A 144,179-nucleotide genomic window follows, 5' to 3' on the forward strand; every position below is an offset into this window, starting at 1 on the left:
TGAAGCATCAGTGGTAACGTACACAGGTAACTGAGGATCAAAAAGGTGGAGAACTTCGCAAGATGTTATCGACGTTTTCAGCTGCTCCAAGCCGCTTTGGGCTGCCGCAGTCCAAGCGAAAGGCGCGTTTCCTCGAAGCAAAGCACGCATTGGCTCCACAACATCAGAAAAATGCGGGGTGAACTTGGAGTAGAAGCCTGCGAGTCCCAGCAACGAGCGAAGTTCATTGATATTTGTAGCTGATGGTGCCTTGGTTATCGCTTCGATAGATGACATCAGTGGGAACAACCCTTTGGCGCTGACAACATGGCCTAGGAAAGTCAACTCTGCGACGTCTGCGTCAGAGAGCCGTTTCAAAACAGTGCGCAAATCGGCCAAGTGATCCTCTCTGGAGCATCCATACACGATTATGTCGTCAATGTAAAACAAGACGCATTTGCATCCTTGGAGGATCATATGCATAATCTTCTGAAACGCTGACGGTGCCAATGCCAGTCCGAAGCAAACCCTCTTAAAGCGAAATAGTCCGTCGTGCGTTATAAACGTCGTAAGATCACGACTCTCTGGAATTAGTGGTAACTGAAGGTATGCAGAAGCTAAATCTAGCTTGGAGAATCGCTGTGCGCCAGCCAAGCTGTTCAAAAGTTCCTCAGTTTGTGGCAGGGGAAAACTGTCCACTACTATAGCTTTATTTGGCTCTCGTAGGTCTACGCACATGCGAATCGAGCCATCCTTTTTTCTGGCTACGACAATTGGTGAGACCCACTCTGAAGAATCGACGCGCTCAATGATGTCCTGAGCTTCTAATTTTTGTACTTCTGCCGAGACTTGCTCACGAATGACGAGTGCATGGTAGTCGTCTCAGTTTTCTGGCCACTGGTTGAACAGATGCGCGAACTCTGACCTTGTGAGTGAAACCTTTGACAGTTCCTAGCTGCTTTTCAAACAAGTGCTCGAACTCGGAACGTAATTCAGGAGGGAGCACAGGAGTTTTTTGCGTCATTAGCAGACACCTGAGAGGTGACCCTTGGATCTTCATATCCAGAGCCGCGATACCATCTAAACCAAGAATGGTTGTTCCTCCCGACACAACGTACAGAAGGACAGAAGTGCATCGGCCATGAATGAAACTGGAGCAATGAAACATCATTTTATAGGAATTGCTGACTTAGAATAATCGAGGAGCTGGACGGATGCTTATGTCAGAGGAAATACAGTATCGAAATGACGTCGGTAAAGTTCTTCGGCTAGGATTGAAACCGATAATCCAGTGTCAATCAGGAACGACACGGAAATTCCTTCAATTTCCACTTTACAACGCTGCATATATTTCCATCCTCGTCGCCAAATATGTTATATTGTGCATATTACTCAGTACGACAGCAATGGAGGCATTACTCCTTCTCTGCCTTTATTCCATCCTCTTTTTCCTCCCCCTTGGGCGGCTCCAAGCACGCGCCTTCTCATGGCGCTGCGGTAGGCAGCGACGCCTTATATATCAGTGGGCACATAAACATTTGCAACTCTATATAGGTCCATTACGGAAAGGCCTCCTCAGCAAAGTGTCGCACGATTGCAAACATTTCTGAACCGCGGTGACCCCCACGAAACTGCTCCCCAGGCTGAGATAAAATGCTGAATTGAGGGAGCGACCACGCCGGAACAAATACTAACATGAATATTTGTTAGAATTCTACCGCGCACCATGTGACATCCAGGTCCTGTACCATGAGCCGTGTATATTCATTACTGAAGTTCACACCTGTCGGTGATATAGTTTAGCCAGTATATTCTTAGCCACAGAGTTACGGCCTCCGTGATCAGGCGTTGGTCAGCAACCCCGTCTGTTTAAGTAGCAGGGGAATCCCAGATTTTTCGGACGGCCGTCAGAGCGCCCGAGGGTTTCCCCCTTCGGGCTTGCTTTGTTCGTGAAGTGAAACAAAAAGCTGCATAAAACCGAATGCAAGAGTCACTGCCCCTGAGACGCACGTGCCGTGAAATATACAGAATCGGGCGCCCGTGGACAAGTCGAAGCTCCTCGAGATAATGTGAGGCACGAAGTTGTTTCGAAGTACCGACTCTCGGGTTCAACCAGCAATAAGCCTCGCTCACTCACAAATAACAGAATTGCCGTCACACTACCCGCACTCCAGACCAACCCGCGGGAGTAAAAAGGAGGGAGCGGACAGAAGAAACATCGTCGGCGGGAAACAGCCCAACGAGCTCGGTCAGTTTGTTATATTAGTGTTATACAAGTTCTCCTTGTGTGAGATAAGACCCTAGATACGTTGCACTATTCTTGACACGAGGGTGATTGCTGAGCGCACACTGAGTGCGACGCCGTAACTATATGAGCTCATAGGCGCATCTATCGCGGGAATACGGTGGCACTGTCCCGCCCCCCCTTGCCAGAAGTGGGGGAGGGCAGTGTAGGTCATTTGCCTCCCTCTCCACGCACACACTGTCACACACACTTTCGAAAGCGAGCACCGCCTGCAGAGTGGAAAATCCAACAAAACAGCAGCTGATGCAAAGTCGTCCTTCAGAATAGCACCAACGTAACTATGCCTTTTTTACTACGTATTCCCTACTTAGGCAGTGATCATTGTCTTTCGGGTCTCGCCACAACGCTCTATAGCAGATGACGTTCGGCCGCCCGCAGTTAAGGGTACGGTTGTTCGCGCTGCGAGCCGCCTGCGGGACGCGCCTTGCACGCCTGCGTTGCAGAGGAGGCTGTTACCGGGCAGTACAGAGCAAGTTTCACCCGCCACTTGCATCATACCGTGTTGATTATGGCCTTCTACCAAACTATCCTAGAAAAAAAATCAGCTTTGCTTTTTATAATTTAGCAGTATGTAATCAGTGTTGACATCTTAACGCTTTCCAAGTTTGGCTAGATTTAGCAACTTTCTTGCCTGTTACACACTTTTCTATTTAACGACCGGCCACTTTTTTTTTTTTGGCGACATGAATGAACAATTAGCGACATTTTATCTACTTCGAAGTTAGGAAAGCTGCTTCAAAAATGGCCTTCTAGAACGCAATTTATTATTCAAAATCTACATGTAAGTGCCCGAAACTCACTGTATGATGCATAAGCTCCATGACTATGATGTGAGCACCGAGGAACAGTGACGGTTAGAACCATTTATTGTGACGGTTTGAACATGGCGTTACGATAGGATATGATAGGATAGGATATCCTTCTTCGATGGCGCTTCGATGGGGATTGGCCAAGATTTGGATGCCCGCCGTGGTTGCTCAGTGGCTATGGTGTTGGGCTGCTGAGCACGGGGTCACGGGATGGATTCCCGGCCACGGCGGCCGCATTTCGATGGGGGCAAAATACGAAAACACCCGTTTACTTAGATTTAGGTGCACGTTAAAGAACCCCAGGTGGTCGAAATTTCCGGAGTCCTCCACTACGGCGTGCCTCATAATCAGAAAGTGGTTTTGGCACGTAAAACCCTATAAAGAAAAAGATTTGGATGGTATTAGGAAGATGTTGGTATTACAAAAACTGGCAAAGGTGACATGTGGAAACGGATGAAAATAATGCGTGAAGAAATTAGGAAAAACATCTTGAAACAACTATGAATTCCTCCACGGCTGAGCAGACATCCCTGTGGTAGTTTCCAAGAGATGAGGCTCCAGGAGAAAGGATATTTAAAATGGAGAAATTTAAACCAAGCGTGAACGTTGGTTCTAAAACGTGTTTTTTTTTTTTCCCTTAAAGCGGAAAAACGGAGGCAGAATAAGAAAAGATTGTCGATGGTTGCATCTACTGCACAGAATGGGCACAGAGGGGAGGGTGCCAGACCAGCCCTGTGACGATAAAAGTTTAATAATGATGTTCGACAGCATAATGGGTAAAAATTACTTCAGTTTTCCGTGTGTGAAAGGAATTTGTGTGCCAAGGGAATAGGAGGTGTCGATATTCAGAAAAAAATTGCTATCGTTGGATTCAAAAAGTCTAGAGTAATTGCATATCTCCTGAACCTAGTAGTAGTTAGGAAAGCTGATGCCGGAAGTAATGATAGTACAGGGCCATTGAGGGCCGCTCTCGCGAGACTGTCAGCCATTTCGTTAATGTGTAATCCCCTATGACAGGAACCCAAAGTAATCTTATTAAATTTATGTGGTCAGGCGCTAGAAAATGAAGTGTGCCTAAAAGGCTAGCACCACTTTTGTTGTAAGCGATGTACATAAAGATAAATAATCTGCTATTATGACTACCGTTGATATTGATTAATTTCGCTTAAGTAAGGCTAACACTACAGCTAGAAATTCAGCCAGAAATACGGATAAGTAGTCCGGAATCCTAATTGAGAATGACCAGTGTAGAGCAGGGGCGAAAATGCGAATTCCAGATTTTTCTCCGCACTCTGAGGCCTCTGTTGCAATGACCGTATCTATACCTAAGCTCAATAAATGATCTTGCAATAGTCCACTTAATATATATTGAGAGAGAAATTTTGCATTGTTAGGGTAGATGTCATCATCGATGATTTGTAGACTCTCTCGCACATCAAAAATAGGTGACACCTCCCAAATACGTACATTTAAGGGGTTAATCAATGCTTGTACAAATATCACCTGTGGTATAGGAAACCGGGGCCAGTGTACTCCGAAAAATAATGCAGGCTGGGAAATGAATATTTTTTCCACTCTTCTAATAGGGAATTCGTACATATTTAAGAATGTTTGCACCGTCAGCAACCGAAATCTGCACAATATTGAGGGCAACCTGACTTCTTGATGTAAGACGTTATTAGCCACAACTTTCGGTAATCCACAGCACAATCGCATGGCTTCTCGCTCAATCAGAAAAACTTAATTATGGGGTTTTACGTGCCTAGAACCACTTTCTGATTATGAGGCACGCCGTAGTGGAGGACTCCGGAAATTTGGACCACCTGGGGTTCTTTAACGTGCACCTCAATCTAAGTACACGGGTGTTTTCGCATCTAGCCCCCATCGAAATGCAGCCGCCGTGGCCGGGATTCGATCCCGCGACCTCGTGCTCAGCAGCCCAACACCATATTGAGAGGAAGAAGAAGAAGAGGATGCGCACGGTTACACCGCACATGGGTTCCGCCTTTACATCTATATTACAGTTCTAGTCTCACGCTCCACAATTTAAATCTAGTTTGGCTTTACTTCTAAGCATACGAAAAACCGCCTGCTTCTTGCCAATAGTGGGTATGCGCCACTGTCTGGGACACAAGACAAGAGAAGACATCGCTAAACCCTGGATAATTGACGTCAGCGCCGCCAAAACCAGCCTCAATCGACTCCTTACGTCGAGCGGAACACATGGACACCCAAAGCTATACTGTGAGTCGCTTGCTCCACGAATTACCGGACTCTCAACTTCGCTAGAGGCGCCCGCCCAGCTAAGCCTAACGACGGGTACGGTCTAGCGGAAGACCTTGACCCAGTTCGGCGCACCAATGGCCACCAATGATGGCACCGAGATGAATCTCGAGCACGCACAAATCCCACTTCCTGATGAACCTGCCGGCGGAGACTGGCTCACGGTTAAGTACGGTCGGAAGAAAACATCGACTCCCACCAATCCACCCCTCCAACCTCGACACCCATCGGTTCCCCGAGAAGCCCGACTCCCACCGCTGCCCCGAAATGACCTCAAGGTAATCATCCGCTCCCGAGAAGGACTCAACCTTGCCCCCTGGACCACGCCACAGATTGCTGAAGGCATCAAGCTGGCATGTCAGCACCCCACTACTGAGCACGTACGGACCCTTACTGTAAGAATTGACCCTGTACAAAACATCGCTATTGCTAGCACACCAAACGAAGAGCTAGCTATGAGCATCCGTCGCATCCCTACAATTCACCTGGGCGGTCGAGAATTTGCAGTCACGGCATACGTGGCGGCACCCGACAGCTCCGTCAAAGGGGTCATTCACGGCATTCCCGCAGGAACTCCCACAGAAGTCCTCCTTAACGGGCTCTATGCACCTGGCCGAGAAATCTTACATGCCCGTATGCTCGGAAAAACCGCTGCGGCAGTGATCACATTCACTGGCAAGGCTGTACCCTTCTACGTGTGATAGTACAGCGGTGAAGTACGATGCAAACCATACCGACCAACCACTCATTTCTGCCGCATCTGCCACCAAGTCGGCCACCGGACCGATGTATGCCCAACTCCAGAAGTAAACGTATGCCCCCTGTGTGGTACACGCAACCCCACTCAGGACCACCCCTGTCACCCCCGGTGCGCCTTATGCCAGGGGCCTCATCCTACGGCTTCCAAGGAGTGTCCTGATCGACTGAAGAAGGCATCTTCAGCATACCAAAGGACCAGCCGCAGGGGCTACTCACGGTCGAAGTCTCGGTCACGTACAGACCAGCAACGGAAGCGTTCCCGCTCCAGATCTCGCTCCTGCTCGCGGAACCAACAAGGAGGGACCCGGAACCTCAGCGAACCTGCTCTACCGGGATCACAAGTGGTGAGCTGGTCAGCACGGCTTTTCCCCTCTCACACAGTCCACCAAGACAACACCCTCTCATCGCGTCTACACACAGCACCCACCCCACACAATTCTTCACCCATACACAATACTGATGTTCAACTGCAAATTCTAGCTGAACTAAAGGCCATCAGAGAAGAAAACAAACGCCTTCATGAAGAAAACAACAAACTTCGCACGCAGATTGCAGAACTATACGCCACTCGTACTGCCACTCAGCATTCCACACCAATAACCGCACCCTCAATGCCATCATCTTCGGAACGTTCTGAACGCATGATTCTCGCGGAATCAGCAAAACCGACAGAAGTCGCACAAGTCGAGGAGAAAGTTGATGTACTGCAACGGCAGCTTCTAGCAATGCAACAAAGCATCCAGCAACTGGCAAGTGTTATTGAAGAAACACGGCTCGCAAAAGATCAGCGACGCAAGAAAGAACACTAGTACAACAGGAAGTATATAGAGCAGGGACACCCTGCCGATCCACTGTCAGCCAGGACGAATAGCAAAACCAACCACAGGAACGAAAACCCACTCATAATCTGGCAATGGAATTGTCGCAGCTACAAACGCAAGCAAGGATCACTGAGACAGTACATAAGTAACGCCAAAACGACACCAAGCGTAATCGCACTACAGGAAACACAAACACACCCAACTCAAACTGGCTACAACACACATACCACTACGCCTGAAAGCCGCGTGGCCACACTTACAGCTAAAACGCTCACAACCACACAACACACAATAGACGGCAGTGACGTCGATCATAACCTAATTGAGATCCTGCCGCTCCAACGAGGCCGAAAGAGCCTTTTCAAACTGAATATATACAGCCCACCCAAGAAGAAGCAGGCCAAGTTCGACTACTTGATCACTAAAGCGATTCGCATAGCCAAAAATAATAGTCTGCTGATTGTAGGCGACTTCAACGCGGCTCACCATGCATGGGGCTACACGACAGCCACATCAAAAGGCACTGCACTCCAGTACACGATACAGCAGCACCGTCTCACCATCCTCACAGACCCCGCATACCCCACACGTCTAGGAAACAGCGTCTCCCGAGATACATGCCCTGACCTCACCCTCACTAAAGGGATACAGCAAGCTGCCTGGCACAACACGGAGGAAACTCTGGGCAGTGACCACTGCATACTTGCCACCACATTGAACGTTACGCATGCACGCCACCCGATAAAAAAGACAACACTCACAAATTGGACAGCTTTTCGCAAAGCGCGAGCGGATGACTCCTCAACGGGTATTACGGATCTCGAGCAGTGGGTACGAGAGCTCCAACAAGGCGTAGCCTGACATTCAAAACAGATAACACTCACCGCAGACATACCGGCCGTAGACCCGCACCTTATTCACCTCTGGGAAGCACGTCGAGCACGCGCCAAAAACATAATCGTAAATTGAAACTACGTATAGCGAAACTCACGGCAACCGCGGAATTTTATGCTGGGGAGCTCACCCGTCACAACTGGCGACAACTATGCAACAAGTTGCAGGGTAATCTTAGCACGGCCAAAACATGGTCGCTGCTACGCCATCTTCTTGACCCCACACAAAGCAAGGCAATTAGCCAGCAAACAATTCAACGTATCCTCCACAGCCATCCGGGTTCTGATGACGAAATCCTGGAGGAATTGCGGGCGCGGTACATAGGCGATTTCGAACCCGCACAAGGGCAACCTCCAACCTACAGCGGGAGCGACAATTACGACCTCGACAAGCCGATCACTACCACTGAGGTGCAACAAGCACTCCATGCACTCACACGAAACACCACCCCAGGCAAGGACAAAATAAATAACAAGCTCCTGCGCAATCTAGATGATGGCACCATCCAATCTCTAACTGACCTCTTTAATCATCACTGGGAAGCGGGTACGCTACCAGCAGACTGGAAGCACGCGGACATCATACTCATTCCGAAGCCAGGCAAACTCTCCAGCTTAGAAAATATGAGACCAATCTCACTGACTTCACGCCTAGGCAAGCTTCTGGACCATGTCATTCTGAACCGGCTTCAACCTTACCTAGAATCCAGCGACCTCTTTCCCGAAACAATGTTCGGATTCCGGCCCTACCTTTCTACCCACGACATCCTTCTTCAGCTGAAGGAACAAGTCCTTGAACACACTCACCGCACAACACCGGAGCGATTTTAGCACTCGATCTCAAAGGCGCTTTCGACAATGTGGCACACCATACCATCCTTACAAACCTAAGCCTCACGAACTGTGGTCGTAATACTTACAATTAGATACGCGCCTTTCTAAGCAACCGCATGGCTACAATAGGCATTGGCTCACTCAGAACCCCGACGTTACCTACCCGCAACAAAGGAACCCCACAAGGTGCTGTTCTATCACCCACCCTTTTCAATATTGCTTTGATGGAATTACCTGACAAACTCAACGCAATACTAGGAATCAGGCATGCAATATACGCCGATGACATCACTATCTGGACCACCACTGGTTCCGAAGGAGAGAAACAAGACTCCCTTCAACAAGCGACTGATGTCGTCCAGCAATATGCAAAAACAAGTGGTCTCCGGTGCTCCCCCGAGAAGTCAGAACTATTAGTCGTTCGACAGAAGTCACGAAGAAAACTCAATGAACTACGCCACATCACACTCACCCTCGACGACAAAGAAATACCCAAAGTAAACCGCGTCCGCATTCTCGGACTCCACATACAACAGGACGGCGGAGGCGCATGCACCATCCAACGTCTCAAGCAGACCACCTTCCAAATCATGCGAATGGTCAGCCGTATCACCACCAAACAATACGGACTGAAAGAAGACGACATAATATAGCTTGTCCAGGCCCTGATAATCAGCCGCATTGCCTACGCTGCCCCGTACTTGCCCCTCACTCCCAAGGAGATATATCAGTTAGACGTACTTCTTCGGAACGCCTACAAGCAAGCGCTCGGCCTACCACCGGGAACAGCGACACTCAAGCTTGAAGCCCTAGGAGTCCATAATACTATAAGATAAATTATAGACGCCCACCTCACAAGCCAACGAGAACGACTAGCCCTCACACCAACAGGAAGAACAGTCCTAGCGCGCCTGGGCTACCCCACAGACGGCAAAGGCCACGAACAAGCAATTCATCTGGCCCCCAACTTCCGGGAGCACATCAAGGTAGCCCCTATCCCCAGAAGCATGCACCCGGAACATCATGCCGATCGTCGCCAAGCTCGCGCAAAAACTCTACAGACAAAATATGGCAGTCTCCCCACCACACTATACACAGATGCCGCGCAGTACCTCCAAAAAGCAGCCATGACGGCCAGCGTTGTCGACTATAACCTACAAGAGGTGGTCTCGATGACGGTCCGCACTGCCAGCGCCCTCGTAGCGGAGGAGACAGCCATCGCCTTGGCCATCACCTCTAGTCTGACCAACGAGCACGTCACAATTATTACTGACTCCCAGGCAGCTTGCCGTAGCTACGCGAGAGGCAGAATATCTTCAATCGCCCACCGACTCCTCAAACAAGCCTCCCAATTTCCGGACGTTGAAATAGTGTGGACTCCAGGACACGAGTCCCTCCGTGGAAATGAGCGTGCGCACGCTGTAGCCCGAGCCCATGCCTCCCGGGCGCCACAAGAGAGGTATACGGCAATATCCATGGAGCCCGTACCTTTACAATACAACGCCATACTAGAACACCACAGATTGAACAGACGACAATACCCACCTCCACACAAGACCCTCTCACGTGAAGACGCCGTAACATGGCGACAACTACAAACCAACACATACCCCCATTTAAGCAGACTACACGCAATACACCCTACACTATATTCATACAAATGTCCCCTTTGTAATGATTACGCCTCCCTATATCACACCACATGGGCGTGCCCCAACGTGAAGGCGGCCCCGCAAATACCCAACCCCACACCCGAGCAGTGGGAGGCCGTGCTGACTAGTTCGGAACCTCGTAACCAGCAGCAACTGGTGCGGCGGGCCCGGGAGACAGCAAGAGCCGCAGGAGCCCTGGACTAAGGGCGCCTCCCGCACAAGCAGAAAGACACCTGCTTGTCCTTTCTTTTTTTTAATAAATGTTTCTCCTCCTCCTCCTCCTCCTCCAACACCATATTCAATCAGAACAAGTGGGCGTAATTTGTAAGCGGGCGCACCAGAAAATAGCACACAAAATAGCAACCAAGAAGATACGGAGACACTCGGGCCACAGAATGTAAGATATATTGCAGAGTAAGATCTACCCCGCATAAACGTAATAGATCCTGAGTTTACACACGTTAACACATTGTCCAAGGACCAGTTCCATAATCTGGTGCCGCACAAATCTGTTTTTAATCCCCATGATATAGGGCGAGAATAGAAGTCACCTGACAGTAGGATGTCCCGTCCGCAAGAAGTCAGAACCCTATCTAGCGTGCGTGTGCCCTATACGTCAAATAGAAAATATGCCTTTACTATGCTAAAGGGCCGACATCCAGGGAGATTCAGCTGTATCGCTGGGATTTTCTTCATCTTCTTTCTGAGTTTGCTTCTTCTTCCTCCTCTTGCTCCATCTTCCTGGGGCAGCAGGTGCCCGCTTAGAAACATCCTTCGAGCGGATAAACCAACTTTGTGGGCCTCCGAAGAAACATGTTGCCAGGTGCCTTTATTATGCAGACACTCGAGATAATTTGTCTCTGTCCGAAAAAAATGTTCCTTCACCGCGCTGATTTTCCAAGAGGCTTTTGGATTTCACTCTCCACGTAAGACCTTTGGTCAGTTCCTCGTAATATTTGTTAGGAGGCGTCAATAATGTACCTCTTTTTATTATTTTATTTTTTGTACTCGGAGGGCCACCTTTTCCACCATGCTTTAGTAACTTGTTCACGTAGTCTCCACATTTGTTGAAGATTTTCGTGCCATTTTTCACTCCTGTCTCCTGCCAGTTTCTATTACGATAACAATTATATGAACACTCCGGGTGCATTTCCGCCGTCGCCGTAGCCGTGAGGTTCCGTATAAAGTCCAAGGGCGATAAAACCGTCGCCGCGCGCCGTATGCTGTATGTGCGAGTGAAAGCGTGTGAGAGTGAGCCGGCGAACGCGGTCAATCTCGCGTGCGCGAGGGAAAAACGCGGGCCGGAATCGTGCCCTCTCCTGTCACGTGCGAGGCAGGGCGGTCAGGCGACGGAGGAGGGGCGTTCTTCTCCGGCGGCTGCTAGGGTGTCTCAATGTCCTCCTCGCCCGCTGCTCCGTAGAGAGTGGAGACAACCGCGCCGTCTTCTACGGCGTTGGGCACGCGAATGGCGGACGCCGTACTAGACGCCTTTGGCAAACGCCGACGCGTTGCCGGTGGTCGTGTGTCTTGAAAGTGATCTGCGACGTGGCCAAAGTGTACGCCCACGCGAGCCTCATCTTCAAAGCGCTCTGCGATGTTTGCGAAGTGCGCGTAGTGCCGGTACCTTCGTATGCGCTTTCCTTTCGACGTTTCGTTCGCGTTGAAGCGAGAGATGCATGAAGGCCAATTCGCTTGCTGCTACCGCGATTCCTCACTCCAGCATATTGACAGCGAGTTTCCGCGCTCATTGAGGGAGATGTGTTCATGTTTACCTGTGCGCACCTGACACCCTGCTTGTTAATTTAGTTAAAACACGTTGGCGGGCTAGTTGGTTTGAATCCATGATCGAATGGGTAAGCGCGACTCATCAAGGACGTAGAAAGAAGTAGACACACAAAGACAGCGCTGCCTCTGTGTGTCTGTTTCTTAATACGTCCTCGTTCAGTCACGCTTACACATTCTATCATTATTAATTTAGTTAGTAAGCGAATGTTTACAAGTTTATACGGCCGTTAAAAGTACTCTCCTTACTTCGTACAGATATCCACTAATTTGCTATCGCAATCGGCGCTCCGCCTTTTGGGCGAAACTGCGACTTTTTCTTTCCCGAGTCAGTCCCGCAAGAGTTAAAGGAGTGCGTTCTCCAGGGTCATCCTAAATGTATGTTAACGGTCAGTTATTTGGGATACCTTCTACTTCGTATATTAAAATATTTAGTTCTTAAATATGCAGAAAACGTCGAACGATCACTTTCGTACAGATGGCTTGAAACTACGGATGAGCCTTTCACAGAAACCACCCCACTACAATGCGTCTTCCGGGCTGAATGTCCACTTAACATGGTGATTGGCGATGAAATCTTGAGTTGTTTCGCGATGTAATGTTGTCAGGACCGCATTCAATTCCTTGATCTGGCAAGTCATGGCGTTGTCGCTGCAGGTGACTGAGCACATTCCTCTTTGAGCTACGAAGCGCCGAAAAGCTTGTAGAAAACTTTGAGAGGAAGTGTCGCCAACAGTTTCCAAATGTACTGCTCTTGTGGTTACGTATGTAAATATTGCTACGTAAACTTTGACAATGTCTCCTTTTTTTCGTAGTTTCTCGCAGAGAAACTGTGAAATCTAGGCGAACTATTTCAAGTGGTGTGGGATTCGTCACTCTATCAGCAGGAACAGGAGCTACTTCTTGTAACAACGGCCTGAAATTGTATCGTCTGCCCACAACACACTGTCGTATTACTTCTTTCATTTCTTGTCATCCTCTGATTACTCAAAATCTCGTTCTGGCACGCTCGTGTGTGGCAAAATCTTGTGTGTGGCACGCTCCACCGTAAAAAGTTCACCCGCGTCTGTGTCGAACTAATAGTGTCGTTAAGGGTTTTTATTGCGATAGCAATTATATGGACACTCCAGGCGCATTTCCGTCGTCGTTGTCACTGCGGTGTTCTGGCTGCGGCTGCGTATGGCGCAGATGAGCACGGCCGCGCGCGGGCCCTGTCTTGAAAGCGATCTGCTATGGGCACAGAGCCTAGGTCTAGGTGTGCCGAGGGCTGATAACTTCTTGTGCACTGTGTTCTCGCCGCTTAGCTCGCGTTGAAGCGAGAGGCATCACGAAGGTCAGTTCGCTTGCTGCTGCTGCCGCGATTGTTCACGCCAGCGTTTTGACAGCGTGTGCCCGCGGTCATCTAGTGACATGTGTTCATGTTTTCTTGAGCGCGCTGACGACATGCTTGTTAATTCAGTTAGTAAGCGAATGTTCCCAAGTTCATACAGCCTACAAAACTGCTTTCCTTACTTCCTATAGAGCTGTCTACTAAATGGCTATCTCAATCAAATCAAGCCTTTCGGGTGAAACTACGACTTCGTTTTGTTGTTGTTGCAGTTGTTTTTGTTGTTGTTACTCTCCACAAGTGACACATATCCACAGACGCTTTAGACCCCATTGAAGAATTTACTAGTATTATACTACAAGTCTACTCTTGCAGTGAAATTAGGAGGAAAAATGAAGCATATACAGTGCTAAAAACGTGCACGTCCTGTGCTACCGGGGCTTAGCGGAGAGACGAGAACTAGGAATCGGATTCCTGATTAATGAGGATATAGCTGGTAACATACAGGAATTCTATAGCATTAACGAAAGGGTGGCAGGTCTTGTTGTGAAACTTAATAAGAGGTACAAATTGAAAGTCGTACAGGTTCACGCGGCTACATCTAGTCATGATAACCAGCCATCTGAAAGCTTCTATGAAGACGTGGAATCGGTGATGGGTAAAGTCAAAACAAAATACACTATACTGATGGGCGACTTCAATGCCAGGGTAGGCAAGAAGCAGGCTGGAGCAAGTCAGTGGGGAAATATGGCATGGGTTCTAGGAATAGCAGGGGAGGGTTATTAGTAGAGTTCGCAGAGCAGAATAATTTGCGGATAATGAATACCTTCTTCCGCAAGCGGGATAACCGCTTGCGAGCCCCAATGGCGAGACTAGAAATGAAATAGACTTCATACTCTGCGCTAACCCTGGCATCATACAAGATGCGGACGTGCTCGCCAAGGTGCGCTGCAGTGACCATATGATGGCAAGGACTCGAATTAGACTAGACTTGAGGAGAGAACGGAAGAAACTGGTACATAAGAAGCCGATCAATGAGTATCAATGATCAATGAGAAGTAAAGAAAGCCTTGGGAGCTATGCAAAGGGGAAGGCATCTGTGGAGGATCAGGTAACGGCAGATTTGTTGAAGGATGGTGGGCAGATTGTTTTAGAAACACTGGCCACCCTGTATACGCAAAGCCTCATGACCTCAAGCGTACCGGAATCTTGGAAAAACACCAACATAATCTTAATCCATAAGAAAGGGGACGCCAAAGACTTGAAAAATTATAGACCGATCAGCTTACTGTCCGTTGCCTACAAAGTATTTACTAAGGTAATCGCAAATAGAATCAGGAACACCTTAGACTTCTGTCAACCAAAGCACCGGGCAGGATTTCGTAAAGGCTACTCAAGAATAGACCATATTCACGCTATCAATCAAGTGATAGAGAAATGTGCGGAATATAACCAACCCTTCTATATAGCTTTCACTGATTACGAGAAAGCGTTTGATTCAGTCAAAACCTCAGCAGTCATGGAGGCATTACGGAATCAGGGTGTACACAAGCCGTATGTAAAGATACTGAAAGATATCTATAGCGGCTCCACAGCCACCGTAGTCCTCCATAAAGAAAGCAACAAAATCCCAATAAAGAAAGAAGTCACGCAGGGAGATACGATCTCTCCAATGCTATTCACAGCGTATTTACAGGATGTATTCAGAGACCTGGATTGGGAAAAATTGGGGATAAAGGTTAATGGAAAATACCTTAGTAACTTGCGATTCGCAGATGATATTGCCTTACTTAGTAACTCAGGGGACCAATTGCAATGCATGTTCACTGACCTGGACAGGCAAAGCAGAAGGATGGGTTTAAAAATTAATCTGCAGAAAACTAAAGTAATGTTTAACAGTCTCGGAAGAGAACAGCAGTTTACGATGGGTAGCGAGGCACTGGAAGTGGTAAGGGAATACATCTACTTAGGGCAGATAGTGACCGCTGATCGGGATCATGAGACTGAAATAATCAGAAGAATAAGAATGGGCTGGGAAGCGTTTGGCAGGAATTCTCAGATCATGAACAGCAGATTGTCATTGTCCCTCAAGAGAAAAGAAACCTGGAGGCTTACGAAAATGGTTCTACTTAAATTGAGGACGACAGAACGAACTATGGAAAGAAGAAAGATGGGTGTAACGTTAATGGATAAGAAGAAAGCAGATTGGGTGAGGGAACAAACGCGAGTCAATGACATCTTAATTGAAATTGAGAAAAATAACTGGGCACGGGCAGGGCATGTAATGAGGAGGGAAGATAACCGATGGTCATTAAGGGTTACGGACTCGATTCCAAGGGAAGGGAAGCGTAGCAGGGGGCGGCAGAAAGTTAGGTGGGCGGATGAGATTAAGAAGTTTGCAGGGACAACATGGCCACAATCAGCACATGACCGTAGTAGTTGGAAAAGTATGGGAGAGGCCTTTGCCCTACTGTGGGCATAGCCAGGCTGATGATGAATATATCATCGTTCACCTCGGCCCTTTTCCGGCGTTTTCTCCCACCAGCCCTTACTGCGCAGATATTCTTGTGTTTTGAAGACGTTCTCTTTCTGGCGAACTACATTCTGCAAAAACCTGTTCATATGCATTCTGATATCCTTTCACTCATTTCTTCGCTGGAATGGCTGAGCTCGTCACAATATACAATTCATATTTAGAAAGAACCCCCTGTAGCTTTCTATACTTACCAGGCTGTACTTTTATTTAATGTAATAGGACGCTCAAGAACGATGTGAATTAATTAGCTGGCCTTGCGGCATATGCGGCTATTCTCATATTTACATTACTGAAAACGTCGCGTATACGTTCACAGTTGTCATCTGCATATTACAACAGTATGGATCTCGAAACCCGAACAACGAAGGAACTGAACTTTACAACTTGTTTTCTAACGTCTCACAAGTGCCACACTTTTTCTCCCCACCAAAGCTTACCGTTTCACCACTGTGGCGGCTCAGGGGATATGACTTCCTTTAGCTTAGCGCAAAGTCAGCGGATTCTATTCCCGTAAGCCTTCGGGGCGTTAATATCCCCCCCTTCCTTCCCCCAATTTCTTTCATTTATCGTTTCATCTATTACAGGACTCGGGCGCTTCCCCTTCCGTATCCACAGTGCAGGATTCCAAAGGGATAACACTTGTTTCTGGATACTGCCTCGTCCGAATGTTAATGCCTTCGTGAGTTCTGACGCGTGCTTTCTTTTGTGGCAAAGCTAAAACGTGTGACTGCGCTGTACATTACCCGAGCGAATCACTCGGCCGCCATCAGCCGCCCAGCAGCACCGTATACTCTTGTTCAGCCCGTTCACATCGTTAGCGACAACTTGCCGAAATATGCCAGACTTGTTTTACATTCTGCAAGCGACTGAAATACTATCGTTCACCTGCAAAGATGCCACGTTTTCGCCTTTCTCGCCCCTTGTAGTTCTTGTGGGCAGCCCTATATCTTCTCTGCAGCTATAGTATACGCTGGTAAACAAGGTTAGCATTACGTAAGGATTCTCCCTAAATTATGTTTTGTCTTGCCATCTCTTCGCGTTCCTTTAAAGTCACCCTTCAGCCTTTCCTCCTGTAGTCTTCCTCGTATTATGAAGCCTTCGTGCTCCTAATTAGGCAGCTTTCGGGTTCCATCTGCTGGCTGCTGTTCCATGACGACATAAGCCTTGCTGTCTAACTCTTCTCCTTCTATTTCTATTATTATTTTCTGATTTGGCTACTCCTCCTAACTCTTAGTTTTCGAGTTTTTTAAACTATATTTTATTCTTTAAATTCTCGGATTGTCTTTAAGACAGCTATACCTGAGCTAGAGTGGACGCTCTCTCAATTTTTTTTTTCTTTGTTTTGTTTTGAGATATTAGATGATGATTGATTTTAAGGCTCACGTGCTTAGAGTGACATATTGTTCCCGAGATTTACCGCGGGAACGACATGTCGTCTTGTAGCGGTAAAATTTTTTTTATTGCCACCCCTACGTAAGACGTCTAAGCACTACGTTATTAATTTATTGTGCCTCTCCTAACTTACGCACATAAGAGAAAATGAAACAGTGACTCGTGAATACCTTCGAAGTTTCAATTCAATCCTAATGTTAGTTTTCGTGAAGCTAGTCCTTGAGCCTCTTTAGTCGCTCCAATTAGTACGACCTTAATAACTTCTTGTGTCTCCGTCAATCACCTGAGATGTCTATATATATACAGGGTGTTCAAAATTGTGCTGTATGGTTTTCTTAAGTTTAGGCACTGGGAGGCACGCGAAGACCACCTGTGCAAATAAGTTATGTGGCCAGAGGGACACAAAGTGAGATGGTAATTATCGCTATCAGCAGGCAAATTATCTCAAATTGAATAATTAACTTTTTATTGGCTGCAATAAGTGTATGTTTGTATTCAAAAGTTAGAGGCAATCGTGTTTCTACGCAGTATCAGTTGGAAGAATTTTCCTAGCGTGTCTGTGCTCCGAGATATCCGACTCCAAAGTTTAATTGTCGTTCGCATGATTACGCATGCAAGAGAGTTAGGATCGCTGCAAAGCTTTTCCCTGATGTGAAGCGGCTGTTGCGTGCGCCGTTTAGTCTTAGTTTAGTTTAGACAACAGGGTGGAGGCATTGGCAAAAATGATAACTGTCCCCCTTCCCCTCTCGGCTGGTGAAATAAAAAATCGAAGAACCCGGAACCGCTGTCGTAACACGCGACCGCGCAGCCTGTAACGATCGCGGCAGCTGCCATGCCGAGATAATGGCGCGAGCGGAGTAGCCGGAGGGCAGTTCGCGTGCGTAATGGTGTCTAGACGAGTGGGCATGGTCCTTGCCTGGGCTACGCAAATAAAGTGAGGGCTGATTTCCAAGTACTGTAAATTTTATTGAAATCAAGAGCAACAACTGCACGGCACACCGCGCTGTCATATCTTGATTTCGCCAGCCGAGAGGGGAAGGGGAACAGTTATCATCTTTGCCCTATGCCTCCGCCCTGTTGTCAGACTAAACGCCGCACGCAACAGCCGCGTCACGTGAAGGAGGTGCTTTGCGCCAATCCTATCTTGCACGCGTAATCTTACAAACGACAAATAAAATTTGGAGTCGGATAACTCGGAACGTAGACATGCTGAAAGAATTCTTCCTAGTCAAACTGCGTAGAAACACGACTGCCTCTAACTTTTGTATACAAATATGCACACTGCAGTCAATAAAAAGTTAATTATTCAGTTTTAGGTAATTGGGCTGCTGACAGCGATAACTATCATCTCACTGTGTGTCCCTCTGGCCACATAACTTATTTGCACAGGTGATCTTCGTGTGCCTCCCAGTGCCTAAGAAAACCATAAAGCTTAATTTTGAACACCCAGTAGTTTCTCTAGCATGCTCCGCAAAATACGCTCTATATCGTTGTAGCTGGATTCCAATCCGACCTTTAGCTCTCTTACAGCAATAGTTTGAAATGCCCTAGTGCATTTATTTGTAAATAACAAGATTCTGAGAAACTTCGATAACTCCCACATGTAAGTCACATTTTGGATCATCTGCAGATCACATCCAATGCCTCCTTATCTCTGCAATGTTTTATCCTGATCAGACTTGGAGTTATCTGGCACTTGGTGTGGTCGCAATTTCGGTTGGGCGTTGCAGTTGGAGCGGACACTATCCATAAGCTCTACTTAGCTTCATCTAGCTGCAGTTACGTAGTGCGACCTCAGGAGGCCAGATTTAAAGGGACCCTGAAACGATTTTGACGATATTGTACAAACGTACTGAGTCGTTAGAGTAGCTCCATCTTATCATTAATTGACGCATCTAAGTGTTCCGCGTAAAGCGTGTAATTTATTATAAGGTTTTAAAAATGTACATCGCTGGGAATCGCAGCACACTGCTCGGCAGAATTTTTAGCCACCCCTACCCATACGACATAAATCACCCAATTGACGTCAGCAGGGCGAGCTATCCGATTGGCCCCCCAGGGCGCGTCATTGATAATTTTTCGATCTTTTTGGTGAACAAATGATGTTCGTAATAGTTGGAATGTTAGTTAATTTGTGTCTATAAAAAGAAAGTAACAGAATGAGAATGCACAAGAACAATTCTTCACTACACTTAACCCCTTCCGGCACACATCAAGCGTCCTCTGCTTCTGTTACAACGTGCTCCATTTTGACGAGAGTTCCACGGTCAGAGTCAGTTTCAGTCTTTTTGCGAGCACTATGATTCGACTTTGTAGCGTTGTGTACTGCAAACGTAGGAGGAAGACGAAGAAGTGGCTCTTGTGTGGAACCCCGTTTTCTACTGCTCTCATTTTCGAGTATTTTTGCGTGTTTTCGGTAGGCGCCGCTTCCGAGACCTTCGGCGATGGAAGCGGAGTCAGCTAGACGTCCGGAGGAGACCGACGTCACAGCGTCGAGCGCTCCGAGGAAGCGCAATCACCTGATGAGCGACACAGGCAGCGAGGACACCTTGCTGTACTACTCTGCTTCAGAAGAAGATCTGTCGGATGACGGCGACTACTTGACAGTTGTGAGGCAAAAAGGAAAGAGGAGAATCGTCACTGCCTCCTCGTCTTGAACAAGGACGACGGCGGCAGCAAAGGCCCATGACACGGCTCATACCATCCTCTTCTTACCCGAGACGCCCACCGACAACCTGAATCGGCTAAACAGGCAAGCCATATCTGTAACACTAGAGGCTCTGGTTCCAAACGAGATCACGGATATGAGAGTTAACACCCGTAAGAACATTCTCGCGGTTGACGTCAAGAACAGAGCAGCATTGGATATCTTGAGTACAGTGAAAATGCTGGGCAAGATAAATGTTCGCACGATAATACCACAGGAGAGCAATACTATATCAGGTGTGATTTATGATGTCGATGAGTCAATCGACGACAACGATCTGCCTATTTTGGTCAAACCCGCCACAGCAGATGTATCTATTATTGAAATCCGTCGCCTAGGAGATTCACGCTGTGTGAGGATAACTTTCAAGGGAGGTAGCTTGCCGTCCCACGTGAAAGTTGGATTCTTTCGTCATCCAGTGCGACGGTTCGTTCCAAGACCACTTCAGTGCCGTAATTGTTTGAAGATCGGGCATGTCAGCGGCATATGCGAAAATTCGACCGTGTGCGCAAGATGTTCTGAGCAGCACAGCGCTGATGCTTGCCGTGCGCCTCACTTCAAGTGTGCCAGTTGCTCCGGTCGCCATGAAGCATCGTCGAAAGACTGCCCGAGACACAAGACAGAGCGGAAAGTCCTAAAACAAATGGTGAGAGACAACTCAACTCACAGAGAGGCCACCGCCAAAGTGCGACGGCGTAGTGTCCGCCGTCACCGTAGACGATCCTCGTCTACTAGAAATACTGATACCGTCGCAAGACAGACGCTACTTCCTGAGGCTGGTGCTCCCAAAGCGCTCACCCACAGTAACAACACGGTGTCTGATGACGCAGTGAATACCTCTACTGCAAACGACTGGCCTGCACTTCCGACATTAAGTCCTCGAGCCCAACAAAGGTCGACGGTGGACTACCGACGAACCAATGAGGGCCCAGATAACGTGCAAAGTCAAGACAAGCAAGTAATCGCCATAATAAAATCTCTAATGAAAGTCATTCGCGTGTTGATAAATGACATGCAGACACCATCTGCTCGAGGTGCACTACAAGTGCTGGACGGCCTGGATCCGGTTCTTGCGAGCCTCGAGTAGCAAGCACAATGGCTCTACCGCGTCAGCCATTCTTCAGACAAGTCAAGGAAGCATCTATCATGCAATGGAATGCCCGTGGCCTGAAATCCCGCAGTGATTTTCGCCATTACGTTTTCACCAATCGATTCCCCATTGTTGTCTGTGAACCGAAGCTACAGAAACCCGTCCGGATCTCAGGCTATGAACCTCACGTGTCATCGACTTGTACTGACATAAGCAAAGTGATCATCTACATACGGTGTGAACTGACTTACGTTGTTCATCCAGTGCGGCCACATGACACTAATCAGTATGTGTGTTTGACCGTGAAAAAACAAAAACTTGCGTTTACTTTAGTGGGCGCTTACCCCTCTCCATCAAGTCGTATCGATAGGCAGAGACTGAGTGACATTATAGATGCGACACCTGGTCCATGGATTGTTGTTGGGGACTTCAACGCACATCATTCATTTTGGGGAAGCAACAAGATAAATTCCAAAGGAAGAAACCTCGTGTCCTTTGCTTGCGACCATGAACTTTGTTGTCTAAATGATGGCAGTCCCACGTTTCTGCGCGGCCGGACGTACAGTAGTTGTTTAGACTTAGCATTTTTTTCGCTATGCCTCACTCGCTGCGTCCATTGGTTCGCAGATACAGAAACCCACGGAAGCGACCACATTCCTACCTACCTGAAGATAAAAGGCCTCACCAAATCCGTTCCATCAAATTTTAAACAAACAATCGATTGGCCCGTGTTTAAATCACTTATGGACGACGCATGCCACGAAGGCATTTCGTCCACACTAGAATTCGAGATCGCCAAGGCTATGCAGGATGCTATGCGCTCATTTCGGCCATTAGAAAAATACACAGATTTTGATTCGGAAATACAGAGCCTCCGTGCAATCCACCGGCGAGCGGAGCGACGGTACAGACGGACTAAATCATTGTACGATCTTAGAGAGGCCAGACGCATTCAAAAGAAAATTCAGCGTCGCCTTGCTGTACTGCAAAATCAACGCTGGAAATCGTTTTGTGAGTCTCTCGACCCGCGTAAACCTCTGTCGGTTGTCTGGAGAACAATCCGTGGACTTCGAACAGCTCCTCAACAGCGTCGTCCATTTAAGTCTGTAGCCCTACATCAAGGACGCCGAGAAGTAGAGGTAGCCGAAGATTACTGCGCAAGGATCGCGGGTCCGGCGCTCACGTATTCACCTTGCGCACCTATTCCCATTGTACCCCCTTGCTCCCGAGATCCTCGCATAGACGCTGCTTTCTACATCGAAGAACTGGAGGCCGCGCTTGCAGGGTGCAGGCGATCTTCGTCACCAGGACACGATGGCATCACATACTCTGCGCTTGCAAACCTTGGTCCAGAGGCCAGAGATGCCCTTCTTGGCCTATACAACGCATCATGGCGTGACGGCCTGGTCCCTACAACGTGGAAATCCAGTCGGCTTGTTCCACTCCTCAAGGCTGGCAAATCCCCGTTGGAATTGTCATCCTACCGTCCAACAGCACTGGCCAGCAGTGTAGGCAAGGTAATGGAGAGAATGATCCTTGCACGGTTAGAATGGTACTTGGAATTTTACAACGTCTATCCAGAGGTAATGGCTGGTTTTCGACGTGGCCGCTCGTCAATAGATAGCGTTATCGACCTAGTAACATACGTACAACACCAGAAACATCTGAAACGAATCACTGCGGCCCTATTCCTTGATGTTAAAGGTGCGTATGACAATGTAGATCATCATGCAATTCTGGACTCCTTAGAAGCTGTAGGGATTGGTGGACACACCTTTCGCTGGATATGCAACTATTTGAATGGAAGATCTATCTTTATTTTGACTGAAGACGGACCAACGTCATCAAGCTATACCAGTCGTGGTGTACCGCAAGGCGAAGTACTCAGCCCTACCCTTTTCAACCTGGTGCTCGTTGGTCTCGCTGATTCGTTACCGCAAACCATTCAGCTCTCCGTATATGCAGACGACATTTGCATATGGGCTTCAGGCGTGACACGTGTACAAGTCCGCGCACGACTTCAGAAAGCCTCAACGGCTGTGTCAACATACCTAAGAAGACAAGGCTTGGAGCTTTCCGCTGAGAAATGTGCACTCGTTGCTTTTACTCGCAAAGCGATGGCCCCGTATGCTTTGCGGATTAATGACCAAATTATACGATATAGACGAACGCACCGATTTCTTGGCGTTATCATTGATAGAGACTTGTCTTGGAGCCCTCACATCTCGTACATGACAAAGCGTTTGGCCGCCATTGTGGACCTTCTTGCGTTTCTCGGCGGCAAGTCCTGGGGTGCAACAGTACCGTCAATGTTGCAACTATATAAAGCACTGTTTTTGGGCTTCCTACGGTACAGCTTACCTGTACTAGGAAATACTTGCACTATGAATATTCGCAAACTCCAGAGTGCGCAAGCCCAAGCACTCAGGGCTTGTCTCGGTCTGCCCAAAACTACGTCATCGATTGCGACAGTGGCCATAGTCAGAGACGCTCCTTTGAAAGTCTACATTGATACGGATGTCGTGAGAGCGCACATCCGACACCTGACTGGGATTCCCTCACACCATCTTGCTTGCTTGCCAGCAAAAAGGCCACTTTCAACTTTTGCTAAAACTATTGTAAGACATCAGTGCTACTTGCCATCAGAATTTACACCCGCTACACGATTGTCAGATCCATTGTGGTGTCTGCACCGGCCGCAAGTGCAACTGACAATTCCAGGAATCAGAAAGAAAGCTGGAGCGCCTGCAAGCTTTAAAACAAGCAACTTTGGAGCACATTCACAACGTGCACAGATTCCGGCAACATGTATACACAGATAGTTCAGTAAAACCCACAGCTCTGCTGCTGCAGTCATCATCCCGGCACAATCTGAGGAAATCAAATTAAGAACTTCATGTGTGACCACATCGAGGGGTGCAGAACTCGCGGCGCTCCGTGCTGCACTTGATTTCATTAAGCAGAAGCCACCGCAACAATGGACAGTCTTTAGTGACTCCAAGGCAGCCCTTCAGTGCATACGAAGTCCAATGCGCCACGGACCCAATAAACAACTGGCCTCAGAAATTCGGCACATATATCATCAAAGCCATGACAAGGGACACAACATAATCTTTCAGTGGCTTCCAGGACATTGTAACATCAGCGGGAATGACCACGCCGACGAAGCCACCCGGTCTGCACATGAAAGTGGTCAACGAATCTTCATTCCGCTTTCGCCAACAGACGCTGGTGCTGAGCTGCGATTGATGTCCCGTGAGTGTACCTTGCCCGGACTCGAATGTTTTCACCTTGTGTCGGTTGCGTTCGTTGTCTCCGGACATACGGATGCACCTCCCACCTGGATTACCACGACGTGAACAGACCATGCTCTACCGTCTGTGGTTAGGCGTTGCCTTTACAAACTCATATGCTTTCCTCATAGGAATGGCCAACAGCCCCACGTGCGACACATGTAACATCGACGAGACGCTAGCACACATTATCTGTGTCTGCCCGCGGTACAATGCTGAAAGACAAGTGATGTGCAGAGTACTGGACCAGTTGGACAATCGTCCACTTTCAGAACTGAAAGCTTTAGGCCAATGCTCCGAAAGAACATCCGCGTTGAAGGCCTTACTCGCGCTATTAGGTTCTTGCGGTCCACGGGGCTTCACGACAGACTCTAAGAATGCCGCCCCCTACCGCTCTGTAGTGTACGCGCTTTGTTCGTGCTTGTCTCCCTTTCTTTCTATCTCCCCCTTCCACTCTGTTTCTCTTTTTATCCCCCTTAACCCTTCCCCCTGCGCATGGTAGCCAACCGGAACTACCTCTGGTTAACCTCCCTGCCTTTCTCTGCAGTATTTTCTCTCTCTCTCTCTGCAAACGTAGCAACTGGCAATATGTCAAGCTGCAAGCCTCTGCAAGGCAGCAGACGAGCGGACTGGATGCAGCGCATCGGACTGCCGCTATCCGATCGGCGCCAGGATTTGCGCGTTTGCGGCGCCACTTTACACCACAAGATTACTAACGCGAGTCCGGCATTAGGGTAAACGCAAGCGCAAGCGGACAGGGCGTGACCGTTTAACCGTGTCGTTTCACGGGATGAGTAGAAGCGCAGATGTGAATGGTCTGCACGGTGCAGCCGCCTGGTGGCACAGAGCTCAACCACACACAGTAGCAGTAACGAAATGTATTCTTTGCTGCTGGTGTAAATTTTTAGCAGTAGTGTACTCGTTAACACGTTCTTTTTGTAAATGTTTAAAATGTTTTACACTTCGTTAGAGCAATATTAGCTCTTTGTTTGGCTGGTTAAGCTCTGCGCCAACGGGTGGCTGGACCGTGGAGACCGATCAGGCAGCTCACGTACGTCTACGCTAAAGTTCCTTCATCAGCTTGAGTTTATGCCTCCACCGATCTGTAGAAACGCCCAGCTCGCCTGTGGTTACCGGAATACCAGACACATTCTGTGCTGCGACAGAATGCTCGCAACGCATGCTGCTACGATAGCTCTCGCTTGGGTTCGATTGCCAAGCAGCTGGCAGAGAGTTTGGAGAGGCTTCGCGCGTTCGCTCATAGAGAACTGGAAGTCGATGACACGACGTGCCATTGTGACGCAGAGCCTGTGAAGGCGGAGCTTAGCCCCGATCTCTCGGCGAACAAGTTGAGGAGAAAATGCATGACTATGGAGGAGGGTAACTTGTAATCGTCCATAGCTCTCTTAATAGGAGACGTTTCACACAAATTGTGATGTGAATGATTAACTTTAGCTGTACCCTGCGCGTCTACAAAATTTGTACGAACCATTTCAGGGACCCTTTAAACTATTGCGCCGCTCCCGCGCTGCACCACTTTTCATATTAGGCATGCAGAGAAGCCCACTTACAAACAATCACGTCAGGTTTAGGGTTGGCTTTTTTGCATAGCTTGATCGCATAGCGGTAAAGCGAAATGCGTTAACCCTGCAAATAAATGCAACGAGCTGCATTAAAAAAGACAGCAAATAAAATCGTGCCATAGTCGTGCAAATGCCGCCTTATGTGTGTCATGCATGTCAACGTTCTGAGGCTAGTGAATTCTGATGTAGCGAGTCTGTGCTCCCTACAGTCCGCTATGACTATGCTAATAGTCGCGTTAATCGCCGGTGGCATATCGTGCAACTCAGCCTCCTCAGGTGGCTCACTGGAAAAGGAGGACATTACTTGCAGAAGTTATGAAAACTATTATTCGACCAATTAAAGCACTTTCTCTAATTAAAATTTTAATTTACTTTGTGGCACATGTTGAAGTTGCAGAAATTAAACCGGGTAATAAAGTCATGTGGACTTAGTAGAAATATGACTACCGCCAGCCTCGAGATATCTGTCCATCATGTGTCTCATGAAATGCAATGGCATTCCTTCGCCAAAAATATTCTTCGTGAAATATGCAGGTAAAATCTAGCTAGAATGCCAGTGCATTTTTTTCACGTTATAAGGCCCAACTAATTGTATCGGGACGAGTTAAATACTAGGTATGCTTCGAAATCGGGGCGATTATAAAACGTGTGAAAAAAAGAAATGCCGCCGTGTGGTCTCATTGACAGTTTTCCTACTTCAGCAGTTTTCTTACTTCATCACAACGTTCGGGTGTTAAGTCCCAGCCAACAGTTCAGTGGAGTGCCCAAAGAACAGGCATATCGTAAAGCAGTTGTGGGCTGTAGAAAATTTCTCAAACGTATGCAAGTTCATGCTTGTGTCTTTCGTAAAATTTGTTGGGCGTGAAACGTTGACATTACGGGATTTTTCAGGTACGGAACAAATTCCGCACTTTCAAAGCCGTTCGTATGCGCAATAACAGCTCGTAAGAAGAAGCGGTGGCCAATCATGATGCAAACGAGATTATAGTGAAGGAACCATCCAATGACAAACATGTTGGTTAATACAGTACCTGGCCACGCCTGTGAAATATGCACTTTATGGCGAAACATTTATGTAGAAGCTGTAGCGTTGGAAACTCACCTCATTTGTTATCTTTCATCGAAAGTAATCTTCCGGTCATTCTGGAACATCTTTCGTTCGTAAACTTGTGACATAATCGTCTGCAGCGTTAGCAGTAAAATACAATACAAGCAAGCAAATGTTTTTACGGTGTCAATGTTTTCAGATTTTATTTCCTTCAGGTTACAGTGCAAAGAAATACCGAGTATTAAGAAAGACACTTCGCGATATACCGTGAGGTCCAGCACCGCGGTTATCGCCATCGATCGGTTTTACGTAGGTGAATACCTTGGGCACAATGCACTACATTTAAGAAAAAAAACTATAAAAACACCAAAGTTGTAGTTTCTGGCAGTCATTCCACTCTTTGTCCACACTTTCACTCATCCACGAGCACGCACACGCTCACGCACTCGTTCGCACAAGGATGGCACAGCCATATACTTGTGCTGTACGGCAGTGTCCGGTGGTGGTGCCCGAAAATTTCAAATGACGTGCATGCCTGTCCGGTCATGCACATAACCACGCATACATAAAACAAAGGCAGTGATTGAAAAGAAATCACCAGCGCACGATGTCAAGAAGTGGGGCGCCTAGCGAGCATTGCTTTGTGTCCAAAGCAGCAAAGAATTCATTGGATGACACCTGCTTCGATGATGACATTCCGTCTTCAGGCGCATAAACACTAACGGTAACTTTAGCACCTGCTCACAGACTTTTCTTGCGAGGCCGTACATAGCAAGACTCCTCGGCTAAGCTCTGCTTTGTCTGTGCAAGTTTGGAAGGCATTAGCACAGCAAGGGTTGAACGACACTGTCTCTCGCTCGCGCCAAAAAAATGTCGTCGGATCCGGTGCTCCGGAGCAGAGAATCGCCTCAGTCGATGGATTTGACTTCCCTCAATACGATCGTCCCGTCCCCTCTCGCACGGTCGTCTTGGAGCGGCAGGCTTGGAGGCACCATGAATAGTCCGCGCCGATAACGCGTCCAGGCACTTTCTCTCTCTCTCTCTCTCTCTCAGTACACTGCGATGGTCGCGTCGGCTCTCACGGCTCACACAATTGTGTTGTAGCCGATGGAGTCCATGTATATGTTGTTATCTATCCACTGCAGGTGCCTCGAGACACGTGTGTACACGCCGGGGTAGCCAGCCACCCCGCAGCGATAGCCGAAAGACACGATTCCCACCGCCGTCCAGCGTCCCTCGTGGTCCAGCATGAGCGGTCCGCCAGAGTCGCCCTGCGAATATTTCAGAACACGCGCAGTTGGTGAGGAATAGCACGCACCATGCCGTAAAGTGCCGAGTCAGTAAACAAGACAATGATAAAGGGACATCGAAGAGGCGACTATTTACCTAGAGCTTTACGAAAACAGGACAATTGATACAACTATTACATTTCTGATTGCTTATTCAGACTTTATTCTTTGACAATGGTCATGTCGCGTGGAAGACCGTAACTAAGCGAACAACGAAGTGAAAGGAGACAGCCAGGCTGACACCTCGAGCTTATAATTATAATCTGTATCTCTCTCTTTCTAGTTCGTTTTCGTGCGTGCTTCATGTGCCAGTGTCGTACTTTAACGCATTCTCTATGGCAAGAATTATATCCGCATTAATTCTGACTTGTTTCATGTGCAGTGAAGATATTTCATCGTACGCGGATCAGTGTCATATCATAGCCAGCAAATTTGCTAAAAATGCGTAAATAGCTTTAACGGATGTACTCCATGTCTCGAAAGAACCACCAATGTCATCACTGAATCCAACTGGTGTGACTATGACCAACCTTTAGCATTCTATCTGTACATGGGTGGTCTAGCCGCACAGCCACGTCTACATAACACAACCGAAAATGTAATGGCTATAGTTACGCACAAAGCAACCAATACGGGAGGCGCTTCTCAGCGTACACCGCAGTGGCACACGTGAAAGCATCTGCGTTCACTATAGACGGTGAATAATAATGGGACACGAATGAAAAAGGACAGCAACCGGAGGCGATGGCACCCCGCTGGGGTGTGGCCGAATAGGTACCTGACTATACGTGACGTCTGTGGTTTGAGAAAGTATATGGGCAAAGGTCCCGTCGCAGAGGGATCAATTTACGGTCGTGCTGGATAGTCAGACGAGCCCCTCGTTGCGAAACCGGATTGCGGCCTGGCCATGGAACTTTGACCCTGCCAGTACGGCGCAGCGTTCTCAGCTCCCCCGCCCCGGGCACCTGCGGCTACCGAAGAGCGCGGCGCCCGAGCTTATCACGGTGTGGTGCCATGTCGGCAATTATGCTCGGTCGAGTACGCGATGGCTGGTGCGGCTTTCGTGACCGTGGGGCCCCGTGGATGGCGTGATGCGCTGACGTGCTCTCCGGGTGCTCGGAATGGATGTGCGCGCACGCTATAGCGGTTTCGCACTGCACATGCAGCACAGCGGCCCGCCACGAGACGGAGTGCCTAATCGATGACCGTTTGCGTGGCCGCACCTCTCTATGCGCGCCGCGGTCAAGTGGGTCAGTGAAAGTTGCACCGCCGGGCCCGTGTGTGGCCGGTGCGCGTGTGCCGCGGTGCCTACTGCAGGTCATACATCAAGAGGTGCTTTATTTTAACGGGTGCTTGGGCGGGTTAATGCCGCGGTTACGTAGAAACGCGTCTGCTTCGCTTTAACTATAGTTCAGGGAAGACGCGCCGGCAACACTTTTGACGTGGGTGTCCCGCAGCTTGCTCTCCGACTTAAAGCATAGCTCTTACGCTGGCAGGGTCATAAAACGATTAAGGGGTCTTGGTGCTCGAGCGCTTTATTTAAACGAGACACGGCGCGGTGCACACCTAAAGTTACAAAGGCGCGCTCATAGTTTTCATCGGTCTTAAGAACGACGGAGACCTGCCCAACTCGCACGGGCGTAATACCCGACCGAAAGCACCACAAGTGCGATTCCGCGCGAGAAAATAAGTTATATTACGAGATGAACTTCACTTTAGCGATAATGTGGGCCCCAGGTGTTAAATATTGGTTACAAATTGACGATAATCGCTGTGTGGATGGTTGTCTTGCAGACGAATTAATTATTCTTCGGGTCGTATATATAAGACGCATGCTAAATGTACGAATCGCTTAATTAATTAGATAGAATGCATAAATATATCAATCGACTGGCTATTTTGCTTATTAGTGGCGCATTCAACCTAAACCTACAACCCAGATGCTCCCATAAGGATATTCTTTCTCCCAAACGCCCACCAATCACTTTCGCTTCAGCACCGACCTAATGATTTCGCATTTGATCGCACCTAACTAAGCAAGCGAATAGGCAAAAAATGTTATACAACATCCATAATTGAACTTCAATTCAACTTCAATAAGCTTCAATAATTTGCTCCTTTCCTCCTGGCCCCTGCTTTCTTTAGAAAGTTTTGTTGTCATAGTGGGAATATTGTGGTGAATGCCACATGCTTGTTTGCTTTCCAAACAAATATGTAGCGTTGGCTAGTTGGTGCAACATTAGGAATGGTAAAAGAGCGTGAAAGACACAGACGCAAGGAAAACGTGAAACACACTCAGGCGCTGACTGGCAGGTTCTCAGCGTCTGTGTGTGGCTTGCTTCCTTTAGTGCATATCTCGCGGCTTTATCATGCCTAGTGCTTGTTTAACTATTACATGAACGAAGCACTGGTGAACAACTGTGCTCAAATTTACTTTGTGTGTGTATTCCTAACTTCACTAAAGTATGTCATCGATTTAAGTGCACACCTTGAATTAGATTTTCGAAAGGTACAAACCTTCCGTAAATCTAAGTCAAGGTATGCTGCGCTTAATTTATGTATCGCTTACAAATTTATCGGTGCGCTTAGTGCCGGCCTTGTCAAGTAAGCTATCTGCACAAGTAGCGAGAACTGGGTGAGTTTGTAAACATTCGTCCTTGTCTAGCTGTTGCTCTGACAGATCATGAGCTTCTTTGTCTAGCTGTTGCTCTGACAGATCATGAGCTATCTGCTAAGGTTAGCCACGCAATTTCAATAAATATGCATCATAAAACAACATTCATGTAAATTAACCCACCGCGGTAGCTTAGTGGCTATGGCGTTGTGCTGCTGAACTCGAGGGTTCGATGCCGTCCACGGCGGCTCCATTTCGACGGGGGCGAAATACAAAAAAAAAAAGATTGTGTACTTAGATTTAGGTGCACGTTGAAGAAAGCCATGTGGTCAAAGTCAATCTGGAGTCCCCTACTGCGGCTTCCCTGATAATCAGATCGTTGTTCTAGCACGTAAGACCCCAAATTTATATTGTTCATAGATTCTTGTAAACTTTTTGTAATTGTTGAGCAATGAGAATAGAGTAAGCCGGACGTACGCTTTGATGACAAAATGCCCGTTGGCTTTAGATGCATAAACAAAGAGAAAAACTGAGAAAAAAAAAGAAAGAAATAGTTTCACTGAGGGCATTTCCCTCGTTCGCCACTTTCTTTCTAACACGAGTGCGCAAATAAATCTTGACGAGTCGATAAACCTGTTCAAGCCTTGCCCCACCCAGGAACAGCCCAGACACGCACGTGGCAACGGCTGGTTGAACCGATGCTTGCATGCTTGGTCGCGACATCTGCTTATTTCCATTTCCTCTGCACATTTTGCCTTCTTCCAAGACAGCTGTTCCTAGAACGATAATTCCTCCAGTCCGAGTGCCATGTCTTTTTTTATATTTTATTTCTTTGTAGGCTTGCTTGGGTGAGAGTAAAAAAAGGGGGGGGGGGGGGCAGCATTTGACGAACACCATCGTTTTCCATTCCCACTGCCGGTCACGAAACAGAATGACTACGCGAGGCGCGAGCCTCCCGTGCCAGGCCCGGCGAACTCTCTGCTCTCCGCCTGCCACTTGCTGCTGCCGTCTTTGACGGGGAAGGAAGGGGGTGGGAGAGCCGATTCAGAGGCGGCTGTCGGTGATTTCCCCGCCGCGTGTCGGCCCGTCATGGAGCATAGGCGCGAGCTTCCAGCGCCATAATGGTCGCAGCCGCAAAAGAGCAGCGAGCAGTGCCGTTGCCTCACCTGGCGGGTAATCAGCGGGCGGTTCCAGACCAGCGCCTGGTCACTGCCTCCGGACGAACCATCGCGAAACGGACCGTATAGGCACGTACGCACACTTGAGTGGCAGCGACCGCGCTGTCACAACGGTCATTCCGTTCGCACCGGACGACAGGCTCATCCGATTTTAAGTTCGCGTGCAATCCGGTCTCTCTCTCTCTCTCTCTCTTTCAGTACTTTTTATTTTTTGTTTTTGTTTTACTTCTTACAGGCGAACTCGTATTAGTCGCCAAGCATGAAGCTATCACCGAAGGTTGAAGGCAAGGAGTGTTGATGTCTTGTATCACGAAATACGTTTTCACGCCTCCGCCTGGTAGCAGTCGACATGCCTGAGCGCCAGCGTCCTCTGTTTGCCGCTACATCATGGAGCTGGAGCAAAACACAGTCGCTTCCTGCTACGCATCGGTACTACAGGACAACGTTCTTTTTCTTCTTCTTTTCTTTTTTTTTTGGCAAACGCTCCGCTCCCTCTCTAAAAGCCCGAAAATTTCCCGCCACAGAAAGCGAAGCTTAGTTCGCTAGCATGTGGAAGAGGGCGTCCTTCGCGTGGCCGCTTTTCTTGGCGATGACGCGTCGGGGCGCATTGTGTACTACTCGCAGCCACAAAAACATTTTCGTTACGCTTCGAGACGCCTACTGTGCGTGCGTCGAGAAACACGGGGTGTTGTCCAAGTATAGGCGCCTCTGCGGGTGCCTAGAGCGTCGAGCTGCGGTCCAAGCTGCGACTCGACAGTCAACTGACCCGGCACGATGACCGCTGCAGCGGCCGAAAATTTGCAGCCTGCCGGCTTATGGCCAAAGGAAAAGACGGGGGCAGTATCGGCAAGATGCAGCATGAAATCAACGTAGCCTAGTGACGAAAGCCATATAGTCGGCCTGCTGACGACCAGACGCCTGGCTCCGACCAAGAGATTGGCCAGTCAATGCGAACGCTCACTCAGAGGTGTATATTAAGATGTCGGTGGGAGGCGTGTTGGCGGAACAAAAGCGCGAAGTGTACGTGAAAGTCCACATCTGTCTGACCCGACTCTTGGTGACTACACGAACCGCGGACGGTCTAACACTTGGAAGTATACTGCGTAATGTACTTTGCATATGCTTTTCTTGTACGCATACAGACTCGTAATAGTAGTCGAGCATGCAACTCTGGAGGAGGATTGAGGAGATGGGGAGGAGTGCATGGAGGAGGACTATCTCCGGCGGAGTCATGATCATGCACACAGGTGCGCCTTTGTTTACCACTCCACCGGGGGTGATGCAAAGGTGAATCTTTGCTGCTGCGCACTTCACTGAGGGGAGAAGGATTTCACGAGCGTCGGAGACTATAGACGGAGATAATCAGAAGTGTTTAGGTAATTCTAGCTATCATTTTTATGTGCGCTTGTGTTTGACGGATGATGCTACCGTATACCGTACTTTCTGTGGGTTTGTAAGAAACCAACTAGGTCGGCCACTTCTCTATCTTCAAAAGCATGCGCGCTCGACGGAGGCAGTAATTTTTTTTTTTTTCACTCGGTATTCCAAAATTAAAGTCGATTCTACAGAGGATGCGCAGAAAGCATCTAACGTTCACCGCGTAGACGCGGCGTAATAAAACGTTTTGCTTCCATGACTATTTCCTGCGCGCCATTAATTAATGACTGTCGGACCGCTTGTCGGCATTTTCTCTCCTTCGCACGTCACCACCAGCACAAAGACAGGAAGCCGCGATAATTAAGCGTTTTGTGGGAAAACCTATAGGCACGGGTAATCCGGAGTGTTGCCCAACAGCGTTGCATCTCAAAATAAAAAAAAATCATATTAAAAGGTAAGAGACGAGTCCTTGGTTCGAGCGATTTGCTCAGCGCGGGCGATGTGCACGCGCGCTGGGCACACCACCGCATGGAAACCCCGCGAGGGCGTCGTGTTCCTGTCTGCCCCAGACAGCATCCCGCCGACGACCACAGAGCACAGCGCCGGCACTTACACCCAACGAGAGCGTAAACATCATCGCTCGACGCATGCGGACTTCATGGAGACCTCTTCCAAAAATAATCTCGCGCCTGAATGCGTACTCGACATAAGAGGAGTTCGGCATTGCGAGCTTCCAGGGTATCAGCAACCATGAAGGCAAATATAAGATCCCGCAGTTATGTCTAATACATCTCGCGGAGGGAAGAGAAGGAGTGGGGGGGGGGAGGGGTGCAATGAAAGGTTTAGGCGGAGGAGGTAATAGCTTCGTCCACGAGGGTCCTCCGATGAACTACGGAATATCTCTGCAGCTCAAGCTTGTCTCCGATAATGCCATTGGAGTGCTCGATAAAATGGGCATCCGAAAGCTAAGCTATCTTCTCCGACTGCAGATATGCCAACGATTTCAGGGCTTTTTTTTTTCTCCCTCTTTCTTTCTCACTCTTTCTTTCTTTCTTTCTTTCTTTCTTTCTTTCTTTTTTTCTTTCTTTCTTTCTTTCTTTCTTTCTTTCTTTCTTTTCGGCTTCTGCTGTAGGGCATATGTTTGAATGCCGCCTATGAATCCAGCTCACGTCGAACAACAGTTGGACGACATGCTTTCTCTGTCTCCCATGGATGGATACAATTTTATTGAACGTCCGGCAAGGTTTAACGCGACCCAGGCTTAGGTCTCCCACCGCTTACTTTTTTTCTTCCCTCTCGCTTGATTCGCACCCCCCCCCCTCCTCCAGTATTATACGTACACCACACCAAATACAGACGAGCCTATAGATGGCTAACCTGCCGTGGCGGCTTAGTGGCTATGGCGTTGCGCTGCTAAGCACGAAGTAGCGGGATCAAGTTTTAGCCGCGGCCGCCGCATTTCGATGGGGGCCAAATGCAAGAACTGTCGTGTACCATGCATTGGGTGCACGTTAAAGAATCCCAGATTGTCAAAATTAATCTGGAGTCCCCCACTACAGCGTGCCTCAATCAAATCGTGGTGCTGGCCCATAAAACCCCATGACTTAATTTTATATAGATGGCTCACCTGTAAAACACGGCGCCCAAAACGTTAGTTCTCAGGCAAATATTTCGACAGGCCGGATCGACCGCATCCTCGTTCAATAAATATAATGGCGAGGCAACGAAAAAACAATTGTTAAGTAAACTTATCGATGTGATAAAAATCCCGTGCATCACCTACATATATACGCAGACTCGTTGTGACAACAAATATCGTGTTACAGTCACTGACCGGCGTCGCGAAATGGTACACTTCGATCTTAGCTAAAACGCTGAGAAGCGATCGAACTGTTTTGAATCGAGGCCGAGTCAACATCCCGAATGACTCATTTTACCTGCACACCCCAGCACGGAATGAGTTGCCCTCTCTGCAGTGGTGACGCAATCGTTTCTGAGTAAGGGAACAGGGAAGCCGACTGGAGGGTGACCTGTTGATGGCGCGGGCATAGTTCAAGGATGGAATGTTTGCAAACAGAGAGACATTCCCGCAACGTCCATGCAGACATAAAGAAACACAACGCCTGTTGCCTCCCGCAAGATCTATTCCTGGCTCATTTCCAAGCCCGGTATAAGTGCGGTCTGAAAATTGCAGCTCACGACAGGTAGCCAGCGGACGAGAGCGTCTATGCAAGACGCGTACGGAGAGGGGTACAGGTACGGGCTACCAAGATCGGGCAAAGCTTGTATACGTCAGCCCTGTAATGGAAGCGCATTTTCACAATGACTGACTGCAGCAGTCGGGCTAACGACGTGACCGCCACTAATAGCCCACAATAGAAAAGGCATCCGGGCCCCTTCGGCTAAGCAGCTCCTCGGAGCCATAATCAAGGCGCCAAGAGTGCGCAACCAGTTCTTATTCTGAACGCACTTCTGGTCGACAGTTGCGTCCTCCCCCAGTGGACGCAGTTATGTGCAGGGATGCACAGCCTATCTATCTGCTTGCCGTCTTCGAAGGCGCTCGGTTATGGTGCCGGTGGTCGTAATCGCGCGCTTCGGGCCACCTGGTGCGCTCCCCTTGGCATCAAGCCTTCCCAAATCAAATGCGCGCCCCGGGCCCGAATAAACGCACTCCAATATTGTTGCTGCTGTTTATTACGTGGAAGTCCGGGGAGAAGAAAAGTAAACTACCGGGAGTCGGCTATATATATATATATATATATATATATATATATATAGGAAGTTACACTTACGTTCACACAATGTAAATGTTGTGTAACCTGCTTTCGTGTTTCTTTTTCTTTCTTTACTAAGATGTATAAATACGAGAGACGGGCGAATACCAACTGTACGAATATTAAGTATCTAATAGCGAATTCAATATTGAATAGTCGAACGTAGACGCATATGCTTACAGAAGGAACATTTATTCCAGTATATTTAGGCAGCACGCCTATACTGGCTAATGGATATGCTGTCAGATAGAAATGACCAGTTTTAAGCGAAATATCACTAAATTGTCATTTAAGAACCTGCACAGATTATCTTTTCAGCAACTTTCAGAGCTTGGTTGCAAAGCTCTCCAAGAATGAAGGGCTACTTTATGACTAGCTTTCCAAAAGTGCCAAATAAATGGTTGCTGAAAAAAAAAGATCAGCAATTTTGGAGGAGAAAAAATGCCGTTGAAGGACTTGTATGCCGTAGAGATATGTAAAATGCATGCTCGTTGCAAGAAAAGCGTCACTGGTTGTAGCGTAAAATATAACGCTGCTACTTGACTAGATTGTCAAGAACACTAAAGGCCAGAATTTAAAAAAAGAAATCACAGGCTGTCATGTAGGCTTCCGTCGCAAAACCTAAACAAGGCTTCCATCACCAGCTTTGTTGGCTTTGTCTCACTTCTGATAATTTGCGATACTTTGTTTAGCAGTCAGAGGACAGGAACAATACTTTAACAGTCAGCTGTCGCGAAATATTTCGTAACTTCTTTTAAGATTTGAAAATACCGAATAGTTTCGTTGCGAATACGAAAAAGAATAGTCCCCGTCAAATACTCTATTCGTATTCGAAAATAATACTCTGCCGATTTTAATATATACAGAAGCAAACCACATTTTTATATGGGAAACGCCGCCCGTGTGCATTCTGTTATGTCACTATTTCTTCTTTTTCCATTCTCCCTATGTCACAGAGATGAAGGCGCTCTTCTTTGCGATCCCTTTGGTGCTACGTTATCGTTATATGAGCTGCTGCTCATTGTGGCGCCTCACTTTCAGAGCGCTGACTTGACAGTTATTGTAAAAACGAGTCTGCAGTGCTGTTTAACAGAAAGAAGCAGTGTCTATAACAATTATTATAATTTGTTGTTTTGTCTGTTTTTACTGTTGAACCAAAAAGAAATAAAATAGCCAAGGTATGTCGTACCTCAATCTCTACATACCAACCAATTTATAACAGAACAAAACAGAATAAATAATGACAAATTTCAATATTCGGAGACTCCTTATAGCATATATAAGGCAATAACGCAATCACTGTATCGCGAGCAGTGGCTTACGTTGCTCATTATCGATTCGTATACACAGCAGAAGGTATTACAAACACATGTTCGTGTGATTGAAAGTTAACGCTTCAGCTGATAATTTGATACGCCTTTTCAAGAAAAAATTTCCTTTCTCTGACATCGCAGAAGCAGGACGTGGCCGTTCAACCAACCAACCCTTCTTATCTTCCCCCTTTCCCCCTTTTCCCGCCTTGCTCCTGTCAATATCCTACCCCTATGGCCACAGGATAATTCAAAGCCCGTAGCCACAAAACATATCTCACGTACGTACTAATCGCGATTGGCTGTTGTAGTGGCAGCCGTCTCCTTATCACGCCGACCGCAACCCGACCATTGTTTAACGAAGATATGCTCAAGTCTTTATAAGAGAAGATTCGTGAATAGGGCCCTAGGTTCTCACAGCACAACGAGGCTGTTATGATGCCCGCAGCTAACAGGCTTTCTCTATAATGCGACATATTTTCCCCTGTGTTTCGCAAGCAAGACGATAAATCAAGATCGAAACCGAACCCGTTCGAGAAAGAAAAGATGAAGGAAAATCCGTGGTGTCACCATTGACGAAAACGTCGGCTTTCTTTGCCATGCTCGCGCAGCGACTCGGCAAACACGTGCCCGAGCTTCGCAATGCATGCATGTTGTAACTGTTCATATGTGTACAGTGCAGAGAAAGTTGCTCCTTCAGGCCCCAGGACGCGACTGCGAGAAGTGCTGCTGGCGGGTTCCTTACCTGGCAGGCGTCCTTGCCGCCCTGAGGGAGGCCGGCGCAGATGAACTCGGACGTGATGCCCCGGCGGAATGGGTTGCCCCGGAGCTTTGAGTAGGACTCATTGCATTGCTTCACGGGAACAACGGGCAGGCCGTTCACCTCCTGCAGAATGTCGCTGCGAGGACCACCTGCAAAAGCGAGTGGTGGTCCTGCTCTCGGCACTTTGCCTCGCACAAACGCCACCCGGCACACATGTTGACGCGATGACGCACCACAAGAGTATGTATATATATATATATATATATATATATATATATATATATATATGTGTGTGTCTGTGTCAACACAACTATTTGAGCGCAGTTGGATGCAGCTCATGCCTGCCGCAAGTCATGTGCTAGTTGTGCATTCTTGGTGGTGGTGTTGTTCGTCGTCAGTGTAGAGTATGTTGTCATCAAAGTTTTATTGAGGCCAGCGCGATGGGGGTTCTTTTTTTCTTTCCATTTTCGTTATCACTTGAGTAGGAGTTGTATCTACTGCTTGGATCAGAGCAGACATAATTTTTGGTGTGAAACAATCATGTCCTCAATCATGACCAAACTATCATCGACTCCCACAACAACTTCGCCAATTTATTACCGTCACGTAACGCTGAACGAAATGATCTAACGGCGAAGTGAGCTGGTAACTTCAAAGTTACATCGAAGCGCTTGCGTTAAAGTGTGCGTGTATGAGTGCGTTCGTACATGTGAGTGTGTTCTTTTGTGCTCTGAAGCAACTTACTAAGATCATACGACAGTAACAACGGCGGGTAAGCGGCTTGCACCAAACTTCAACTCAACCGCAGTCTCCGTCTTCTGCAAGCGTTTATTACAAGAGTACCGAACGCATCGAAAGTCCCCGACGTGTCGAGTGGTTGCCCTTGCTCTCCCTCGGCACCTGACCTTTACTCGCCACCTTTCCTTTATATATATATAGAAGGCTGTGGTGGTCCAAGCAGCCCCGTGAAAGCGGAATGAAACAAAGCAACCAAGATAAACGAATGGGGAAAAACACCGACGCGTGTACTATTACACTTTTATCCACGCGTGTCGCTTTTAAACTCGTGGTGTCCCAATCTGCAAGAAGCCTCAGCGAACCACTGTGCCGCTTAGCGCAAAAAGAAAGAAAATGAGAGAGAAGAAAATTCTAAATTGCGACAAAACAATTAGGAAATGAGTCATTTGGCTTTACGTATTTGCCTTTTTCATTACAAGCCTTAGCAGTTACTACGGGGTTAGAAGAGCGTTAAATTGAGATAGTTGGAATGGTGATAAACACGTTAGTCGAGCTTCCTTAACACTATTAGGTGGCGAAACAGTTCTTTCGGAACGTGGTTGAGGGTTGCGCATGATGAGATTCTGTGAAGTGGCATGGCGAGTGAGTAAAGCGCAGCCTCGTGCTTGTATAAAGTGTGTTTCCTGAATAAATGTGCAGTTGTTAGCGCTCTTATACCGTCATTTGTTTGCGTGCTTTCTCTGGGTGGTTGTTTGGTTTGCGCTTTTATGGGGAATGAATCCTATGGGGTATTTTCCGAGGGGCCCGCGATGCTCCATCACGAAAGCGTAAAAAGGTGCACTTGAAACGCGGTAACATGCAGATTTTCATATTTTAAATGTAACCGACACTGTTTACCGTAAGTCATAGTAACAGCAACGCGGGCTTCGATATTTTAGTTTATTCTTCGTGAGGTGTCGAGGTAGCGCATCCCGGTTATTAAAATTAACGGGGTAATATGCACTTAAATTCAGCGCAAGTATAGTCATGTTGTAACATGACATTTGGCCCTGCAGTGCCACATGGTTTGCTCTTGCAAATTATCCTGCGAATGTCAACATATGGCCTGACAAAATCCATTCAAAACACCCGAACTAGGCGGCTATTACTATTATTTAAGGTAAACGGCCCCAGTTACCTACAAAACTTGAAAATGGACGGCTTTATAAAAGTCAGCACGTTTAGATTGCAGGGCTGACGCGTTGTAATGCCGAAATAAACACGATGCAGGTGACAACAGAAAACAGCATTAGAGTTAGGATGTGTAAAATTGTAACGTAAACCACAAAAACGAGTAAAATATAACATCATCTGCTGCGTCGTAATAAAACTTACTTTCACTCACATCGAGACATTTACTGCAAAAAGAAAACAAAACTAAAATGTCACATTATCACAAACAGCATGTAGACGACGAGCTGACGAAAGGACCACGGAGTAATCTGACGTAACCCGTCCTTCGTCGTTACGTCAGAATAACGGCGAGGAAGGGGGACGCAACAATACTAGCTATTGGTGCGAATAAAAAATTCCAGGGCCTGAAAGGTTAAGTAAAAACTTGTTGTAAGTAACTTCTGTTGCCGCCGTCGCGACAGTCGGCGTCAAAAGTTTTACAGACCGTGGGATGTCAGAAAAAAACTTTGTATTTCCGCAGCCGGGCGCGAAGCCTGAAACAGCATAGTGCTGTACGATTGCAAACTGGCTGTGATTGCAATTACTCGGAGATTCAACGTTTTCGCCGCAAGCTTTTCGCGCCGACTGCACATCCCGACGGTCTGTGTGCATTTCTACGGCTCATACTTCGCCAATGTGTCGTGTAAGACAGTGACGCATTCACATATACCCTGCTCCTTAGGCTCTTTTTATTCTTCTTCTATTTTTTTTAATGTGGAGTGATCACATCTAATATCCGCGCCACACGGGCACAGAAAATGGCATTGGCTTCTTAATGCCTTATTATTTAATGTCATTTGCGTGGTGCCACATGAGCAAATCAAATGGCATTCGCCTTAATCCCATTAGTTATTTAATGCGTTCGCCAGAACTCATTCGACTGAAAAATGCGTACTCTCGACGCCGTAGCTTCGCAAGGCACGGCGTCGAGAGTACGCATTTCTCGGTGTAAGTATTTGAAGCGCTTAAACCTGTTACAAAACATTTATATATAACTTTGAAGTACAATCAGCACTTTTACGAGAAGAAACATTTTTGCTTTATATTAAACAGTCTTATGAGAACAGCATGATTGTTGCAGCTATAGCGAAGCTGCGCAAGTGGTTGGCAACCTGTGAAGCAGACGAAAGTCACTTGGGGATGGGTTGTATTTGTTGCACGGCAGTCTTTCGTCACACGCAGGCCGTTCACATACAGTCTTTGTGCTTACGGATTCCGCGTGATAAAACGAACTTCCTCAGGTCGGCATTCCGACGGTCTCGCTGCGGCAGGCGCCATGTTGTTTCTGGGCTTCGGATTTGACATACATTGGCCACAGTTGCTATGGTCGATTCTAAAAGACAGCAAGAAACTCAAGCTAACCGTGCCATAGTATGCTTAGTTTTATATTTCACTGTTTATTACGACAGTTTAAACTTGTAAATGCATATTAATTTTTTTAATTCATACTCTAACATTGCTCACTTCAGAAGACGCTGTCATCGACATCATCGGGTCAAATGCCATTAAATTTGGACGTGGGGCAGCTCCGCCGAAAAAAATGTCATTCAGGAACTTAAGTTTGAAGTTTTTTTTTTTTCTTCATTACAGAAAGAGGCAGCTCTTACTCCTAAGCGCGTTCGGCTTACATGATGATTCAACGTACGAAAACAGCAAATATAACAAGAACGAGCAAGTACGATGTAGAAAATACAAATAAACAAGATAGTTCGTGCATTTTACAATGACTACGTGAAAAAACATTTATGCTCCAATTGTTGTTTGTTTGTACATTCACATTACAGCGCAGATTAAAGCATACATATATAGTGCATAAAAAATTTTAGTACGATAGCATTTTATGTATAAGTAATTTGATAATGAATAAGAAGGCTTTTTATACATTGCTTAAAATGAGGTGCATAAAAATCAATTTTTTGCTCAACGATGTTTAGTAGCCTTGGTATTTGATAGTTTATATCCTGACGTCCGTAGTTAGTACGCGTAAATGGTATTTTTCTGATTCATTACGTAATGAGTATCGAGGAGAAGTGGGTATGCTGACAACATGGAGTCTGTGTTTTTTTTATATGTAAGAGTATTCTATAATAAAAAAACTTGATTTGCTCGGATCAGTAAATGTTTGCCAAAGAGATTGTGTGTCGGTAAGTCACGCTGCCTACCATGGTAGTTTTCGAAAATTCGGACTACTTGTTTTTGCAAGCTTAATAACTTCTCATAGTTTTTTGCTGCAGTTGTTCCCCAAATCAAGACACAATAAGTTAGCTTCGAGTAAAAATATGGCGTAGTATATTGCTTTCTTTAGCGATAATGGTATTAGATCACCTATTTTATACATACAGCCTACTACTTTGCAAAGATCATTGTCTTAACTACTGAATGCTATTTTCTGTACCCGTGTGGCACGGGTATAAGACAGAACCTTTTTTGACACTTTCAGACGGCCGCGAAATAGCGTTGTTTCGGCACGCGTCAGGAGCGAAGCCTCGGACCAGCGTGCTACAATGACATTGGTCTTTCCAACACGCTTTTCTTCAACATTACGCCACCGTTAAGTTCGTCGACACTTGACCACCTTTCGCAATGGCACGGACGAAGAAATAAGAGGCGGCGCTCACCGAACATGGTGTCTCCCCATCCGAGGACGGTGGCCTCCTTGCCGACCAGGTCCGAGTTTGCGAGGTCCGGGCCGGGCAGGCAGACGGGCTTGATGAGCGCCAGCGGGACGGACTCGGTGAGACGCAGCAGCGCGATGTCGTTGTAGTACTCGCGGCGCACGTAGTCCTCGTGCTGCACGAACCTCTCCACGTTGTACACGCGGCCCTCGTCCACGCGAATCTGTCCCAGGCGAACGCCGTACTTCTGCGACGGCCTGTCAGAGAGAGACGCCCGCTGCCGTTGTTCATGTGCACGAGCTGTTCGCATTATGCGAAAGGAGCGATCACTCGGATATCATTAGCCTGCCGCCCGAGAGCAGTCGCGGTTCGCGAATAAATTGTGTGTAGCCCTCAATAAAGTATTCGCTTTTGCTGCCACCAGAGGCAGTGCTTACACCTAGAGGGGGATTGGCCACGCAGAAGGAAACATAAGCCACGCACGTGCAAGAAAAGGAACGAAATAAACAATCAAAAAGTAAACATTATGTGACACAATGACAGTAAAATTTCATTTAGCACAATGCACACAGACGCACTCATGCGCAGACACACGCACAAAAGAGAGAGAGAGAAAGAGAAGTGCATCACGATCAGCGCTCCTACAACATATCAGCAAAATTTCCAGACGTAATAATCAATATGGAGAGCTGCTATAATGCACCCATGGCTGGTATCCAAATTAAATGCAGCAATAGGTAAAGTTAAAGCTACAAATGACTCGTCGGAAATTCGGGAAACATTCTGCGGAGAAGCGACAGCAGCAAAGAAGAACATGGCCAACTGTTTCAGGGGCCGAATTCAAAAAGCTTTTCTTTCGTAAGTTATCTTCGGCATTGACCATTCGCCTTCGCTAGTACCAAGTCCAGCGTCAAGATTGGCTGGAATATTTTCTTGCAAACAATTCTAGAGTAACAACTTTTTATGGATACGGGCCCACGTTTGTTATAAAGTCGCATCTTGTACTTAGGTTCTGTCCGTAGCTCCTTCCTTTTCTTTTCTTCTTTTTTCTCGTAGTGGTTAGCACTTGGTACTCACAGCAGCAAGTCTAATTTACTCCACATTTGCCTTATGTCTCAATTTAGGGGAGTATATATATATAGTGGTTCAATTAGCGTCATCGGAATTTCTACAAGGATTCAGTGAAAACGAAGGCCTGAATTCATAAATTTTATAAATTCATACTCAGCAATAATTGGTATTATGAAGAGCGTCGGCCAATCACGGCACAAGCACCAGGGGCCGAATTCCCAGTATTCATGAATGTTTTTTTTTTTTTCCTGTTGGTTGACTGTCTTCGCTAATAATGTTAGCATCAGGATTGGCTCGAAATTGCTCTTACGCTAGTATTTTTCGTAAGAGCAAATTCGAGCAAATTCTGAGGCTGGTTATATGATTAGCGAAGGCGGCTGAACAATAGTAAATAGCTTAAGTTAAATCGAGTAGCAGCGCAAGAGAAAGGATAGGCAGGAGGAAACGGACGATTTAAGTTCATCATGTACCAACCAGCACATGTTAGCATCCTGTTGTAGTAAACACCTCTTACGAAGCAAAGGCTTTGTGAATACTAGCATAGATTTTCTAGATTTTTGTAGGCGTACTCTTTCTATTATCTTAAATTACAATACAAATTATCGATCGTTAGGGGCGTAAGGTCAAGCACGTAAATAAGACAATAAAAATGGCCAGGCTTAGCTTGGTTAAGCCAAGAATGCGTTGCATATTGCGCGCGAGTTGGGGCCCAGCTTTTCCTCCGGCTGTCGTGACGTCACGTCACGTGGTTGCGCTAAATGTCAATGGTGGCTGCCCGGCCACGCCCAAGGGCTGAACTGAGTGATTGCAATATGCAACGCATAATAGAAGAGAGAAGCGCCGTAAAATGTCTTTCCACGAGTGTTCTTGTGCTGCGTATAACCCGAGTCGCTGTAACTCACCTGTGCCTTTCGAAGCAGTGCGCAGCCGACAGAACGTATCGATCGTTGATCAGAAATCCCCCACAGAGGAACTTCAGCTCGCTGCCCATTAGTATGGCAGCCTGTGCAAAACAAAGAACGTAAAGAAAGCATTAATGAGAGCCACTTACCCAAATATCGAAAATGCGTAACATCGTTTGGCTCGGTGCGAGTATCATCCGCGAATGTGTTCGTATGCAGCTTGGGCTTTTGTTACTCTGAGATGTACAACCGCAGTCAGAAGGAAAATGTAAATGAGGCCAACGGCGTGCCCCCGGAAAATCACATTGCCGTTAGTGTGGCTGGACATCTTCGCCGGATCATGCGAGTTTCGGATCATGATGCATCGAACACTCGCAAAAGGGAGTCGCGCCCGCGCCTTTTTGAAGTACAATTTATTCTACAGTCGAGGGACGGCGCTGTGCTTCACTCTGTGCTATAGCGTTCCTGTATGTGGACTATGGAGAGGTCTGTATATGTGGAGCAGTTAAAGCCGACAAAGAGCTTTCGGTCAAGGCCTAATATGCGGGTTAAGCCTACCTGGCGTATACTGTTTAGTGTGAGGCCAAAGCTGGAGTGACATACAGCAGTAAAAAAAAAAAAAAAAAACGAGAAGCACGAGTAACTTAGCAGTGCAGGCATAGTTGCATTTGAGAATAGTTCTAATTAAAGAAACACCAACCAAGTACTCCGAAACGTTACGTTAAATCTAATAAGCCTACACCAACCAATGGGTTGGTGTTTGTGTGTCGAGTCTAATTTCAAGTCTTGCTCAACCGGACTTTCCTTCCAATGTTCACCACCGATATAGATAGTAGCAACACAAGTGTACTTTGTCTAAGTACACCTCCGGCACACGGCGCAAATGCACTCCGGCGCACACTATTATACTGCACTACACAGTGCCGAATGCCGCAAGCACATGTAGTCGTTGCGTTAGGTGTCGACGGGCCAGTGGGTGTCGTGCCTATAGCACAGAATGTAGAGAGGAACCCACCATCCAGGGCCAGGTGTTGTAATCCGCCTGGCCTCCCACCACGAGGCTGACCGCCGGTGCAATGGCCTTGATGAGGTCCGGGTCTGGCACGCGGGCATCCACTTTTCCCGTCCGCTTGGTGCGCCGCGGACGGTGCGTTGTTCCCGGCGGCCTCGCTCTGCCAGCACCCACCTGCGGCCGCATAGATACCGTGCATGCTGGTTAGCGAAGACGGTCACAGTATGTGAGGCAAGCGCTTGGAGTTCTTGCGTGACTCTGTCGTGACATTACAAAAGTAGCAAGCGAAAATATGCTATATGCACCGCTTGCGTTGGCCCCGTTCTCGACACATGTGCTGCTTGAAACCACAAAGCGCCAAGTTATACAGAAGGTCAGGAAATTAGTCTCTGAAAAATCTTTCGAATAAGCATTATCTTCATAAGATCGTTAAAAGAGATGTGAGATCGGGAAATGCGTCCCCGTAGCATAGACGTTTTACGCACGGAAGCATTTCGACAGGGACGAAATGCTTCCGTCCCCGACCACCAAGAGTAACCACGCAAGGCGTCATGTAAGCGATTCCTTGCCTTCTTCTTGGGCGCCCAGTCGTTGCGCCGCTTCTTGTCCTCTCTCGAGAAGCCTTTCTGGAGGAGGACGTCGTTGCCGAAGCCGTGGCCGCGCGACCCTTTGCCCCAGTCGCGGATGGCGCGGGCCTGCCTCTTGGAGAACGTGTTGTAACTGTACCAGTCGTTGGACGCGCGGCCGCCGCCATCGGCGTAGCCCCGCTGGTTCTGAGGCGGCGGTTCCCAATACTGGTGGTGGCTGCCACCGCCGGTGATGTGGTTCCGGTCGCCAGAGGAGCCTCGGAACTCACTGTACTCGTACTGGTTGTGGCTCCTCACCACCTGGTTGCTTTGGTAGACGCTGTAGTGCACGTGGCCGCCGCCGGACGGTGCGGGCGCCGGTGCGGGCGCCGGGCTCCGCGCCGGAACCGACGCTGGAGCCACCGCCGCAGGGGCCTGCCGCTGCGGCGGTGATGCCCGCGCTGAATACGGGGGCGTGGTGGTCAGGTAGGCGGACGTGCTCCGCTGGTTCAGGTTGTACCCGAAGTTTGCACTGGGCCTCAGCGTGGGCTGTGTGTGGCCCCGGAGCGGTGGTGCCACCGATGCTCGCCGGCTCGCACTCGCGTTCGCCTGCACATGCAGAAGCCCCGTTGGCCCGGTCGGTTCACATATATTTCCTGCATCGCTCACTTCGCAGCCCGCCTATATATACCTTGAAGGCTGCCGTCCTCCGGCGTGATTGCGTAGCACGAGCATCGGCTCCTGCTTTTGCGCGCCGGTGGACGCCGGCCTTTACCTTCCGTCCCTCGTGAAACTCTTCCTTAAGTTTGTCGAAGCGAAGCCACCATTAAATACTCCATCAGTGCGAGGAACTACCCATAACTTCTTCCATAAGACAACAACAAGTGTCCGGAGCCATCGTCCAATTTCAAGTCGTTTTTCACAACGTAAGGAGTGCCTGCCTTCCCCTCCTTTCTCACAGCACGTTGGCGGAACTTTCGGTTCAAGCTACTAATGACTTTGACGTGTGCGTGGAGGGCAGTACGAAAGTCAAGGGAGCGCAAGCGCTGTAGCTTTCTGAAGCCGTTACTGTCACCTTAATGTGACAGATTGTCTACCCTGTTTGCAGGTCGCACTGATGCTTACTCCCACTTAGTAGTTACTAACAGCAGCAAATTTAAACAACTGTAAGTGCAATTCGCAGCATTATTTTTAGCTGTGTGCCGCTGACGTTTTGTGACTTTCTCTCGGGTTTTATAATATCCATAGTTCCATAGTTTCCCATTACTATTGAGCAAGCGGATTAGAAGATATTGTTATTAAGTACTATATATTTATATAGTGTGAAATTGCAATGCATTTTTGAAGATGCCATGCGTGCCGCTCAGTAGGTATCAAAGGGAAATTGTTTGTTCAGCCCTTGGCCGCTGAATGTCTGCTGCACTGTCTTTTAAGCATTGATTGCAAGCGTTGTCCCTCAGTCACTTGCACTGCATTTGTTGTTTAATTGACACAAACACATCAACTAGAACGGCATACGTCTGGTACTGTGTGACAAAAATTATTTCACCAACATTCAAGTCACCAAAGCTTATTTTTCTTTTATGTTAAAAGTTCGCAGTTTAATGAAGCTTGCAAGATACGGCAATCAGCGTCTGACGCTAAATTCCATTGCTTCCTTTCGGCGGCTACGTTACGTACTATCTGTCACACCAAATAAATGTGCATCAACGACACGTTTAGTGTAAGACCTCGGAACCCACGTATACACCTGAACTACATTCACTATTAGCGAACATAAATAAATTGTCGAAGATCTCTAACCTTTGAAGGAGATGTCGCCGTCGAGTAAACGTAGCTTTTCTTCTGAGTTGAAGGAAACCGCGTCGAACTCGAACTTGTAGACCGTGAGGTGCTACTACTGGTGGACGATTTCAGCGTGGACGTTTTTGGTATCTTCGTCGTGGCAGAAGCGTTGACTTGGGGGACGACCAGAATTCCGCATTCTGCGTGATGCAAAACGTGTACAACATTTCCTTTCACAGGGAGGTCTCTAAATAGACTATATCTACTGACGCTGTAGATAGCCCAATAATGCAGACCAACATAACCGTGGACTGTGGCAACAAAAGCATGCAGCGCGGACAATCTAAGCATGTTTACATGCACAGTCGGAGTAAAACGAAACGAAGCCGAGCAAAACGGATTTACTGCCGCTTTGGTTGACTTGCGCATTCCTACAGCTTGTGTCGCGGTTCGTGTTGCTACCATTTCAGTAAGATCAGCCGACTTTTGCAGTCCCAGACACAAGTGACTGCCGCTGCTGCTTGCGGGTTCAGGGTTCACATTTCGGCAGTTTCTTTTTTTTTTTTTTTTCACTACCATGTGAGTTCTGCGCAAAGTGGGGTTACTTTGCATGAAAAGGAACGCGAGTACAAAACACAAACACAATCAGAACGAAAATGGCATCCATATTCGCAACTTGTTCAGATTATTTCTGCAGTTGTAGTGGTATACAATCTTCGTCGTACAGCTACGGCAGCGTAAGCAGCATGGCTGTCATCAAAAAAGGGGGCCGTGGCGGCGGCGACGAATAGCGTAATCAAAGAGGGCAGACCTAATTAACACTCCCATTGCTTCTTCCCGCTTTGAACAATAATTTTCGGCAAGTATGGCTGTTGAAAAACCTGCACGCATACACAAACACACTAGATATATTGTAGTGAAGAAGAGGGACGCTATAGTGGGCCATCCTCTCCAGCGCTTTTGGTCGCGGCACGCTGCTCGTGCTGAGATTCCGTGCTCCGCTCCGACGGTCGGGGCCTAAAAACAGGTGACTAATAAACACCTTTTCTCTCTCTCTCTTTATATCTATATATATATATATATATATATATATATATATATATATATATATGTGTGTGTGTGTGTGTGTGTGTGTGTGTGTGTGTGTGTGTGTGTGTGTGTGTGTGTGTGTGTGTGTGTGTGTGAACGAGAAGAAAGGGAACCGAGGGGCCCGATTTTTAATAATCATATCATAAGAAGCCAACAAAGACACCAAGAACGACATAGGAGAAATTACTTGTACTTGCTATCTGAGTTAAATAAATGACAAATTAATGGAAAATGAAAGTGGAGGAAAAAAACAACTGGCCGCAGGTGGGATACGAACCCACGTCTTAGCATTGCGCGTGCGATGCTCTTACCAGTTGAGCTTCCGCGGAGCCGTTTTCCTATCCACTTTCTGGGGTACTTATGTTTTACTACTAGAACTAACCCTGGGGTGTTAGTGGTGGCGCTGGCTAACACTCCCAGGGTTAGTTCCAGTAGTAAAACATAAATAACCCAGAAGTAAACGGGAAAACGGCGCCGCGGTAGCTGTGCTGGTAAGAGCATCGCACGCGCAATGCGAAGACGTGGGTTCGTATCCCACCTGCAGCCAGTTGTTTTTTTCATCCACTTTCATTTTCCATTAATAATTTATTTACTCAGATAGCAATCACAAGTAATTTCCCCTATGTTGTCCTTGTCCTTCGTGTCTTTGTTGGCTTCTTATGATGTATGTATGTATGTATGTGTGTGTGTATGTGTGTGTGTATGTATGTATGTATGTATGTATGTATGTATGTATGTATGTATGTATGTATGTATGTATGTATGTATGTGTGACCACACACACACACACACATATATACTAGATTGTGAGAAACCGGAGTATCCCTCGTCCTTCAGTGAGCGCGAGCGCGGATTGGCGTTATCGCGCGCGTGGCGTGCCGCGGTTTTTTCCGTTTATACCCCGCTCGTGTTTTGTCTTTCTGCCCGAGCAAATCGAGCCGCCGCCGCTGCGGTGGTCGTGGCCGTACGACCTTGCAAGCGCTATGCGCGTGCAGCGCTCGCCGGCTCTCCTCTGGTCATTTTCGCCGTCCACGACGTCGCCAGGTAGAGGGGCCACATACAAGCGCGTTTCCTCTCAAAGAGTTCCCTGCAGGAAACAAAAATACGCGTGCCTGACTGTTGGATCCGCCGTCGTGGGCTCAGCGCAAACCTATACAGCTTAGTCGCCTCCGGCTCCTTTTCTCGCTGGCCGGCAGCGCTTCCGATCAGTGGCGGCGACGGCGGCCGAGCGTGGCGACGAAATGTGCAGCGCGAGGAAACGGATGCCATAATCGCGCCCACCTGCTGACGTCGGCAAATAAACTGGCCGCCGTTCAACTGGGACGACGGACACGTACAACGCTGCCCGGCTCTGACGACGACTAAAGATGTCCTACAAGGCTGTATATTATAGCATGCTCATCACGGCGAGCACGCGCAGAACTGATCGCTACACCTGCCTCTTTCGCAGCGGCCTCTGAGAATGTTGAATGTACATACACTTACGTTTGTATATCAGCGTGAAAGCATGGGCTCGTTTGCCCGTTATAGAAACGTCGAAAAGATAGGCGCAAGCGTACTTTATCGCGGCGCTCTTTCCGGGCAAGAATTTCTATAGAAAGGTGTGAGGTAGGGGGGCAATCCTTAGCATAGCACTCTCCATTTTTCTTTATTCAAACTTTTTATACACTCGAAGCAGACCAGGTTCCCAGGCGAATGCCATGTAGCACTCATCGGCGGCCTAACATTTTGTCTTCGGGTAATTATCTTTTTTCAGTGTGCACCATCAACACATGGAACCTGTCTCCCTCCCATAAATAGGTCTGATAAAGGTCTGGCCACGTTAAATAGGTGCCACGTGAGCAAACAGAATTCCCCCTTACGCACGTAAGAGTTGTTTACTACAAGAAGTCCACATAGTAAGCATGGGAAAGGCCACAACCTTTTTTTTTTTTATTTACCATATGCGGGCTGATCATTTTAAAGCTTTCCGGAACTTTTAAAAATCACCTGCAGTAGATAACATAATTGTAGCCCTTGAGCTAGATTATTCAGAGAGGTGGACATTACTTGCACGAGAAATCGAAAGCTACATTCAAATAATCTTAAAAATTGTGGAAGTAACTTCTTAATTAACCTCTTTACGGCACATATTGCAATTTACGAATTCAATTCGGTGAGTTTGCAAGGCCTATCCAGTTGGAATGAATTTCCAGAATGACGCCAGCTCGAAGATATGCGCAATCTTACTCGCCATAAAAATGCACGGTTGTTCTATTTACTTTCTTTAAGGAAACGCTCTTTTATGCATTGAAGCACGAAATTAACTGGAACGACCATGTACTTCGTCCCACACTATGGGAAATAATACCTCGAAACTGGTGTTATCCTGGAGATTCATTTCAAGTGGATACGTCTTGCAAGCTCATCGGCTACAATTCGTACATTGGAATATGTATCACACACAAAGCAAACACTGCATCCCATTGTGTTAGAAATTGCTGAGTCTATTTCTGTTGCCGGACGACGAAAAAACTACGGAAGGTTAGCCACATACAGCTTTCGCTGTAAAAAATAAAACCGGGATAGACACTGTTTAGCACGGATTGCGGTTTGACATCGCGGGCTCTATAGGCAAACGACGTAGCCTCGTCTCAGTTCCCCCTTCCGCCCCTACAATGGGCAGGCGGCGTGCTGTGAGGACTGCGGAAGAACAGCGCGCCTACGAAGAACACCGCCGTGAACAGAAGCGGGAATGTCCGCGGCGACGGTGGGTGGCACGTAATACGCACGAAGATCGTGCCGCAAACGCCAACCTTTGGTTGGAACACCCCTACCGACTCCACTCCCATTGTAATTGGAGGCGATTTCAACATAGACGTGTCTCGGCCAGACGGAAAGTGGTTCGTGGCGTTTCTCTTGGAAAGGTTCGGCATTCAATCTTACACAAACATCAGTGTGGCCACAACGCGTCATCCGTCGTATATAGACTTCACAGTGGCCAAGAACCTTTCCAGTGTCGCCACAGAGCCACTGGCTGTATATAATAGCCATCATAAAGCGATCATTTATTATTTGGTGACCAAATAATAAATCCAGAAAAAGCAAGCAAAAGAAGGTTAAAAATGAAGAAAGCATTGAGTATGCAATTTAATAAAGCAACAAAAACAAAACAAAATCATGAAAAACCGAAATTCATAGTAGTATGTGTCTTTTATTTTCAATCTACATATATATAATCAACATATTTATCACCATATATACAGCTCCACTGGTCATCCACCTTCACAGAGTGGAATGACGTCTGAATTTTTGGATGTTGCCCTACAATTTTCTCCCTGACACTTTTAACCTAATTATACTATTTCAGAAGTTGAGTAATGAATTAAGACTACTTATGTAATTAGGCAGAATGCGAAGGATAACTTGAGTAACTCCAAGCGACGGCAAACAACATTAGCTTGGTTCTGTCGAGCTACGTGACATGTGCATATTTTTAAATATTGGTGCCCGATAGTTGGAACACCCTGCATATTACGCTGTTACGTCCCAAGGTAAGGCACTGCGACTATGAGGATGACCACACTGCAGCTCTCCGGGACCACTTTCAGTGACATACAACTTAATGTCCCTAAATGTTCACCAAAATCAAAGTAATGGGTGCGCTTTCGCATTGAGCGCCAAATACAAAAGCGGCTGCCCAAGCCTCGATGCGAACTTGAGGTGGGTAAATCAACAAGAAACACATTTGGCCGGTATAACACTGCGATAAAGTAATGCGCGGAGCCAGACTGCGTCGTTGATGACTTCTCGGGTGGTGGTCATGGCTTCTCGAAAGCACTTAACACAGGAAGTGAACTGTAGCGAGCAAAGAACGCATGGAACGCTTGGATTCATTTGCAAGAATTACACCATGTTTAGCGTCTGAATGTTCCGGGCAGCTTACATTTCAGCGGCGCGCTGTCGACTCATATTATTCGGCGCACGCGCCATGGCCGACGGAGCGTGTCTGATAAGTTCTTGTAATGCTGTTCGCTCCACTCTTAGCGACAGTGCGCGGCAGCCCCGCGGCGGCCTTTCGCGACGGCCTTTCGCGACGGCCTTGAACAAGAAAAGAAAATACCGCGCTGACTGGAGCTTCGGCGATTCCCCCATCGGTGACGAAACCCCGGGGAACGTGTGCGGAAAATAAAGAGAAGCACTTCCGCAGGAGAGCAGGCTTTTCTTCGCAAAAGAACTAGCGACGAAGCAGGGGAGGGCAGTTGACTTTTGTAGCTCGCATGCTGGCCTGTGCAGAGGCTGAAGAAACCAGTTCAATGCGCGCGAACCGCAGCTCCATAAGAGGAAAAGGACACGCGCACCTCCGTCTGGTGTCGCGGGCGTCAAGCGCATGGCATCGGTATTGCATGGGCAGGAGTTCTGCAGCCTGTGCGTGCGTCTAGCGCCCAGTAGCTTCGATTTTTCTCTCCCTTAGTTACAAAGATAACTTATGAACTCGCGAACAAAATGGGGGACATTAGTGGTCAACTCAATGGGGTTCAATCATAGTGCCTACTCGTACAAACTTGCGTAGAGTCATGTGAAGGGTGCGAGCACAGTACGTTATTGCCTGCCTTATGCAGTGAGCATTCGCAAAAACGCAACGTGTCCTTTAGCTTCGTGCGCATGCATTTTGTAGATCTACCATCCCGCTAAACACACGCTGGTCCGCAGTTACTATATTACGCGCGTGCCCGGACCTGCTCCGGTCACGCTCGACGTGGCTTGCGTATTTTTACCAAAGGCTGTAGGATGCGCCTCCGCGTAGCACACTCACACGCACGTACGCACACATATATACGCACATGGAGGCGTTCAAAATTATTCAGGGGGAAAAAAACTGGTAATGATCAAATACCGGCACCCAGCGGTACTCGTGAATTGTGTCTGACACGTGCAGAACCCTGCAAAGCTATGAGAACTTCTGTCTTTCACGTTTCTCGCAAAGGTGAACCATTATGCGCAATAATACCTACAGTATAATCTAGCCGGCTTTCTGAATCCTGAATCGCCACCAAGTATTTCCTAAAATAAAAAAGAACCTTCCATTTATCAGCTGATCAAGTAAACAGTTCCTATCATTGACTTTCGCAATGTGCCCTAACTGGCCGCCGCTTCCTTCTGTCATTCGACATTTCTTAAGTGCTTCTCATTAAAGTGGCGGGATTGTTCCAGCCTTTATACGTGCTTCCAATGGGTGGTCTTCCGGCATAGCGAGCGCACCACGGTGCTCCTTCCCGGGAAACAACAGGGGACGTTCCCGTTGGCCAGCTTACTGCATCGGAAATCACGAGCTCTGAGGTGCGCGTTTCCGGCGCAGGATGTGCGACACTTCGGACGCACGAGCGCCGTCCACGTTCCTTCGCAAGCGCACGTTTCTTGAAATAGCTCTTCTCGCCGTGAACTCTGAGAATGATGCGGAGACGAGGCTCAGTTCAGTCGAGTCAGGAACGCAAACTCGCATTCGATGGGGCCTCACATTTAACCCCAATTCGGAGTAAACGTCATTTGGACGAGTTTGCAATGTTCGACGACTGAGATGAGAGAGCCAGCGTTCACCGTACTGCCACTGTTCCAGTGTTCACTGGATTATGCAACGAATTTCAGGGGCCCTTGGTATGCAGTGGAGAAACTAAACTCACCTCAGTGTCTTCTCAATGAGTCAAAATTAGAAATCGAGTACAAGCCGAAATACCAGATTTTGGTGCCCACCGGGAAGGCGCAAGCCGAGCGCTGGCGCCAGAAATTTCACCTTTAGAGTATGACACCAAATCGGAAAGTGAAAATGTGCGTTATTGAGTCTTCTCATACGTGTATTCTTATCGTTGCACAAACATAAGCTTAATACAGACAGATCCCATCGTATCGTCAAGCCCTTGGGCGTAGTTGATCAGGCAAAATACTCTGGCAGTATCGTTCGAGGCACTCAGCAAGTGGATGAAAAAAAGATATCGGCGTATAGATCACCCCGCAATTCCTGAAGAACCCGTTACTAAGCCGCATTCTTATACCGAGATGCATATAATCCCGGTTAGTATAGGATAGTAGGATTGCCAGCTTGCGTGCAATGTGTACATAATGCGACTCAACTATGGAGCGCGCAAAGTTTAATGTATAGCGAAGCAAACTCAATGTTCACGCGATAGACCTGGGGCCGAATTGACAAAGTTTTTCTTTCGCAAGTGCTTTTCGGAATTGGCGCGGCGAGTGCGAAGGTGCCTTCCGAACTACTCACCCGACGGCCTTCGGAAAGCAATGAACTCTGGCGTGTAAGGGCGACCCGTGCCGACCCGGGAGTCCTGCGGGCAGCACACCTTGGCCACATGTCGGTTCCAGCCGCAGATGGTGGGCCTGCCACCGCTGCGCACCTGGTTGATGGCCGACGAGCAAAGCGTGATGTCCCGGCACACGAGGCCAGCAGGACAAGGCGGCTTTTCCTCCGGAAACACGATAGGCAAGTACTTGCTCCGCTCGGTGGTCGATCCTGCGCATCAAGTATCTCGTTTGCTGCATGAGTACTATAAGCCCTGCTTTACGCGGACGTGTCCATGCAGAAGCACTCTACAAAAGTGAAGACTGTATACGCTTCACAATTCCGCCCTGGTTACGTTGGCCATGCTTGCAAGCGCACGATTGAGTGCTCTAAATAGGCTCATTCTGGCCAAGCAAAGTTTTCTATAACTCCCATCGCTGCAAGTGACCTCGCACACGGGGTTTTCGTTAAAATGTCATGTGATATAAGGCGCCATGGGTAGCGCCGCGTCACGCCTTCGTAAGACGCCATGGCGCGCATGATGCGAAACGTACATATTTACAGCGCTGTGAATACGCCCGCAAACTTTTTTTAAAATATCAAACAAAACGGCAAACGCAGCTCGCTCTCATGTAATTTCAAAAGAAGCCGTTGGAATAAAGATGAGAGTGGGAGCAGGAATCCAACTCGGGTTGTAGGATCAATCTCGCGAGAAGCGAGCGACCGCCGTTAATTTGCCATCAGCGCTTCAATAGCACCATTGTTTCAACATTTGCACTAAGAAAACAAGAAAGCAAGCGCATTGAGAAGGGATCGAACCGATGCGAAGGGTGTCCTTCACACTAGTGTTGCACTCTGCCTTTAAGCGCTGTTTGGCTTGATTCTAGAGTAAGCAGTGCCCAGCTTGCTCAAAACAGCGCGTTGTCAACACATTAAATGTTACAAGCCCGCTGTCCCAGGTTACACCTGATGCTTCAAGCACCCGTGCAAAGAATAGTAACCCTATATGCAGGGTGTCCCAGCTAACTTTAGCCGGAGTTAAAAGTATGTGAATGCCACGTAGCTGAACAGAACCAAGTTAATGTTGCTTGCCCTCGCTTGGAAAAACTCAAATTATTTTGTTCGTATCGCCTAATTAGACAATTAGTCTTAATTAAATAATCAACTCCTCAAGTATTATAATTAGATGAAAAGTGTCGAGCGACATGAAAAACTCCCAATATAGTTTTCTGTTGTTCAATGCGTGCCACATAAAAGTGTTTTTCCGAGCGTGAAAGAAGCCCGTGAACACACGCTGTAAGATTTGGAGAGGTCGATCCCACCGCTGGCATACAGTTGTAGGAGTTGTCGGACGATCTCGCCGCTGCCACCAGTTGAAGGGGTTGTAGGTCGTAGAGAGGAACTTGGGAGGAACTAGGTGAACAGGGTTTATTTACAGTATTTACATTTTAAACAAGAGATACATTTATACAGTCTAACGTGACTCCCAAATGGAGCCCGCAAGACGAAGCATACAGCAAACGAGCACGAAGCTCCAAACACACTGCTTCTCGAGCACGAGCACACAGCTCACGAGTACGACGACGAGCACATTCTAGCAGCCGACAACAGCTGCTTATAAACACTCCATTGGTCCCTAGTTCCCTAGGTGAGAGAACCGTTCGACCAGTCATCGAAGTTGACCCGCCTTTTTGGAGGAGGGCTCGCACACACACGTACGCACTTTGGGTTCCCAGAACCTGAGTTAAGCGGGTTCTCGCTGACACGTGTCTTGCCCCGAGCAGACGCCTCTTAATCCCCGAGCGGACCTCGCACAGTGGCCTCTGCCGCTGTCCATTGTCTGGCGTCTTCAAAGGCTCGTGAGAAGGCACCGCAAGGCATCTCCTTCCAGGAAATCCCCCTGCTTGAGTCGAACCGTGCATGCGTTGGCGATTTCACTAACAATAGTTGGTCCGCCGATCGCGTTTAGTCATAGCGGCGCCGAAGGGTTGTTGACGCGGCACCTCGTGGTCCCTACGAAACGAGTCACCGCAGCAATTGTGGTAGGCTTCCATGGTTCTCTTCGGGGAAGCTCGCAACGCTCGCAGCTGCAGCTGGCGGCTGAGAAAACTTGCAGGTCCGCATCTCGGCAGGCCATTCCTAACAACGCAAAGTGCCTCGAGCGGCCAGCTGCAATTTTGCGTGCATTTGCGGGCTTCTGTCCACGTTCTGCCCAGCTACGTGGCATTCGCATATTTTAAACTCTTGCTAGAGTTAGCTGGGACACCCTGTATATTAAGCTGTAGTTTGTTTCATGCTAAGCCACAGAGCAATCAACTATATATATATATATATATATGGGTGGGTGCCCTTGGCGCGAGAAAATGTCGGCCTGGCGCTCTGGCTCCAGTACAGTGTAAATAGCTTGTAAATAGCCTCTTCCGTCTCTATCTTTCTGCACGTAACATTCTGGTGGAGGTGAGCGATCCCCGTCCTCGCCACGGAACTCCGGAGTGGTCGGTACGTCGAGCTTGTCACCATGCCTATCGGCGTGGTGACAAGCGTGGTGACGGCGGCACCCCACGCGTGTGGCGTCAGACGAATGGCGACGAGATAACCAGTTGGGACAATTTCAAAGAAAAGCTCAGGGAACTGTTCGGCGACTCCATTGGCCGCAAGGTTGCCGCGAGAAAGGCTCTTGCGTCTCGTGTTCAGACATCTACAGAGCCGTTTCATACATCCTCGACGTCTTGGCTCTATGCCGAAAATCTGACGACGCTATGTCTGATTGTCACATGTCCTAAAAGGCATCGCCGACGACGCTTTCAATTTACTTGTTTTCGGCAACGTCTCGACACCATCATTAAAGAATGCCGTCGCCTTGAACAGGCTAAGAGCCGCCGTATCACACACCACATCACGCGGCTACCCAACACTGCTGCTACGTCGACATGTGAGGGTCGACCACGTCAGGCTACCACCTGTGACGACGTCACCCGTATTGTTCGCCGCGAGCTCGAGGCCACCTGTCCGCCAGCTTTCGCAGCGACGCCTCCCGATCCGCCAGCAACCACGATTGCGATGATTCAGGCCGTAGTCAGACAGGAATTTGAGAACATGGGTCTGAACTCCGTGTGTACAACGTCTCAACCCAGCGTTCCCCAGTTCTCTACCGGCCCTCCTCGTCCCCGACAGTCCTTTTCTGCCATATCTCGCCGCAACCCGCCCGAATGGCGTACCCCTGATGACAGGCCGATCTTTTTCCACTGCTGTCGCATCGGCCACGTCGCTCGTCACTGCCGCAACCGATGGCCACCACCTCCTCGGACATACGCCGCCACTTATTCCCGCACTTTTGGACCTTCTGTTCCCTATGCCACCCGCGATGAACCCACTGTTGCTGATGCCCCTGCTCCGAACCTTCGCTACAGCCGCTCGCCCTCAACTCGACGCCGTCAGTCTCGTTCGCCCCAACCCCGCCGCTTACCCGCCGTGGTTGCTCAGTGGCTATGGTGTTAGGCTGCTGAGCACAAGGTCGCGGGATCGAATCCCGGCCACGGCGGCCGCATTTCGATGGGGGCGAAATGCGAAAACACCCGTGTACTTACTTAGGTGCCCGTTAAAGAACCCCAGGTGGTCGAAATTTCCGGAGTCCTCCACTACAGCGTGCCTCATAATCAGAAAGTGGTTTTGGCACGTAAAACCCCATAATTATTATTAACCCCGCCGCTTCTCTTCGCCGCCTATCGCCTCCCGGAACCAGCCGGAAAACTAGGCACTGCAGCTTCTGGAGGTGAAGCTGCGTTGTCGACACTGCCCTCAAATCCTCTGCTCACGTTACCAACGAACCAAAACCTTCTTGACGTTGACGTTGACGGCTATCCTGTCACTGCACTCATCGATACAGGCGCACATCTTTCTATTATGAGTGCTGCCTTCCGCCGACGACTCAAAAAGCTCCTCACCACAGCGTCGGCACGCGTCGTCCGCGTTGCGGATGGCGGTACTGTGCCTATTATCGGCATGTGTACGGCACGAGTCAGCATTGCCGACCGCCACACCCCTGTCTTCTTCACCGTGATTGCTCATTGCCCCCACGACCTAATTCTCGGCCTCGACTTTCTCTCCGCGCATTCTGCCCTTATTGACTGCTCTGCCAGTACCCTTCGCCTTGAGTTGCCGAGTCTCGCAGAACCTTCTGACGCACCCCAGTGCCGCCTACGCCCCACCGGCTTTATTCGCCTGCCGCCAAAATCAATAGCCTAATTTGAACTCTTGTCTTCCCCACCAGTCCCCAATGGCGAGTACCTCGTCACTCCTCTGCCCAACATTCCACTACAGTATGACGTTACCGTGCCTCACAGTATACTTACTATTACTGCGAACCGCACTCGCATACCTATCTTTAACTTTGGATTGGCAAAGCAAATTCTACCGCAAGGTATTTGCCTTGCCAACGTTGATTGTCTCGGCGACCATCACGTGGCAGCGTTATCAACCGATGCTTCTTGCGAGCTTAGCAGGCCCATCGTGCCAGCCTCGGCCGCCGACCCCAAGATACAGAAAATGGTTGCGACGGACCTGTCTTCTGCGCAGGCTGAAGACCTTTACCAAGTATTATCGTCCTACAGAGATATTTTCGACTTCGACGATCACCCTTTAGGCCAGACGCTCGCGGTCAAGCATCGAATTCTTACTGGCGATGCTACTCCTATTCACCGACGACCGTATCGAGTTTCTGCGTCGGAACGCCGAGTAATTCAAAGCGAAGTCAACAAAATGCTAGACAAAAACATCATTGAGCCTTCTTCGAGTCCCTGGGCGTCACCTGTAGTGTTGGTTAAGCAGAAGGATGGCACGTGGCGCTGCTGTGTAGACTACCGCCATCTGAACAACATTACTAAGAAGGACATCTACCCACTCCCTCGTATAGACGACGCCCTCTACTGCCTCCACGGTTCCAGCTATTTCTCTTCTATCGATCTTCGTTCTGGATACTGGCAGATTGCTGTTGACGATATGGACAGAGAAAAAACCGCGTTCATCACACCTGATGGCCTATACCAATTTAAAGTAATGCCGTTTGGATTATGCAACGCCCCTGCCACCTTTGAGCGTATGATGGACTCCTTGCTCCGTAGTTTCAAATGGTCCACATGTCTCTGCTACCTCGACGACGTCATCATCTTCTCGCCCACGTTCGACACTCACCTTGAGCGCCTAACAGCTATACTTGATGTATTTCGAAAGGCGAAGCTGCAACTTAACTCGTCGAAATGTCGTTTCGGCCACCGCTAAATTACTGTTCTGGGCCACCTCGTTGATGCTTCTGGAGTAAAGCCTGATCCCGACAAAACTCGCGCTGTCCGAGACTTTCCGGTTCAAAAGACAGCCGCAGACGTTCAAAGTTTTGTCGGGCTATGCTCGTACTTTCGTCTTTTTGTTCAAGATTTTGCGGCAATTGCTAGACCCCTCACTAATCTTTTGAAGAAAGGCGTACAATTTTCATGGGGTACTGCAGAAGCCGCCGCCTTCTCTCGTCTCATCACTTTTCTCTCCTCACCACCCATTCTCGCCCACTTCGACCCTGATGACCCTACAGAATTGCGTACAGATGCCAGCAGTCATGGCGTAGGTGCCGTCTTAGCCCAGCGTCATCGTGGCCAGGATCGCATTATTGCTTATGCAAGCCGCCTCCTCACACCATCGGAGCGCAACTATTCCATTACGGAACGAGAATGCCTTGCTGTAGTCTGGGCGGTTGCGAAGTTCCGTCCTTACCTCTACGGTCGCCCTTTTTCCGTAGTCACTGACCATCATGCTCTCTGCTGGCTCTCATCCCTAAAAGATCCTACAGGCCGGCTTGGTTGATGGGTTTTGAGACTACAAGAATTTTCGTATTCTGTGGTCTACAAGTCTGGCCACCTGCGCCAAGACGCTGACAGCCTGTGGCGTTACGCTGTTGACGATCCTGACACCTCCGATATTACCAGTGCTGCTTGTGTATTCTCTGTGTCGCAGCTGCTTCATTTCGCCGACGAGCAACGTCGTGACGCCAACATCAGAGGACTCATCGACCGTTTTGAACGCTCTCCGGCCGACGCCACTCTACGCCTCTTCGTCCTCCGCGACGATACTCTGTACCGTCGTAACCTTCATCCGGACGGCTCTGAGTTCCTACTTGTCGTACCTAAACACCTCCGCTCAACCGTTCTAGAAGATCTCCACGACGCACCAACGGCAGGACACCTCGGCGTATCTCGAACCTATGACCGTGCACGTCGCCGTTTTTTCTGGCCGGGCCTTGCCCTTTCCGTACGACGTTACGTAGCCGCTTGTGAACTTTGCCAACGACGCAAGAAGCCTTCCCAGCCCCCCGCTGGTTACCTGCAGCCGCTCGACATCCCTGCCGAGCCCTTCCATCGTGTTGGCTTAGACCTTCACGGCCCATTTCCGGAATCTACATCAGGAAACAAGTGGGTTGCAGTCGCGGCTGACTACGCGACCCGCTACGCCATAACCCGTGTTCTTCCGACCAGTTGCGCAACTGACGTTGCGGACTTCCTCCTACATGATATCATTTTGATGCATGGTGCTCCGCGTCAATTGCTAACAGACCGTGGCCGTACGTTTTTGGCGAAAGTCATTGACGACATCATGCGGGCCTGCTCAATATAGCATAAATTTACCACCTCCTACCACCCTCAAACGACCGGCCTCACTGAGCGTTTCAACCGCACCCTTACAGACATGCTATCCAAATACGTTTCAGACGACCACCGTGACTGGGACCTGGCTCTACCCTACATTACCTTTGCATACAACTCTTCCCGTCTCGAAACTGCCGGCTTTTCCCCGTTTTACCTCTTGTATGGCCGCGAACCGACGCTACTACTAGACACTGTGCTTCCGTCCACCACAGCTTCAACTAGCGCTTATGCCCGTGATGCAATCGCCCGTGCTGACCATGCTCGTCAACTTGCGCGCGTTCTCCTACAAGTCTCTCAAGACAAACAGAAGCGACGCTACGACCTCCATCACCGTGACGTCCATTTTGCACCCGGCACCCTCGTGTTGCTTTGGTCACCATCACGTAAAGTTGGCCTTTGTGAGAAACTGCTTTCCTGTTATACCGGCCCATATCGCGTGCTCCGCCAAGTGACCGATGTCATCTATGAAATTGTTCTAGCCACGCCCACTACGTACTCCGGTGTGACAACCAGTGACATTGTCCACGTCACCCGACTCAAGCCCTACAACTCCCCACGTGCCTTGGATATATAAAAGCACCGTGACGGCGCTTTTGCCGCCGGGGGGTAGTATTACGATATTATCGGTAGATACCCGAGAGACGAGCCGCCGCGAGAACGACGACGAAGTGGGTCGGTGCCCTTGGCGCGAGAAAATGTCGGCCCGGCGCTCTGGCTCGTCCAGTGTAAATAGCTTGTAAATAGCCTCTTCCGTCTGTATCTTTCTACACGTAACATTCATATATATATATATAAGGCATGCTTAGAAGATGGGACTCGCGGGCGCTTTAACGGCCCAATGTTTTGATCCCAAAGCGTGAAATGACAAGTGCATGAACTCGAGATGCGCCATTACTCGCTTACTCGCTTCCCGGTGCCCCCCCCCCCTCTTTGATATGCATACAATCAGCGTGGTGCCAGGGCTCTGTGCACCCTAGTTGGTTCCATCTATAAAAAAGCTTTGTTGAGATGAAAGAACGTTTTAACCATTGCGCGTTCCAGGATTACCAAGACGTCTGACGAAGAAAACAAATTCGCAGACCAGTGATTCTCACGGCTCAAAACTAATTCACTGCGACAGTAATCACAGTGGCACCACCTTCTTCTCCATAACTATTTGCTTGCTTCCTATTGTGTCATGTACCCACTGCGGGAAATTGGCCAAGGAGCCGGCGTTTGTACGGGTGGGGAAGGGGCAGAAAACGTAAGGGACAAGTACGTGAGGGAACAGTGAATGAATTAAAGTATAGACAAATACTAATGTTAGAGACTTCTCTTTTTTTTTTTTTTAGAGGAGAACGCGTGCTTTTGAAAGGGAGACCAAAGTAGAAGGTAATAAATTTTAATCAATTTGAATTGGTAGTTTATAAATTAATAAATAATAAATCAGCAAATTAAACAGATATTCTCCTTGTGTCACAAAGGAACACGCAGATGACCATGCTTACGTTCCTTTGTATAAAAGCAAATGTAGATGCCCCAAGAATGCCTAGTTTTCGGAATGGAATTCCAGTGTACTATTTCTTTGCGATGCGCAAAACTTCGTCATGCTTCGTCTTCGACCGCTATAGTGTATAGACGGCCTCAGAGGTATAGAAAACTTGACCAGTTGGTACGCTCTCACATCTTGAAAGAAACAGTAGCATAAAAAAAGATAAAGAAAACAACACGCAAGGCGGAAAGGAACTAGGAACAAGCCAATCCCCAATAGTGGACATGCGCCAGTGCTTGGACGTCAGAATAAAACAAGAAATGAACTTTTTTTTTTTTAATGCGAGGTTAACTCGACCCATCGAGGGTAACTCTCGACGGTATGCCTTCTGCAGCCTCGGTAATCCACGCACAGACACCACCACTCTCAGAGTCGGCATGGGGAATACAACCCGCACAAATTGTCAAACGGGAACATTGCGCGATACCTATGTGGTAACATTTAAATGCGTCCGGCTACCATCAGATGAACATGAGCGCGCAGGAACGGGAGTTCGATCCCCAGTTGCGTTGCTGCGCAAAGCTTTGTTTGTCTTCCCTACATAGAGTGAGAGTGAAGCTGAGGATGACGAGGTGCCTTGTGATGAAGACGGCGTACCGCGCAGATACAGCAAGCCAAGTTTCGGGTTCGGAAGTGCTGTCGCAGTAAGAAGTGCCTCTTCACTTATCCGTCCCTGACAGTCCCGGACTGCCCGAGACGTTGCATACGCGACGCTCATTGGCTGAAAGCACGGCCTCGGGCGGCCGGGACTGTCAGGGACGTACAATCAAACAGGTCCAGTAGACGCTTAGACGCATCACACTCCTCAGTACAGCGTAAGAAATTGGGCGCGTACACGGGTCTCCACGTGCCCGGCATTTGCGCCGAGCCGAGTGAAGCAAGACGTCTGTCTGTTCAGGGTCCGCAGTAGAAGTGCGTCCTGCAATTGGTTTCTGTACCTGCGGAGACCTTCGTATCATCTGTGTGGCCTCCGTATACGTGATATTTTCCGCCGTATACGGCACGTGCTGGCGCCTTGTAGACGTGTGCGTGGGCCCACTGTGTAATGCTTTGCTGCTGCCGTGGAGTTGTCCGGTCTAACAGTCCCAACCAGCCAGTCGATTTCTTGTACGTCCGCGGAAAAGAGCACAAGCCTCTTTCTACCTCGACATTTTCATATTCATTTAATTGGATTTCGTGTAAGCACGGCTTGTGCGCATTACACTGTTCACCGTAGGGCAGAGAGAGCAATTTATTCGTAAAAAAAGAAAGAAGACAGAAGTTGCGGTTAGCGTACCAGCAGTCAGCTAGCATTTGTTCACCTTCCTAAAACAAGACACAATTTTAAAAAGGAGGGAGGGGGTGGGATCAACAACGCAAGCGGCATAGCGCCAATCGTTTCCAACTGTTTCAAAGTTATAAAGACAATGTTAGCTAGGACTGTCTTTTTCATTGTCTAGAGCAGGGATCTCCAAATTTTTTTGACCAGAGGGCCGGATTGGAGACCAGCGGTTGTGTCGAGGGCCGGACAATAAAGCGTTAAATAAATGTTAGTGAAAATAAATTCCTAAGGATTAGTAACGACACTGAACGTAGACTAAACACTTTATTCCAATTAATCGACGCGTTTTCAAAATTGGTAAACGTAAGCAACGGTACTGACCATAGACTAAACACTTTATTCAAGTTAATCGACGTGTTTTTCCCATTCGTAAACATAATCAACGATACTGACCGCAGGCTAAACACTTTATTCATGTTAATCGACGTGCGTTTCCAATTGGTAAACATAATCAACAGTACTGAGCGTAAACACATTATTCCACTTAAAGGACATGCTTTTCCAAATAATTTCTTAGCTTTACTATTTGAGTTGACCTTGAGGCATAACGTCTAAAGAAGCGAAATAACTGCTTTAGGACTAAAATTTGGCTTTTAACGTTAAGTCACTGTTGGTATATCCATTTGGAATAATATTAAACAGTCGTCGTGGCAAAAAAAAAAAAAAAAAGAAAGTTGTTCTCATTTCCCGGTTCATGTTCGCCACCATTCTATCTGCCCGAAGCAGGTATCTACAGGGCACTGAGGTGGCCTGGGAAGTGTCACCATTCTTTACAAAGGGCCCTTTCTTTTGCTGGTGTGTCGTTGCCGCAACTGCTGTGTTTCTGGGAATCCGTATTAACTTGTGTGCACACTGTTTACGTTTCAGTAGTGTAGAAGCGTAGGTCAGTTGGTGTGGCATTGTCAAGAATAATATAACGCAGTACACAGGACTGAGAGCGCTCGTGATGCTTCCTCTGGTTTGTCGTCCTGCGTATCGCTCTATTTTATCGTTGACAACGTTTACCTTTCAAGAGCTGCCAGAAAAAACTATTCATGCAAGCTGGAGTATAGGCTTATTTTAATAAAATAAGATTCGGAAACGTTACGCTGAAAAGTCACCTCGTTCTTTTTTTTTTCGTTTCTCTGTGGTCTCAGCCCTCCAACCTTATTTGATATAGTTTGCCGCACGCTATTTATGAACAATAATCACTGCCGTACCAGATAGTTTATTCCTTAAGAAGACGAGCCACTGCATGAGATATCTTCAAGTGCGCACATGCACTTTAGAATGGAAAGTTAAGCTAATGATGTTGCGCGGTTGAACCGATTAACCTTGTTGAAAAGCAAGGCGTGACAACCACTAATAAATTACTAATAGATAATTGACTAAATTGTCAAGCCCTAAATATAAAGCTTCCATCGCAAGTTTTCAAGTGAGATTAAAAAAAAAAAAACAATCTGAGGCGGGCCGTTACAGGTGATTTATGTGGGAACTGCCTAATTACATAAAAAAAAACACAATGTATAGCTGTGTTTTCATCAAACACATCAAACATACTTAAACGCCTTCTAGAGCACGTAAGGACTTGGCAATAATTACAGAGAGAAGGAGATGAATCGAAATGGTACCTACGGCAGTGACACCGTGCGACCGCACTGAAGCAAGGCACGAAGCAGAACATGCATGAGGTCGGAAAGAAAATTTACTTTAATTACGAAGGCTTTAAATTTTCGGCTAAAATCGATGGGAGCCGCTGAGCGCAACGACAATATACAGACACTGTACAATCAGAATTGCGCGAATCGGAATGCATACAGAGAGCAACATATTGAAAACACAAGCAGCTGATAAACAAAAATATCAAAGGTAATAATCACGCCAATAAAAAAAAATTGGAGTAGAATTCTCCCCAAAAAATTCAAGGGGGAGAGAAAATATTTACATATATACATTACATTCACAAAATATTAACATATGTTCAAATGGGGAAACATGTGATGACAGCAAAATACCGCACCAGGCACTAAGCAGAATGCACAGTATTTGAATTTATGTGAATTGCGTACCGTTGTCAAGACGTAGGAAGGGGGCTAATGTGAGTCGTGATTCTGATGCTTTAACTTTATTATTTCAGTGAACTATGGTGGCAAGCCTGATGAGCCAATAATAGACAGGGAACTCAGATGTTGGTCAGATGAATTAGCCATCTCAACTTGCCATTCTTCATTATGGAGAAAGCTTGCTTGCGAAGGTAGGTGTAAGGCCCAAAATTGTCATGCACCTGCTGGTAAATTGCTTTTTTATGTTCGGGAACCGTACAGAAATTCATTATAATTTCTTCTTTGTACCTGCCCTAAATAAGGTCTTTTGGCTTCAAGTTCTTTTGCTTCTAATTGAAAGGAACCTGGCAGTGTATCCACATCGCGGCTAAACAGATTTTGGAAAATTTGTAGTTCCTCCTTCGTGGCATCAGAGAATGGGTCGCAAAAGTGCGTGTGCATATCACCGAGGATTCTTGTCGCAAATAAAAAACGAAATGCCTCATTAGTATCCACGCTAATTCTTGAACAGCAGTGAAAATGCTCCAACTTTCGATTTTGCACTTGCTTCTAAAAAGCTACAGTTTTATCCTAAATCCTTTTACGTTCACGTAGAGGCCACAAATGAGGTGCACCTCTCATTGCAGCTTCACAGCGCGCTTATGTGGTCCGTTTAGCCGACAAAAACAGGACAGTTTCCAGAGCCACTAGAAAATTAACACTAGTGGCTATAGACGCGATCCTTCTGTGCATGGAGCACTTTATTTATTACGTAAGGTTAAAGAAACGAGAAGAAACTTTTCCGCAACCACTGAACTGCCTGTAATGCGTTAGGTCAACAAACTCGGATTCCTTCGCCTTCAGAAATTTACGGAACTTGTCATGATCAAGCCCATGCGACTTCATCACGTTAACAGCTGAAACAACACGATTCAGAACACACTACATGCTCACGCACTTCCCACATAGGGCCCACATAGGTCCCACATAGGGCCTTCTCGTGAATCATGCAGTGCAGAAACATTGGTTTTGATAATCCGCAAGCTTCAGCAGCGTATATTATTTGCCCTTGGACATGTTTTCCCCCACAATTTGTGACATATTTATGCTTGCCTCGCCAAAAGCTAAACGCCGACACTGCTTCGTCTAAGTCTTTGAAGGTGGTCTTCCCTGTTAACGAACCATGTACGCTGTGAATGTACGCTGTGTTTGCTTCATGCTGTGTGGTGAAGAAAGGAACTTTATACCATACTACAGCTATCCACATGCTGTAGTTTCTCGGGCGAATAGCTAGCGAAAGCTCTCTGAGCCCAGCGCGCTTGCGCGAAGTCGAAAAAGCTTCGGCCCGTCTTCTGACCTGGACCGGCCTAATGGAAGCTTCACGCGTTCCTCGCGTGATGGTCGTATCAGGCTCCTAATTCATCGGCACTGCCTCTGAAGAGGCGGCGTCGCGTTATGATATGTTAGCTGCAGTGAAGCGAGCTGCTAGGAAGAAGCGCAACAGCCCAAGGTATATCGGAGACGTCCCGCGCTCAGGCCAGTCGGGTGACCGCGGCGGGCCGTAGTTTGGAGACCCCTGGTCTAAAGCCTATGCTGTTCAGTGTCGTCGCAGGGGCGGCGCGCCGCAAGCGACGGCGAGTGCAGTGGGCGCGCGCATGTAACGCAGGGCCGAAAAACAAGGACGCGACGTTGCTGCCGCACTGTATGCCCACAGAAGTCAAAACGAAGGCAGCAAACATCAAGCTTTATTGCTTAGCACCATAAGCTGGGCACGGTGCTCGCAAACACGGACGGTGTCCTTGGAAGGTTTTCTCCTTTCGCGCTCGACGGCGCCAACCGGCGATATGTAAACGTTCAACCGAGAAGTAACGAAAACGAAGACAAAACAAAATGAGTGAAAACGGCAACCATTTTGGATAATCATCGCAGTAGTATTTCTTGGCCCGGCGAATTACACTATAGGGAAAAAACAACAACAAACAATATAGGAGGCTAATGAGTACAAGGCACCCGACACCTTGCGCACCCGACGCACACAATGTGGGCACACAGTGAACGTCGCGGAGGTATAACCGGTACAACGTTCGAAGGTTCGTGAAATGTTACACTCACTTCCACTTTATCTCTTTTTTTCTCGTGCTAGGTTGCGCAGCGCGGCTCAAATCCTGGGAAAGCGAATAGCCAGCCGCCAACGCAAAACGAAATTACTGCGAAGTGGTTCGCGGCTTTCCGCGTAAGGTGCCGCTGCACCTGGGCATAGCGTAAAGAAAAGGGGGCTTTCGTAGAGCGCTGAGGCGCGAGTCGCGTGCGCTGCTTGTGTATAGGTGCGGTGCACCCGTTCCTATATGGCTTCGTCCTGGTCGCTTCCTGAGCCCGTGCAGAGGGCGCCAGTTCTCTCAAGGCCAGTGGCGCGGCTTCCAGCTGAACACCACCGGCAAGGTCGCCAGCCCTCTTCCCCACCCTTCAGGCCCGCCGCTTCAACCAGGTTCGAAGAACTGGCCCCGCGCGAGGAGGGCAGCGCACGGCGAACTCTTCGTCGAAGTCCTCTTACTGCCCGAAAAAAAAGAGAGAAGGTAAAGCTGAGTACCTCTTTGGGGTGGAGATGGCCGCAAAAGATACCCGATTAACTCACGAATGCGTGACTTTTCAACGGCACCGTAATGGATAACGCGCGTCTGGTACTTCAAAGCACACGCTTTGCCTCGTTGCATCTGCCGCGGCTTAACTATGCGGTGCGCGCGCGTTTGGCGAAGTAGTTTGCGGGCCACGCCGCCCGAAACGCGCGCGGGGTCTTCGAGGAAAATAACTCATTGGACTCTGTGCTCTTTGGAGTCTCAGTCTTCTGCCTGTGCTTTGCATTCCTATTCTCTCAGCGTCCTGGGGCTGCTTTATCCAAAAGAAAAATGCCGAGGAGCTGTCTTTGCACCCACTGCTGCTTTTCAGTCCACCGAACTGAAGGGCAAGAAGTAATAAATAAGTAAATAAATAAGCTAGCACTTGCTTCTTAAGCTGATGCGCCTCTCAACGAGCGAAAAACAAGATAAATGTTATTGCTCGTGCTAGCGCATTGCAATACAACTGTCATCCGTGGTGCACAATTTATCATCAAGGTTGCACGCGCATGCGCACAGAAAACGACTAGAGGCAAATTACAGGGTCTACAGTGAGACAGTCGCAGCTCAGTTGGTTCCACTGGAGTCGTCTCGTATCGCACACGCGGGGGTTCGGGAGGCCGTCGCAACCTTTCCTGGCACCCTTCCTGATATCCGGATCTGAGGAACGTTTTGGCCGTAGTTTGTGCCAGCCAACCAGACATTATCCCGCGCAGCGTACTATCGCGTTGCACACAAACGACAAAACACGCTTGGCAAGCCTTAAGTCAGCACCAGCCTTTTCTTCGCAAGGATAGGCATTCCGTGGCGGAACTGCGTGTTACGGCCTGGCTACCTGTTTGCTTATCTTATGGAACCGCCGCGGCAGCAGCCAAGTCAAACTGAGGTAAAGCCGCACGAGGCCTGCAGCTGCCTTCCCGCCCACGTTCTTTTCTGAACGAATTATGCGTAGCTTCAGACAGAAAGCAACAATGTTTACAATTTTCTGACAGGTGCATCTAAGAAGAATATCATAATGTCAATTACAAATTGTAGGCATCTGGGAAGATCGGCAAAAAAAAATTTATTTACCAACTTCTTGTCATTATAGCCAGCCTTTTCGACGTCATCTTGCTCACTGCCCCGAGTTGCCGGCGTCCAGAGTGTCCCCAACACTAACGGCTTTATGAGTCCAGTGCTCGATCAGTCCCTCTAACAGCACGCCCTATAGCGTCTTCGGTAAGACAAGACTTACACGTCACTAAGCATTGTAAGACGGATACATGTAAGCAGAAGTTAGGAAACACTATTTTCAAGTTTGCATGCATGCAACAGGGTTCGAGCCGAGTTTTGTTTCTACGCATGCGCATCACAGCCGACGCTGTTGCTTGGGCACGCAAGGGTCCTATAACATGAATAAGCCACTCGGGTTTGCTATATCTCTACCGCTCACTCGTGGCGCGCTGGCTTAACACAGCTTTCTTGACTCCCAGAGTATGGAAGTGCGACTGGCGTCATAAAAACATTAGCAATTTCTAGTTTGACGTGCATGCATTGCCGTTATCACACCGTGTTGCGTAGGTGTGGAAGTCAGATGGCCACCAGCTACGCCTGTTGAGTAGCTGTTCAACCAACGCGCGGTCAATCGAAGTGCAATAATTGCTCTAATACATTTCCGTCAAGCACGAGCTCTGAATACGTCGCCGCCAACACTTCTACTCCAAGCTTCGTTTGAGCATATTGCGTTGCTAGCGATGTCCATTGACGCTTCACTTGGTGATATCAGTATAGGAAGCATCTTGCTTTCTTAACGACTTAGCTTCTGTACAAATTGACTCTTAAGTTACATTCAGTTCACCTTACAAAATCTATACACAGAGGATTCAAAATTAGCGACTATCTTTGAGAGGTTTTGCTGGTGTAGAGTCCTGATGAGACCTTCTGGATAGTTTTGACGCGAGAGCGTTAAGGGCCCCGTGTCGCAGAAATTCCGGTGTCGGCGTCCGGCGCCGCGTTCGGCGTAGTTGTCTGTGACGTACGTGAGCGAAAATTTGCGCACATATTTAGGTATATGTATATGCCACGTCTTGCTATATGGCATGCGGTATATGCGGGTTATATTGCCACACCATTATAAACCATTAAAGTTGCTCATACCATGTCTTACATTCTTGACGAAGTTATACCTCGGAATTTTGAGAATGACAGCCTACAAACAAATGTCATGAAACAAAACACCGACAGCGCGTGCCTTTTATGTTAGATATTCTTAGACTGAAATATTAAGTGTCGAACAATAACAGAAACCTGAAAATGATGTAAATATTTTGGCGCGGCTGTGCACTATCACCGGGATCGGCCTACACAAGAGGCCGCGTTCCTACCAGAAAGCTCGCCTTCGTGAATAGCGTTCGCTGCCAGTATTTTTTGGTAAACATTACGGTTACATAAGCTGCAGTCGGGGATCTTTGAATGCTATCGAGTTCCACTCTTAAAGGCGAAGCTTAAGCGTCCTCCATTTTTTTGTGTGCGGACGCGTCGGTGTTTGTTGTGGGCGTCGTTTCATCCATCAACCTGTATATCTATAGGTATGCTGTGCGACAACACCCACGTCTATTTAAGTACATGTGGTTACGACCGATATCGTGCTATGCAGGTAACCGTCATCCGTAGCGAGAGTCAACAACGAGCGCACAACTTCTCTGCTTCCAACCCAACCTTCAAACCACCTCCCCTCATCCCCCCCTCCTCCTTTCAAAGGCGGATCCCCTATTTTCCTAGTGTTTGCGAGTTGTTGCTTTTCAAAACATGTCATTTGCCTTTTTCTTCCTTGCGCTCTTCACGCGCCACGAACAAGCCAGATAGAAACACCTGATAGCTGCGGCTGTATAGGAGGAAGAAACGCTGACCACGACGAGACAAGTCGCCGCAGGGCCTGCTTCTTTTGCTTCTGCAGATGAGTCGGGCGGCCGGTCAGTTCCCCAGAGAACACTGAGGATCCGTTCCGGTGTAGGCTGAGGCCGCGTCGCGCGGCGCAGACGGGTATCATTGACCCTTTCGCGGAGGACCGAGATTGGAGGGCAGCATTGTGGGGTGACGGCGGCGTGAACCCGCTTCGGATGTCTCCAATGATGCGCGCGTGAGCGTTCGCACTGCTGCGTTCCTCACGGAGCGGTAGAGGTGGATAATATTACGTCCTCTCTCTCTCTCTCTCTCTCTCTCTCTGACACTAAGCACAACCGAACGTAGTATACAGTATACACCAGGAAGAATGGGTATCCATCAACAGTGACTGCAGAGAGATCATCAGTGCTTCGATTCAACACGAACAAAGCAAAAAGGAAAAGAGAGAGACCTTGCACGTAACACAGAAAAACAAAGTCGGGCCTGCAGTGCCGCTAGAAAATACATCATTTCATTGTGCTTTGTGCTTTGCTCTTGTTTCTTTTTTTTTTTTTTTCAAACAACGAAGCGTGAACTTTGATGTCATTTGGGTGGCGGCATTGTTCGCAAAGAGAGAGACGCAAGAAAAGGCACGGAGGTTGACATTACGCACCTCCGGTTTGCTACCGACCAAAGCAGAGAGAGGACTAGTTGCGCGCCTAAATTCCTAGTAATGTACGAAGCTGACGAGAGAGAAGCGCATGAATATATATATATATATATATATATATATATATATATATATATATATATATATATATATATATAAAGAAAGGAAGGAAGGAAGAATAATGTCGTCTCTCTTCTGCTTGTCTTTCATTTTTTCTGAGTGAGATCTTTCTCCCAACGCGAACGGTGACCGTGAAAATTGGATGTTGAAGGTACGTCTCTGTGAGGCTACGGGGCAGGGCTCCTAAACTATAGGATTTTCACGTAACCGGAGCTTTTTTTCTCGCATGGCCAGATGGCGAGAAAAAAATCCACCACGGAGCTCGTCTATAGTGCTCCAGAATATTCCCTTCAAATTTCTTATTCTTTTGTTCTCTTTACTGGAAAATATATATATATATATATATATAAGGCTGAAATATAAAGGCCCTCGTTCGTCAGCCAGCGAACTACATTGCGAATGCGGGCCCTATATCTCATAATGTAGTGTGCAAAATGAACAATACAAAGACTTTCAGACGAAGTGCCTTAATGATTACTTTTTAAGGTACGGGAGCGCTAGTGTGTGTGTATATATATATATATATATATATATATATATATATATATATATATATATATATATATATATATATATATATATATATATATATATATATATATATATATATCTGCGCTTTTTTCATCAATCACCACCAGTTTTTGACAATATCTATGTTCATCCACTGACTAAGAGCACCTTGTGCCGTTCTGTATGCATGTAGTAGAGCCCACATATGCATCTCCTGCAACCTATCCCGCTTCTTTTTTTTTTTTCCCTCTCTCTTTCTCTTTGAGCCCCTTGTGGCGTACAAGCGCAGTGGGAGCTATGTGCGGTTACAGTAACAAGAAAAATAACGAATATCGGAAGAAAAAAAAAATAATTACCGAATCGCCAACATGAAGCACAGCGCAAATACGCCGCATCCCACGCTTATTCACTTGAACAGCCGGTCAAGGCCGCCACATTTTGATAAAGACGAAATGCAGACACCATATGATTTCCATTTGCGTTAAAAGGCCCATTAGCTGCGACCGCACTAAGCCTGATGCCTCACAGCCAATCATGCAGCCCGTTGGGACGTGGATATATATATATATATATATATATATATATATATATATATATGTGTGTGTGTGTGTGTGTGTGTATAGTGGGCTTTCATCCACTTTGGTTTACATTAATTTAGCGTTTCTTTATTTCATTTATTAAGCACAAGTAATTTCCCCTATGTTGTCCTTGGTGTCAGTGTTCGTTGGCTTCTTATGATATGACTAATAAAAATCGGGCTCCTCGGTTAACTAATATATATATATATACATATATATATATATTATATATAGATATATATATATATATATATATACGCAGTTTCTTACAACACGCTTCCGAAGCGACGAGCTCGTTATCATAATCAATTCTTTATATAAATGAATAAATTGACGCTCCGCAACAAGCATCTTTTCTGGCATAACTGCTATAGCAGCAGCTGTTTTCGCTCTTGTAGTTCATGTACAAGCACCCGCCGTGGTTGCTCAGTGGCTATGGTGTTGGGCTGCTGAGCACGAGGTCGCGGGATCAAATCCCGGCCACGGCGGCCGCATTTCGATGGGGGCGAAATGCGAAAACACCCGTGTACTTAGATTTAGGTGCACGTTAAAGAACCCCAGGCGGTCGAAATTTCCGGAGTCCTCCACTACGGCATACCTCATAATCAGAAAGTTGTTTTGGCACGTAAAACCCCATAATCTAATCTAATCTAATGTACAAGCGGACCGTGTCTTCTGTATACCGCAATTAAATCTTACCTGTTAAACGATTGCGAAATATCCTAAGTGTGGTCGACTTGGGAAACACCCTACACGCCCCTCCTTTGCCAACTGCACGGAGTCACTTTTTAAGAGCGTTGGCATTCGCCCTTTTTTACGCTCCTTGAACGCATAACGCATAAAGCAGCACCCCTAGTTGAATATTCCGTGCAAGGCTTCATGATATCCTTCAACGCTGCGCTCGACAATTCTTCCTGTCAACGAGAAATATGTAACGACACTAGAAACTCCATTGCGCGGCCATTTAGTTGCACGTTCACCGAAACTGGTCTGAACCTCCAACGTCCGATATACAGATGCCAGATCTAAGCTGGCAGCCGCTCTTCCAGCTTCTATATATAGACCGGCATAATTTTTCATTCGACGAGTGCCATGACTCCTAACACGGTGAGTAACGACCGCGTAAAGGGAGGCAAACTATACTATAAAGAGAACCGCTCTGTCATATGGGCTTTCCGAAGACGATAATTATTCAAGGGCGAAGCCCACTACGTTGCCGTGCGTGACTTATGGAGCTGCATTCAGCTGTCCAAACAGCCATACCGAGAAATGTGGCCATGGCGGATCTCTCGCGCTCCGTACGAGCGAACAACAAGCATAGTTTAGCGGCGTGGAAAAATTACGCAGAAAAAAGAACTTCCTACTTGAATAAGGCACCACCGTCACTAGTTAGTGACCGTGGTGATGACCGGGGTAGTTGGAGAAGTATGGGAGAGGCCTTTGCCCTGCAGTAGGCGTAACCAGGCTGATGATGATGTCACTAGTTAGTGCTTCTGTGAGACGGCACTATTTTATGAATAGAAAACGTGCCAGAAAGATAATGACCCGTATTCACAAAAGCCTCTTGCGCTCGAGCTCTTCGTAAGAGCTAATTCCAGCCAATCCTGATGCTGGAGATATCAGCGAAGGCGGCCATCCAGTGGCAAAGAGCATGCATTTACGAATGAAGAGTTTTGTGAATTTGAATCAATGAGTGGCTGTGCTGGTGCGGGCTGAAAGCTACTGGGACATAATTCACAAAGCTCCTCCTTCGTAAGCGCTCTTTGTCATTGGATGGCCGTCTTCGCTAATAATAATTTCCAACGTCAGAATTGGTCGAAATGTTTCTCTTACAAACGATTTTAGCGTAAGAGTTTTTTGTGAGTACGAGTCCAGAGTATTGCGGAAGAACTAGGCGGCAGGGACCGAGTATGCATGGTGCTGCCCACGCTGATGCGAAAACGTTTTTTCCCTGTGGTATTCAACGAGCTGAACATACACACAAGAAATGATGCTAAAGATAACACCCCTGAAAGTTCGCATTACCGACACAGAGACGCCAGTGTCTATACCCGCATTATTAATTTAGCGAAATGAAAAATAATCTGCGCGAATGACGCCGATGAGATCATGAACTTGCACCGTAGGGTCAGTTAGGAGGTGCGTAAATGCATGTGATCCACGGCCTCTGTATGAATTCTGTAGGAAAGTTTTAATTTGCGCGACCATGGTAACAACGGCACTAAAGCTCAATTGTTTTGTTATGTCAAAATCAACTGTGTACATTTTTTTTAAAGGTGACCTCGATATATAAGTTAATCGCCCGATGAGAGAAATATTAGCAAGTATCACTTTGTATGTTGACCGTGTCTTTGGTGAAAGGCGTAATTTTTAAGTTATCCTGACCAGATGAACTGTCATGCAACTTTCGACTAAGGTTAATGAATATTCTTGATGGAAATCAAGAAGTATTATGAATAGTAAGAAGTGGTAGGACTTAGGGTCCGGAAGCAACACGTACCAGCCATATGAGAGACGCCGTGGAAGAGGGCTTCAAATTAGTTTTGATCAATATGGCGTTTTTTGATGTTATTCAAAATATCAGCACACAATAATCGCGCCCCAATCTGAATGCAGCCTCCGCAGCCGCTAATCGAACCCGCGACCTCGTTCTCAGCAGTGGAACGTCTTAACCACTGAGCCACAGTGGTTAGAAGTGGACTCAAATGATAAGCGCAGTCAGGCAAGAGAATGGGCGTATTCACAAGGGGATGCTCAGCCATGTGGCCATGGTCGCATAAGCGCCCCCCCCCCCCCCTCCCCTCCACACACACTCCCGCGCCAGCGCTCTTCCCACCTGTGCCGAAGTGCAGAGGTGAGAGACCGTGGCGATCGCGCGACCCGTAGTCTTAAAGCCCCGGTGGAGAGAAAAGGCTATCGGGCAGACTGACCTTGGGCGACGGCGAGTCGCAGTAGCAGGAGGATGATGGTTGCTCCGGCGCCTCCGCGCATCGTGGTCACGGCGGCGTGCTCGTCCAAAGGAGGCTGCAGAGGCCGACTCGCTGGCACGACGACCCGGGGAGGCGCACAGGTCCGAGCCTGACCGCTGCCTCTGTGCGACTGACGTTTCGGTGGGACTCCGGAAAGCGGCCGTCCGTGCGCTCTCCTCTCGCGTGTCGGTCCCTCTCCTTTCCTGTCGAAAATTACCCGCGCGCTGCTCGAGTTCGGCGCACTTCTCTTTTCTGCGACTCCTCTCCTCGGCGCGGGAGGAGGGAGGGCTCAAAATCGGCGCGGGGAAAAAACACGCGCAGCGGCCACGTAGATGCCCCACGAGGCTCAATACACTCCGCACGGTTCCGTAGGCGATGGGACACTGGCGCTTGGAACGAACGGCGACGCTTTCTTGCTACCGCTTATCGCGCGCACCCCTTTTTCAAACTTTCCCGCGACGGTGGCTTCCGGGTGCGAGCGCTACGCCGCTGACGTCGCGGCTCACGTCGTCGTCGACGCCGCCGCCGCTCTTCCCGGCCAGCTTGAACTGTTTGTGCGCCTTTGCTGACGTGCGCGGCGCAAGGAAGCGCGTTCTCTTATCGGGCTGTGGTTGGAGAGGCAGCGGTTCGCATTGTGTTCCCACGGATGTTGCTCGGCGCTCACCGAACAGTTCCTCGAGCCCTCGCGGCCAGTTTGCGAAGGCCCGTCCGAAGAAGGCGCTTCAGGAAGTGCGCTGCCTGGGAGCGGTGGACGCGCGTCGGATGCCGCAAGGTGCGTTGACGTGCCGAGGTGGAAGCGCGTTGTCGCCCGCGCTACGCCGGCCTCGCCGAGAGCCTTCTCGGAACGCGCCGGTTTTCAGCGGTCCGCGCTGGTGCTTACGCAGCGGTCGCGCCTCGGTAAACAACCGACCCTGCGCGCTCCAGAAACAGTTCCGCCTGGACGCTAGCACGTTCGCGCACGGCAGCACGTGCAACGGCCAGGTCGCTTTGATGATCCTCCTCTCCGGCAAGGATGAGTGATCGCTGGAAATGTACCTCCGCTATGCCCCCGTGTTTACAAAACAGTAGGTGACGCCTTTGCGATCGTGCGTCTATTTGTTTCGTGACTTAACAGGAAGCTATGTAGCGTTCCATAGCTTTATCGCTTTGCGGAATGGCAAGGCTGTCGTGCACATAGAATCGGAGTGAAATATAGTCATGAGAACCCGGTGCGTGGACTCATTTCGATGCGTGCGTTGTTTTGCCAGTGCCAGGCACGGTTCATATAACGCACTTCTTCGAACCTGTCAGGATACAAAGTCAGGCCGACGACTCATCGTGCACTGGCTGCTACTGCATTATTTATGGAAAGCATCTACAGCCTGTTGAACATTTTCTCTCAGCGTGTGTTCCCTGCTGTGTTGGCTGCCCACTGTGCACTTCCGCTCACTCATTTCTGGTGCACCTGAGTCTTAGCTCATACGATGACTGTCTATACTGAAAATAAACCAAACGAAAATGACATCACGCTGAGCGGCTTGCTGTTGCACTGCCGCACTACCGCATCTAGGTGAGCGACAGACATGAGAGGCAGCGAGTGCCGTGTTCAACGAGAAAGCCTTCATTCAGCCATCGAAAAGCCCGTGAAATTCAGTGCACTGATTTATTTTGCGTTGTTCTTTGAAGAAAAAGAAAAGTACTAAAAAGGCACTACGGTAAGCCAAGCGTGCGCATGAATATTTCACTCGTACAATATTTGAGTCATTATTAATCGACGTTTATTCGATTAAAATTAAGTCCACACGTAGACAAAAACACGTTTTTATGTGGAAATACATCATGGCTTTTTCAATGTTCACGCTTCCGACGGCGCATTGTGCGTGATGCGGTCATATTCCTGGAGCCACACATTATGTAACGATTCTTTTAATTTTCCACTCCTTTTGTCCTTCGTCATTGGCTGGCGTAACACCACTCCTTTGTTACCGCCAGTATTGGCCACACAATGCGACCGGTCATAAGGAATAAATAGTATCGACCAAGAAAAAAAAGCCTTGGATATAATACGGCCACATAGTGCATGGCGTATGCGCGTTCTTACACGCGCAGCGCATATGCGCCTCTGTGAGAAAGCACTTTAATTTTAGTGCCTCCCGGGCCGCGGTGCCGCCCGTCAAGTAGCGTGCATTTATATGACTACACGTGGAAGTCATATCATAAGAAGCCAACAAACATTGACACCAAGGACAACATAGGGGAAATTACTTGTGCTTAATAAATGAAATGATGAAATGATAAATTAATGGAAATTAAAGTGGATGAAAAAACAGCTTGCCGCAGGTGGGCACCGAACCCACAACCTTCGCATTTCGCGTGCGATGCTCTACCAATTGAGCTACCGCGGCGCTGTTTCCCCATCCACTTTCTTGGGTATTTATGTGTCCTAGCAGAACCCTGGGAGTGTTAGCCAGCGCCACCACTCACTCACCTTGGCGGCAGACGTGGAACGTCTTTTTTGCCGCAGGCGTCACGAGACCGTGATCTTTTTGGGTGAAGGCAACTGGTCAATAGACCCACATATGCTACCTGAAGGCATCAATGTTGCCGGATTCGAGACCCTCGTTATGTAATTAACGAGAAGAAAGGGGGTTAACCGAGGGGCCCGATTTTTATTAGTCATATCATAAGAAGCCAACAAACATTGACACCAAGGACAACATAGGGGAAATTACTTGTGCTTAATAAATGAAATGATGAAATGATAAATTAATGGAAATTAAAGTGGATGAAAAAACAGCTTGCCGCAGGTGGGCACCGAACCCACAACCTTCGCATTTCGCGTGCGATGCTCTACCAATTGAGCTACCGCGGCGCTGTTTCCCCATCCACTTTCTTGGGTATTTATGTGTCCTAGCAGAACCCTGGGAGTGTTAGCCAGCGCCACCACTCACTGACCTTGGCGGCAGACGTGGAACGTCTTTTTTGCCGCAGGCGTCACGAGACCGTGATCTTTTTGGGTGAAGGCAACTGGTCAATAGACCCACATATGCTACCTGAAGGCATCAATGTTGCCGGATTCGAGACCCTCGTTATGTAATTAACGAGAAGTGGCGGTAAAAGTTGGCTTAAGCTGTTTGTTGGAGGTACTATAGCGTTTATATACTGCATGGAAGAGAGGAAGAGAAACGGAGGATCGCTTATGACTGGCCCTCGCTTCACTTCATAAGATATCGAGTACTGCGCTGAATTTTAGTAAACAATTAAGAAACCGGGGCCCGAGTTCGCGAACCTCCTTGATCGTAAGATTTTTTTTTTTTGTCACTGGCCGGCTGTCTTTGATACCATATGAAAAAATGACGATATCTCTTCTCACGAACAGATAAGTTAAGTTAATAACTTTCTTTGTGAATACGGGCCAAAACAATTAAGTGAATTTTTGTGCACCGCATTCGCAGCCCCCATAGCAAGTAACATATGGTTGCATAAAGATGTTGGGGCGAACTACACAAAGCTTTTGTAAGTGCTATGTGTGGCTTGCTTCTGCTCTTACGGACAGTTTCTGTGTAAGGACTTTTTTGTGAGTACAGGCCCTGGTAGTTTTATTTCTTTATTGTCTGCTGAAGCCAAAAGATCAACGATAACAGCGGCCGTGTATTCCAAGGATTATTTTCCCTATTTGATTGATACATTTCTTACCATCAGTCGCTACGTGTGGCCGATGCCGGCGATAGCGCGGAGGCGCGGCTTAGTGCGAGAAAATCACACGGGTGGGGGGAAGAAAAAATAATGTAAAATAAAAAAAAATCAATGCAAAGAGCCTCCCCAGTTCTGAATTTGTAAGTAAATTAGCACGGCGTTACCGAAGTAAGGTTATCTTAAACAAATTAGGTGAATTCTGGTGCATAATTTAACAAAAAGAAAGGAAATATTATACTCTGATCTTCCTAACAATTCTTAGACCGCGCTCTGCGCTATGTGATAAAAGATAGCAGACTTCAGCGACTCCTTCGTATCTGAACTCACTCACGGCGACGGCAGCCATCCTCCCACAGTGAAGAGAACTGCTTTAATCGACTAACTTGCTCTCATCCACACGGCGGAATGGGCATGAAGCCAGCGGTTACAGGGTCCTTCGTTGGGGTAGCGGAGGAATGCGGTCGTATAATAAAGGATTAACTAAAAGTAATAAATTTAAAAAATATATGTTTAATATAATACTAAAATTATAGTTATAACCTATGATATTATAGAAAGAAAAGTGTCGTTCTGGCACCAACACTGTCAGTGCCAGGAGTCTGTGCGTACAAGTTGCATAAATTTTACGCGCAAGTGTACATGCCCCGTCTCTCAAATGGGCGAGATTATGTTTGTCGCCGCGAGGGAAGCGAGCGCCGGAGGAGTAAGGCGCCTGTATGTTGCGAACAGAATCGCAATACGCGCTTTCCCTGTGGCACACCAGGTGTTACGCCTTCGAGATCAATGTAGCATCCGCGACCACGCTCGCGCCTTTTCCGTTTGCGCTTCCACGCCGCGGTGCTCGCTATGCATGTTCGGGGCGTCCATACGCTTGGGCGTAATCCGCGTTCACGAAGCGAGACGTCACTGTAACATTTTTTTGGGGGGGTCCTACTGTGTCAGCCGATTACGACAAGAAAAATGCAGTATAGTTACCAGGCTAACACGGCTACCAATACAGATAGAGGTACTGCGAGCGGTTAGGGCCTACAACAGAATTATAGAAGCGCGACAATAAGAAAACTGTCTATATGCTGACGACAATGTAAAAATTAAATTTTTATCGTCTTAGGTGCCAAAAGCACGATAAACTAATGAGGCACTCCGTAGTGGGGCACTCTGGAATGATTTTTACCTCCTGGGATTTTTTAATCTGCACCGAAATCCAGGTAAACAAAGCGTTTTGGCATTTCGCCACCATTGAAACTCGGCCGCCGCGGCTGAGAACCGAACCCGCGACCTCGTGCTTAGCAACACAACGTCAAAGCTGCTAAGCTGCCGCGGCGGGTGCATGACAATGCAACAGTCGACAAAAAATAGGTCCGCATACAAGCTGTCAGGCAATATAAAAAAATCTGGGTTATTGGTTGTTCTTCAGTACAAAAAAAAAAATGCAAAAGACGAGACATTTGGCGTTCCGGCCGACTGGGTCAAGTCGGAACTCGGGACATTTACTCGAAAGTCGGGAATGTATGTCGCTAAATTCGGGACGGTTGGCGAACCCATATTAGTTAGCTTTTTCATGTTACTTTTTCCCCACAGACGAATAACGTCTCATCTGCCAATAAGAGGACAGTGCTGTTGCCTCTGTGGCGCGACCTTGAAGGGGCGAAGGTCTCTATGTCACCACATGAGATGATTACGATTACGAGTTTTGCCCATTCGAAAGTAATTACATGCAAATCATTATTAGCTAATAAGAAAATTCGGGCAGGCTGTATGAGGGACGCAACTGCAGTGGGGTATACGTGAAACGTCGTATGCGCGCTGCAGACGGCGTACAGGCACTATAGGGTACAGAAATGACGTAACCAAATACACAAGGCACAGGTATTCACGCATTAGAAAGCTTACATGCCTAACTTACGTTACAACCCACCGTGGTTGCTTAGTGGCTTTGGTGTTGCGCTGCTAAGCACGAAGTCGCGGAATCAAATCCCGGCCACGGCGGCCGCATTTCAATGGGGGCCAAATGCAGAAACACCCGTGTACTTCGATTTAGTTGCACGTTAAAAGAACCCCTGGTGGTCAAAATTAATCCAGAGTCCCCCACTACGGCGTGTCTCGTAATCAGATCGTGGTTTTGGCACGTAAAACCCCACAATTTAGTATAATTTTTAAACTTATGTTACAGTTACAGAAATGACGCAACCAACCACAAGTTGCAGTTATATGCATTAGAAAACTTGGATGTCTAACTTATATTACAGTTAGTGAGAGTCTTAAGGTATAATTTTGCAGTCGTGCTCGCTCCCTATTCGTAGTGGGTCTGTTTGGTTTGCAGAGAGTGTTTGGGCACTATAGGGTAAAGAAATGACCCCTGCCCCCCACCCCCTACTGGCAGCGCCCAAGACTGCCCATGCGCCGTTCGAGCCCGCCGCACTCGTAGATGGCTGGTGCTCCTGCGCTTGCATCAACCTCCCACGCCTGCCCTCCCTATGAAGATGGACACGCGCCGTCCTGGTCAGAAGGGTTGGATATCCCTTAGCCTTAGTGCCCGAGTCTGTTCACGCCATTTCTGGGCCCGTGTCAAACTCAGGGGGGGGGGGGGGGGGGCATAGCCGAACAAGCGTGAAATTTCTGCAATAACTTGCACACTTGTAGGCCTTATAACTCCTGATGAGCGCCGGTTTGAGCTTGATAAACTATACCTACTGTGTCATAGTAAACTTTCTCAAACGCGGTCATTCCTGCTCGGATGGGCAAACGCACTGCCGAGCCAAGCCTCTCTGAACGCCGCGCGCGAGACTAAATTTAGCTACTAGTGCGTCATGCGTGGCACGATCACGACGCCATACGCACACGTGAAGTATGCATGATAAAATAATGGCTTCTTTCATCAGCACAACGATATCAAATTAAGGCGCATGGGTAGCGCGGCTGCAAAAAAATAAGCGATAATGCTATAACATGATTTCATGTTACCAGTGGTTTTAGCAAGCGACCTCTTCTCGCCGGTTTTAAAGACGTTTCACGTCAAAAGCCACTGTACACCACGTCCACAGAGCCAGTGATTGTCTTGTTTCATCAGCTGTCATATAATCTCACAAGCTGTGATCAAATCAACTAAGTTGAACCCTGGAGCAAAATAGAGCTCCCGAGATCCTAGCGTCCCACTTCATTTCCTCAAAACGCGGAATACATTCACTCCTTTCCGCGTTTATGCTGTCGAGAGGTCTCTGGGACAGATGCAACAGCGTAATTGGTGCCCGCAACACGTGACACCTCAGAGGGTGTAACGGCTTCCTCATAAACAAAGAACACACAGCCGTTGCATCGCCTTTGCGTGCTTTGCCACAATCAATAGAGCTTACAAAACTATTAGTGCGATCTAGCACTCTAGCGCTAATAAACGCGACAGTGTGGGTGAGGAACAAGTTTTCTGCTGCTTACGCACTGCCTATAACAGCAGGCGCTGAATGCTTTGCAGGCGCGTGCTAGCGGTCCTCTGCCTGCAGCGGAGCCAGCGGCCGACAACGACGGCTGACCTTCGCCGGAAGCGTCGTCTGCAACGCCCAGTTTGTCCAGGAATCCACCCTGATGATCATGGTGCCTTATTTAATGGCACAAACCCACTGTATGGGATATGCCACGAACTGGATGGTAATACGATAAAAATAGAGAAAATAAATAAGTCATCGGAGATGAGAAAGAAAACGATAATACATGTGTGGGAGGCGACCATGCCAAGGTGCAGCGGGATCTCGGGAGCGGCCGATAGCACGGCCGCTCAGGTCAAGCGCGCCAGCGTGTTCTTTAGTAGACGTAGATGATCCTTGTGATCTACTGGCACGTACCCGCTCTGGGGGATTGGCCAGAAATCGGGTGGGTTATAGTTCTCGCGCTGCCTGCACTTGAGCCGTCGTCTTGTTCACGGGCTCTGGAGGCGATAGTTACGCCGCTACACAAGAAATAAAATATTCTTTAATAAGGTAGCCAGCCTTGCATAAACAGGTAGGGTATGTGATGAGGTTCTTTTAAATAATTAATCCTGGCTGAGGCACTGCTTCAGTGCATGAAGTGACGAAGTCGTTCGTTATCACACTGCAAGCCATTCATTAAAGGACACCCAGCACAAAGAGGAACAGAAGCTCTACAAACTTATCAAACACACACACACACACACACACGCACACACACACACACACACACACACACACACAAATTAAGTCTCCAAAGAAAGTGTCAAAGTAAGAAAGGGCCTACAGTTTCATGGTCTGCAGTGGAGTTGCGAGATGAGCTCGTGGTGGCGGCGGAGGCAGCCCTCGGAGCATAGAAGCGGTGCTGATGACAGGCACTGTTGAAGAAAAAGCCTGGTCACCCTCAGACGAACACCTGCGATCCAGTGACGCAGGAGTAAGTCCGGTTGCGACGTTGAAAACAAGGACAGGTGGTCTTCGCACGGTAGAGTTCTCGACGCCAGCCACCAAGTCACATGGCTTCACCTCTGCTCCGGGTGCATGGACATTATTTTCCCGACGTCGCTCGGCATCTTCCTGCGTGCGATCATGAGAACGCGGTTCGTGAGAACGTGGGTTCACCGAGAAAAATTGCGTCGGCCCAGATGTCGGGGTCGCTGCCCAGGATGCGGCCGTGGATGAACCGCAGGGTCCCTTGCCGACGCTGGCCCCAACGCGACGCTTGGTGGTCGCGACCAGCACGGTGTTAAGAACGGCCCAGCTGAGGTGCAAGTGTTGCCAGCCACTTGCGACAACGGGCGTCAACGCTTCCTGGAGCGCCACCGCAAACCTCTAGCCTCGGCGCCACTAAGTCGTCATTGTGACTGAATGCGTTCGGCGGGCCAACTATTGCTACCGAACCCACCAACGCCGCCCCGTTCTGCTATGAGTGGGGGAGTTGCTGCGGGAATGTCGACGAAGGCCCCTTCCCACGCGTCGACCAAGACGCAGGACAATGGCTACCCGGACGCACTACCCGGGTCGGCTCCGAGTTCTACGAAGCCCCTCTGACGTCGGCTCGGACCGTGCACCTGCGTGTGCGTGTGTGTGTGTGCGTGTATGTGTGTAAGCCGTCCCGGGGAGAGGCGGCGTGTTTACAATGACTGGACGAACGTTTCCGTCCCCTTGGATTCAAGGGGGGACCGAGTGTTTTATAAGCCGCTGTTGTGCGGATGCTCGACACACTTTTCTTAAGCAGTCATGTTGGACTGAGACACTCTCTCAAGCAGTCGTGTTAGACTGGCGTACTTTCTCTCGCAGTCATGCTAGACTGATGAACTGCATGTAAATACTGTAAATAAACCAGTATTCCTCGTTCTCGATGAGAAGCAGTCCTTCCCTTCATCAACGTCCTCAGCGTGGATAAGTTGGACGACGGCATGGGCCAGCTACCTTCGAATTCATGCCGGACTCCAATCTTGACAACGGGTTACGAGCGATGGGATTGAGCCCCCAATCCTGACAACGGTCGATGAACGGGTCCCAGCTGCGTTCTCCGGGAGACGTCAGTAGGGCCGGGTGCTGAATGAGCACTTAGGAATGGCTGGCGCACGAGTCGTGGCCGTGCTCTTCGGGAAGTGTCGGTCGGGCCGGGGCGCATGCAGGAGCAGCGCTCAGCAACGGTCAGCGGGACCCAGGTTGTGCAGCAGGCCCGGGTCCTGGCCGGCCAGTCCGTTCCATCCACCAGGCTCAACTCGACCGTGGTGGACCTCCACGCAGACTTGTCTTTCCTTGTCTTGTATCCCAGACAGTGGCGCATGCCCACTATGGGGGATTGGCCAAGAAGCAGGCGGTTTTTCGTATGCTTATAGAAGTAAAGCCAAACTAGATTTAAATAGTGGAGCGGGGGACTAGAATTGTAATTTAGACGTGTAATGAAAATATCACAAAGAATTTAATAAAATAAGTTGTTGTTCCACGTCTCCCCGACTTCTTCTACTTCTCTCCTCGCTTGTTGTTGTTCCTGTTCGAATTATTTCATCGGCGCGCTTGTGCCACCACTGCAGCGTCTCGTCGTCGCCTTCGCATGGCTGACCCACTCCGATCACGGCACTCGCGCACTTGACACATCACAGAGTAACATGAACTTAAAATTAAAGATACCTAAAGGGTCAACGTAAAGAATAAGTAAGTTAAATTTTGATTAATACTATTATTAATATTATTACTGTGAGTTTGTCTTCTTGCTATTTGAATTTTCTAACTTGATAATGTATTGAAGGAGAAATAAATCAACCATAGAAAAGGGTAAATATTATTAAGGTCATATTTTTATGTCGCAGAGGTCCTTATAAATGGCTCGGCAAACGTTGCTGTGGCTGTATCCTGATACCAATGCTCCAAGTGAGAACAGAACAGTGCCGCATAAAGGCAGCCCTAGATTACAGAGCGAAATTTCCAAACATTGTTTTAGTTGAATAGAAAACCGCCGGCGCATGCTATTTACTCTAATACTTGGATATTTGATCATTCATATCTGTAACAGTAAACATTTTAATTCACATTTACAAAACACTAATTTGATTTCACTTTATTTTCCTAAAAAAATAATAATCGCCGTTTTCTCACCACCCAATTCACGGCTGATCCCCCAGAGTGGGTTGCGCCATCTCACTAGGAAACGAGAACAAGAACAAGAATCCACCCTATTCGAAATACTTGCTGTTCCTTCTTCTTATCCTTTCCCTCTTAGTTCGTGGCTCATACCTACTACACGGGGGATTGCTAAAGACTCTGGTGGACGAAGCGAATGAATGTGAAAATTAAAGCCCACTTCTAAATTGACGAGAAAGGATAAATTCCATGCGAAAGATTCAAGGAAATTAATGACGTGAGCCTGAATTAAGATGTAGTACAATTACTATCAATAATAGATGAGCTACATTTAACTGGGCAACCACTTGGAATTGATAATAGCATCCTCGATGACGGCGCGGACACCTCTGTTGCTATGTACCCGAGAGTAGAATCTCCAAATAATAGGATAACGGGAACTGTCAGATCCAGGCCAATTTGCAAATGGAAATTTCAAAGATTTCTGAGTATAGTGAAGCCGCACCACGACAAAGTGATCTATTGTATCCTCCCCCTTACATAAAATGCATAGAGGGAGTTCACCAGACCAGACCTGTGTAGCTAAAGATTTAGAGAGAGAACTCGACAGCGTAATTCGAGGAGGACTACTTGAAGCGTGTAGTGTCGTTGAGCGGCAATACGGGCGGGAAGAAACGGAATGGACATGAGGCACCAACTGGCCCAACAGTCTACGCTTCTGTGCTTGAAGTATCTATGTATTGAAACATTTACTACGCCAGAAACATAAGAGGTGCCGATGCTCAGGAAAAGCAGTTACTAGGGGTTTAGACAGCGCTTGCTCAACTGTACGCATTCGGAATCTACCGGCAGCGACGTAGGTAGACAATGGTACCACCAGAAGGACTGCGATCGTGCCACCGGCACCACCGGAAGGATTGCAATCTTCAAGGGGCGCCTTGGCCAGTGAGTCTGCAATTACGTACAGAACGCGCAGACACAGCGCAACGTTGAAACCTCAATGACGCGACGCTTGTTTGAGTTGAGGCAGCGGCAGTAACAAACGACAAGAGCACAGAATGTTAGCTGTCTTCGTCAAGAAAAAGTATGTAGGCCTGCATGATGCTTGTTGAGGGAAGAATATTGATGACAAGTGCATGGGCCCAGAAAAGTAAGACAAATATCTAAAAAGATCGCCGGATCCCGCGCATATGTAGGAATGCGAGATAAGCGGAGCTTTCTTCGAAGTGTTCCGAAGCCTTCCTTCACATCTCTTTCTCCCATTTTACTATATATAGCTCAACATTTCTCGTTCAGTGAACGCTCTTCTTCTATTTTATAAACATTTTCTTCACTCTTGACTGCTTCTGTTGCCCACTTTTTATTCGCTTCTCTGCGGCCGACTGTATTGTTTTGTTGCCAACTTCTTCACTGCTCTGTTAGCTCAACGCTCCTTCTTCTTCCTTCAAATTTTGGCCATGGTTCTCAGCTCCTTGTTCAATGCACGCTCTGGTCAAATTTCGTTCTCTTTACTTCTTTCTCCACAATCTGCTTTTGTTGCCGACTTGTTCACTTCTTGCCTCTTGCTGTACTTTTCTATTTGGGCACCCACCCAGTGGCACATAACCAGTGGCGCATACCCAATTGCACATACCTCAAACAACCAGCACAAGTACCCAGTGAGCAATATCCAGTGGTCCCTATTGTATAATCGGAAACACAGCAGCATTCAGCAGCCAGCACCCGCAAAGAGGAGAGGAGAACAAAACAAGGTTCACTTTAATACATGTAAGTCTTCACATCCCTTGTGCCAGAGTAGCACATACATTCTGGGTAAGGTGACCAGACATCCCGATTCATGCGGGCCCGCCTTTACAGCTGTGGTCCCGCTGTCCCAAGAGTTACGCCTGGGACGGTATTTTTGTCCTGCTTTGGCCTATACCGACCCCGAGTTGTCCCGAAATGCGTGTCTGGTAGGTCTAGTATTCAAGTGGTGTCTAATGGGTTGTTCACTTCCTCGGGTGTGCACGATGGCGCCACCTTCAAAAGGAATCGAAGGGCAGGCGGCAAAGCGAAACACTGTCGGAAGTGAGTCAACTGCATCTACGATCTCATAACGGTTCGGAAAGCGAACAATTCGTTTGCCCTTGCCTAATTGGCCAGAACTGCGCTTTTGCTGACGACATTTAAGCGCGATGACAGACTCATACACTAAGGGTGCGTCCCGATTCTTCCGGCCTGGCTGAATGTGCTAGAACCGACACTGACAGGGGCTCTAGATCTCGTTCAATTCTTTGTCGAGCTATGAAAAAGGAAATACGAATCGGCTTGAGCGACGGAGATGCGTCAATGTGTTGAGATGTTCCTCACTGATCCTCGCACCTGCCCAGTCTAAAAGCTTGAATGCTTCTTCCGAGCATGTAACTACACTGAACTTCTCAATGCGGTGGCTAACGAGCTGTAGCTGCCGTAGCCAAGCCAAAGCGCACTGACCACGCCGCCTTACTTGTCACGCATGTGGTGATGAAGGCACATGGAATAATGTCTAAACGAAAGTGCTAACTTACTCAATAGCCTGGAAACCCTTCGCATACACAACACTTGAAATAAATGTTGAATTTCGTTTGAGCGTCGACGAACAAAGAAATAGGGACACTCTAACAACAGCAGCTGCATTATTTGAAGTGCTTTATTTTTCGCCGGGTTAACTACTGCTATCAACTCTCAAAAAAGATATATATATATATATATATATATATATATATATTACTTTATTACTTTACTTTGAGTACTGCGCATTACTTTCATATATATATATATATATATGAAAGTAATGCGCATGATTGTATTATGACGCGACTATCAGTGGCAGCGCGGTAAAACACGGGACTACGAAAAATCAGAGAGCGTCGTCAAAGAATTCTTCTCCGCTCACCTTAACCTAACTCCCGGAGACATAGAACGTGTCAATAGGATTGGCCAACCACGGTCTGGTTTTAAACGCCCCATTATCATTATGTGTCTCAACTACAAATAAAAAACAGAAGCACTGCGCAACGCTTTCAAACTAAAGAATCTGGCTTCACCTAAAGTATAGCTGGAAGAAGACTTCTCGCCTAAGATCTAGCTGGCACGCAAAAACCTTCGAGACTTTGACAAGGGAATCCGCAAGGAAAACGAGCGCTTTGTTTTAGCACACTGCACATGCAAGATGGCACCTATCGGTACGACTCACTGTCCAATTCTGTCGTTCTAGTGACTAAAACACGCCAACCCTTGCATAAATGACCAGCCGCAGCGGCTCACTACAAACCAACTGCGCATAAAGTTTGATTGCTCCTGGCAAACTTCCGAAGCTTACTTAACAAAGTTGATATCTTGAAAACACTGATACACGCGTCTGATGCTGATATCATCATCGGTACAGAAACGTGGCTCACCGAGCATATTGCTGATAATGAACTATCCGTGCCGAAGTCATTTGTTGTTTTTCGCAGAGATCGAAAAGTGTCGCAGGGAGGTGGCGTAATAATTGCTGTTAAAAAGTAATTTGAGCCGTCTTTTAATACCTGTTAACACGCCGCTTGAAATGATTTGGATTGCTACGCGTCATTGGCACGTGCACTGTGTTATTGGTTCGTGCTACCGACCTTCCGATAGCCAGCCCGATTTTGTGGATCTTTTCAACGATGCTATAGAACCGGTCACAAATACGCTCCCGAATGCGACAATTGTTTTGGCAATAGACTGGTTGACTCCTTATGTTCTAGGTAACAATAATCGCCAAGAATAACTTCACTTTCTGCATACTGTACACCTTCATAACCTTTCCCAATTGGTAAAAAACCCTACACGAGGCGAAAATATTCTAGATCTGGTATTTACTAACCATCCTGAATACGGAAACGCTCTTGTTCTTGAAGAAATAAGTGGCCATGGGGCTGTTCACTCCACTATGGAGATACCACGACCAAAGAAAACAAAGGAAATGAAAACAATACTTGACTATGCTCGTGTAGATATTGCCAAAATTAGCCGCATGTTTCCGGCTTTCGTGGCGAATTCCTGCTCAATTTCGCAAGCTGATCACTTAACCACAACTGCTCTTTATATAGAGACAACATTTAAAAAATAGAAGATTGCTGCGTGCAAAAATTATTTCTCTCGTCCAAAGCAGACGATCCTTGGCTCACACGTGATGTCAAGAGAACTGATGTCAAAAAGAAACGGGTGTTTAGAAAAGCTTCGACATCAAATACCGATATAGACTGGGAAAACTACAAAAGCTGTCAAAGTTTACAGAGACCCCAATCAATGAAGCTAAAAACAAATACTTTAAATGTACATTGCCTAATCTGATGATTACCGACCCTGGAAAATTTTGGCGGGTAATAAACCCGAAAGAAAAAAGTAGGTCACATTTCACTCAAATGTGAAAATGGTGACCTACTGTCGATAGGAAAAACTGCTGAACATTTCAGTCAGCATTTCGCTTCGGTCTTTTCAGACGAGCTGCCGCTACAATCTACGATGCCTCAAGTGCAAGCAATTCCGCACGAGTTTCCAATTATCTTAATAACAGAAACAGGCGTAGCACGCGCCATAGAGAGGCTTCTATGCAAAACTTGCCCTGTGCCGGATGACATCAGCGCAAAACTTTTGAAGCTAACTTCAGATAATTCATCTTACCTATCATCACTAATATTTCAACAGTCACTGGACACTGGAATTCTTCCAGATGACTGGAAGATTGCGCGTGTAATTCTTTGCTTCAAATCTGGAGACAAACACTTCGCTAACAATTACCGTCCCATTTCTCTTACATCAATTTGCTGCAAACTGCTTGAGCATATCATATACAGTCGAATAATGTCTCACATTCAATCTAATAAATTACTTTTTGAAAACCAACACGGCTTTCAGAAAAACCGATCCTGTAACACCCAGTTGTTTGAGCTAGTAACCAATTTACACAACTCCATCAATGAGTCATTTTTCGTCGATGCAATTTTTATTGACTTTTCTAAAGTATTCGATCTCGTCCCACACCAACGTCTACTAACAAAACTACGTAGCCTGCAGCTAGATGACAAAACATTTATCTGGAGTAAGGGCTTTTTAACCAACAGACTTTAGAGTGTTAAAATCGATCACTACGTATCTCACCACACGCATGTCAAGTCTCGAGTCCCACAAGGAGCAGTTTTGGGACCACTGCTATTTTTAATATACATAAACAATATATCGACTGACATTCAGTCTACCATAGGTCTTTTTGCTCATGACTGCTTAATATATAAAGAAATAGGAAACCAGAACGACACTTAACCCTGCAATCTGACTTAACGACTCTTTCAGAATGGTGCAACAAATGGCAGATGAAAATTAACATCGAGAAAACTAAACACGTTAAATTTTGTCCCAGTCTCAACTTCGTGCCTAACGAGTGCCGAATTAGCAATTCTGCAGTTGAAACAGTTTCGTCGATTAAATTTTTAGGAGTTCTGTTCACTTGCAAACCAAAATGGAATGATCACATAGAACTAATCACTAGCAAACCTTTTAGAAAGCTTGGCGTTCTAAAACGCCGCTTACGCATTGCTCATTCTGACACCAAGCTTCAGGCATTCAATTCGTTAATTAAAACATCATTAGAGTACGCTTCTAACATATGGTATCCACATCAAGCTTGCCTTAGTGACATGCTGGAATGAATTCGAAGTCGCTAGATTCATCTCGTCCTCATATTCTCGTTATCACAGTGTGCCATCCATAGAAAGAATCCTTGGCATTTTGCCTCTGGGAAACACAGAAAAAACTGTTTTTATGCCGATCACCCATAAAAATAATCCGTTAAACCATACTTATCAACTAGGCTCATTAACAATAAAACAGGTTCATAGTTACAAGTATTTAGGCGTAACGATAACTAACGATCTTACCTGAAACTTGCATATAGAAAACATATGCTCGTCTACATTCCGTAAGCTATGTTTTCTAAAGCATAAGCTTAGAAATGTCCCCCCCCCCAATATTAAACTCCTATCATATTGCACCTACATCAGACCTAAACTAGAATATGCATCTATAGTGTTGGACCCTTTTACTAAAGAAAACATTAATACACTTGAAAGAATTCAAAGAAAAGTTGTCAGGTTCATTTATTCAAAATTTAAAATGACGGATTCGCCTACCGATCGCATGGCGACTAACAATATTGAAACACTTGAAGATAGAAGATGTAAATCTCGCCTTTACTTCCTTCAGTTGCTACTGGATCGTAAACTCGCAATAGACTTCTCCTTATACTTATCTCCTCTATCCACCCGACATACCCGACACTACCACACGCAGTCACTAACGCCATATTTTGCGAAAACTAACTGCTATAAATTTTTTTTCCCACGTACCATATCTGAATGAAACTATCGTACAACTTCGTCGTAATTTTAATAGCACTTTTTTTTTTCCGCCATGTGTACTGTCTTATGTCCCGCATTCTTATTCCTGTTGTACAGTTACTATGTTGTGCCTGTCCTGCTTGGACCCTGTTGTGGTCTGCAGTATGTAATAAATAAATAAATAAACAAATAAATAAATAAATAAACATACGCAGAATATATTCACGATTACCCTTCTTTCACAGTGTTTATTACAGTGAAAGTGCCTTCTCACGTAAATTCATTCCTCCAGCAGCCCACATCTCCGCCCGTATTGACCACGAGCTCAAGGTATACCCACCCTTTGCGCGGACTAAAAAATATTTACTCACCTTAATCTTGCACTGAATTAGTGGAACGCCCTTCCGCCATTAATTGTCAACATTAAGGAATTATCTTCTTTCCAATCGGCTTACTAAACTACCTTAATGAGCAAGCGTGCCATCACAGCTGATCTGTTCTAATGTTATCCTGCTTAAGCGCCCTACTACCTTTGATCACTGTCACGTATTTGTTGCGTTATTCTAGATAGTGTTGCAGTTTGATCTTCTGTTATTGCATTATATATAATCATTACGCCATGCTACTACTAGATGCACTGTATCTTCTTAATGCTGAAAACAGTATGTTCTTTATCTTCACGCTTATAACCCCCCTTTTGAAATTTCTTGTTGTTGTTATCCCTTCCTAGGTAATGCCCTATTCTGGGCCCTTAGGCTAGATAAATGAAATGAAATGAATGAAATGTGGCGAGGGTTCTGCCCTGCCAACGCAGCCAGTCGCCATTTCACTCCGAGCAGCGTGCAAATGCGTAAGGTCTGCACGCAGCTTGTGCCGAAAGTGTTGACGGAAGATCACAAAGAACTTCGAGTTTGGCGCTGTCAAAAATTGTTGGATTTGATTCAAAATGAGCCGGACTTTCTTAACTCTGTCGTAACCGGACACGAATCCTGGATGTTCGAGTACGACCAAGAATCGAAAAGGCAGAGCAGCGAGTGGCACACAAAATCATCCCCCCGCCCCAAGAAAGCGCGAATGAGTAAGTCTAGCTCGCATCAAAACGATGCTCATTGTCTTCTTTGACGCCCGAGAAATCGTCCATTTTGAGTTTGTACCGCAGGGAGGAACTGTCAACTCAGCCGTAAGGAGTTGACCCGGAGGTGCTCAAGAGATTGAAACGCCGGGTCGCGCGCGTGAGCGCTGACATCAAAGACACGGTCAAACTCCACCATGGCAATGCCCCGAGCCACACGTCCTTCATCGTTACCAATTCCTGACCCGGAGCAACACCCCGGTGGGCCCTCATCCCCCTTACAGTCCCGACTTGGCTCCATGCGACTTTTCTTTTTTTTCCGACTGAAAAGAGCGCTGAAAGGAAAGCATTGGGAGACCGTGGAAAACATCCAAATGCATGTTACAGCGTTCCTGAGAGACATTCCCGTCGAGGACTTTCAAAGTGCCTTCCAGGCGTGGCAGACCACTCTCCGCAAGTGTATTGATGCAGGGGGAGAGTATTTTGAAGAATTTTAACCATTTGTACAGGTCCGGTCAATAAATATATTTTTCCCGGAATATGCGCATTACTTTCATAATGGACCCTGTATATATGTACAAGGTGTCTTTCTTTAGCAGCACCAAATCTTTTAAAGATTGCCTACAGCAGACAGCACAATTATAACCTTTGATCTAAATTACTCGATGAGGCGGCCATTACTTCGAAGAGAAACCAATCTTGTTCAATTCAATAATTAACATGATTACGGTAATTAACTTTTTTAATTATTTGCTTTACGCCACATGTTTCAATTTATAAATTATAGCCGCGGAGTTGGCACGGTGTATGCACTTCGAACGAATTCTCTGGACAGCACCAGTTCCGCGATATTAATTGCCAAAGTGTCCGACGAAATGCATTGGCGTTCCAGTTACTTTTGTGCTTCAATGCATAAAACAGGGGTTTCTATATATGTGTATATGAAATCTGGCAATCGAAAAAAAAAAGACCAATGAAGTTCAAAACAAAAAAAAATAATTACTGGTATTTCTTCACACTGCGATGAGTCAGTTGCAACGACATCGCTTGTTCAAATTGTCATTATTTGATCTTGAATTGGTCCATTTATAGTGCCGCATATTATTTTAATTGAACTAGAGTAATCATTAGTTCGAAGAATACCTCGAATTTTCACATTCAGTGTATTTAGTAAGCCAGTTAATTTTGCACAAGATAACCTGGCTCGCATAAAATAAATGAGACTGCATGGTGAAAACTATTTGCGAGCGGCTCAAACATGAATCATAAAGTCTTAAAAAGCATCGTTCGGTCAAAAGGCGAAATTGCCAGAAAAGAAGCTTACTTTTCGCTTCCAGATATGATACGGTGTTTGCCACAAATGATGGCAGGTCTAAGGATAAACGCAACGCGTCTCTCTCTACGGGAATCGGTGGTCGAACCTTCTACGCAGGAGGCCAGTAAAATAAAACGCAGACAAACTCTAGAACAGGACGAACGTGCAGCCTGTAAGATCTTTAATTAGATCACGCAATCACCGCTCTTTTTTTAGCGCGTTATGGTGGAGCGAGCTTGCGAAACGGTCGAGGTTATCATGCTCACAAAGCTCGTGCAGATAGGAGAGTCATGTGTTTGGTTGTATACCTGTCCTAAGGCGCTGGCATAGAGAAAGTCGCTGCATGCGTAAGTCAGTTAAATATTTGGCCAGGTGTGCATGCGGTAAACCATTAAAAGTGCTTTTCTAGCATACTCGATCTATGGTTGCTCAAATTTCTCACTATTCCGATCGCACACAGACCTTTTGCAGCAACATCGTCAACGTGCCGGCTCCAAATAAGATATCCGTAATAAATTACACCAATATACCTAACTAATTCAACTTGTGGAATACCATTAAGGTGATAAGAGAGTGAAATATAAAATGATGGTGAATATGATGGTGAAAACTAGAACCGCACACTTCTGGGACATGTGTAAGTTACCGAAGCGGGCCCGATCCTAGATTATTTAGGTACAGCTGCAAAGTCTGGAAAAATCAGTTAATGCACCAGCCGTGGCAAAAATGGCAATGTCATTAGCGTAAACTAAGTCTACTAACACGTCGATGTCATGGGATTGTCCACGGCAAAATATTACATAAATTCAGTGAAAGAACAATACCTTGAGGCAAACCACGTGTTTGCTTGTAACGACAAGGGCCGCCTTGACAACAGTAAAATTATCTGCCCTTTAAGCATTCAGTGACCCATGTTTGAACCAAGGGAAGATGACCATATGTTGTTGCTGTTGCCTCAAAGCATAGCTCGTACCCACGAAGGGGATTGACCAAATTGGATTGTTTAAAAAGTGCATAGCCACAGATGATGCGTCTTCGCGGGGTCTAGGAGCGTTGCTAATAGCTGGTTATCAAACATTGTTCGGGCTTCTGCGAAGCGTTACCAGACGGACGAACATGCTTGCATAAGGCGAGGAATTGCGTGTGCGACGTGAACGTGCGTGTGCACCGAGGCGACGACGATGGATACTACATTTACTTTGAAAAGGCTCGATTTAGTCTGGATTATATCTTCACTGCCTCCCGGAAGGAAATTTCTGCTACACTGGTAAACACATTATCGCTCGTTCCCCTTTATCGTGCACCTTACTAAAAATGATATTACCAACGTGCACTTAAGCGTGTCGGCTGGATGATAATTCTACCACTTGTCAAAGCTTTTTTCTTTAAGGGCCCCTCACCAGGCCACATAGAAAAATGTATTTATACACTGGAAGTTGTTACGCGCCCTCTAGGTAGCGTTGTACCCCAATACTTTTTTTCAAATTGGTTTGCTAATAGCAGAGATAGAAACATCTGAAGCCCCGCGAACCCATGATTTCAGGAGGCGAGCTTCACCGCCAACATGGACACTCTCCCCCCTTACCCCCGTCTAGTCTCCGCATGCGAAATTCCTTCCCTGCATTCTCCCATACCGGAGCAGGTGGCTCGCGTGACGCATGCATACCTCCCGGACCCCGCCTTCTTGTTTGTTTTGTTTTCCCTCTCGTTAGCGTTTTTGCTGCGCGGCGCACTTCCGGTGACGGTCTCGCTAGCGAGATTTTGCTTTTGTCTCATCTGACTAGCAGTATAAGTCATTGTCACACAAGCACTGAGGCAGACACAAACGGATCAAAGAGCACGATCGCGCGCAGGTACCCGGTAGAATATGGCAGATAGTTTCGTTTTCCGCGCGCGCGACTGCACGACGTGGGAACAAGCAGACGAAACGGAAGTACGCCTTTCTCGCTACGGCACGGAGTAAACGAAAGACTGGCTGGCATTCAACTTCTAGGTTTTTTTTTTATGTCTCTAAACTTTATATTGTCTAGTGATGCAATAGATCAGACAAATAAGTGCAGTAGCCTTTAATTGAAATGGTGCGTCTGACCTCGACTTTCCGGATGGGAGCACGGCTCCCTTGAGAAGGGCATGCGGCGTTTGGTTTGAAATTTCAGATATTGTCGCGGCGCGCAGCAATGTAGTGCTTTGCAGACGCGATCGTCAGTGCGCACTGTATACACTGTGCTCGTCTACTTAAAATGCTAAACCTGGTGAGGGGCCCTTCATTTAGCAACCCTTCCTGTAAAAACATTGTTGGAGAAAAGAAGCTGCTTCGTGGCGTGGTAGACAAACTGCCGTTTTTGTTCACCTGCTGACCCAAGTGATTGCTGTTTTGTAGACTGTAAGCGTTCTTCAAAGAACGCTTAAAAGCTATTTACATATCACACTATATACAATTCGTTGCCTACCTTTTAAAAATCCCTGTGAGTGATCGTATGACGTGTTTATGTCATTTGGCCTGCACAGCCTCTGGCGTATTAGAATGCGTGACAGGTATGCCGAAACACCACGCAACACTCGGTCGTTATTTCGGGAATATGTTGCTTGCGTTGGCAGTGTGTATGCAGATCAAGAATCACCGCCGGTCTAGATATATTCATTGGACGCTTGCATTTGCTAGCCTGACTTTCTGAGTATGTGTATTTAGAGATTACCTACAATTTTTGTAGTGATTTATTTTTTCTAGACTGTTTTACTCTTGTGCAATAAAGAAAAGAACGTAGCGCGATAGCGCAGTCGTTAGCGCTCCCGATTCCCAAATGCACATTGTTGTAGTGACACGGGTTCAAATTTTTGTTTGCTCTATTGCGATGGTGACACTTGGAACGACGAGGCGACCTCACGACGACAAGCACACGTCGTTGACGACAACAGTCATCGCCGGCGCAATGGAACGGACGGACAGATGGACAAGGCAAACGCCGATTCCGAGCACTTAACTGCCGTCGGATTAACACAGAATTGGCTGAGAAGGTGATTATCGACACTCTGATAAGCGTTAAAACTCGCATTTTAAATTCTCGTTTCCTCTATTACGGTTTTCAATGTACCTGCATGCACTTTGCGATGTCATTGCAAGCGCTCTCTTTCACCGCGAAGGTTGCGAAGCCACTCCATGTGCACCTGCAACTTCGCGTGGTGTCCTACTATAGGCGACCCTGTCGCCAGCCCGCAAGTGACGCTGTTGCAGTGTACTGATTGTCATATCTTGTATATAACTGCGGGTGCTGAAAGTGTAGTGTGGAAGGCTTTGTAAATACTATATTTCAGTGTGTAGAGAACTGCAAGAAACACTCGCGCCTCCTAAACGTGACCTTGCGATTTTTGATCCCGTGTATTTCTGGCCATGGAGGGGTTAGTATTTCTTGGAGTATTAGTTTCTAGCATTGTAGATGAAAGCTTTACGCCAAACTCGCGTCAAAGAACATCGTACGTAAACCTCTATTTGGCAGGGAACGAGCCCAATTCAAATCCAAGTCTAGGACCAGACTCTCCGTAAGAACGTTCGTAAGAATTGAAGTAAAAAGGCTCGTAAGGATCGCTGGCTAGCACTGTTGTCAAGTAAAAATGAGAAAAGGAAGCAGCTGGAATCGATCCCGAAAGTAACTAAACAAATGGGTAAATAAAAAATCAGGGCCCGTATTCACGAAAAGCTCTTGCGCTGGAATTGTTGTTAAAAGTAAATTAGATCCAATCCTCATGCTGAACATAATATTATCGACGGCGGTCAGCCAATGGCAAAAAGCCCTTACGAACGAAACGCATGGTGAATACGGCCCCATGATCCGTATTCACAAAAACAGCACTTCCGCTAAAGGTATCCGTAAGAGTGAATGCCAGCCAATCACCATGTCAGACATATTATTAGCAAAGGGGGCTGGCCACACGCAAACTGCATTTGCGTACGAAGAGCTTTGTGAATTCGGCCCGGGTAGCTCGAAAGAAGTTGGACTTGCAAAAGTGATTTTGTTTTACAAAGCGCCGCTACATTGCATATGCCCTAATTTTACATCTTTTGACCAAGGAGCTTTTAAAAAAATTCTGGAGTAGAAACGATGTCATAAATATTGAAGCCGGGTCGTCACTATCTCAACGGAGGAATTGACCAACGTTAGCATATAACGGAGAACGGGAACTGCTTTCTTGCTACTTCCTGCGGCTTTCAGACGGTCAATTTTGTTCTATAGATACTGTTCGACGTGTCTCTTCGTGTCACTTGTTTTAGCATGAAACTTGAACGTTTTGGCAAACTGTATGAGAGATCATGATATCACTACTGAGCCAAAGATAACACTTAATCCTGAAACAACGAGCTTTTATTTTCCAATTAGCCTAGAATTTACATTGACAGAGCGCGGCCCTGCTTTATGGATGCCGCTGACTTCACATTTGCTGGTAAGAAACCACGGGGACTGACTATCTAGAAGATGTTATATTAAACCTAAAATTTCAAGGTCATTCCGCCGTACGAAGGTGCATGCCCAGCAGAGCTGTAAGCATCGTGGTAGGAAAACTTGTGGTAAAGAATTTATTGCATCACATAATGTCACTTAGTAACGACGGTCATAGTGGCTTTGTCGTCACTATGATGTACACTGATCGACATACTTGCAACTGCAGACACATCCTTTGATAATGTCAAATCGATACACATACGCCGCTAGGTGGTCGGTTGGGCCGGATCGGTGTGGCATCGCAACCGATATGTCTGCAACGTGAAACGCGTAAACCAAGCCCCTTTTCGGTCCCGACACATTCACATTGAAATCACCGACAACGGCCACAGGGGTAGTGCCATCGCAACTTTAACAACCAATCTTACGGGGCTATGAGCCAGTGCATTTTTTGCTTGCATAGGGGGTTTGAGCTATTGCTTACGGGGGTATGAGCCATTGATGATGATGACAGTTTTCGACATGCTGTTCTGTATGTTGTGTGCGAGATCCGAAAGAATGTAAGCACTGTTCGCTTCACTTTACTGAGCGTTTGTAGCTTCTGCCTTACGGACCTATGTGCCATTGCATTATTTTCTTGCTTACGGGTGTATGAGCCATTGATGATGATAATTCTTGTGTGCGGACACAAAAATTCTATGGTACCCTAGCAATATACAGCTCCGCTGTAAACACTCCTTGCTTTTGACAAGCTGTACCTCACCATAACTCCGTCCTCTCTCACGTCATGGAGTCTTGGCCTAGGCTCTATCACGTCGGAGATAAAGTTTAAATTGGCTCTGAGGCCAATATATCAGCAAAAATGTTCATACCACCGCCGTTACCGATGAGTAGGGACCGAATTTACGAAGCTTTTCGGTCGCAAATGCTGTCTTGTTAATATTATGTCTGACACCACGATTAGCCGTCACCTGCTCTTACGAACAGTTCTATGCGGGGACCATTTTTGTGGATACGAGAACAGAGGCGCTATAACGTACAGCTATTACAAACTTTTATGTTCCAATTCTGCAATCAGCCGTCGACGGTTAGTCAAAAGAATTTTCTGGCCACCCCCACTGCGCCTGTCTGTCACGCGACGTCACGAAAACCGCGAGAACGCCCTATCTTATATGATATGTGTACGCTGATTATCCATGATTAGACCAAACGAAATAATTTTTGTGAAGAAAATTGGAGGACGCTCAAGCTCCGCCTTTAAGAGTAGAACGCGATAGCATTCAAAGATCCATGACTGCTTCTCACGCTTCCTGACAACTGCAGCGTATGTAACCGTAATGTTTGCCAGAAAACGCTGGCGGCGAACGCTATGCACGAAGGGGCACTTTCTAATAGAAACGCGGTCTCTTGCGTGGGCCGCGATGCGGCAGAGGCGAGCGCCATCTAGAGGTGTTGCAAGGAACCGGGCGCGCCACTCCTTAGCCTCCAAGATATTCACGCGTAGGTGCGCGCAAATGGTGGGCGCCGTGGCCGGTCTATGTATTGTAGAAACGCTGAAAAAAGGGGCTTCTTTGAGTTTTCACGTAACAGGGATATATTTCTCGTATATTCAAATCACAATCCGACGCTATCATGTCTCGTACTCGTACTTTACGATTTTTCTACATATTTTAGCTTGAGAAATTCAATTACTTCAGTAGTTTCCTTGCATCACATGGAAGGCCTGGATATGGGTGGTTCGAACATGTATTGGTGAAACGACGTCCGACGTACGCTATGCCGGACACCGACGCCGGATTTTATGCGACACGGGGCCTTTAACGCTGTCGCGTTAAAAGTGACCAACAGTGCATTTTTACGGTGAGTTAATGGCGCATATCTCAAAACTGCTGTCATTCTGGAAATGCTTTCCAAATGAATACGCCTAGCAATCTCACAGGCTACAATTCACAAATTGAAATGTGTGCCGTAAAGTTATAACTTAGGAAGTTAATTAGTGAATTTCTCTTAATTAGTTGAGCATGTTTTTCTATTTTTGGGTTAAGTAATGTCCACCTCTATGTACAATCCAGCTCAAGAACTAGATTCATGGTACCTGCAACAGACGATTTTTAAAAAAATTCCATACAAATTAAAAATGACCACCCTGTATATGCCCCCGTATATTCACAAAAAAGCTCTTACGCATAAGAATGGGGGGATTCAGCCTCGTTAATACGACATAATGCAAAAAATGAAAACAAATAAAACACTCACTGTGAGAAAGGATACAACACATGCGCTAATATTGCAATAATTGCTCGTAAGAGTAGATTCCAAGAAATCTTGGTGTTAGACATATTTTAAGGCAGCCGACCAATAGCAAGCAGCACTTACGAACGAAAATATTTGTGAATTCGGTCCATGCACCCGTATTCACAAAGAGCTGTTACGCTACAATTGTTAGTTTAAAGAAAATTCCAGCGAATCCTGATGCTGGACGAAGGCGGCCATGTTATGGCAAAGAGCACTTACGAACGACAAGTCTTGCGAATTCGGCCTACGATTTCTGCAAAAGAAAAACAGAGAAGAAAAAAAAAAATAACCTTTCCGAATCCGGCCTCTGAACCGGAAAGTGAAAGACGCGCAGCTGTTTCGTTCTTTTTTTTTTTTTTTTTTTTTCGTAACTCGGTAGCCTGGAGACTCGATCGATGCGCTTCAGTAGCGCTAGCAGTGTACAGGGGGACAGGTGTGTTCGGGGAGGAAGGACGACAGTCGAGCGGGGAGTCCCAGCGGCTGCACGTGTCGAACGTCTGTGACTCGGTGCGTTCTGGCATCAGCAACAAAAAAGCAGCAGCGAAGTCCTTTCCGTCGCCCGCGGGCGCTGTAACTGCGAGTTGCAATGGTAAATATATTTTAAAGCTGCGAGGAGCCAGCGACCACAATTAACGATGCCTCCTAGGATCGGCGAAAGCTGTTATCATTCAAGCTTGAGCGCGTTTTAGCGCGCCGTGGACACCCCAAATGGACAAAGAAGACAGACCACGGGAGACGCCGCTGTCTGTCGCGAACGGCTATAGTCGATTTTTTTTTTCCTTTTTTTATATGGGATGATCATTTTAAGTTAGATCCGCTTCTAAAACAGTGCACCGTGATTCAATGAGAGAGAGTGGAGCTCAATATGGTGCAATAAATATAGGAAATGCAGGAGGAGAAGAACACGCAACGCACTCTTTCTGTATCACGGTAGAGAAGTAAAAACAACGAAATCATAAGGTGAGGTCCTTTTGCAGGGTAGATTTCTGGATTGGTGGAGCCTTTCCATAAATATTTCACATACCGTAAAGAATTTGGTACGTGTCTTTTTTATTTTTTGCGCGCGCGCGCGCGCGTGCGTGTGCGTGTGCGTGTGCGTGTGTGTGTGTGTGTGTGTGTGTGTGTGTGTGTGTGTGTGTGTGTGTGTGTGTGTGTGTGTGTGTGTGTGTTCCATAGCGTTGGGCGGTATACGTTAAATGAGCACGCGCAAGCTGACTTCCCGAGGTGCGCGTTGTCTGACGGAAACGCTGCGCCCAACTGGGACGGTCTTTCCGGTGACCGTGCTACAGGCCGATCGAGGCGTGGGGCACCGTCGCCACGCATGCACGGGCGCGCCCTTGGCTCGCGATACGAGTGCGTTCAACGGCAATGGAACACCAGTCAAGAAAAGGGCTTGGATGACGGTACAGAGATGACAGTAAACAGGAGCTTCCACGCCTTTCGAGGAGCGAAAGCGCCCGTTTGCGATAAATATATCGGAGCAGCAGCAGAATCATCTTGCCGCTGAAATTACCTAACTACAGATTTCGCGAAACTGTGAGCGATAAATAGAAGATTAACTTGTAGAGTGCAGAACGCAAACAGGTCGTTCCGAAGCAGGCTGCTCTACAGGCCCGTACGATGTAAGGATTCCTTTCGCTCGATTCTATTCCTTTGTTATACACCGTTTTCGGCAGGCTGGTCCAGGTGATAATGTTGGTGGAGCACCACTCGGGCCACTGAGGAGGAAACGAAATGGCATCGGAATAGAATCGTTACACTGCCCCGACCCTATACGGTTTCTCTCTCTCTATCTATCTATCTATCTATCTATCTATCTATCTATCTATCTATCTATCTATCTATCTATCTATCTATCTATCTATCTATCTATCTATCTATCTATCTATCTATCTATCTATCTATCTATCTATCTATCTATCTATCTATCTATCTATCTATCTATCTTTTTTTTGCGTGATACGTCTTTCAGTTCAGTCAGCATATAGGGAGTCGCTTTTTAAAACTGCATTTTATAGTATTTTTGCAACCGTAATATCCACGTGCCTTACTTTGGTATCGTTGTGTATAGAAGAGAAGCCATTACTCGATCATGTCTGTGTCACGTGCACAGATGGCGCCGTTGTCGTGCCACGCATGACGCAATCGGAGCTAAATTTATCCTCTCAGTCGACGTTCAGAAATGCATAACTCGGCAGTACGTTTGAGAGAGCTCGCTCAGCCATGGTAGGTGCAATACATCAAACTCAAACCTGTCCTCATCAGGAGTGATAACACCTAGAAGCGCGCTTTTTTCTTTTTTTTCGGGAACTTTACGCTTGCTGGGTTATGGCGCCCCCGCGTTCGACACGTATATGAGGTCCTGAAATGGCGTGAAGAGACTTGGGTAGCAATACAGGTGGATGCCGATTCGCGGCCACTGCCTTTCACCACGACGAGCCCACTATGAATAGGGAACGAGCACGACAGCACAATTAGACCGCAGGATCTCCCTAACTTATGTATGTAAGCTTTGCATCTCGTTAATAAATGTCACTTGTGTATTTGATTAGCCATTTCTGTATCCTTGCGTCCATACACCTTTGGAAAAATCTTTCACGTAGCACGTACTAAGCAACAGAAAGCTGGATCGGGAATTTTTGAGGATGGTCTACAATTTTCTCATTGACACTGTCGCTCTGAATATAATATTTCTGCAGTTTGTTAATCAATAATAATTAATTATGTATTTAGGCCAAATAAAAAAGATGTCTGACCTGTTTCGAGCGACGGCAAACAACATTACCTGGATTCTGTCCCGCTACGTGGCACTTGCGTATATTTTTATATTTTGGCAGACGTTATGTGGGGCACATGGTAAATGCAAAAAGGAGGGGCGGTGCAGGTAAAACAGTGCGCGCTTTGCCCCTACTATGCGAGGATTACATCGCGTAGAACTGTTGCACGGAAGTTTTGGTCATGAAAAATATTTCAATTTATACATCTTAAGCACTAAACGTACCCGGCATATGGTTTTCACTACAAAATAAATTGGGCATGCTGTCGCGTGATGATGGCACCGTTATAGTGCTTTTGCGGGTCGTCTCGACGCTCGGCGCGGTATTATAGCTCCATACTTCTTTCCATACAAAGCAGTCAACACTGTGGAGGCTAGAGAGACTTCCTGCAGTGGCTTCGTTCGCACTTGGATATAGTTCGGTGTTTTTTGACCGCAATTGTGCGCAACCGTTCTTTATATAGGCTCAGTGTTGAATGAAACGAGTTTTAATTAATCCTTAAAAACAATAACACTGTGGTATAAGCCTGCTAATGGGTTGTTTTGCATCATTTTAATTTTTGTTGTTCTGTTCGGGTTTTTTATTTGCAACCCATCGCGAGGAGCCTCACGTGCATGCTCGCGCGAAGGAACGCTGTTGGCGCGCAGCGAAGCATGGACGGAACGCGCGGAGGGATAACTTTTCTTGACCGGACTTCTTGCGTAGCTTCCACAGCGTTGACTGCTGTGTATGGAACGGAGTACAGGTATTCCTACAAAAATTGCTCGAGGGAACTCCGTTGCTACTGTCTACGGGAGCTGCAAGTATATGGAAGTTCGGCCAGCGTGATAATGATGGTTCATTATTAACTACGGAGCGGCAGGAAGACAGCGGACAGAAACAGAGTGAACGAGCGCTGATGGGTAGTAAATGGATTTTTCTAAACTTCTTTCTTGTGCATGGCTTTAAGTAGCTTAACGAGTTCGCAAATTGATCATTTTCAACAAAATGGTGCATTGCAAACGATTCGCATTGATTGTGCATGTAAGCAAACTACTTGTCGGATTCGTGCGTTTAGAAAAATACACGATTTCTTGGAAACTTATGAACATAGAGCATAATAAATAATGCCACGAAAACAACTGAAACCACAAGCACGCGGATTAGACAAATGCATGCACCATCTATCCTTTTCATGCATGGGTATGGTAGCTGAGCTATTGTGGTAGCTGAAAGATCGCAGCGCCAGAATTATCTGCAGTAATTTCAGGGTAGAACGACGTTCAAAACACTCTTGACACGTACTTAATTATGGGTGTGCCTAGAGGAGTTGCGGTTTGGACCTTTCAACAATTCCGTTTATATAGCTTTGCTTCTAAGTGTCCGAGAGGGAGGCCTTTTTGGGAAAACAACTGTAGCGCCAGCGTGTTTTGGTGACGGATATCTCCAAACTGCTGCTATAGCCTCGTGATTTCGGTTAACTAAAGATATAACTTAACAACAGCTCCGCTTCAATAGCACAGTTTCAACGCGTGTCTCAAGCACGCAACTAAATTAAAGTTATTTAGAAGAACTTCCTCAAATGGAAAATTAAACGTCGTGACCTCTCAACCGATTCATCTCTTCTTCAAGTAAACCACCTGAAGGAGCAGGATTGCTCGGTCTGCGGCATATTATCCTTTTTTTTTTACATTCGGTTCGGAATGGCAGCAAAGGCAAGAAAAACACAGGTGGGTTGCTAGGCGTTCGCTCCACTGAGTGTTTTGAAAATTTAAGCGCGTCCTCGAAGGTAATGCGTGGAAACACTCAAGCTCAGGCTGTAGCAGCAAATGTCTACGTGACTTCATTGGCTTCTTTCAACTGGGATAAAGTGATCGCTGTACTGTAGTAGAAGTATGACAGCTTAAGTGCGAGAGTGTAGGGGAGGGAATTAGCGGCTTTACCGAAACCAAATAATTATCAACGTAAACACGACCCTGCGACATATCATACGGTTAAGCTCAAAGTTATCTCCTCAGGTGCGCGATTTAGATACAAATTACTAGAACTTTGGCTACTGTTGGCTATTCAGATGAATTTGCAGCAGTAGATGCTGTTTTTATATCATATAAGAGTGCCACAGTAAACTTGAACTGGGAAACAATATCGCGTAATTTTTTTAGACCACACAATGCTTCCTTCCGCGCCCTATTAACTCTAAGCTCTATCATGTTCTTGCGATATGTCTTTGAGACTAATGGAGTTCCCTGTGCCACGGATGATCAAAACATCGGGCCTTCTCGAGTTCTTCCTTGTTTAAACTGCATTCTGGGACTTTACTTCACCGTGAACGTCGATACTATGCAGAAAAGACAGCTTACCGACGAGAAACATTCGCAAGGCAGCTTCGCTTCTTTCTGAAGGTACGGGAACATGTCAGGACGACCCAAAAAATATTTATTTATTTATTTATTTATTTATTTATTTATTTATTTATTTATCAAGATTAACGTCGACACGATGACGACAGCGGTATGACGGCTCGCGGGTCGCAACTAGGATCGAGATCTGGGTGCGGACAAATACTCGTGAGATGTCCGGAAATGCATACGGATGGGGCATGCGAGATTTTTTCAGTGGTTTCTTCTGAACAACTTCATCCGCCTTGTCAGACGTCTGACAAGGCGGATGTCTTAACTCAATTCAATTAAGAACTATAAATAATTTTCTCTATGCTGTCCTTCGTGTATTTGTTTGTTGTCTTCTTATGTTCTGACTAATAAAAATCGGGCCCCTCGATTTCCTGTCTTCTCGCTCATTACATAGCGAGGGCCTTGAATCCGGCATCCTTTATCCCTTCAGGTAGTATGTGTGGGTTTATTGGCCAGTTGCCTTCACCCAAAAGGTTCACGTACTACGTGACGCCTGCGGTAGATAGGATGTTCTACATCCACTGTCATGGCCGTGAGTGGTGGCGTTGGCTAACACTCCCAGGGTTAGCTCGAGTAGACAGATATAAATACCACAGAAAGTGGATGGGAAAACGGCGCCACGGTAGCTCAATTGGTAAGAACATCGCACGGGTAATGCGAAGACGAGGATTGGTATCCCATCTGCGGTCATTCTTTTTCATCCACTTTCATTTCCATTTATTTATAGTTTCTTTAATTTATTTAAAAGCTACAAATAATTTCCCCTGTGCTGTCCTTCGTGTCGTTGTTTGTTGTCTTCTTATGTTCAGACTATATATACATATACAGGTTGTCCCACATAACTTGAGCCAAAGTTTAAAAAATGAGAAGCACTCCGGACGCGAGTTGAACCGAATGCATAATGTTGGCATTGGCCTAAAGTTACTCAGGCTATTTTTTATTTTCCCTTAACTAACGGATTAGTTATGTTTAATTAATCAAATTTTTAGGTATTGGCTGCAGACCCCAAGTGTGATAAGCAAAGTTTAAGTGCACCTTGAGAAACCTCTCAATAAATTGTTTCCAACACGATATATCTCACGTGGTCCTTTTTTCCGTTTACCAAAGAAAGCGCCAGAAATACGAAAAAATACCACGTGAACGGGCGTCTGCGCACTGTTATTGTGCTGCTCTCAAGCGTGCGATGGATGAACAAGGTCGGCTGCAGCGAGACTGGACCACTACAGGGCGTTATGTCTGGTGTAGGTATCTGGCCATGCGGCTTTTATCGCATGAAGGCGCAAATGCGTGCTGCTGGCCGAGCGGTGCCGAAGCGATAAAGCGTCTAAGGAGACGAAAGGGAACAAGAACATAGGTTTATTTTTTTTATGCTTGAAATGAGCAAGAGCTGGCAGCCTGCCGACGGAGTGTAATGGGGTTGGGTGGGGAGGCGGCGTTAGGGGGCCGGAATGACTTTCCAGTGACCTTCAATCCAAAAAGCACCCTTTGATTATAATGCGTGTTCGAAGAGGTCACTATCTGCTGCAATGCACATTTGGTATCTCGTAGGCACATTTTCCGAGGCGTTCTTGATCATCGTATTAAGGACGGAGTTGCAGACTCCTCTTACTTTTTTATTTTTAGGCTCCTTGATGTTGTGGTTGGTGTCCGGTATACTTGATCATTGACGTAGCCCCAGAGAAAGAAATCGAAGGGAGTTAATCTGGCGACCGTGCCGGCCAAGCAATGGGCCCATGCCGTCCAATCCACTGCTGCGGGAATACTTCATGCAGCCATTTGCAAGCATTGCTGCTGCCGTGCGCGAGAGCACCATTATAATGGAACCAAATATCCTTGATCCTAGCCAATGGAACTTCACAAAGAAAATCCTCAAACGCCCGTCAAGGATGTCGTTGACGTGTCTTTCCCCTGTAAGCGTGTTATCAAAAAACACGGGGCCAATGATATATATATATATATATATATATATATATATATATATATATAATCTTCTCCACGCCCTATAGTGAACTAAGAAAGAAATGGCCACAAACTCTACCTGAAGTGTTCTACAGAATATATTCTGGTACACTGAAGCTCTGTTATTTGTAAGGCCGCTTGATTCCACCATCGTATAATCTACCTTTCAATTAAGTGAATGCTTTGTTAGCTCTACCGCAGGAGGTATCTTTGCTGGGCAGGGACCCACTAGCTGTCTCAGCGAGCACGTCGAAAGTTATATTTCTTTATCATTTTTTTTTATTTTGCTTTAGAACTGAAACAAAGAGCAAGTTCTCTACCGCAGACTCAGCTAGCTAACCGCGAACTTGGTTACAAAACTAGCTCTGGTCGACAGCGGCCCGCGAATGTGCCACCGTGGACCAGAAACACGCGACGCAAAGTAAGGCACACGCGTACACTCGCCCCAAGCGACTCCCACGCAAGAAGGGCGCCTCGCAAACTTGGGGGAGCAAACAGACACACAACCTTTCTCCTTGAAACGCAACTTTACTCTCTCAACGACACAGGTTATACTGTACACCGCCAAGGTCGTAAGACGCGGGGCTCGAGGCGGAGGGAGATGTCTGCGCTCAGCGAAGGGGGGTCGAACCGGGGGTGGCGGCGAGGCTGCAGGCATGCAGCCCGCCGCCTGCGGGATTGTCTCCTCAATGTGTTCGAGGCACCTCGGCTTTTGAGAAAAACAGGGCCTGGTAGTGACGGCGCCGTGTTCATTGCTTACAGACTTGCATTGGCCCACCTACACTGGCCTTACAAAACATGTCTTTATATTGGACCGCCTGCGGAATTTAATATAGAGTAAACTTGAAGTTGCGTCTGGCGGAGCACACATGCAATGTTTTTTATCACTAAAACGGCGCATTGTGTTGTGTAGTTATGCTCAATGTCTTTCAGAGGCAATAGCATTTCCTATAGCAGGCTATATATATATACGGTGCATCACGGCGACGGCGACGGCAAATATGCGCTTGGAGTGCCCATATAATTGCTATCGCAATCAGACATTTCGTTCCGCAACCCTGAGAACAGCACGCCGTACGTGGGTGCTAGGTTTGAGTTTAGCATGGCCACTGGCCGCCGGAGTTGCCGCCGCTTTCTCAAGCCCGCGCCGCTTTCCTTCTGCTAGCAGCATTTGAGGCTTTGAGTGCTAGGCCTAGATATCTGGAAACACTGCCGTCGTTGTTATTCGGCAACGCTATAGCTCCGGATCGTCCGCACTCTTAGCCACGCGTTACGGATTTCCGAGGGCAGCCTGGCGCAGCTGACAAGCATACTACAATCTCGGCGCACCCACGGGGAGTGAATAAAAGTATGTACCTCTCATCATCACGTGTTTGGCTGCTTTTCCTAACATTTATTTTTTTATTTTTATGAATTGGCTTCAAGACTGTCGCGCGATGCTTTAGGGTTTCCTTTTTTCAACCATAGTCATTATAACAAAGCATGTCCAATGATTCTTCCACCATTCCCCACGTTATGTAAGATTTGCCGCCTTCGCAAGTTTTCTTCTGGGTGGTCGGGCACAATGCCTGGGACACTTGAGATGGAAAATTTCCGTTATACAGTTAAAGCTCGATATAACAAAACCTCATTTTACGAAATTCCCAGTCTAACGAAGACATTTCCATTCCCCGGGAGGTACCCATAGGGTTCAATGCTGTCATCAACCCGAATTAACGAAACTCTATTCATGAAAACCCGCTTTAACGAAGTTTTTCATGAAATAAATGAGTAGAAAAAGTAGTGATTTCTTTCTCATTCTGACACAGACGATTTTTTTTTTTTTTGATCGTGCGCTCTAACAATATCGCGTTAAAACATCTAGGCGCCTAGTCACGGCCCTAGCTTTATTCTGGCGATGCTGCACGCCGTGTCCATGCACGGAACAATGGACTCAGTAGTCGGTAGCGCTCTTACGTACCAAATGGCGCTAGGGGCGATGTGGTTGCCTTAGTTATTTCATAGTCTATGCGACAGGTAGCACTTATAATCTCGTCCCAACTTTCTTGCTCGGCCTGCTTGCACAATCACTGCATTCGTTCAGCGCTTCTTTGATATCGGCAGCCTGTCACAACTTCATGTGACCATCTACCTGGCCTGCATCGCCTGGACATGAAGCCTCCGAAGAAGAAAAGGAAAGTGCTCAACCTAGAAGAAAAGGCATACATAATTCACGCTGTCAAAATTGGACGCAAGAAATGAGACGGTTAGCGGCAAATACAATGCTGCGGTAGCTTTTGAGTGTTGCTACGTTACAATTTTAGATTTTGGAGAACCGAAAGATCCCTTTCTCAATTTTACGAAGTTACCGATTTAACGAAATAATTCGAGCGTGGTGATCACTTCGTTAAATCGAGTTTCAACTGCATTTTCTTCTTTGCACACACGTGCAAAAATTTGACAGTCAGTTCACCATATACGCTAAAGATGATAAAGGCGAAAGCCTACGCGCTCACGAGACATTCGAATGCGTTGTTACTTCCTATTGCTTGTTTTTCTCTTATTCTTTTTTTTTTCGGTCACCTAGACATCGCCACTGTTTCTGCGTGGTGAACGGCACGTTATAAAGCGGTGATGACAAGTCTACGAAGATTATTAAGACACGTACGCAAGTTCACTTAATTTTTTTAACACATTAATCGACGAAGGTAGCTACATGGGCTTGTATAATATGGTGTCTTCTACTTTCTTGTAGCGGAGGCAGAATAAGAGGGACACTGAAAGGTAAATTATACAAAAACGCAGCGCTAACTTTAAACAACATATTTCTTTCCAGTTCTCGCAGGCGTACTTATACTCCTGAAAACGTCATAAGACACGCGTATACATTGCTCGGCAAATATGAACAAAACCTGGAAAACCACACGCGGACACTTTTGTGGCTACACTGGTTATTTAGAAGGGTGTCCGTTCGACGCGAACAGAGATAATCGAGCTCTTTTACTGATAAAGAAACTTATGGCTTACTGGCGCATGCGCTTGAATTTTGGTGCCATAACGCCGCACGGTTGTTGGATTTTTCCACCCACGAGACATCTAAGGCTTTCATCTAAATAAGAAAACAACTACATTAAAAATTTTACCGGAAACAGGAACTCGAAGCCAAACCACATTGATATGTTACACAACCACGTCTTTCAGCCCTGAGCCACGCAGCTAATCCAGCATCCGTGCTTCAGTACCATGTGCGTCAGTCCGGTTAGTACTTCCCGCCGCAAAGCCGCACGGTTAAGCTCAAGTTACTACCAAATTTTGCGATGTTGGGTTAAAACTAGAAAGTTTTTTTTTTCTTCCTTAAAATAAAAACTACCCTTTTTAAGCTTTCTACAGAAATAGTCGTTGTACTTCTCTATGAGGGCCGCAATTTGTTGTATTTTTACCGCGAGCGATACCGTGCTCTTCATATGTCTTAACATAGGCCAAGATTATTCTGTGTTTTGCAAGTTCAGTGTGGTTTTCCGGGGCTGTTGCGTAACTTTGAGCCACAAATGAAATTACTGGAGATATTTTTTGCATGAAAGTATCTTTGGGCTTTCGTGTGTGACCATTTTTATACAGCTCTCTGAAAATGCTTGATCTTACTTTAAAAGCAAACTGCAGAAAGAAAGTAATAAATGGTGGAGTGTCTAAATTGTTTTTTTCTAAAAAGCATGTCTATTAACTGTGATATAACCAGGAGTGTTCGAAAAATGACATTTACGAATTTAATACGAATACTCGAGAAAGAACAAGCTCTGAATTTCTTATTTCTAAACAAAGTGAAACAGGAAGTCTGCGCGGAATCCGTGGGGTAAAACCAATTATGTTAATATACTTCACTTAATTTACGCATAGATGTAATATACGTCCCTCAACTGAACATGCGGATAACTGAGGGGCTTGGAACCTAGAAAAACGTTTCCAGTTACGGTTCTTCAGGAAAAAATAAACGGCGCGAAACAGACGCACACCGAGAAATACGACAGGACGGGCGCTGTAAAAACAGCACGTCACCACGTATTGCACGCAATTGTGCGTCTGTTCACTGAAGGAGAGATACTACGAAGCATCGCACATTGCTTGAAATAAGCGATGCAAACATGGTGAGACTAGCCAGTTGATAAGAAACGGAGACAGAAAATGCGTTGCGCAGTGTGTCTAAAAGCGGGCCATTTTATATTTGAATGGCTTGAAATTATTGCGCAGAAGTTGTCTGCGGCCCTATGCGCCTCAATCAGAGCAACAACCATAGCTCTCCCACAGCAGAATTCGGAGCAGTCCGCACTTCCAAACTTGCCTGTTCGTCGAGACACCAATAAGTGCCGCTTGCCCTTACATTGGAAATAAACGAACATTTCGTAATTTGCAATAGTGAATTCTCGTATCGAATACGAGTCGAACTTCGGCAATACGACTCCATTATTTTGTCAATCTCCGGTCGCACCTCGTTTGGCGTAATTTGAGAGAACTGAAATCATCCTCAAATGTACAAAAAAAATGTGTTCTCAGTTGGAATATTTTGAAGAAACAGTTTCACTGTCATGATAATTCTATGTCATTTCTTAAAAGAAAATCATAGATGGTCGAGCGCGCGGGTTTTGGGACAGTTGGCGTAGAATAGCCTTTCTCTGAGTAACACCACCACAATTACAAATGATGAAGGAATGACGGGACGTTAAATAAAGACCCACAGCAATAGCAAATAAATAAATAAATAAATAAATAAATAAATAAATAATGCAGATCCAACGCACTTACTGCACTGCGCAAAGGTATACGGAGCAGGGATTCCCCGATAAAGCCGATCTCCTTCTCCGCCTATAAATATAACTGTCGAGAACTACAGTCCATACTTTACATAGCGACCTTTTCAGTGCACTTCTCAACTTCAGTGTGTAGGTCTCAATTACGAATGATGTTTTCTTTTTTTTATTGTAGTCCTTTCGGATCACTTCTCTCCGTGTATGTTATTCCCCCTGGGTAACAATGCTTCAATTCAACCACATCCCAACTGTCCAGCGGCGTTTCAGAATCCCTCAAAAGGACTCTGGTTTCGTGCGTGCGGAATTTGGTACCAGGGGCGCGCATAAAGCGCCCGCTGCTGCATTTGCGCAAATGATACCACACGGGTGCGCCGCTTCGCGCCTGCTTTACCTATCGTGATGCTCTCGCTTCTTTACTGACACACGCCCGCTCCCGCAACGTTTGGGCGCCTTCACTCCAACCCCCCACCCCCAATTAGAAGAAGAAAAAAAATCGAAGGTTTGGCTTTTTCCGCAGAGCTTAGTCATTTAATGGTTGAGTACGCTGTATTGGATGCATAACTATTTATTACTTTCCTGTCTGTCCTCTCGAAATTGCATCGGGTACATATCAGTCTAAAAGTAATTTATATTAGCTGCACATCCGTTTCAAAGTTATTTGTATTTCCGCATATACAGTATAAGAGTGCTTGTGGATAAGCTCATAGGAACACATATTAGGCCCACCGTCAATGTATTAGGACTATTACAGATAAAGCTTCCTGGCCTTAGTTGCAGTGCAAATTAAGGTCGTACATACTTGTGGGAATTTTCACTGAATTTAAATCACCATGCAAATTGGTTTTCATAGCGCTCCGTATGTCAAATGATGCCATTAAGTCCCAATCGGAAGTCACTGAATTAGTTATGCCGCAGAGCAAAAAATAGCGAATAATAATGACACGTGCAGTTGTTCATCGTTCTTCCAGGGACCGCAATTGACCCGCTAACAGGTTAACCATATCGCTCAGCGCATGACGCGCCTGCACGATTTGGAACTTACTCGAATATTATCGTTCATACTATCTGTTGTCTACGTTATCACCTGGACCTTGTGTAACCAAATTATATGCGTGACGCGAACTTTTTGGAAGGTATGCGGGCACCAGCAATTACGCTGGAACCTTTGACGAGTCATGTATAAAAGACGACGCACTTGACCCGCAGATCAGATTTCGACGATCGCCGACTGTACTCACCGCTATCTTTGTGCTTGTGTAGGTTGTTTTGCGGCCACAAGTTCGCCCAATAGAGAGTTTGTTTCATGACTCATAGCTGGGCCAGCGGCTTATTAATGCGAAAGCATTATACGCCTCATGACGTGGAAAATCCGGCATCCGGCGTTAACATCCGATGGTACTCAAACGCACGCGACCAAGTGATGACGTTACGTTCCCGGCAAGGGAACCTGCTGCGGCTCGCACTACGGAAGACGACCGTGAACAGCGACGGCGTCGGACGTCGTGGCCCACACCCCAAAAAATTGACTTCGCCCAATTCGAAAATTGAGTTGAGCCACGTTCAAAACCTATCTGGCCCACTTACAAAATTGACTTGGCCCACCCTCAAAATTGATTTTGCCCAATTCGAGCACGTGACCAAGTGAAAAGTATTGCGCGGAAGAGTCATACTGCTTTACAATTCAATGCATGTAAGGATACATGCCTCCGTAACCTTTTTCTCCGTGGTATAATCAATACTCCAAATGCTTTTTCAATAACAAAAGCAGGCTGTTTCACGCAGCAAAATCATCACATACAAATACGTGGTCCACTTTATGCATGCACCGCAAAATATTTTACCAGAATGCTTTGTAAGCGGTAAAATTAACGTTTATTCACTTCGTACCGCAATCCTTGCAACTGAGCAACCCTAAGCTTTTCTAGAATATCTTGAAGCATAAGAGAGGAGAAGCACCATAACCTTAGAAAAACAAGCAAGTTGAACAGATCCCCGAATATCTTTGCTCAGTGACATGGTTGCTCAATCATTTTTTTTAACACTTACTCCGATCAACATTCAGCCACCATACCCTGATGCTCTGCTTCTTGTCATGGATCCCATAATTCTTGACGCAGTTTGTTTGTCTTGAACCACTGAGACTACTTAGGTATTTGTTTTCATTTTTTATTATATTTATTTATTTGTTTCTGGGTCTGTCTGTCTATTATATATATATCTATATATATGAATAAATTCGGGTGGTAAAACTTGCATATTATACTTAAAAAGAAAAACCGGGGAGAAATCAGGGTTTTTGTTGTAGGTTGTAGGCAGCCCAAACTTCGGCGTTTTCCCTGCTTTCACAAGCCATCAATACAAACAATGGCCTAGCTTCTTTTGAACACAAACGTGTTTAATCCTTTCAGTGCCACTGACCCCCCGTAAAGTAACGCTCTCCGCTCTTTCCAGTCAGATGTATGCAGTAATACGAAGTTGGCGAGATTCCAGGTAGTTCCGCCATCTGTTGTAGATTTATAGAAGCATATTTTCTCATCTCTTTGGGTTTGCTTAGTCTGGTTCTTATTTGCGCGCTGCAGAACGCGTGTCCACCGATCGGAGGGGTTGCACCCAGACTTTGCGCACCGCGGCCACTCTACGTTCAAATATTCGTACCGCAGTGCAAGGTTCACTCTTGCGTGTTTTCGCTGTCTGTCGTACGTTTATAGCATTTTTTTTTCTTTTTTTGGACCCTAAAAGAGTAGCTTTATCGCAAAAGTGTGCGCGTCAGAACAAAACTAAGAGATAGCTAACATAGGAATGTGAGGACCATACCAGGAGTGCATTTGCCATTATCTGTGTCATTTTCCCCCTTCTGAATAATGGAAAATAAGCGATTGTGTTCGTTTTATAATAGCAAAGAAAGAAACCCGGCACTGAAAGGGTTAAAGAAGTGAAATCACTCACAGGAAAATATGAGACAGATAGAGCTGCTCGCAATTCTTGTTAACATATCTACACAAATCCTCGCTGGAACGCATCATTCGCACTAAAAAAAAACAACACATAAGCAAAAACAACAAATAGAGCAGCGCTAGGCGATCAGCTGCTTAATTGGCTCTCTGCATTTCTTTTTAACAAACAGGCAAAAGAAGCACAAATAGTAGTGCACAAGTGGACACTTCGCAACAAGGCGTGATGTTCTTCCTTATCTTACAAAGCCGTTGTTAACGTACATTATCATTTGCATTTTGAGCATTTATGCATCGATCCGACACCTGTCGGACCCTTGAGTATGCCCTAGGAAAACGTCCTGTCAAGAGGCCATTTACAATGCACAGCAACGTTAGTGGGCGGTAGCATCCACCACGCATATGCTCTTCTCAGGTCTTCGTTCAAGTTACTCTTGGACCTTAACCATTGGGAATGCCAAACTGTATCAGTGACATAGCTCAGCAGTGTGACGAGTGGCTGAATGATTGACTGAGCTGGCTTTTCCAACAAGGAGGCAAAACCAGATTATTGAGCTTCATTATGCGAATAGGCGGTTTTACTAGAACGAGAAATCGAAACACCTATTCAACTAACTAACTCATATTCACTAATGAGCTTTTTGATTAATTACTTTACAGAACGTATTGCAATTGACTTATTGCAGCCGGTGAGCTTGCAAGATGTATCCACTCGAAATTAATTTCCAGAACAACACCAGTTTCGAGACATTTCCCAAAGTGTGGAACGAAATACATGGGCATTCCAGTTACTTTTGTACTTCAGTGCATAAGGAACATTTTGTTAGAAAAGGAAGTGGAACAACAGCGAATTTTTGCAGCAAGTTTGATGGCTCATATTTCCAAATTAACTGGCATCACTCTGAAAATTATTTCCGAGTGGATGCACCTTGCAAAACCTCACCGGCTACAATTCATGAATTGTAATATGTGCCATAACGTAATTAATTCAAACAATAATTGGTGGATTTTTGTTAATTAGCTGCATATGTGTTTTGATTTCATGTGCAAGTAATGTCCTCCCTTCTGAATAATCCAGCTTGAGGACTAGAATTGTTACCTGCAACAGGCTATTTTTAAAAATTCCATAAAACTTATAACTGATCACCCTGTATAATGTAGAGCGTGTACGGGGCAACACGAATCCAGATGGAAGGCCACGTGTCGCATGTAATATTTGGTAGCCAATTTGTTAAAAGTTTGATAAAAATTTGATAAAACTTATAACTGATCACCCTGTATAATGTAGTGCGTGTACGGGGCAACACGAATCCAGATGGAAGGCCACGTGTCGCATGTAATATTTGGTAGCCAATTTGTTAAAAGTCAACTATCATAACTTCCCGGCAAGAGACACTACATTGAATAGACTTGTAGATTGAATGCTAAACATGTCTGCAAGGATTTCTGCTCCCCAAACACACCACATGGTGGCAGCATATGTTTAAACCTGCAAAAGAGGAACATGGAAAGCAGCTGTTTAGGCTGTGATGCATCAAGTGTACAATGTTAACCATCTCAGGAATTCCGATATCACAAACTCAAGCAAGTGGCCATAGATGAAATGGCGTTTTGAGCGCTTTCTCATAGCATGTGGCCTTGCTACAAAATGTGAGGTAGAATAAGTCCATACCCTTGTTTACTCTGGAAAAAAGGTACAAGATGTTCTCCAGCGACGTTGGCAAAAAAACAATATGACATACTATGTCATTTTAGAGAGATTCAAGAGCCACCATCTACGAACAAGGCAGTTAATTTCTTCAGAAGAGAACAGAGAGATGGCCAGGAAGTCAAAGAGTTCATCATTATATTGCATCACTTGGCAAAAGTATGCAACCTCATTTATCTCTGCAGTAAAACAATCGATGAGAGGACTGTAGTGGGCATCATGGACTGCACACTGTCAAAGGAAATGGAGCTGGACAAAGAGTGGCAGCTTGAAAAGGCTGCCATTATGGTAGCCACAAGTTACAAAGGCACAGGCTGCTACACTTAACAGATACTATAAAGACAATATGGACAGGATTAAAATGAGTGATAAGCTAGTGGTGGGCTAATGCTTACGTTTACACCAACCGGTATTGGTGGATTTTGTGATCGTGAGAACATTCTCATGTAAGAACATTCATTCTCATTATTGCTAATTTTGTGTTAAATAAATGAAAAATACGTCTCTGTTCTCAAAAAGTATTTCATTTTTGCACTTCCGGTCTACACATTGCAGTTGTGCGTGGCCTCAGAGTTTGCGCCGACACGCTACGTAGCGTACATACTGTGGCCACCGCAGGTTGTCGCAACGTGCTTTCTGGCCACTGAGAACCGCGCGCTCCTATTGATGATGTAGCTCCAGCAGTGTGGTGAAGCAAGGCAGCCCGAGCGCCCATCTCGTGTTGCAAAAGTGATGCACATGCCTGAACCAGAAGTAGCATTGTAAAGAAAAAACAATCAAAAATGCACAAATTTTGGGTGGGGCATTGCCCCCTTGGCCTCCATCTGTGTAGCTTCCAGCACGCTAGTGGAAACAAAAGGAGAGAGAAAGCCACACATCAGTATAATAAGTGCCTCAATCTCCACTTATGCTTGAAGGATTCGAAGAATTTTTGCAGCAAGATATTCGTGAGGCAACGTCCTTTAGTGAGGCCATTCTATGTGTAGCTAAAAAGGTGCTTCAGGGCCCCTTTAAACTGATAGGTTGACAACTACAAGTTTCATTTTCATTCAAGGTCCTCACCGACAAAACGTCGGAGCTTAGCTGTAAATCCATTTGACTATTGCATCTTGACACGCAATACTTTGTTTCTTTTGTGTACTGTAGTATATGCTACACAAAGCTCTACTATACCAGTGTTTGATATAATTCAAGAGAAATAGGGCTGGCTATCAAGTCCCACAATGTTGTAAACACTGAGCCTATGCAAGAAACAGAAGCAGCATCTGTTTGGGTTCCTTATACTTAGCTCGTTCCCTTCAAGCATTACAAGTGCTTGACATTTGTAGACACAATTATATGGCTTCAACAACCATTGATAAGTATTGATTTATGCTCAGCTTGAGGCTGCAAGGCTTGAAACAGTATGGCTTGACTGATGTAGAGGCGCAGCTTGAGACATTCTATTCTGTAGCAGAGAAGAAAAACATGCAATGAAACCTGACACTGAGTGGGTGCACTCCCCAAGAACAGTGAATGGCGATTACGAATGCGACATAAAACGAGCCCTCAGCTTTTTACATCTTGTCTCTAGTGAAGCTGTTTTCCGCTAGCCCACCTTAAGAATATCTTAAAAGTGAAAAGACATAGGTTGAGTGAGAAACCACTAGAGACATTCTTGACAATTTAGTTCAGTGGTAGAGAATAAATAAAGCAGTGAGTGTTTTGGTGCCAGAGCATGGTAAACATTTTGATTCCAATAAAAACAAACATCGTATTTTGGTGCTCTATGTACAGTCCTGGAAGGTGTGTCGATTTTTACATGCAAGTGTACATGCCTCGTCTCTGAAATCGGCGAGATTAAGTCTGAGGTCACCAAGCTGGGAGAGGGAACCGAGCGCTGGAGGAGGAGGAGCGCGCGACAGAGGAGGGTAGCCGTAGGAACGCTGGGTTCACTCCTTTGGCAGTTGCTACAGGCTCTGTGAGCCCGATGGATGTACTGAGTTTGTCTGGCGATTGAGAAGTCGAGCGCCGAGTGAGAATGATGAAGCAGCAACGTATGCGGTGGCAGGCCGAGCGCGAGTCAACCGACCCCAACTATGGGAACGCAGGTTATGCGCAAGCATGTGGGAATAGCACCCATAAACACTTGCGTGTAATCCGCGTTCGTGAAATCAAATCAAATCAAAATCACTTTATTTCAGGGCATTTCCTGCGGAGACAGAGACTAAAGGCTGAAATTGCCTGACTGGGCCCCTGCCCCCGTTCAGTTCATACAGCATTTACGCGTACAATAACATATACAGTAAGGTGCACATTATATTAAAATTACAGTTGCACTCAATGTACAGCCGATGAAGGAAAAAAAGTGACTTCTAATACATCAGATAAGAAGTATGAGATGCATACATGTGCACACAGATCACGCAGATAGATATACATATAAAAAAGGTCACACAGGATTCATGTGTTGGATAGCTAGTAGACCCTTTATCATGTTACAGATATGTAGAGAACGATTATGTACCACTGCATTGTGCTTACAAAACGGAAAAAGAGAAAATCAGGAATGTCATGGACATAGTAGAAAGTAATGTAAAACAGCCTACATACACATGCTGTTCTGACAAGGAACGTTTTGTACATTCTTTTAAGTTTACCACGGCTGTCTGCACAATTTATTATGTCTTTCTGTTTATTTAGAATCTGTATAGCTTGATATGTTACCAATTGTTTCCCGTAATTTGTCCTAATCTTCGGAAGCGTCCTCCTATGCTGCCTAAACCCGTACTTATGTTCAACTACCGTATCACTGTCTTTGTATATGTTTGTGGTGTGTATATGTTGCACTAATTTATAGAGATAAATTTGATTGGCCATAAGCATGTTGTGTTTCAGAAATAACTGCCTGGTACGTAAGTCACAGATATCTCCTGCATAATTTTCAAAAATACGTAGCACGCGCTTTTGTAGTACCGTAAATCTATTATAGTTGCGCTGAGTGGTGGTGCCCCATACTAGCGAACAGTAGGCTATCTTAGAATATACTAGAGTGTAATAAAGAGTTTTTTTTTAGCCAAAGAGGTATTAATGTAGAAATCTTTCTAATACATCCTATTGATCGAGCTATATCGACTACCAAATGGTCGACGTGACATGACCATACCAAAGACTCTTGGGACCAAACGCCTAGGAATTTTTGCTCAGGTGTTTGCTGAATAATCTCGGTTCTATACGTTATATGCATGTCATGTTGGTCGCGTTTATTTGGAGGAGAAAAAATGATGTATTTAGCTTTAGAGGCATTTAATTGTAGACAATTATCATTTAGCCATTTGGATAGGTTTTGTAGATAATGATTAGTCTTTTCTTGAAGTTCACGTTTTGTCCGCAAAGTAAAAGATAGGTTAGTATCGTCCGCAAACATTACTATATCAAGGGTGTTGTCAATCTGAGTTATGTCATTAATGTATAACAAAAACAGGGTAGGACCTAATACTGATCCTTGGAGTACTCCATTTGTTACATTTAACGACGTCGAGGAATAATTATTAACATCTGTAAATTGGAAGCGTTTCTCAAGATAGCTGGTTATTAATTTCAATGACATGGCACGTATTCCATAACACTGCAGTTTTAGAAGTAGAATATCATGATTCACCGAATCAAATGCTTTCCGCAAATCTAGAAAGAGACCTACAGTAAAATCCTTATTTTCAATACCTTGAATAATTACTGTTGCTCCAAGCAACTGCTTGTTGTGGCGTGTCAAATGTTCATTGACGAAAATTGCACTGTTAACACCAACCAGGCCAACGTCTTTTGCACCAATTCTCATTTTCTTAGCCTTGGCTAAAATCGAGTCTCTCTTAACACGCCTCACAAAACGAACAACAATGTTCTTAGTTGTTGAGTTCGCAGTTGGAACTCAATGGCATGTATCAATGTCCCTCTCGTCAACTGCCTCTCTGACTATTTCACAGATTTTTCGAACGGCTACTAAAGAGTCGCACTCGTCCGGAACACCTGTTATCTCAAGGTTGTTACTTCTTTGATATTGTTCCAACTCTTGTAATTTAAGAGTTAACTGCTTGTTTTCAGTTTTTAGTTTTTGATTCTCAGACACCAAGCTTTTTAAGTCATCTCTTAGTGCCTTTAGATCCCGAGTCACGTCTTTGACATCGTCACACATGTCACTGCAGTGCTGAACAGACTTTCTCAGGTCCCTGAGTTCAGCAAGCATTTCCCACTTAAATTCTGCAAACAAGGCTGCTACATCACTTTCTCCCTCTTTCCCTTTCCCCGGCGTCATTGTACTATAGCACAGGTATCAATCCAATCACTTTCATAAAAAAAAAAAAAAAAAAGACAACGACAACAGGCGTGTTCGGCAGCAGCGCAGAGTTGCAAAGACGATTTCAAAGCAAATCGACACTATTTCTCACCTGCAAAGGATGCAGAATTGTCTTTAGCGTGTGCACACTTCAATGTGCTGCCGCCGTAGAAACGCTGGGTTGACTCCTTTGGCAGTTGCTACAGGCTCTGCGAGCCCGATGGATGTACTGAGTTTGTCTGGCGATTGAGAAGCCGAGCGCCGAGTGAGAATGACAAAGCAGCAACGTATGCGGTGGCAGGCTGAGCGCGAGTCAACCGACCCCTACTATGGGAACGCAGGTTATGCGCAAGCATGTGAGAATAGCACCCATAAACGCTTGCGTGTAATCTGCGAATCCGCGTTCGTGAAATAAAACACCACTCTAATTTTTTTGTTTTATATCCAGATTTTAGTAAGGTTTCTGTCAAAGTTTTTTGAACTCGAATTATCAGATGAAGTTTAGAAAGACAGCCACGTGGGCCAGATAGTATCTGTGTATACAGTGGAGACTAATATGTGTGCTGTCTCTGGCAACTGCATCGAGAAAAAAGCAGACTTTTTTGTAGCCAGGACATGGTAAACATTTAGATGCCAGAAAAACAACATACCGTATATACTCGTGTATAAGCCGCCCCCATGTATAGCTCACACCTCCCTACTTTTGAACGCAAAAATTTGAAGAAAAAAAAATTTGCCACGTCCCACAAAGTGCTACAAGATGGTGCCAGTTAGTTTTTCCCCCTCACCACATACCATTATCATCGTTGTGCATCGACCTAACAGACCGAGTGAAAGCTCGGCTGGTCGACTGCTGAACAGACTTGGCCACGATTCCTGGTGGCTTGACAAGAGAGCGTGCTGCAACCGCTCGATGTTTGCGTAAACGGGCCATTCAAGACAGAATTTCAGCGGCACTACACCGAGTGTATGGCCATGGGCAACCACGAAACAACTCCAACAGGGCAACTGAAGTGAACATCTTTTCAGCAAGTGTCCGGTTGGATTCTGGATGCTTGGCGTTCCGTGTCACTGGACACCATCTCAATGAGCTTTAGAGTCATGGGGATATCCAACGCCATGGATGGCACAGAGGACGATCAGCTTTGGGAGCGCGCCAATGAGGCGAGCTCGTCCGGCAGTGGTGAGAGTGCCGATGAACTGAGCTCGTCCAAGAGTGATTAACTCGAAAGCGGTGATAAATATTAAAATAAAATGTTGATATCTGCCCCCAGTTCTTTAATTAACTGACACAGTAGTCACAGTGGCACTACAGTGCATTAATGTGTAGCTATAGGTCTGATTCGTGTATAACCCGCACCTGAGAAAATATGACGAAAGAAAGTGTGGCTTATACACGAGTACATACAGTATTTTGGTGCTCCACGGACTGTCCTGTAAGGTGCCTAGATTTTTTTTTGTCTTACGTCTAGATTTTGTCCAGATTTTAGTAATGTTCATTTCCAGGTTTTCCGAACTCCAATCATCAGATGAAGTTTAGAAAGGCAGCCATGTGGGCCAGAAAACATTTGTGTATACAGTTGAAACTAAAATACATGTCTACGGCAACAACACAGAGCAAAAAGCAGCCTTTCTTTGTAGTTATAATGGTCACAGCAGATGACGCCACTATCACATCAAACAATGTTGTAACATGAATTCAGATTTAATTTAAAGATAGCACGCAGGTGAAGCATCCGACCATATTTTACCAAGCGACACCAACTCCTGAATGCTGTCCGAGTGAAATTTCAGTTCGAATCATTGCGGTTAGCCCAAAAAAAATCGGGCTCCATGAGTGTGCTCTACTTAGAAGCTTGCTGGAGCCACTAGAGCTGCAATGAATGTGATTGCATTCATGCTTCAGTATTTTTTTTTTTATCATGCACGGTTAACAATGTGAAGCATTTGAAAAACAGAAGAAAAATATTCTAACTGCGAATACTGCAGTCACTATTCATTGTTCAGAAGTTTCAAACATTTGCACACCCATACCGTAAATAAATTGCCTTCAAAAAAGCAGAAAGTAGCATGTGCACACCAAGGGAAACCATGTCTTGTGGCCATTGACAGCACACAAAATAAAAGCGTCTTGCAAGACACATTGAATACAAGTGCTGAAAAAAAGAGGTGTTGCACATCAGTCATCAGGGGCTCACAAAGTCACAAACAGTTATGTAATCAACTAGCCATATCATCTAGCAACAGTGGCAAGCAGATGACCACTGTCGCTGCTTATAGCTCACCAGTCATCTTCCATGCTAATGCTGTAGCAAACATCACCATCATCCCATGGGTACACAACTTGGAGGCTAAAAGACACTCACCTGCAATCGTCTGCAATTTGTCTCTTTCAAGACGTTAGTTGATGATCGCAAATTAACTGCAATTGTCAGCCAAGGTTTTACAAGGGACAAGTCAGCAAAGCTTCCATTTCTAGGAATGATCCCCATGGGGATGACAAAAGCCCCTCCATAGAAGTTTCTGCCAACCAGTTAAATTACAGCCAACGTAACCTCCTACTGCACACTCCTCCCTCGCTCATCCACTTGGCTTCCGGTGTCAAGCGGAACTTGCCAAGTCCCAGCTTCTAGTTCCGAGCGGAAGCGATGTCACCGACTGCTGCAGCTGTGGAGAAGAGTGAGCGTGCAACAAGTGAAAATTTAGGAACCGGAAATCCAAGAAGTGAATTACCGGAAACGGAAACCCTGGAAGTGTAAACTGCGGATGAAGAACTGGTGCGAGTGACAAATTAGTGAAACAGCAGTGCACATCAAAGGTCAGTGCTAGAGCCCTGCATGGACCATTTTTTCAGGCCCAGTAATTTTAAATCTTGCCCGTACCCGGCCCAGGCCTGAAAGATTCAGGCCCAGCCCAACCTGGTTCTTTTCGACCCATTAGCCCTTGAGCCTATACGAAGCTAGGTCGAGTTCTCGCTTATTGTGAAGATACTGTGATGTGATCAACAGGCACCGGGCGGTCTTTTAGGCTGCATCAAAGAAGCTTTTTGCCCTGCGACCCCTCTACCTGGGTACTCTTAGAGAGAAAGAAACATTTCATTACTAGCCAAAACCTCAGAACTTATTATTCTATATGCAAACACACGTATATACACAAATACAATAGACAGTGAAGAAAATAGGGAGAGATCAGAGCCAGAAACTGCCACCAAAAGTGGCACAACTCCTGTTTACTCTTTAGGAAAGACGGTAATGCATATTAAATGACATTGAAGATTATTTGCAATAGGCAGATTTCAGTGCATCAAGTTTTCTGCTAAAGTTGCCGCTAAATAAAAAAAAAATAATTCTTTCATCACGATACTTGTGCTTTAATGTGTTATATGAACGAACGTAATAGACTTTCCAACTAGTTGTGCAGCAATATATAGCAAAGGCATAGATGATCACTTCAGTACCCAGCGCCAGCCATTCTATCTTACTTTAGAATCTCATATAAACACTGCAGTTACGGAACTCAAGCCAATAAACATGGCTCGAATGTAAATTTATATATGCTGGTCTATTGGCTTTCAGAAATACACAGCCACAATACACGGCCACTAGAAGCTTTCTTCATTAAACAAAAATTGGCGATCCGCATGGGCAATGCTCATGTGCAATAATATTGTGACACGGAACGTGCCATTTTTAGTGCTTTATTTGGCTTCATTATAGTGATGTCAACCTCTCAGTCGACAATTTAGGCATACTTGTTTCGCAATATGAGCTCAGTACGACTCTACGTACTGTTGTCTTATCACATAGGGTGATAAGCATGTACACACAGCATGTACAGCGTAGGCAAGTTTTTTTTTTTTTTCTCAGACTGGGAAATGGTATGACTGTTCTTGCACGTAAATTCACAGAAAACCCACCTAGTGCTAGAAAAACATATTCAAGGCTGTGACCACAAGGGTATAATCACTTAACATGTGGAAATAACATTTAAAGAAAGTGCACTTGGGGAGTGAACTTTTCTGCTTTCCTTTTATTTTTTTCAAATCCCTCTCACTAATGTTGCCAAATTCTACAGCACCCACATAGATAAAGTTTTATCTAAGAGCACTGGACACCTGAAAGTTCAAATTTAATTAGTTAGACTAATTGTGCAATAAACTGTGGCAGAATATTTAACTCGCTTGAAGAAATGGCGGAGGAAAATAACGAAAACTAGTAGTGATTTGCACTATACTTTAACGTCAAATTCATTTGTTGATGAATATTCCAGAACTTACTTAATAAAACTTTATTTCAATACTCTAAGAACTTGTTCAAAATTTATTTCACTTTTGTTCTTCTATTAAAATGATCACCCACAAGGCCAGTGCCAAGCGGCATATCAATGACTCCAGCTGAAAATCCACATATTCTTGTGCGGCAACAAAACATTGTAAATGACTCTGCCTTTAGGCACGTCTTCTGCTCCGGAAAAATCTAACTAGCTGCACTGAAACTACGGCCAGTAATCCCTCTTGTGGTTGCACTACGAATTATGCTTTGTACAACTGAAAACAGTCTAGTATCCTTTTTTTTTTTTCGCGGCATGTCTCCCACCATTTAAATGGCTTCGAATTTCTTCAATGCCACTGGAATGCAAATATCTTTCCAACTCTTGGCCATTTTGACGAGACTCTGTGATTTATTGCCACTCTCAACCACCTTAATGAACTTCAACTAGTTTACAGGCAAAGCTACTGTCGAACTCGCAGCACTACCTCCATTCCAAATTCGGGTCGTCCGTCTCTCGCCTGAGCATGATCTCCTGTAGGTATCCGAGGCCCTAATAACCTTGGAACAATGTTGACCAGTTTATTTTGATGGCAACTCAGTTCTAGGCAAAATGCTGCAAGGTGGAGGAAGCTTCACAGTTGAGAAAAAATGTGTCCTGGTTCAGGATTTAAACCTGGAAAGCCTTTCCAGGATGCTCGCTCTACCATTTCAGCTAACCAGGAGGCTAGCAAATCGCAGCACAAAGGCAAATTAATTGACAACTCAAAGCACTGGGACACTGAATATGGAAAATCAGTTCTGCAGAATCCCACGAGGTCGAGGAAGGTTTAGAAAGCAAAAATTGTCATCCACTCGAATGTAGCTCGAAAGCTGAACATAGTTCGAAGAACGAAGCTATGCTACATCCTAGTCTGGGATTTGATGCAAATAGCATGCCCAGTCCTAATCCGGGCTTGACTGAGGCCCGGGCTCGCCTCAAGCCTGAAGCTCCTAGGCCTGAACCTGGCCCAAGTAAACAACTGTTTACCTGGCCGGAGCCGAGCCGGGCCCATGCGGTGCTCTAGTTGGCGCTACTTGGCAAAAGCGGTGCTAGCACATGGATAGAGGGGCTCATTGCCAAGAAAAGTCTTTTGAAGGTGAAATTAAAGTTGTGTTGGGTCTCGGAGTTTCTCTTTTGTCAAGGGAAGCCAGTGAAAGACTAGGCATGGTCAGGTAGCTTGACCAAGTCATTGTTTAGGGCAGTGGATGGCCGACTAGAGATTGAGTTCCTAACCCCTGTCTTATAGAACGCCCCTAGACTCAACACCACACCTGGACTCGAGGAAGTAGATAGCAGCATCACCCCTCAACATAAGAGGTCACTGTGCTTCATATCATCCATGACAATTCTTGGGAAGTGTAGCATCTTCATCATTCGAGAGGTGGCTGTGCTCAATTTCATGGAGTGAAGGAAGAGCTTCGAGTCGAGGATCGTCGGAGAATACCGGAGTAAACCTTCTTGAAGGGGCTGAATCATATCAAGCTGCCATGAAATATAAATAAAAATTCCACACATTTCACACTGACCCCTCTGAATACATGCAGTACCACTAATGTCGAAGACCAAGAAAAAATGCACAGCACACTATAGCACACTAGACGTATATCACTTGCTCTGGCCGTGTGGTCAGACCCACGCAAACAAGAATCAAGACTCCACCAGGCTACAAGAAGCATTACGCAGCACGGACCTGGCGGAGAAGCTCTGGGCTGTCCAGCGAGCCCACGATGCAGCCAGGGAGTTACAACTCCTGGTCCCAACGTGGGAGTAGCCCACTCTATGGGACCTTGCACCCCACAGTTTGCAGGACCTTTCATTAAAGTTATTCCATCCATCCATCCATCCAAGTTCGTGGAGCACTCACAAAGTATGACAAACTTCATAACTCCATTTGGCAGACTCAAGCTTAAGGGGCTTCCTCTTGGCATTAGTGTGCAACCTCAAAAAAATATATGTTTCTCATGGGTCTAGAACATGCCATATGTAACATGGAACAACATCCTGCCATGCAAACTCAGTACGATTCGATTCCAGGCATAGCATTCCTGAGACTCCACAACTAAGATATGCTCCACAAACAGAAGCGAGTTCAGTGTGAAACAGCTCACGTTCTTGGAAAACATTGTGAATCATCAAGGAATACAACCTTATCCTGCAAAAGTGCAGTTGACAATGAACAGAAGCCCTCTGTCAAACACTTCAATTAAGGAGCATTCTAAACACAGCTACATATATAATGAAGTTTGAACCAAAATAGTGTGAAATTGCTCACTTGGTGAACAGTTCATAACTCATCAAATGAATAGGTACGAAGTGTAACCCAGCAGAAGAGTTCCGAAATAAAATTACAGGGTCTCGTAAGATCTCTCTGAAGAGGTGAACGACGAAAGCCTACTCTTCCTCCTATCATTTGCCTCTTCTCTCTTTTCGTCTTTCTCTTTCCTTTTTCTCTTGACCCTATTTATTATTTCTTTGTTTCTTCTGTTTCTTCCTTTGTCTCCTTTTCTTTTCCTTCTTATGTTTGCACTTTCTCTTTACTCATTTCTCTTTACCCATTTCTGTTTCCTTATTTCATTATTATTATACATTATTATTAGTCATTACTCCTCACTACTAAGCATTTTTAGTCACTTGTAATTGTGGTCATTACAAGCCATCGTTAGACATGTTGGTCATATCATAGTCATTACAAGTCATTTCAGTCATTATTAGTCATTACTGCTCACTACTAAGCATTGTTAGTCATTTGTGATCAATTGTGATCATTACAAGCCATCGTTAGCATGTTGGTCATATCATAGTCATCAGTAGTCATTACAAGTCATTTCAGTCATTAGTAATTACTAAGCATATTGTCATTTCTAATCAATTGTAGTGATTACAATTCGTCATTAGAATATTGGTCATTTCGTAGTTTAGTAGTCATTACAAGTCATTTCAGTCATTATTAGTCATTACTAAGCATTTTCAGTCATTTCTAATCAATTGTAGCCATTACAAGTTGTCGCTAAACATATTCGTCATTTCATAGTCATTACAAGTCATTTCAGTCATTACTGCTCACTAGCAAGCATATTAATTTGTAAAATGACTGGATAAAAACCAGACTTTTCGAGAGTGAGGACAGAGGGTCCTGATGTGAACTTGGATGCTTAACTTGCTCCTGCATGGAGTGGGCTTCCGTACTGGAGCTCTGTAACTAAACCAATAAACCCTTTTCCATAATTTTCTACAACTTTCATATTTAAAACAGCGCCAAAAATACACGGACTAGGGAGGACACAGGACGAGCGCTGACTGCCAACAACACCTTTATTGGAGCCTGTGCAAATATATACAATTCGCAATGGGCATAAAGAGAGTGAAAGAAGAAGGGGAAGGCGAGTCATCGTCACTCAACCCCTGCTGTGCATGCGTAAGAAATATTAAACAATATAAAAGTAACCATAACATGGTGGACACAGGCCAAACTGATTAACTTCTAAGGAACTTAAGTTCTTTATCACAAAGTGCTATGGCAGGGGAACTAACACAGGTTGCTCCTAACTGACACATTGAAAACGCCTCAAAGATTTCTCTGGCCATCTCATTGCTGTACCTATTCAACACATGTGTGTCGTCAAGGAGTGGTGAACAGCCGCACTTTATACAACGAACAGCCAGATTACTGCCAGTCTTAATCTTGACACAGTGTGCATGCTCACGCAAACGTTCATTAATACAACGTCCTGTTTGCCCTATGTAAGTGCAGCCGCAAGAGGTGGGTATGGAATACACTACATTGGTACTGCAATCTACAGGCTTGGCGACATGTTGCTTATTGCACAGTCCAGGTGTTCTCCGGCTTTCGTTGACTTTTTTGCACATTCTTCACAACTTGTTAGGTGCCCTAAACATGACCATTACACCGGCCTGGCCTGCGGCTTTCTTGATGAGATGGGACACTCCATGTATATACGGGATCGCAACAGTCTTGGTTAAGTCATCACCCACTTCGCGCTGTTTCTTGGGGGAACAAGCCTCTTGCAATAAAACTTCTGCCAAGGATGGCAGCAGTTGTGCAGGATAGCCACTTGCTTTAAGCCGCTGGACTTCTTTAAGCCGCTGGACAAAAACGCGCATTAAGAATTATAACCTCATCTAGGTGTACACAATCCAGTACGTACTTGTATAGCTCATTGCATGTGTTGCCAGTGCAGGCATTGTATGAATTGAAAATTGCTGAGGTAATTCATAGTATTATCGAAAACAATAATCCACTTCCAATTACCTTGTTTAAAATCCCGTTACGACATACAAGAGCTGCAAGTAATCAGTGTTTTAATTTGCCCCCATGTCAAAATCTGTACGGGAAAAGACTCGTGGAATTTAACGGCGTACTTATTTGGAATTCTTTGCCAATACATATAAAAGAAGCCCGTAACTTTAGGTCTGCTGTGAGAAAATACTTTTTGGAAAAATACAGTCGATAAAAAGAAACTACTTTAAATTTAGATTCCTGTAAGTTATACATGTCAATTGCTCAAGTTGTGAATGTCAATGTCATTGTTAAGTATTATGTCTGTTTTGTTGCTCGCGCGCGTTGAGGATAAAAGAACGCTGAGTTATATTTACATTCGTGTCTGAGTTATCTATGTTTATATTACTATTACGTAATATGTCTGCTGCTTTTGTGTGCTCGCGTGTTGCGTTTTATAGCCTAAGTTCACTATGGACCCGGGACTAGCCAATGGCTATGGGTCCAGTAAGGCTTTCGTATTTTGTAAAATATGATGTAAATAAAGAATGAATGAATGAATGAATGACTTGATTGGAGAGGCTGCTGGACATCGAGTGGGGGCAAGAGCAAACGACCGCATTTCTAAGGGCCCCTAGGGCAATGGAGCGCTTCACTACTTTAGAATGGTTGCCTGTGTAGGGGAAAAGGTGTTTTTTGGAACGTGGGGCATACATCCAGCACGTGTGCCCTTCCTAGAGGTGTAGTGTAAGGTCAAGGAAGTGGATTTGGCCTTTTGCCACTGTTCACCATTCCTTGACGACACACATGTGTTGAAAAGGTACAGCAGTCAGATGGCCAGAGAAATCTTTGAGGCATTTTCAATGTGTCAGTTAGGAGCCACCTGTGTTAGTTCCCCTTCCATAGCACTTTGTGATAAAGAACTTAAGTTCCTTAGAAGTTAATCAGTTCGGCCTGTGTCCACCATGTTACGGTTACTTTTATATTGTTTAATATTTTTGACAATGTGTCCTCCGTTGTCCGTGTTTTTTTGGCGCTGTTTTAAATATGAATGATCGGTACGAACTAGCTCGCATCCAAACCCTTCTGATTCTACAACTTGACGAAGTAGTCGATGGGCTTGGTGGATTCCATGCCTTGAATGCCACCCTAGCCGCAACAAAGTGCTTGGCAGTGGTGAGATCAAGAAGTCAGTCCTCCCGATCTGGATCGGCAGACCTGTGTACGTCGCTCCGAGAGACACAAACTTCGCAAGATCGAGGGGAACTATGGACAGAAGAGCAACTTCTGCGGATCCGGGATCAGCAGACCTCCTCTTCGTGGCTCAGGGAGGCACAACCGTCCCAGTAACGATGTGGAGTTTTGGACAGCTCGAGGAATCTGGAAGGAAGAGATCAAGAAGGCAGTCCTCGCGATCTGGGATCGGCGGACCTGTGTACGTGGCTAAGGGAGACACGAACTTCGAAGATCGAGGAAAACTACGGACAAAAGAGCAACTTCTGCGGATCTGGGAACAGCAGACCTCCTCTTCGTGGCTCAGGGAGACACAACCATCACAGTAACGGAGTGGAGTCTTGGAAGACACGAGGAAACTGGAAGAGCAGTAGAAGGCAGTTCCCCCATCTGGGATCTGCGGACCTGGGAATGTGGCTCTGGGAGACGTGACCTTCGCAAGCTCGAGTTTGAGTGAGCGCTTGAGCAACCACATTTTGCTAGATGATAAGGACAGGGTTCTATCGGGCAATTAGCTATGATCGCCACTTGGCATGCGTGCAAAAAGGGAAGTTATGGTCAGCTCTCAAAAAGCATGAATATTACAGTGTTAAAGAAAGAGGAGCTGTTGCTCTTAGCAGAACAGCTCAGTATGGAGATTAGCTAAATGGTTGAGGAAGCCCGAAATTCGCACGGCGATTGACAAAGTGGGTTTCGATGAGAACGACCTCACAGAGGCCTGGAAAAAGATATTCCGCAAAAAGAGAAGGAGCGCAAGAGGATAGAAAGAGCGGAAGGAGCATGAGAAGCAAGAGGAAAAAAAAGGGAGCTTGAGAGGCAACACAGGAAAGTAAGAGCACAAGAGAAAAGAAGGCAGGATGAAACTGAGCTCAAGGAAGACTAGAGCTAGGGAGATTAATGCGGTGGGCAGATACGGCACCTACAAATGCAAAGCGTGAAAATAAGTTTGCTTCAACTGTACAAAACAGGCGATGACATCTGTATCTACCTGATTAATTCTGAAGGGATTTGTGAGAAGCAATCATTTCACCAGGACACATGGCCGGAGCGGCCGGAGCGGTCAATGCAAGGAGAAATCGCGCAGGTCCTAGTCCGACTGAGCGCCGCCGAGGCAGGCAAGTACAGTTTAGTGAAGGCGGATTTGCTTGCTAAATACAAGCTCTCCACAGTGGAATTTCTAGAGGAACCGATTTCCTCTACGGAAATTCAGGAAGGTCTGGCACTGTGTTATGAAGCGGAACACAGTGCAAAGAAAGACAAAGTAGCTAGCTCAGGAGGCGTAGTTAAGCCGGAGGAGGAAATCCTACCGATTTCCTCAACAGAAATTCAGAAAGATCAGGTGCTGTGTTATGATGTGGAAGACAGTACAAAGAGGATGAAACCGCTAGCTTGAAAGGCATAGTTAAGTCGGAGGAGGAAATCCTTCCGATTTCCTCGACAGAAAATCAGAAAGAGGTGCACGCACTGTGTTGTGACACGAAACACAGTGCAGAGGAGGAGGTTGGAGTAGCTAGTTCAGGAGACGTAGTTCTGCTGGAGGAGGAAATCTTTCAGATTTTCCCTCCCGAAATTCAGGAAGAAAGTCAGGCGCTGAATTACGATTAAGAACTCAGTGTGAAGAAAGAGGAGGAAGCAGCTAGCTAGGGAGGCATAGTCAAGCCGGCGGAGGAAGTCTTGCTGATTTCCCCGACAGAAATTCAGGAAGTTGGTCAGGCCGAGGAGCCACCATTGGAAAGAAAAGAAAGGCACTCAGAATGGAGCACGAGAAACAGTGCCCAGAGAAAGAGGTGTCGCAAATTCAAACTTGCAGCAGAGAATATAACGCAGCCGAGTAAATCTAAAGCCACTCCGAGTAAATCTAAAGCCACTAAATCCTGTGGTATGAAATGAACGTGCGGTGTTTAGTGGCGCAAGTGCCAGGTATGGACAAAGAGCACCAAGCCAGTAAATCCTGTGGTGAGCACAGAGATAGATTTAGAAAGGCGCGTTTGTCGGTTGCAATGTTCAGAGTCAGAGTGCGTCTGAGTCGTCAGACGAGGTTGAAAAGAAAGCGACATTCAGCGCAGAAGAGGACAAAAGCCAAGGGGCAATTATGTTCCCCATCGTTTAGCTCTTTTCGAGATGTAGCCTGTATGACATGGGAGAACACGGCGGTCAGGCGATGCGACTTGGTGACACTAGGCAGTGCATTCCGAGGGCAATGCCAGAAAGGCAGGTGGACAGTACGAAAGGTATCGGGGCTCTGTAGCAGGGAGAATGACATACATGCCCTTCGTATTCCCGGGTTGACAAGTTTGAAAGGAACTTTCAAACAGCACCCACCTAGAGTACGGCTTAAGGAGACGATTTTCGCATGCATAAATTTAGGAAACTGTTTTTTCGACATGTCGTTTCTTTTAGCAGACAGGCTTCATTTTTTTATAGATGAACTTGCACCGCGAAGTCTAGGTTATTTGTTAGAAACCTGCAGGGCGTGCTTGAGTACCAGTTCACTTTTCATAAGTGGTTGCTAGATCTTTTTTCCTTTGGAAAAAAGACGCATTAGTTAGCGGAGCTGCTGTTAACCGCACAATTTAGAAAATATTAGTACTGTCCCTTTGACGCGTGTCATGCTCGAACACAAAGAAGCAAAGCGTTGGTGCGTGTCTTGCACGTGTATTGATAAGATGACAGCATTTGAGAATCGCTTAGAGCGTGCGTAGGTATAAAATTAGAATTTAGCTCGGATCTTCGTGCACTTTCAAGTGCGTAAGTTATGTTTTCTTTTTTTTTGTTCTTTCGTCAGTGCAGGTCCTTTGTGGACCAGAGAAAGAAAAGGCTAGTGCGTGAGTCGCACAAAAGTTTACAGTTAGCGGAGCTTATCCAGAAAATGTGGATTGCTTGAGAAGGAAGCTTTGTCTCCACGGCCTGTACGTGTCTCTTCTGCGGAGAATGCATTCCCTGGTGCGACGCCAGCAACCGTGGTCAAGGTGTCATTCTTGCCCAAATTAACGAAAGTGGTGAAGCACATCTTGTGCTGTACCTCAGTCGAAAACTGAAACTGCGAGAAGAGGCTTTTAGAACCTCGGAGCATGAGAGTTTTTGCATGGTATGGACAAATAAAAAGTTAGGATGCAATATTCAAGGCGCTAAATTCATGGTCGAGAGCGACCATGGCCCTCTAGCATGACTGAAGCAAATGTCGGAAAGAAATGGGAGATGGATGAGATGATCGCATTTGGCCAGAATCAGAATGCAGACGAGCTGGGCCGGGGACATGAGCTCAGAGTTTCTTTTATTTTTTTTATTTAGAAACGTGTTTTGTATGTATCGCTAGTGATGTTATTGAGTTAGGCAACCTATTTCTGTCTTATAAAGAGCTGACCACGACTAGAAAGGAGGAAGACGGAGAGAGGGGTAAACATTGTAAAGAGATACGGGGATCAGAGCATCTGGTAGGCGTGTTGCTCAGGCACGCCGACGAGTGTGTTTGTGTTTGCCAGGGAGGTGGACACCAAAAAGCGAGGGCGGGGCCCTCGAGCTGCCATGTGACATCAGCCATCACAACTAGAATGATCCTCGAAGCCACAATCAAACATCGACGCTTCGGGCAACCTGACATCTGGTCACCCTCAGGTCAAATTTCTTAGTGGCGGAGGTGTTTGTTACATCTCAACACCACAAAGGTGTTAATTGGACATTTGCCACATGTCAAACCACCACCCCTCCTATCCAGACGTCAACACAGCGTGGACACCAACTGTTGAAGGGTCCCACAAATGGCGCTCACCCCACCATTACCTGGAAGCCTGAGCAAAGGATGAAAAGGAGGGGGACGACGACGGCCAACTGGGTGTCGCCAGTTGCTTTCTTGCTAGATTCCAAACCAGTCTCTTCGGCAGTGGAGTCACGGCGAGTTATTGCGAGCATTGGCGTGGCATTGGAATGAAGTCGAAGAGTGTGATCTGCTACTGGACAGTCTTGAAATTCCCTAGTCAACTCACCTAGGGAAAATGGCGGGATAAAAAGCAGACTTTTCGAGTGAGGACAGAGGGTCCTGATGTGAACTTGGACGCTTAACTTGCTCCTACATGGAGTAGGCTTCCGTACTGGAGCTGTGTAACTAAGACAATAAACCCTTTTCATTCATTTTCTACAACTTGACGTAGTAGTCATTGGGCTTGGTGGATTCCATGCCCTGAACGCCACCCTAGCCACAACATCACAAAGAAGAAGATTGACAGCAATGGAGCACTCCTTTGCTACCAGTCTTCTTTGTGGTGCCCATTCCATGCACATGTGTATTCCTAAAGGTCACCAACTAGCCCATTGCCATGTTGTTTTGCAAGACTACAGACATCAGCTCCTCAGGCTATCTCAATATCCTGAGGGACCGTGGCAGACAGTTGTCAGATTTATTTCATCGTAGAGGGAAAAACTATCTCACTGCTTTTCAGAAGAATGGGGATTCGAACATAGAACTTCGCAAAAGAATTGTGAATTAGGAGAATTGGAAGGGTACAGAGTTATCAGAATGTGCTAAAATGAATAAAAGATCAAGGGAAAATATCACAGCACCTTTCCCACGTATACTTAAAAAAAAATTAAATTATGGGGTTTTACGTGCCAAAACCACTTTCTGATTATGAGGCACGCCGTAGTGGAGGACTCCGGAAATTTCCACCACCGGGGGTTCTTTAACGTGCACCTAAATCTAAGTACACGGGTGTTTTCGCATTTTGCTCCCATCGAAATGCGGCCGCCGTGGCCGGGATTCGATCCCGCGACCTTGTGCTCAGCACGGGAATTCTTTAACGTGCACCTAAACCTAAGCACACGGGTGTTTTCGCATTTCGCCCCCATCGAAATGCGGCCGCCGTGGCCGGGATTCCATTCATGGACGTTCCATTCATGATAATTAGCAAGCACGAGGTCGCAGGGCCTGCGACCTCGTGCTCAGCAGCCCAACACCATAGCCACTGAGCAACCACGGCGGGTCATGTATTCTTGATCTTGTAATCATTTTCATGCATGCTAATTATCATGAATGGAACTTTGAGATCAAGATATCCCCAGAGCAATGATTCATCATGACTGCTGTGCACATTGTGAAGAAAAACCTACAGAAAACTGATGGCAATTATGTAGTTCTTCAGGTCTGTCGTCTAACCAACTCACCAAACAGCTTCAGTCCTGCAGGTCTTATAGGGGCCATGACATGGTCATCTAACTATTCTGTCTATCATTGCAAATGAGACTAGAGGGGCCAATATGGTTACAAACACACACAAAACTGGACACTCAGCACACATTTGAACCCCAAATTTTAATGTGAAATTACTGCATCTAAGCTGCTCCTATCGACAGTAATCACTATTTTGGCATGGCTTGTGCTACGTCAAGAAGTGTGGGCTCACTGCTTTGTCTGCACCAAAATGTTCCGAAACCACATGCATGCAGTGCTAGCCTCTTGCTCTGCACACTCTGGTACCCAGCAGTGAAGTAAGGGCCATTACATTGAGCTCGTAATTTTTTTCACTGACACAATAAAATCAGCACAAATCTGAGAACAGCTTCAGAAGCTACCGCGAGCTTACCACCGAGACACACATGTGAAAACATAACCAAATATACACTGCGCATATTGACTCGCATAACGCTACTTAATTTGTCACTCGTCAGTAGTGCCAGATTGTCATACGGTTCAGCTGCGATATCCCAATTTTAACTAAATGTTTTCTACCCAACTCAATGCAATCAAATTTGTCAGTTGCTGTGGGATGCATACAGTTAAATTTAAAAAATTTAACTCTAGAGTTTTACGTGCCAAGACCACGATATTGTTACGTGTAGCTGACGTACGAGTCTATTTACAATATATTTATGCGTAGACGAACGGTGGCAATGATGGCGACGCTATATCAAGCGGTGGCTACGTCGTCTTCCTTCTCCTCAGTGCAGCCACACTGTGGCGGCTGTTCCGTAGCATCACCCCCGGCAGTAGAAGCGCCGTCCCGGTGCTTAATCTACACATCCGCGGCGAAAGGTGTGTGATATGGCTTTAGTTTCGCCACGTGAACGATGTCACCTGCAGCCGACGATGACGCTGAGAGGCTGGCGGGGATGACTTCATACGTGACATCGGTCACTTGTCGCACCACACGGTATGGGCCAGTGTAGCGCGACAGCAGCTTTTCGGAAAGGCCCACACGTCGAATGGGGGACCAGAGAAGCACCAGAGAACCCGGAGTAAATTGTACGTCGCGATGGTGGCAATCATAGAGGCGTCTCTGATGCTCCTGCGAGGCCTCGAGACGGGTGCGGGCGAGCTGGCGCGCGTGGTCGGCGTGTGCGATCGCGTCGCGGGCGTATTCAGTGGTTGAACGTGTGGCCGAGGGCAACAAAGTGTCCAAGGGCAACGCGGGTTCTCGGCCATATAGGAGATAGAATGGTGAATAGCCGGCGGTGTCGTGACGCGATGAATTATACACGAACGTCACATATGGTAAGTGAAGATCCCAGTCGTGGTGGTCGGTCGCGACGTACTTGGATAGCATGTTGGTGATGATCCGGTTGAGGCGCTCCGTGAGGCCGTTGGTCTGTGGGTGGTAGGATGTGCTGAACTTCTGCTTAGTCGAGCAGGAGCGGAGGATGTCCTCGACGACTGCCGACAGAAAGCTGCGGCCACGGTCAGTGAGTAATTGGCGCGGGGCACCGTGCACTAAAATGATGTCATAGAGCAGAAAGTCAGCAACGTCAGTGTCGGGAGGGCTCTGGTGATTGCGTACCGCGTAGCATAATCAGTAGCGACGGCGACCCATTTATTTCCGGAGCCCGAGAGAGGAAACGGTCCAAGAAGGTCTAGACCAACACGGAAAAAGGGTTCCGGTGGGATGTCGATCGGCTGAAGACATCCAGCTGGAGGTGTGGAGGGCTTCTTCCGGCGCTGACAGGGCTCACAAGCGGCAACGTAGCGCCGCACGGAGCGGGCGAGACCCGGCCAAAAGAATCGACGGCGTACACGGTCGTATGTGCGCGAGACGCCCAAGTGTCCAGCCACGGGAGCGTCGTGAAGTTGTTGGAGGACAGTCGAACGCAGGTGTGATGGAATCACAAGCAGAAGGTCATGGCCGTGTGGATCGAGATTGCACCGGTATAGTGTCCCTTCCTTAAGGAGAAACATCCGGAGAGAGGCGTCGCCAGGCGTTGACTCCAGATGGTCGATGAGGGCTCGTAATGAAGGATCGCGGCGTTGCTCATTGCCGATTTCGAGCAACTGGGACACAGAGAAAACGCAAGTGATGGTGTCCGCATCAGCAGGGTCGTCGACGGGGTAGCGGGACAAACAATCGGCATCCTGGTGCAAGCGTCCCGTCTTGTATACCACGGAGAAGGTATATTCTTGCAGGCGTAATGCCCAGCGAGCAAGTCGTCCCGTGGGGTCCTTGAGCGAGGATAGCCAGCAGAGCGTGTGGTGATCAGTGATGACACAGAAGGGGCGTCCGTACAAGTATGGACGAAACTTGGCAACAGCCCACACAAGAGCGAGGCACTCGCGCTCTGTGATTGAATAATTGCGCTCGGCAGGTGATAGAAGTCGGCTGGCATAGGCTATAACGCGATCACGTCCACGCTGGTGTTGTGCTAATACTGCTCCTATGCCGTGACCACTGGCATCAGTTTGAACTTCCGTTGAAGCAGACGGGTCAAAATGGGCCAGAATTGGAGGCGTGGTAAGGAGAGTAGCGAGCTGCGAAAAAGATGCGGCATGGTCAGGTCCCCAAGAAAATAGGGCGTCTTTCTTCAAGAGGTCGGTAAGGGGACGGGCGATGGTCGCAAAATCCTTCACAAAGCGTCGGAAATATGAGCACAGCCCTACGAAACTACGAACGTCCTTAGTAGACTTCGGAACAGGAAAGTTCGTAACGGCGCGAATTTTGTCCGGGTCAGGTCGCACGCCTCTGGCGTCCACGAGGTGTCCAAGGACGGTGATTTGGCGGCGAGCGAAGTGACATTTTGACGAGTTCAACTGGAGACCGGCGTGGCGGAACACGTCAAGAATCGCTGAAAGGCGGTCTAGATGCGTGTCAAATGTGGGTGAATAAACGATGACGTCGTCCAGATAGCACAAACAGGTGGACCACTTGAACCCCTGAAGCAAAGAGTCCATCATTCGTTCGAAGGTGGCAGGCGCGTTACAGAGACTGAAAGGCATCACCTTGAACTGATAAAGGCCGCCAGGGGTAACAAATGCAGTCTTCTCTCTGTCCATGTCGTCGACGGATATCTGCCAGTATACGGGCCGTAAGTCGATAGAAGAAAAATAAGTGGCACCGTACAGGCAGTCTAGAGCGTCATCAATACGTGGCAAAGGGTACACGTCCTTTTTTGTGATTTTGTTCAGGTGGCGATAATCTACACAAAAACGCCACGTTCCATCCTTCTTTTTGACAAGTACGACGGGAGAAGCCCAGGGACTACAGGAAGGCTTGATAATGTCCTTTGCAAGCATCTTTTTGACTTCCTGTTGGATAACAGCTCGTTCTGACGCAGAAACACGATATGGATGTCGGTGAAGAGGGTTCGCATCGCCAGTGTTTATGCGATGGGTCACGACGGACGTTTGACCTAAGGGTCGATTGTCAAAGTAAAAAATGTCGCGATAGCCTTCAAGAACACGGCAAAGGGCTACAGCTTGAGCAGGTGTAAGGTCAGAGGAGACCATCTTCTTAATGTCGACGTCAGTACTGTGCGATGACGTCACGGTATGGGCTGAGCTGTAACAATCTTCCACTGTGAATGGCTCGACCTCATCATCCTGCAAAGCGCGAATTATAGCCAAGGAGATCCCCTGAGGCAGAACTTGCGCGGTTAGCGCGAAATTGACGAGTGGAAGGCAGGTGCGGTTGCCAGTAATTTTCAGCACAGTGTGCGGAACGATAACACCATGTGTAAGCATAACGGCCGGAATTGGTGCGGCCACGTAATTGCCGTCAGGTACAGCTGGTGAGGACAACAAGTCTACGTGTGTAATAGAGTGAGGTGGTAGGCGAATAAAATCTATGCAGCTCAGATGGCTGGGAGACGGGTCCACAGGGTCGGCAAGAAGAGGCAAGTCAAGGCGAAGTGAACCGGCCGAACAGTCAATGAGGGCAGAATGATGGGCAAGAAAATCCAGACCGAGAATGAGTTCGTGAGGGCAATGCTCGATGACGGTGAAGAGAACGACGGTGTGTCTCTCAGCAATGGTGAGTCGGGCAGAGCACATGCCAACAATAGCGACAGTCCCTCCGTCGGCGACTTGTACAAATCGGTTCGGGGTAGGCGTCAGAACTTTCTTGAGCCGACGGCGAAGAGCAGCACTCATAATGGACACATGCGCCCCGGTGTCAATCAACGCGCACACAGGAACATTGTCGACGAGAACGTCCAAAAGATTCTTGTTCGTCGGTAAGGTGAAGCGAGGATTTTGAGCCAATGTCGTCTTTGCAGCTTCACCTCCAGAAGCTGCGCTGTCTAGTTTTCCGGTCGGGGGTGCGGCGAGTAGGTCGGAGAAGGAGCACGGCGAGACGGGGGCGAGCGAGATTGACGACGGGAGGGAGAAGGCGAGCGGGAGTAGCAGGGTCGTGTCAAAGGCGTCGCAGGGTCAGATGATGGGGTGGGCATAGAAGGGGCGAAGGAAAAGGACGCACTAGAGGGGCGAGGGTGGTAATTAGGAGAATAGCGTGTCGAGGAAGTCCAGCGGCTGCGGCAGTGGCGAGCGACATGTCCAATGCGTCGGCAGTTAAAACAGATCGGCTTGTCGTCCACGGTTCGCCATTCGGAGGGGTTGCGCTGTCCATAAGAGTAAGAAGGGCGCGGTGGGGCCGTGCGTGGAGAGAGAGGTTCCGAGCATGCGAAAGGAATGGAGTGCAGGCCGACGTTGGATAACTCTTGACGGACGATGGCCTGGATCAAGGAGATTGTCACCGGAGAATGATCAGGTGACGGAAATGAAGGGGCCGCCGGTTGTCCCGCTTCGACCTCACGACGAATGATGCGGGTCAAGTTGTCACATCGCGATGGCTCGTGGAAGAGGTCGTCACAGGATGACGTAGCAGCTGTGTTGGGAAGTCGCGTGATGTGCTGGGATACCCAGCGGCTTTTAGCATGCTCAAGACGGCGGCACTCCTTGAGGATCGTATCGATGCTGGTGACGTTGGTAAACACCAGTAAATTGAAGGCGTCGTCAGCAATCCCTTTGAGGACGTGATTTACCTTATCGTCCTCAGACAT

The 144,179-nt window shown here is 46.6% G+C and overlaps 1 protein-coding gene across 1 annotated transcript; it reads right to left on the reverse strand.

Annotated features, from left to right (window-relative positions):
* Positions 1-27,268: 27,268 nt before the first annotated feature.
* Positions 27,269-77,825, reverse strand: LOC126546957 (uncharacterized). The gene is made up of 9 exons (XM_050194685.3): positions 77,504-77,825; positions 55,642-55,890; positions 48,318-48,499; positions 46,518-47,123; positions 45,952-46,122; positions 44,937-45,037; positions 42,967-43,220; positions 38,381-38,547; positions 27,269-28,364 (listed from the first exon to the last, which is right to left on the reverse strand). Exons 1-9 carry the CDS (start codon positions 77,562-77,564, stop codon positions 28,179-28,181), a joined length of 1,977 nt encoding a protein of 658 aa, XP_050050642.1. The 5' UTR covers positions 77,565-77,825; the 3' UTR covers positions 27,269-28,178.
* Positions 77,826-144,179: the final 66,354 nt, after the last annotated feature.

This window comes from Dermacentor andersoni, chromosome 1, assembly GCF_023375885.2.
Source record: "Dermacentor andersoni chromosome 1, qqDerAnde1_hic_scaffold, whole genome shotgun sequence".
NCBI lineage: Eukaryota > Metazoa > Arthropoda > Arachnida > Ixodida > Ixodidae > Dermacentor > Dermacentor andersoni.

Bases quoted from the DNA above. Each gene is read 5' to 3' on its own strand.
- LOC126546957 (XM_050194685.3), bottom strand. From the start codon at position 77,564: ATGCGCGGAGGCGCCGGAGCAACCATCATCCTCCTGCTACTGCGACTC. The intron at 55,891-77,503 runs GTCAGTCTGCCC...CTTGATGCGCAG, and splicing joins GCGACTCGCCGTCGCCCAAG to GATCGACCACCGAGCGGAGC. The intron at 48,500-55,641 runs GTGAGTAGTTCG...TGCATCACGCAG, and splicing joins TGCTTTCCGAAGGCCGTCGG to AATGCGGAATTCTGGTCGTC.